The 124,988-nt window shown below is 38.2% G+C and overlaps 2 protein-coding genes across 3 annotated transcripts; both read right to left on the bottom strand.

Annotated features, from left to right (window-relative positions):
• Positions 1 to 265: 265 nt before the first annotated feature.
• On the bottom strand, positions 266 to 15,457 carry ccm2l (CCM2 like scaffold protein). 2 transcript variants are annotated; one of them, XM_051879749.1, is made up of 10 exons: positions 15,290 to 15,457; positions 12,857 to 13,024; positions 12,693 to 12,776; positions 12,394 to 12,577; positions 10,623 to 11,254; positions 8,923 to 9,052; positions 6,535 to 6,598; positions 6,058 to 6,208; positions 3,570 to 3,708; positions 266 to 1,463 (listed from the first exon to the last, which is right to left on the bottom strand). In XM_051879749.1, the coding sequence occupies exons 1-10, from the start codon at positions 15,317 to 15,319 to the stop codon at positions 1,183 to 1,185; spliced, it is 1,863 nt and encodes a 620-aa protein (XP_051735709.1). In that variant the 5' UTR covers positions 15,320 to 15,457; the 3' UTR covers positions 266 to 1,182. The 2 variants fall into 2 exon arrangements, with proteins under 2 accessions (XP_051735709.1, XP_051735710.1); XM_051879750.1 differs by lacking the exon at positions 15,290 to 15,457 and having other exon boundaries at positions 12,693 to 12,726; positions 12,857 to 12,975.
• A 10,992-nt stretch (positions 15,458 to 26,449) lies between these two features.
• On the bottom strand, positions 26,450 to 106,389 carry xkr7b (XK, Kell blood group complex subunit-related family, member 7b). The gene is made up of 3 exons (XM_051879751.1): positions 105,823 to 106,389; positions 39,554 to 39,753; positions 26,450 to 28,279 (listed from the first exon to the last, which is right to left on the bottom strand). Exons 1-3 carry the CDS (start codon positions 106,296 to 106,298, stop codon positions 27,303 to 27,305), a joined length of 1,653 nt encoding a protein of 550 aa, XP_051735711.1. The 5' UTR covers positions 106,299 to 106,389; the 3' UTR covers positions 26,450 to 27,302.
• Positions 106,390 to 124,988: the final 18,599 nt, after the last annotated feature.

Here is a 124,988-nt window from a genome sequence, read left to right as displayed (position 1 = left end):
GGAGAATGACACAGAAGAGAAGATATTGTTGAATAAAGTCATTATGTTTTTTTTTGTTTTTGCGCACAAAAAGTATTCTTGTCACTTCATAACATTAAGGTTGAACCACTGCAGTCACATGGACTGTTTTAACAATGTCTTTAGTACCTTTCTGGACCTTGAAAGTGGTGGTTATATTGCTGTCTATGGAGGAGTCAGAAAGCTCTCTGATTTCATCAAAAATACAGGTTTGGAACGACAAGAGGGTGAGTAATTAATGACAGAATTTTCATTTTTGGGTGAACTAACTCTTTAATGTGTCTTTTCAACAAACATTTTAGGTATATATATCACAATATTTTACATTGTTTTACAATTATAACAGTGAAAGTCTCCAAATTAGCCCTTTTTTGAGTCAAGGCTGTCAGAGTGAAAGTCTAAATAATTTAATAATAATGTAAGGGCCCTCCATCTGACTCAATGACTAGGCTATTCCACAGAGGATCTTAGTTGACCCCTTGTCACAGGGCATGGGACAAGTGTTCCCAGCTGTCCCCCGCTGGTTTGAGTACTAAGATTATTTGGGTGTGAGAAGAGGTTTAACTTTAATCTAAACCCTGTCTGGCCCTGTTCTTCTGCCCGGTTTCATTACATAACAAACGTTTAGCCTGACAGATGTATGTGCCATTCTGATAACCCCCAATCCTGGGCGCAGCGCCCATCAACTGTCTGTGGTTGGCATAGATAAAAGGGCAGCGAGAGGAAGGGCATCAGATTGTGGCAAGGTGATGGCGTCACTGGAAAGATTGTCAAGGCTGAGTTATTCTCCCTGCAGACAGCAGCCATAGTCAATGACCCTCCGGCTCCAGCAGATTACTGTGTACTGTACACAGAGTGGGAATAAACTCTTCATCATTATAATATTATTCTCATTTTCTTCTTTTATGTCTAAGTGACCTTTTCTCCAAATAATGTGTCATTTTTAATGTTCTTTTGAGGCATTTCCTCACTGCACTGAAGCTCTTTTTGTAAATCATTCACATAGAACATAAACAAACTTGCATGCAAATAATATGCAAATTTACAGATGCAAATCTGATGCAAAGACATTTTTCATCAACAGCAACTTAGTCGGCAAATAAAGTGCACATATACTGTAAATGTTTAACTATTTGAAATTTCTCTCAGTTCTTTCTGTATGTTTCACAGGTAATAGTCCTCCTCTTCTATGTCTCCATTCCCCTCCTCAAAGCCCAGAGCCTCAATGTTGTGTGTGATGTCATCAATTCTGCGGTTAAAGTCCTGGGAACTGGAAGGGAGGGTCCAGCCGTCATAGCCACGGACTGCTGTGGCCGATGTGCTGCTCATGCTCCGCTTGATCCGGCCAAAACTGTCCGTCAAAATCCCACCCTCTCGGATCCCAATGTCTTCCAGAAATGTCTCGAACACTCCTACATCCTTATCTGGAATGAAGGGCCTCATGCCTGGTCACATGGGAGAGGAAATACGTGAGAAAGCACCATAGTTCTGTATTTTTAGAGAGCAGGAATTTATTGGATTATAATTGAGAATACTTGTGTTATAAAAATGTTAAAAAGTAATACGCTCCATCTACTCAATAAAATTGTAGCGACAGATTACAAGCAATATTATTAATTAAATTCAACATATAAGAATTGAGTTAGAATTAATCAAATGAATGCCTTAAGTCATTCACTTAAAATGTATAAAATTAGCAAACACCATTACAAAAGCCACAAACTGACATAATAAGCAAAGAGTCAAACTGGCCAACTAAACGAAACACTGATTACCATAATGGTACCAAACATTTTCAATAAAATCAACATCGATATCTAAACCTCTGTTAATTCTTGTGTTTCTCTTTCCTTCAGTGATTCTGCTTGTTATCATCAGGTGTCTTCAATGTTGGCAATAAAAAATAAAAAGTTCTTAATTCATCTTTGACGTCTGTCTGTTATTCAGATATTTTAGTTTAAATTTTACTAATTTTAAATGGATGACAATTAAGGAAAAAATTTGATTAATTCTAACTCAATTCTATTTGGTGAATTTAATTAATAATATTGCTTGTAATCTGTTGCCAAAATTTTATGTAGTAGATATAGCGTATTACTTTTTAAAGTGACACTTTTTTTTTCTCGAACTGTTTTCAACATTGATAATAATAAAAAATGTTTCTTGTGGCTCAAATCAGCATATTAGAATGATTTCTGAAGGATCACGTGACACTGAAGACTGGGTAATTCAGCTTTGACATCACAGGAATAAATTACATTTTAACATACATTAAAATAGAAAACAGTTTTTTTTTTAAATTGTAATATCTTTCACAATATTACTGTTTTACTGTAATTTTGATCAAATAAATGCTGCCTTGGTGAGCATAAGAGAATTATGAAAAGTAATGTACATATTTTTAGAAATAATATAAAAATATTTGTAGAATTTGTCATTACCTAAATCATTTATAAGTATTTTTATTTAAATATTTCATAATTTACCACATAATTCGATTACCCCATACTTAAGTTTTAACAAAACAACAAATACAACAGCAAATAATCCAGTGCAAATCACACACACACACACACACACACACACACACACACACACACACACACACACACACACACACACACACACACACACACACACACAAATACGCTTCACTTTATGAGAACTCTAGACCAGATAAACCTATTAATTCCAGCTTTTTCCTGTGAGAATGTGGCAGCATTCAGAAATGTTTGTGATGAATTATCTATTTTCAGCACTGCAACTACCCTAAACACTAACAATACTGAAAGGTGATTGCAGACAAAGCACAGACAGTCTCACACTAATTCAGACCAGTATTAAGCTGACTCAGCCTGTTGCTTGAGTGTCAGGTTAGATGAGGTATAAGTGGCTCACTGAGTGTTATGTAATTGTGTCTCTGTTGTACACATTTGCTGGGAGTTACTGTATCCTTTATCCACAAGGTGTTTTAATCAACTTGGACAACTTTGTGTCACAGTGGGAATTTACTGTACAATCCATTTGAATTATTTAATGACTCATTTTCTAAATATGTATAATCAGATACAGATGTATTTGGGATTGTAGTTATTTATAGTTGTGAATCGTGGTCATAGAGCTAATTATAGTGCGTATAATGTTTCTTTCCCACAGCGACTGGTGTTGTTTCAGTGAGTTTTGTAATTCTGCCATGCTGTTAAAGTGTGATGTTGTTGGAAATGCTGTTACACCATGACTGCTCCAGTGCAAGCCAGGTGCTCATGAATATTCATTAGTCTTCATGTTACTTCATGTCTTATGAGCTAATGATAGACAGCAATTACACAGACCCTGAATACAATGCCAAATCCGATAAATTGTGACTTTTGAAATATGACTTGTATAAAGAAAGGATCATTTACAGATTTCAGCATGAAATAAACCCAGTCGTACAAACAACAAACAAGCCCCTTGAGAATTTAAACAGGGACTCAAATTGTTCAAAGGAGGCAAAGAAAGAGAAAGACAGACAGAGAGAATTTTGTATTCTGTGTTTGTGTGTTTCTCACCAAGCAGCAGGAACTTGCGTGAGTCTCCGTAGAGTTGCAGTAGATCAGTGCAGAACTGCTCTATCGGAGCACCCAGTCTGTATTCTCTCAGGAACAAAGCAAACTGCTGAATCTCCTGAGGCGTCAGCTTACTCCTCAACTAACCAATGAGAACAGGGTAGAAAACAATACAACAAAACTATAAAACTATATAAAGGATAACTGCAGGGAAAGAAATTGTTCACCCCTGAATGAAAATTATGTTGTCATTTACTCATCTTCATGTAATTTTTAACCTCAGAAAGTTGCTTGTTTTCAGACTAGTCTAGGAGTATTGAGCTGTTTTAACTGAAAGAATGACATATCTTAAAATATGTCACTGTTATTGTTTTTTTCTGAAGATGCACACCAGTAATGTTTTTATAAAGAAACATTTAAAAAAGTTACTTAAATGTCCTAATTTAACTAAGGCCTAATCCTGGCTTAATCTAAGCCCTGTCTGTGAAATCAGCAGGTCTTTAATACTATGTACTAACATTTAAATTAATTAATACAGTGCATATATTGTGTACATACATGTTTTTAAATTGTACTTATGTTTAAGAAACCTGAATGTAATTACAGCTGTAATTAATTTCTGTAATTACTTCTATAAATATAGCTGTAAGCAGCAATTACGGGGCCAAGCACAAAAAGAAGGAACAACAAGTCATGCCAACATGGCTGTGACCATCAGTACAACTGCAACAGGGAGCAATTAAAGACCTATTAAGATCATTTTAGGCAAAATAGTTGAAAAATCATAAATACAGTCAATAATAAAGATTTACTGGTTTATTACTTTCGACCAATAGGTGGCGCTGTGACCAAATTAATGTGATACGGTCAAATGACACTCGCAAGGTTTAGTGTCAATATGTCAAAGCATTGCAGAGATACAGCCTCAAGAGTCATCAAGCCTCTACTTCGTTGCTGTGGTATACGAAAACGGTTTGACGAATCAACTTCAAAAAAAGTAGGATTTTAAGGAAAAACAAAATGGTGGACAGGAAGATTAGCTAACTATGGCAAATTTGGTATCTATGTTTTCTGCATGACCCACGGAATCTATTAAGACCAGTCTCATTACAATAGGACCATACAAAGTTTCGTAATGATACAATAAATCATTCAAAAAATATAGCATTTTTATTATAATACTGTATTGTAGTTAATGGCAATTTCATGATTTGTTCAATTATAACGCCACCAAGAGGCACAATCCCACCATTTTTTTATGTGTCCTCAGAGTGAGCTCATACATGTGTGTGTCAAATTTGATGAAAATATCTCATTTTGTTTGGAGTTATAGACATTTAAATGTATGAGATCATAAAAAATGACCCATGGATTGATTTTTTTTGCCAACCTGGGTTCCGGTTTCGAAGATATTCGCAATTGTTTTTTTAAGCTCTAAATCACCACATCGCACAAACCATAAGGCAACACCTAGCATGTTTGGTATCGTTGGACTTGGCAAGGATTCAGGAGTCTAATGATATGACTCCCGTGAAGACAAGTCAACCATATCAAAAGTTATAAGCATATTTAAAAAAATTCTCCACTAGGTGGCGCTGGTCTGAAACTTCTCAAGCTCCTTCAGGGCATTGTGCTGATGACCCATACCGAGTTTCGTAACGATATGCTAATGCGTTTATAAAATACAGCATTTTCATACAAAGTTCAAAATGGCAGACGGCCAAAATGGCCGACATAGGAAAATTGGATATCATTCGACTCGGCATGTCGTCCTGAATCTAATCTGATTTTTGGGCAAACCGTTGAGGAGTTATAAGCAAAAATATTTTTTGTATCTCCGGAGCAGTAGGTGGTGCTACAACAGCATGTAACCTCAGGTCATGCTTGTGATGACATGGACCAAGTTAGGTCTGAATATAATAAAGTGTTGTTACGTCTATTTTCGCAAGTGCTACGTAAAATTTGTTCTCATGTTATTCGAGAGTGGTTTAACGAATCGACTTGAATTCCATAACTTTTGCATGGTCTGAAGATGATCTGGTTCAGTTTTCGTGAAAATCAGAGCAATGGCTTAGGAGGAGTTACTGTAGAAAAAGTAGGTTTTTCTGAAAATTTAAAATGGTGGAAACATTTTCATGACAGAATATGAAATCATAGGGTGCAATCGAATCATCTTGAGCCAAGGAATAAGAGGAAAACAATTCATTTCTAGCCCTTATGGTTCAAAAGTTATTAACATAAACATGAGTGATAATAATAATACTAATACTAATAATACATTTTAGACTTAAAATTTTGACTTAAATTTCAGTCTGTTCCTCACACAAAAGCTTCTAAAGACACTTGAAATGGGCAAATGTTGTATGGACTAATTTTATGATGATTTCTCCTGTAGACAGTGTGACACTTAAATGGATTTGTAGGGATAAATACATTTTTTTAGTAGAACTGTCCCTTGAATTACATCATTTTATGTGTGTAAGCATCTTACAATGATCATGTACTCCTGCAGACTGGCATTACAGGGCTCAGAGTCGCTGTGTGTGGAGGCCAGGCTTCGACGTGAGTCATGGCAGGAGAGAGATGAGCTCTCACTGTAGTTCTCACTATAATACGGATCAAATGCTTCCTGTGAACCATCACTGTGAGGAGAGATAACACACATGCACGCCGTTCAAAAAATCTGATGTGAAAGAGCTTAAAAGCAATTTTTAATACCGCACACACCCCTGCTATCTCAAATATATCAAAATAGGTTTTAAAAAATAGGCCAAAAAATCAGACTGAAGCACATGTTAGTCAATCAAAAATGGTTGTGATGGGACTACCTGTTTGTCCAAACAATTATTTTTTAAGTTCTTTTTTAGTGACTATTTTTAAAATCAAAATGACCAACCTAAAAGAGGGCAAGAATGTAATGATAATTAATAAACACAGATTTTGTGATAATGCACAAACAGACACTCACTATGAACTGCAGCAGCTGAAGTCTGTGTCATAGCCATATGTCATGTCAGTAAGGCAGCTGTCACCTTGGCCAAGTATTGATGGGAGGGAGAAAACAGACATGTTATAAATTTGTGCTTTTTAAATGGCAACTGAAACTACACTGTAAAACATTTTATTGGTAAATGTAGTGTAGACATTGGCAGTATATATGGAAGCTTGTTTCAGTTACGGAATAAAACATTAAAGGTGCAATGTATAAAATTTGGGAGGATCTATTGACAGAAATGCAATATATTATACATAACTATGTTTTCAGTGGTGCATAAACACCTTACATAATGAACCGAAATAAAGTTTTTTTACCTTAGAATGAGCCATTTCTATCTCATAAACCGCTGGTCCCCCCTCCATGTCAAGTCGCCATTATGCGTTGTCATGTTTCTACAGTAGCCCTAAACGGACAAACACTCTACTGAGCGTGTTTAGTCACTATGTTGTTCTTCTTCTAAATCGTTCATGTTTTTAGAGGCAGCTTGCATCGTCACGTTGAATAAGCACGAAGTAGTAGTCGTCTGGTTTATTAGAAGCAGAGACCGTTCTTTGTCAGAAGAAGAAAACTCATTGCTTCACACAGGCTACTCTGCTCTCTCAGACGACGACATCTTTGTTTTGTGTCGGCCAGACGGCCACCGTAGCTTCTCCGAAAGGGAGGGGTGTGCGTCGTTAGTTGCAGTTCACAACCTCACCGCTAGATGCCGCTAAAATTTACACATTGCACCTTTAAAAGGCAATTGCTACTTTTTATCTCACAATTCTGAGTTTTTTTTTGTCTAGCAATTACCAGTTTACATTTCACAATTTTGACTTTTTTTCCTCAGTATTGTGAACATTCAAACTTTATAACTTGCAATTGCGAGGTTATATCTCACAATTCTGTTTTTCTTGTGCACTATAAATGTGTCTTTATATTTAATGAAGGTGTCCCTCACAAGGATCAACATATTTAGGGGTTCTTGGAATCAAAAAGTTTGAAAACCCTTGGTTTAGATCAGTGGTTCACAACTGGGATAATTCAGGGCGTCGCTAGACCCTTTTTACTGGGGCATAAGCCCCAGTGTAATACTGCTGTGCCCCACTAAAATATTACTGATAAATCCTTATGTGTCAATGAAGATTACATTATACTGACCTGAGAATAATTTTCTCTGCAAATGAATCTTTTGATCTAATCGGTCAAAGAGGTTTGAATAAAGGTCTGAAATTGTTTGCAATTCTGTTTGATTCATTTACTCACACACTGAATCATTTGCAGTGGGTTTTCACACCAAAATAGTAATGAAATATTTTATAAGTCAGAAAACAAAAAGAACACTATGAGGTAGATATTTACTTACAATACACTTGCAAATGTCTTCTATTGCTAGTCAACAACAACGCAGCTCTTTATTGCATAGCTTATGAACAACTCTATACTGCAGGTAAAGATGATTTCTTTCTTTTCATTTATATCCAAAACAGTATTTAAAGTCCCCCTGTAGTCAGTCATTTTATCTCTTAAAACGATGAAATACAATTTCGTCATGCCTTAAAATAGCTTGAACGTAACTACACCCTTGCTTCATTTAGTATACAAGGATCTATGAATATGCTAACTAGCCCCGCCCCCACTCACTCGCACGAGCTCAGAGATCCATCGGTCAACGTACTGAGGTAAACACTGCACAATGGTATCGTTTTTTCACAACGTCGGAAATATAACGGTAATTAATATGATTAGCCTTTTGCTTGACTATGTTATCAAACAGCTAATAATGTGTTGCTAATGTCACACAAACCATCGCTAGTCAGACAGCTGCATTCTAAAAATCAGTATCCTTAGAAATGCTTTGAACACCGTCAGTGGACAAAAGCATATAGTTCATCATAAGATCGTGATATACATCATGCACCCACTATATTGCTAAATCTACCTGATTTTTCATATCAACAGAAAAATATACCGGGAATATACCTTCGCTTGAGACATAGTTAATGATATGCTAAAGCCCGCCGGCATGTTAAAAACGCCTGATTCAGATTGTGCATTGGACATCTGCTCAGCGCCAAAATAGTTTATTATAAAAAAAGTAAACAAAATGTCCACAAAATCAATCTGCAACGTAATATAATGATTAATATAAAAATAATCTTCTATTCCTTAAGTCAATAAGTCTGTTTATGTTGCTCTCATAATTATACATGATAATAGCTAGTTGTATTTTATCATTTGTATTTAGCATTGTTTTTTCCGCTTGCTGTGACCAGATCAGCACAGACCTGTTGTTTATTTTTGTGTCCCAACCCATCAGTAGGGAACCACTGTTTTAAGGACATGTAAAGGTTAGTTACTAACTGGCTTGTCACTCACTCCTCTGCAGCCAATAGCGGTCAGGCATGGTGTAGTGATATCCCGCCCTGTCGACACATTCGATGGTCTGATGTCCATAGATGATCTGAAACATTTGACAGATGAGGGCGCAGTACTCCTCTGCAGCATCCTGTGTGTATGATCAATATAAGGAAATAAAAAGAAAATCAATTTTCTAGAGCTAAGCAGGGGTCCAGCCACATACATTTACATGCTTTCCATTTCTGCTATTCTCACACAGACACATATATTGCACACCCACAAAAGCAGCCAGACTGCAGTGTGGGTCAACACAATCCCATCCATATTAATGTCCGCAGGCACACACAGAGGCGCACAGATCACTGACACAGCATGTTGTTACATAAGTCTGGGCATTGCATCACAGGGGAGTCTACTCTGAGCGCGCTGTTTACATCACAGCTGACACAACTCATCTCGTCAGCACGGTCACTGCAGGAGCACAGCTACAGCTCACCGGGAGGCATTTATATTCCTGATGCTGACACCCACTGATTAGGACATCCACAGATAAAGTCTTTCTTCATAATCATCTTAAAAATATACAGCAATAATGCATTCATCCAAATGCCACAATAACAAGGTTTGAAAGCTCGTGTTGTCCATCTATTCATCCATCATTGCTTATCCAACCATCCATCCACAATAAATGCTGTCCATCCATCCATCCATCCATCCACATTAATGGCTTTTTAACCCATCCCTCACTTATTAACCCATCCATCCATCCATCCATCCATCCATCCATCCATCCATCCATCACTTTTTAACCTTTTCATCCATCCATCTATCCATTATTAACCCTTTCATCCACTGTCTATCCATCCATCCATCCATCCATCCATCCATCCATCCATCAATCAACCAACCAACCCATCCATTCATCCATCCATCCATCCATCCATCACATTTTAACCTTTTCATCCATCCATTCATCCATCCATCCATCCATCCATTCTTTATTAACCCTTTCATCCACTGTCCATCCATCCATCCACTACATATGAACTTATTCACCTTCCATCCATCCATCCATCCATCCATCCGTCCATCATCCATCCATCCATCACATCACATCCATCCATCACCATCACTTAACCCTGTCCTCCATCTATCCATCCACCCACCAACCCACTACATATGAACTCATTCCATCCATTCATCTTTCATCCATCCATTATTAACCCTTAACCCTTACATCCACTGTCCGTCCATCCATCCATCCATCCATCCATCCATCTATCCATCCATTAATAACCCTGTCCTCGATCCATCCACCCACTACATATGGACTTATTCACCATCCATCCATCCATCCATCCCTCCCTTATTACCCCTTTCCTCCATCCACCCACCCATGAACTTATTCACCATCCATCCATCCATCCATCCATCCATCCACATATGAACTCATTCCATCCATTCATCTTTCATCCATCCATTATTAACCCTTAACCCTTTCATCCACTGTCCATCCATCCATCCATCCATCCATCCACCACTTATTAACCCTGTCCTCCATCCACCCACCCACTACATATGAACTCATTCTATCCATCCATCCATTCATTTTAATGGGTTTTTAAACCATTTATCAATGCACATCCATTGCTTATTAATCCATTTACATTTATTGCTTAACAATCCATCCACCCATCCAAATTGTTCATTAACCTCACCCTGTTTTCCACGGCCAGTATGATGAGGTTACAGTAGGCATCAGGGCATGGCATGGGCTCCAGAGGATTATGGTTCCTCCTCTCCCAGCTGCCATAGGACTTTCCCCTCTCCCAGCTTCCCGTGCAAGCCTGCCTGCGTTCCCAGCTCCCACCTGGCGTGTGTTTCCGTTCCCAGCTTCCACCTGGTTTAGCTCCAGGGCCATGCCTTTTCTCCCAGCTACCTCCTACCACCACTCCACCTCCCCGATGCTCCCAGCTGCCCCCTACAGGTCTCCGGTCCCAGCTGCCACTCGTTGGCCGTTTCTCCCAGCTACCTCCGCACGGCTTCCGGGTCTGCCTACGCTCCCAACTCCCGCTTACGCGTTTCCGTTCCAGGCTGCCACCATCACTGCCGCCCCCTCCACCCCCTCCACCCCCCCCACCCCCAGTCCCACCTCCTCCACCCACGCTGCTCTGTTTGGGCTCATGGCGGGAAGAGAGCTTCCAGTCCACACCACAGATGGTGTGGCGGCGCTCCATGGTGCCCCCTGCAGGCCTGGGGTCAGTGTTGCTTATAGTTTGTCTGCGGCTCTCCAAACCAGTGGGCCTGATCTCCACACTGTTAACGGCTAGTACAGTGTCCACATTCAGACCTAAGAAGACAAATACATTATTGAAGAACCCTCCCGTCCTGGATATTATTTATTTCAAAAGCTTACTTTGGAAATTAAAACGAAAACTAACAGACACCTTCACAGATATATTGTCAATGCTTTATTTCTACTCAACCAGGACCTTAAAGGATTAGTTCACTTTAATGTGAAAATTACCCCAAGCTTTACTCACCCTCAAGCCATCCTAGGTGTATATGACTTTCTTCTTTCTGATGAACACAATCGGAGTTATATAAAAATAAATATCCTAACGCATCCAAGCTTTATAATGGCAGTGAACGGGACCAACGAGTATGAAGCTGAAGAAAGTGCATCCATCCATCATAAATGTACTCCACACAGCTCCGGGGGAGTTAATAAAGGCCTTATATTTTACTTTATAACTTGTTAAATATGGATATTTTTCTTACACTAACACATCGCTTCACTTCAGAAGGTCTTTATTAACCCCCCTGGAGCCATGTGGACTACGTTTTGCTTTGAATGGATGCACTTTCTACAGCTTCATACTCATTGGTCCTGTTTACTTCCATTATAGAGCTTGGATGCGTCAGGATATTTATTAATATTTACTCACATTATGTTCATCAGAAAGAAAAAAGTCATGTACACCTAGGATGGCTTGAGGGTGAGTAAAGCTTGGGGTAATTTTCATTTTAAAGTGAACTAATCCTTTAACAGTCTCACTTACATTTATGCATTTGACAGATATTTTTTCCAAAGTGACTTACATTCAAGGTATCGATTTTATAATTTCATGCTTTTTCATGGGAATCGAACCCATGACCTTTCCGTTGTTAGCGCCAATCTCTCAAACTTTGTTTTGTGTCTCAGACTTTGATATTACACCCCCATATTTATCTGCTACAAATAAATCAATAAATAAAGGTAAATAGGAAATATGCAATTAATCCTTAAAATATGTAAATGAATGTCAAATTAAATAAAAAGATTGCTGTTGTGACAATCCACTCTACTAAAGGAAACATGGATATATACAATTTTGTGCATTAATATATTGTTTTACAGTAATCAAATTTATTACAACTATTTACCACAATAGAATAAACAGTAGCCAGGGTAAACTCAGATATCTTTTGCATGTACAACTTACTGACCAGTTTTGAGCACCAGTAGGTGCAGTGCATCATCCCGCAGGTAGGAGGCGGCAGCGATTTCGTGTGTGGGGATTCTCAGCAGCAGTTTTTCATTGTCTCTCCAGGTAAGCAGCAGACAGCGAGCAGACAGACTGAGAATAGAGTCCTGTTCCACACTGGTCTTCAGAGGCAAAACCCTCAGCTTCTATGGATGGAAAGAGAGAGACAGAATGCATAACTTGCTGAAAACTATCCTTTAAGCCATCTTCTGAATCTAAAATCAACATTACAATGACTCTGGTTTGAGGAATTGCTCTCACCCTGGCTGTGTCCAGAAGCTGGAGCAGCTCGTCTCTGCTCGATGGGTTCAGGGAACATGACACCCATGTCAGGTGTCCCAAGAACTGTTAGTAACAATTACAAACATTCACAAAAGTCAAATATGAATGTGATCTTTTTGATATTTTTGCATTTTCAGACTAACCTTGACTTCCTTCTCCACATAATCATAGATGAGTCTCTCTGGGTGGATGAGGTAGTCTGGTGGATAGAGGGGGACTGTGTGAAGGGGTCTACGGTACACGCTGCCTTTGTCCGCCTGTCGCCGGCTAGATTTAGAGAACACCAGACGCTTTATTGGAGACACAAATCCCTGAGAAAGCAAGATATAAAGTGACAATGAGAGATAAAAGGTGCAATTATGAGGGTAAAATAGCAAGTATGAAATATAAAGCTGAAATTGAAAGAAATATAGTCATGAGTCCCATTATATCCTTTACTCTCAGGCACAAGCAAAATACAAAAAAACTCAGCATATTCTATTCAAAATAAAAAGGTCAGTATATTGCACTATTAAAGTAATATGATCTTTGTGTTAGTATCACTATGGGATCTGAAATGGTCCAGAATATGTCTTCACATATTGTCACATATTCCAAAAGTCTTCACTGTTGTGTAATTTAAGTTCACTAGCTTGACGTCAGCTTGTGAAAGCCTGTTTAAATCTGCTTTATGATGATGTAACACACATCAGCCTGCTGCTCCAACTGTGACATTATCAGCGAGACAGCTGTTAGATATGCAAGAAAGATTAGAGACAACGTGCGCTACTGACAATCTGCTTATTTATATGTGTGTATACGTGAGGAAAAGAGTGAAATATATAAGGAATGTGTAAAGCTGTAAATCAGTCACATCCTGCTGGTGACGACGGTGTGTGTGTTCACATCAGATGTGATCTAATGGGGCTTATTAATCATCCTGACTGCCACGTTAGTGAAAACGCATTCAATTCAAGAGAAGGCAATACAAAATAATCAACTATGTCACATGACTTCATCATTAAACTTAAACACAACTCTATTACTATCTTCAGCTACAATGTTTTTTCACAAAAATACATAATAAGCGAACCCTTTGAAGCTTTAATTGGCCTTCTTATACTGCAGTGTCCCATGGCTTAGAGGATTTGCAGTTTAATTAGTGACCCAGAAATAGAGCAGAAGCTTAAATATTTGTTATTCATTTCACACTACAATGTATCTTTGATTTAAATGTTTCAAAATCCTCAAACTTTAGTATTTTTTCCCTGATGTGATGAGCGCAGGATGGCACTGATGCTGTGGCAAATGGGCAGTTATCTGTGTGGGAAATCCACTGAGTGTCTGTTTAAGTTTGTCCTGCTGCCAGCGAGCTCCAGTCCTCTGAGACGACGCTTTGAACTGAGACGTGGCTCAGCACTGCAATCTCTGGAAACACAGTCTCAGAAGAATTGGTACCCGGCACACTGCATATTGCCATATAGGGTAATTGAACCCTCTCTAGTACACATTATGAGACCTTTGGGTAAATAAATAAATGTTTGTACTGTTTTTTTCTACTTAAAATGGAACATTTGCCAGACTATGCATCACATATAAAACAATGAAAGATAAAAATTTAATAAAATGTAAATACTGAGTTTATGTATGTGTGTGACAGAAAATTATGAAAATTATACACTACCATTCAAAAGTATGGAGTAAGTATTTATTTTTATTTTTTTTTAAGAAATTAATACTTTTATTCAGTAAGGGCACATTAAATTGATTTAAAGTAACAGTGAAGGCATTGTTACAAAAAAAAAATAAAAAAATTCAAATTAATACTGTTCTTTTGAAGAACCTTGAAATATGATGGTTTCCAATAAAATATTAAGCAGCAGTTTTCAACATAATAATAAGAAATGTTTCTTGAGGTGTAAATCATCATATTAGAATGATTTCTGAAGGATCATGTGACACTGAAGACTGGAGTAATGATGCTGAAAATTCAGCTTTGATCACAGGAATAAATTACATTTAAAACATTTTATATAAAACAGCTTTTCAACAAAATATATAAAACAGCTTTTCTAACTTTTCTAAACTTTTAAATTGCAATATTATTACTGTATTTACTGTATACTGCAGCTTTGGTGGACATTAGAGACTTATTTGATAGGAAACTCAGTATAAGTATAAGTATATATATATATATATATATTAATTTGTGCACATGAATATGAAAACATTTGTGTGGCATAGCAGATAAAGATTAGTGATAGAGAAGCGAAGGAACGATCTGATTGTCCCTGCAATAAGTGCGCTGTACGTTCTCAATAATTTTTAACAAACCGTAATCAACCGCCTGTTTTAGTGCATGGAAATGAAATTTTAAATGAGTTCTCACATTTGTGTCACTGGCACAAAGTTATCACCCATGTGGTAATTTTATCATATCATGTGATACACACACATACATGTAAATGTAAACATAAGTTGTCACATGATCAGGTTCACAGAGTATACGCCACATTTGACAACAAACAAACATCTATGAAATATTCCTGAATGTATATCCAGCTAGTTTCCATGTATAAAGTGACAGAACGACTTACCTTCTTGGCTCGCTTGGGCTCATAGTCCATATTGATCAGCCTGATGGCTAGCTGTGTGGAAGAATGTGTGTTTGTGTGTGTCTCTGTTTAGGACAGGCCCAATCTCCTCTCAGCCCTCTGGAGCCATGCAGGACTGTGCAGGAAACACACTTCCTGCTGGACAGGAAACTCCACCAGAGGCTGATCTAAAATTCCCAGCACCTCCACTCTCAAAGTACTGATAACACAAACTCATACAGTACACAAAATGGTGTTGCAAGCAAACACACACACACACACACACACACACACACACACACACACACACACACACACACACAATTGTGAATTGTGGGGACATTCCATAGGCGTAATGGTTTTTTTACTGTACAAACCATATTTTCTATCGCCCTACACCTAAACCTACCCATCACAGAAAACTGTGCACATTTTTACTTTCTCACAAAAACGAATTCTGTATGATTTATAAGCCTTTTGAAAAATGGGGACATGGGGTAATGTCCTCATAAGTCACCGTCTCTTTGTAATACCTATGTCATACCCATGTCATTATACAAATTTGTGTCCTGATATGTAACAAAAACGCACACACACAAACACACACACACGCACACACACACACACACACACACACACACACACACGTTTGTTTTGCTATCAAAGTGAGGACATTCCATAGACGTAATGCTTTTTATACTGTACATTCTCTCCCCCTACACTACCCCTACTCCTAAACCTACCCATCACAGGAAACATTCTGCAATGTTTTACTTAACATTGTTTAGTATGTTTTTAAAGCTATTTTAAATATGAAGACTCAAAAAATGTCCTTATTTCATGTTTACGTTGTAATACCAGTGTAATACCCATGTCATTATACAAATTTGTGTCCTCATAAATCACAAAAATGCACGCACGCACACACACTCACACACACACACACACACACACACACACACTACTAAAATAAGTGGACCAGTGGAACTAATGGGTTGGCACTGTGCAGAATGTCTTTCTAAAAACTTCACACACATTAGACACCTACAGTACGTAAACCACAGATTCATGAAGCAAAACAAATCTTCATTAAACCCTAAAGTACTTCTGGCAATTATTAAAATACAACTTTCAATTTTCATACAAGTTTCAGCTCATTGAGGACAAAGGTGAAGTGATTAAATGGGTTGTTTTGTATTTATTTATTTACCTTATCATTGTATTTAATTATTATTAATTTAATTTTAAGTTCCACTAATAGTAATAGGGTTTATTTTTTTGTGCTGAGAAGAGTCATATTTTGGTTCATAACAATTTTTCACCCTCTCTCTGACCCTTGTAGTTATGCGCAGCATTATTCAATGCACAGCATTATTACTTTTTAAAATAGCCAATGAATTTCGGGGGACTTTAACCATGATGTTTTTGCTGCTACAGTGTTAAGAAACAAATGAGCAATAGACTTGAGATAACAACAAACGGCTGCAAGTAGCAAAAGTCAGCAAACTAGTGATGCTCCAACATTTCAGCAACTAAAAATATTTGGCCAAAACAGCTGGGCTGTGTTCAGCCCGACAAAACATTGCAAAACATTTTTTTAAATGGAAACAGTGGTGCGTTGAACACCCTGTCCTGGTGATGCAAGAGTTGCAACTATGGCAGCTGAGAAGGCCATTCTTTGTGTTCTTTTTGAAGAATTGATATGCTATATTTTTACTATAAAACTCTTACGACAAACATGTCTTCTAATATCTTCAATTGTTGCGTATACCGAGCTGCAGCGGACACATTTGTAAACGACTTTACTTGGACCCATTGTGCGAGCTGTCTCTTTAATACAGTGTGGTTTATATGCGTATTGCTGCTGATTGGGCTGACATTTTTGACACACCCACCAAACAAGAGAAAACGCATCTCAAACCCCATTGCACAGGAAACATGTCGTCCAACCCGGAAACCGTAGCAAAACGTTATACACCGGTTAGAGCTTGAACGTGCCCCAGGTTTTGGTCAAAATGGTTTCAAAGGGTCATATTTAATTAGCGCTTCTCTAATGTCATGACATGTATTGACTGTGTTTACATTATTTTGTGCACACAACATGGATAAGCTGCAACAGGTGAACATGTCAGCAGTGTGGATGTACTTCAGTGTCACCCAAAACAATGCTTGAATACTTGAGTAGCATTATGTAAAATATGTTTGGCTAAAATATCAAAAAGTGGCTTATTTCTGAATAACTACTATGACTGGGTTTAATTTATCACAAGATTCTGAACAGCATAACGAGTTCAATCACACAATTATCCAAATTTAATTAATGAAACAGCAAACAGTTGTGAGTCACAAATGAGTAGCAAGTAAATGGTTGTGAGTAGCAAATGATTTCAATTTTATCAAACAAGTAGCCCATCAACAGTGTTGAGACAACAGCAAATGGCTGTAAATTGTAAACAAGCAACAGCACTGAGATGACAACAAACCGCTCTGAGGGAAATGGCTGCAAACTGTAAACAAGTAACCTACATACAGCTCTGCGATGACAGCAAACTTCAAGCAAAAGTAGCAAGTTTAGCAAAATTAACTCTAATAAATACCCCAAAGATGGAATCAAAGACAGATTTCTTGTGGCATGATGACCCCTTCAAGACTTGTGGCTATCTTTCAAAACAGCCTTGCCACAGACTTCCTTGACTGCTCCTCACAGACTGTAAGAGTATGATTATTATATAAATTAAGGGAATAGTAGAAATTATGTACTAGCTAACTGGTAGCATATCACAGATACTAATGAGTTGGAACACGCTTCATGAAGCTTCAAAACCTTTATTGTGAATCATTTGTTTCGAACCAGTGATTTGGAGTGCGATTCGGAGTGCTTTGTTACATCATAACTGTTTCAAAATGTTTTGAAATTTCAATTGTTCGTCACTAGGGGGCGATGTTCTCTGTGAATTCATGAACAAGTGTCTATATATTTCACCAGATCTCAGATCCATTTTTAAATTTGTGGACATTTAATGACACATTTGTATAATGAAAAGGAAAAGTTGTAGTTTAAAGCCTCTTAATGGTCTGATTAACCACGATCTCAAATAAAACACAAAACAAGCCCTGAAATTTAATAAAATAACACATATTATAAAGACATTTCATATTTAATGGTATTACATGATTTGTTAATTGCAATTTAATATATTATACCTTCAATAAAACATTTGCAATTGGTTTGCAAAAAGTGTTTTTATGCATGTTTTGGCTGCATTTACACTGTTCTAACCAGCAGGCGTCCCCAGTGAGTGGTGTTTTGTGCACTTCGAAACGGTGAATCATTTTGTGAAGCAATTGGTTCAATTGATTCAAAGTTTCAAAAGGCTTTGTTTCTATCATCACTAACTTTAAAGGGGTAGAATTCAGAAACACTTGTTATTAGTGACACCGGTGGTCTTTAAGTGAACTGCAGCCAGCAACTGATTGCACGCACTCGTGCACACATAACTTACAAGAGACTGAACGGCCCTGTCCCAAATGGCACACTTCATATGCACTTTCAGTCTTGCGGACTTAAGATGGCTTGTCCGGTAAGTCCATGATACCGTAGGGTGTACCATTTGTCATTTTAGGTTTCAGAAGGGTGCTTGTGAGTGCCCCCTTTGCGGTCAATATGCGCCCTCGATGCGCACTTTTGCCAAAGCATCAGTCAAAGCATTGTTACGTCACGAAAGTGCGGACTCGTAGGAAGACCGCGAGTGTTTAGGGTGCCATTTGGAACAGGACTAACATGATTCAAGGCCCCGATATACTCATGGCGAAGTTGTTTTTAATAACACAATAAACACACAACAAAATGACAGCGGTGAGAAAGCAGCAGTTAAGAAAGCATCTGATCATATGTTTTGGGAGCTCTGTGTCGACATCATGTTTGATTAAAGTATATTTGATAATCTAGATCGCAGGTGTCAAACACAAGGCCCGCGGGCCGAACACGGCCCACAAAGGTGTCCATTCTGGCCCAGGGGATGATCTGAACAATAATAAAAAATAAATCTGAACGGTTATTAGTTTTATTTTGGCCAATATCTATTCTGGACTTGCAAACTAACTGCTTTGCAGTCATTTTCCACACTGTCTCACTGTGTGGAAATATTACGAAGTCTGTAAACAGGACGTTAATGCAGCCACATGCTGAATACGGGCGCAAAGAGAAGAACACACATGCGCCAGCAGAGCAAATACTGTACCAGGCTAAGCTCACTGTTTGTAAAATATAAGAAGAAAAATATAAATATTGAATTAGGTTTTATATGAATGTAGCTTAGAAGGGAACTGTTTTCAGAAAAGTTTCAATCTCCGTATAAGTAGCCTATTTTATAAATAGGCTACTTAGATAGCCTAATAGGCTATCCGTGCTTTGTGTACAGCGGTAACCAAGAAAACGCGCCACCTACTGTTAGAGAGTGAATTTGCATTTTCATTCAGTCTGTCTGCTATTTTCGTTTTGTGCGGGAGTCTTGTGTAGCATAATTTCACAAAGCTGTAAAGTCAGACCATGCTGCTTTTTTTTCTGTAAATCTTGAAATTATACAATTTAATTTAAAGCAAAAACAACTGCTCATGCTTAAAATGCAATGGTGCCTGTATACCAAATGCCTACACATATTTTTGTTTAAGGCCAGTTTGACCTGTTATAGAACAAATAAACAACAAATAAAATTGCTTAAAGAAAAAAATTGGCAACCAGTATCCAATTTTCCCCAAAAAATTGGTATTGGCCATAAAAAAAAAAAAAATCAATAATAAAAAATATTAAATAAAACATTATTTTAAATCTAATAAAGTCTTTTCACAGTAAAAACAAATGTAGTCTTCAAAAAACAGCAGTGTGTTTTTTTCTTGCAAATTAATGTGTAGTTTCTGTGGTTAATATTAATGTAAATGTCAGCTCACTGTTTTTTTTTTTTTTTTTTTTTTTTTTTTTAAATAGGCCCGCACATGGTTACATTTTTTCCCTCAACCTAAAATGAGTTTGACACCCCTGCTCTAGACTATATAGATCTGGCTATGTGAGACTGTACTTTGAATTAATTTTCTTTGCATGACACATTACAGTACAGAACAGAAAGGAAGAGAGGATCTCGGGAATGCGAGTAAACATCACATTCTTTTGATTTTCCCAGCAAAAACATCCTGTGTCCTTCACATAAAAATCAGTCTACAGGCTTTCATAGACAACCTAGAAAATCAGGGAAGCTGTCCACACATTGGCAATAAAAAGCTATTAATACATGAAAATTCTAACATATATTCCCTTTAAAATAAAGCACAACATGCTTTTATACACCGACATTTAGAGCAGGTTTTTTTAAGGGAGTGACAGGGGGTCTGTGGAAAAGACTAGAAAAAAATGTATAAATGTAACTTAATGGAAACTAATTTAAGTTAAGTTATAATATTAATTTCTCAGTGTTTAAATTGGGAGTTTATAAAAGATAGATGCCTTTTAAATTTTAGTACGGCGGTCCCTAGCATGAGGATAATCATATTTGGGGCATATCCGTGACATCTAAAAGATCGAAAACCCCTGATGTAGAAGAAATTGTAACATTTCACTATATTCCCAGAGTGCTTAAAAAAATCACCAACACAATTCTCAGGTGTTTGAATTTGACCTTACCCACTACAGCTCGGCCATGTCAATGTTACTCGCAGTTACTCAAAGTATCCACTGGGAGGCAATGTGGGTCAGCACTTGTGCTTCAGTGGGGAGTGGCACCTTAATGTGAGGCAACACTGCAAGAAAGCTAATCACCTACAGAGAGACGGCATGCTCACTCATTGCCTTGAGCTGTATAAAAACCTATGTTAAATCCTTTATATGCTATAGAGGAAGAGTGTCGTACAGTTAAATTAGTATTGGCAGTTTTTTTTTGCCTGTTTACCCTTGTCGAATTGAACGAGTTGCCTATTTGATTGTACTATGTGCAACAGTGCAGTTTTCACTACGCCCTATGACATACTAGAGGAATCTAATGAAACTTTATCATGAGGGCAAGTTAAATATTCTTAAAGTCATGCAGAAATGTGCAGTTTGTGCTTGGATTGATCTGGATTGTTAAACAGCCCAGGGGAACATATTGGTAGCTCAGTTTAAGGAGGAACAGATCACATAAACCCAATGTCATACTGGGACAGTGGCCAAACAGACCCTGGAAATCAATAGCAGATGATCTGGGCCATAGGGGACGCTGAGGAGTAAGCAGTGTACTTTAAAGTCATTGTGCAATCAAAATTGACTTCTTTATACTCATTCTTTGTCTTATTGTGAAGGACAAGACTTAGCTTTGCAGCTGATGTGACCCAGGCTGTGCAGATGGAGAAAATATTGTTAGTTAAATAGCGATTTAGCCATTGTTTTAGGCTCCTGTATAATGCAGCCTGACTAAAATCTTGCCAATAGTTAACCCTGAAATTTAACAGTGGTTAACATAACGGTTAAAGCAAATTTTCAATACAGTTAGCACTGGGATTTGATGCTTGAGGTTGAATTTGACCTTAATGCTCTGGTTAGAAATCCCACTAGTGTTTTAAGAGTAGACCTGCATAATTCACTGAAACACACATTCATGTTTGGCTCCATATGGAACTTAAATCCCATATTCAAGTCCCGGTGGAATATCCTCTTTTACTTCAAAAATTACATTATATTAGAGAAATAAAAATGATTGCAAATGCTGTTTCATGCATACTGCATTGCATGTACTGTACATGTAGAACCTGAAGGGTTTTCACTTGTAGAGTGTACTGTTGACCTGGAGAGTCTCACTGTGTGTGTTCTCTCTGTGTGTTTGCTTGTTACAGTAGATGAGGACGCTGTTGACCCCCTTAAGGGTATGAGTGGAGGAGGAGGAGAGCTAATGGTGGGTCAGTTTTCAGGAGAGGGGCCACATTGAAAAGCTCTCAGACCACAAACAAACTCACACACACACAGCACATATACCTGCAGCCCTGCTTAATGATCCTGCAGTTACCACAGCAACCCGTGAAAGGATGCAAGTCATCTTGAAGTGTCTCACGCTCTCTTTCTGTCACCGAATTGTTTATGTTTGTCATATGTCACATACCATAGCCTGTATTTTACACATGAAATGATGTAGAATAATTGGAGAGACATGTACTCACCAGCCTACTTTGTTACTGTACAAACATTTCATCTTCTGTATGTACAGTAATTAAGTATTTTCACCATTCCATTAAAGCATATTTTTTCTTACTTAACTCCACTACATTTCGTCAAACCATATCACTCCTTGTTTCAAACTGAAAGGAACTCAGAGATTGGTAGCAGTTTCTCTTAGATTTCTCTTAGGCCGATTAATTTTGTTCAACCTGTTCGTAATTTGCAGTGAACTCCTTCGAAATTGGACAACTGTGAGTCATTAAAGGTGCAGTAAGCAATTTTTGAGAAACGCTGTTGAAAGTGGAGCAGCACAACACACTTGTAGCCAATCAGCAGTAGGGGGCGTAAACATTCATGACCAAGAGGGAGATTTGAAGAAAGACTGTAGAAAGAGAAATGGCGGAGAGACATTACAAAAGAGAAAAGGTCAGATGAATATCACTGGAAAAAGAAGGGCTATGATCAGGCAAGAGCTTTAGAACCAGAGTTAATATTCGAAAAGCTTTCCAGTGCTGGAGAGACCTAAGCGGGAAGGCCTGATGTCGAAGTTGCGTTGTTTCTGCTCCATACATAAGTAACATTGGTTTTGATATGTCACAGAACCAATAATAATAATTTGTTAATAATTAATTTCTTACATTTAAATAGCGCTTTTCTCACACTCAAAGCACTTTACATGTGGAAGTGGGGAATCTCCTCAAACACCACCAATGTGCTGTATCCACCTGGATGATGCGTCAGCAGCCATATTGTGTGAACGCCCATCACACACCAGCTTATCGGTGGAGAGGACACGGAGTGATGAAGCCAAGCAGTATATACACCGATCAGGCATAACATTATGACCACCTTCCTAATATTGTGTTGGTCCCCCTTTTGCTGGCAAAACAGCCCTGAACCGTCGAGGCATGGACTCCACTAGACCCCTGAAGGTGTGCTGTGGTATCTGGCACCAAGATGTTAGCAGCAGATCCTTTAAGTCCTGTAAGTTGCGAGGTGGGGCCTCCATGGATCGGACTTGTTTGGTCAGCACATCCCACAGAAGCTTGATTGGATTGAGATCTGGGGAATTTGGAGGCCAAATCAACACCTCAAACTCATTGTTGTGCTCCTCAAACCATTCCTGAACCATTTTTGTTTTGTGCCAGGGCGCATTATCCTGCTGAAAGAGGCCACAGCCACCAGGGAATACCGCTTCCATGAAAGGGTGTACATGGTCTGCAACAATGCTTAGGTAGGTGGTACGTGTCCAAGTAACATCCACATGGAGGGCAGGACCCAAGGTTTCCCAGCAGAATATTGCCCAAAGAATCACACTGCCTCTGCCGGCTTGCCTTCTTCCCATAGTACATCCTGATGCCACGTGTTCCCCAGGTAAGCAACGCACACGCACCCGGCCATCCATGTGATGTAAAAGAAAACGTGATTCATCAGACCAGGCCACCTTCTTCCATTGCTCCGTGGTCCAGTTCTGATGCTCACGTGCCCACTGTTGGCACTTTCAGAGGTGGACAGGGGTCAGCATGGGCACCCTGACTGGTCTGCGGCTATGCAGCCCCATACGCAACAGACTACGATGCACTGTGTATTCTTACACCTTTCTATCAGAACCAGCATTAACTTCTTGAGCAATTTGAGCTACAGTAGCTCGTCTTTTGGATCGGACCACACGGGCCAGCCTTCGCTCCCCACATGCATCAATGAGCCTTGGCCGCCCATGGCCCTGTCGCCAGTTCACCACTGTTCCTTCCTTGGAACCCTTTTGATAGATACTGACCACTGCAGACGGGGAACACCCCACAAGAGCTCCAGTTTTGGAGATGCTCTGACCCAGTTGTCTAGCCATCACAATTTGGTCCTTGTCAAACTCGCTCAAATCCTTACGCTTGACCATTTTTCCTGCTTCTAACACTTTGAGGACAAAATGTTCACTTGTTGCCTAATATATCCCACCTACTAACAGGTGCCGTGATGAAGAGATAATCAGTGTTATTCACTTCACCTGTCAGTGGTCACAATGTTATGCCTGATCAGGGATGGGGATGATTAGGAGGCCATGATGATGGACAAAGGCCAATGGGCAAATTGGGCCAGGATGCCGGGGTTACACCCCTACTATTTTTTCGAAGGACATCCTGGGATTTTTAATGACCACAGAGTGTCAGGACCTCGGTTTAACATCTCATCCAAAGGACGGTGCATTTTGACAGTAAAATGTCCCCATCACTATACTGGGGCATTAGGACCCACACAGACCACAGGTGAGCACCCCCCGCTGGCCTCAATAACACCTCACCACCCCTGCTGGCCTTACTAAAGATATGTTGTTGCTGTAATGTTAGTTATAGTAACAGGACAGTTTTGAGTGTCGTTGTTTGTCCAGAGCTGGTGTGTTGCTGGTGACTAACAACAAACTCTTGCTTGTATATACTCGTGTACTGTATGTTCATTTTTTGTTCCTCCTTGTAGTTCGTTCATCATCTTCACTTTATTTTTTGTGAAGCATTATTTGCTTTGCTTCAGCTATAATAAAGAGACATCCACTCTAGCATTGTGTGTTCATGCATTTTGGGAGCGGAGCAATGAATGTAGGAGTGTGTTTGTTTGGGCTGATTTCAAATATCAACAGTGTTTCTCAGAAATCGCTTACTGCACCTTTAAAACATGGATTCAATGATCCTATAATTAAACAATGATGCATTGAAATTTATGTCAAAATTTGTTAGCATTTGGAGTGAGTTTGATTCATGCATTGCACATTGTTCATCCTGTTCATGACACTTTATGATGCATAATGCACTGTGACAATTTCTATACAAACTCCTGAATTAATTTTAGCTGTAGGAACGGATTCCTTGTCAAATTACATTTACATTTAAATTTATTCCTTAATCAGACACTTTTACCCAGAGTGAGAATAATACAAGCAGAAGGAATTAATCAAAAGGCAAACACTATACCAACTTTCCAAAGTATCAGAGTAGTTCAATGATGGAGTGCAGAAGGGCTGACTTTTTTAAGAGGCTAGTTAGTTAAGTGCTCCAGGAAGAGGCCTTCAGCTGTTTTATGAATATTTTAACGGATTCTGCTGTTCTTCTGAAATTAGAATCTTATTTTACCAGTAATGTGATCAGATTTGAGCGAGGTGTGCAGACCACCACTGAGGTTAAAGCATCTAGCAGAGGTAACGGCCACTGCAAACAATAATACAGTTACTCCACGACCTCCTGCAATAAAATCACGGTATGTCTGAACATCCCATTATAAGGCAGCGTGATTACAGCTCGCAAGCATCATTTGCTCTCCATCAGCGTCTTCAGACTGGACAGCAGGATTCCTGTCTTTGGCAATTACCCACCATGACTCTGGGCTTTTCTGCCTGGTTTTTAACCAGGCAATGGAATTTAAAAGCAGCAAGCAAGACCTTGAAAGACCTCACAGAGGAAGAGAGAAAGAGAGAGAAAAACTTCAGCTGATGTCTTGTGCTGGTCTTGTAATTGGGGTGATTTCTTTACAATTGTCGTTACTCAAAAAAACCCTGGAACAGAGTTGAGTAGGATAAGTTGTTAAACTAAAAAGAGGTCTTAACATTTTATGAGGTGAAAAACAGTCTTTCTTTCTCTCCAGCATTCACACACACATTGTTGTCCCCAATAGTCGTCATTAAATGCAGCTTTTCATGACCGAGAAGAGCAATAGCAATTGCCAAACCACAAAAAATTCAGAATCTAAACTCCTCATAACCACAGCAATGGTTCCTTCCAAATAACAAAATAATGAGTGAAATGAACACATACAGATGTAAAAGGGTTTTGAGGCTTGCGGGCGGAGCAAACCTATACTCGCTGCTTTTGTTACTGTAAAGAGAGCATTAGAATTCACTGTCAATCATTTGTGTTTTCTCTGTGTGAAATGCAACACAAGCACTCAGGAAGTTTGATGCTTCCAGATGTCCCAAAACCATTTTCATGAAACACTCAAACACGCATATTCAAATTTTTTTTTACTTTTCCGAGGCTGTCATCTGAATAATTTTTTTTACAGCATTATTTTTATCCAACTACAATTTGATCACAACTTTTTGTCTTACTATATGACATTTTTTCTTCATCTTTACAGATAAACAATGCAGCATGACCAGTCAAACATACAGACCCCCCCCCCCCCCAAAAAAAAAAAGGAAAAAAAAAAGAAACATTCATACCAACACACTGGCACCGTTCTATTGTATACATATAACAAAAGATAATATCTATTTATGAATATTCAATTTGAAGATTTATATCAAAGACATGGCCACAGAGTCATAAAAAATAAATCTAATAAATAAATAAGTCAATAATTACAGAAGAATTTTTTTGAGGAAATGGATGATTGATTGAACTCGCTAACCTCACCATTCACAGAAGCAAATAATACACAATTTGTACTGTTTTCAGGTCACTGAAACATTAAACTTAGACCAATACAGCAGTCAGGCTGGACCTAAGGAATACTGATTGGTCAGTTTATCTATATTTTACAAATGTCCATGTCTTCTCATCACTGTCAGTTAAACTCTTTTCATATGTTCAGTGCATAGGCAGAAAGCTAAGTCCCTTTCCTAGTTTCACTTCCCATGCAGGTCATGTAAACGCCATATTATTCCCGTCTAGCCTGATGTGCACTCTTGGACCAGTCAAGCATTCCCAGGCATCCGGATGCCAAACATGCTGAGGTCCCACCGTGTAGCACCATGCCGACCCTCAAGGATCGGACCATAACTTCATGGCGGCATCTGCCTCCTGAGTCCCACCTCTGCATAGAGATGTTATGTGGAAGGTGGAGGTATGAACAACACTATACCGTAGTCTCGTACTCCGTCACTTCTTTGGGGTTGCTGAAGCTCTGGTACTGGATTCGGGGCGTCACGGGAGACGTATTCTCTAGCACCAGGATGGTCTTCCTCAGCCTACGATCGATAAAGTGGGCGTCCCAGGCCGGGTACCTTTTTCTTGGCAGGTCGATGCGGATAACGGGACCTTCAGTTCTAGGTGGATGTGGAGAAGAAGCTGGGGGAACACTAGGAGGCCTTACCTGAAACACAGGAAGGCAACTGTCTCTATCCCCAGCCCCAATCTCCCGATCCCCACCATTAGTCCTTTGGAGCGTTCTGGGAGGGCTAGTAACCACGTCCGGTTGGGGCAAGGGTGTCCCCAAATCCCCAACACCTCCCAGGCCAATTACCCCTATTCCCTCCTCCACACAGCTCCACTGAGCGCCCAGGATGGGTCCATCCGGGTGGAGCAGGCAATAATAGATGAACATAAAGAACGTTCCCAAAGCGTAGCTGCACACCACCACGCACACGATGATCAGGGCGTAGAAGTCCGAAGTGTGAGGTCCCCTGTGAATATACCAAGCGGTGGTGAGTGCAACATTCTCAACCAAGGTCACGCAGTAGTACACGCCCAGCCGAAAGCGAGCACGGCCTTCCTTCACATTGAACCAGCAAAAGATGTAGATGATGCCCACCACCATGTTGTAGATGATCTCCTCCCACTTGGACATGCAGAAGTCGGTCTCGCCTTGGATGATCCAAAAGGTCATGGCGCACCAATGGGCCACGATGAAGATCCCGAAGTAAAGCTGGAAGACTGAAGCAAAGAGGGCGAATGCGATGGTTCGAGCACCGATGGTGAAGAGATGCCAGAGCATCTGAACAATCACAGCCTTGTAGGACATGGGGAGTTTATCGTCACGAGAGTCGCGTAGAACCTTCTGGTAGGAAGCGATCATCCAGGCGAGGGAAACCAATGAGGCAGATGCAGAGAGACCTACAGAGACAGAGCAAGAAGAACAGAAAGACAGCTTAAGTAATGAAGCATAAAAACAGAAATAACTTTACAAAAGTATGCAAAAGAAACTTGGCCAATGCACTGCAAACACTGTTCTGCATACATAGGAGATGCTTCTTGCATTACAGTGCTGGTAACAAACCTTAGTACTCAAGGGCCAGTGGAGGTACCTTCAAATGTCTGCTATTAAACAGGATTTGCTACTGTCCATGTATCAGTATAGCTGCAACCTGATCTCATAGAAAAACGTACCTGTGGGAACATTTTTGCAAAATGCAAAATACGTACCAATACGTTCATATCACTGCAGTTTCCAACAGAAATGAACACCAGAGGCAGTAAAACAGCAAGCACTTCTTACACTGTTATGATTACAGGGTCAGATTATGGATTAATAAAGACTTGTTTTCACGTCTCCTTGCACAATATTATGTTATGATCTCAAAACACTTTTTATGAAAATGCATGATTTGTAAACAAATACATTTTGGACTTTGCATCGCTTAAACACCCAGCAAACTTTGGTCCGACGGCAACGTCGTGTCCCTGGCCAAAATAGATAACATCAAAGACGTATGTTCAAATTTAATTTTGGAACTATTTTTCAACCATGACATTATGTGTCGGAGAGATGCCTTTTCAACAGTCATTAAATGCCAAATGTTTGCTGGGCAGATCCATATGTTTTGCTTTTCTGATGTAACAAGCTTGCTCGGTAGTTCAGCTGGTACGGAAGTGTACTTAAAATGCAGAAGCCTTGGGTATGAATCCCGTGAAACATGAAAGAGAAAACTAGCCATAGAAGATGCTATAAACCACAGCTGCTTAAAAGAACAGCTTGAACCAGTGCCATGAAGTTCCATGCTGGTTTATTCTAGTTTGGTGCTAGTCTAGCTGGTAGATTGCTATTGTTAATGTTAACTAAATGAACTGAAATAAAAAATAGAGAAAAAAAAAAAAAAAAATTGAAACTAAACAAAAAATGTTCAGGATTCCAAAACCACCAATTAATTTATTTGATATATGGCATATTATAAAACTTGAAATATTTACAACCCGCCTGTACTGATAATGAAAATGGCACTTGATATAGCACTCAATTAACTAGACTGCTGTCAAACATTTTTAAACCATACCAGTTCGTGCTTTAAAGGGATAGTTCACCCAAAAATGAAAATTCTGACATCATTTACTCACCCTCAAAGGAAGATATTTGAAAGAATGTTTGTAACCAAGCAGATCTCGCCCCCCATTGACTACCATAGTAGGAAAAATAAATACTATGGTAGTACATGGGAGGCAAGATCTGCTGGGTTACAAACATTCTTCCAAATATCTTCTTTTGTGTTCAGCAGAACAAAGAAATTTATACAGGTTTGGGACAACTTGAGGGGGAGTAATTGATGACAGAATTTTCATTTTTGGGTGAATTATCACTTTAACTTTGACAGCCCTAAATACTAAAACTAAAATAAAATAAAAAAAGACTGAAACTATGGGAATTCTGGACTCCATTTTCTTAAACTCCATTTAAAATAAAACAAATAATAATTATAAAAAAAAAAAAAAAAAAAAAAAAAAAAAAAAAACGAAAAATAGAAGAACCCTGGGACAAGCAAGCAGCTTGGTTTTTCTGGTGATGTTTTGCTGGTTAGACTAGTCAAGAAGCTTCACTGGAACACCAGTACAACAGGATCCCATGCTGGTGACCAGCTCCTTCTTTTCGTTTTCAGCAGGGAATGCCTTGTAGCTGAGAGTGCAGTGCATTGGTTTAAGAATTGCATTCAGACACATTTTGAAAGGCAATGATGCACGAAATCAAACTTGGATAGCTAGAAGTGTTTGCATTTACGTACATGCATACAGCAGGTCTCAGGCCTGAGTGTGAAAATGACTTCAACTGGTATTTTGAAAGAAAATACATGTCTTATATTTCAGTTTATATTTCAGCTCAGTCTACAGTGTAGGTATATATGTATATAGGTGCAAATGAGACAACCTGGGTGTTGCATCCATGAAGCTTCTCTATAGCAGTGGTCAATTAAATATCCTGAAGTACTAAATATAAAACCTAATCAAAATCATTAAGAATCACTACATTTCCACATTCTCAGACTTCTGCCTTCAATATTTAATTAGATCTGATGTGATTCATTGCTAATTGAACATGCGATTGAATAATTAACTTTCAAAACATGAATAATTCAGGCCCTAATTGATGACTCTTGCCTCTCTGGACTCATAATATGTGAATGTGTGAATATATACCTTGAATCATGACAGACACATTTTGAGAGAATATATTCTGACGAGGCAAAGAAACAAACCAATTTTAATTCCATCACGGTGGCTCTTATGAAACACAAACTGACGTAACCTGGCAGGGATGCTAGAGCTGTTCTTTCAAGGGTGATGGCAGGAAAAAAAAAACAGTTCAAAGTTTTGTAACGTTTGTTGCTCTTGTTTTAGATTTCAAATAATATTTCATAGAAGCTACAACACCTGCTGAGACAACAAATCGCAGGGCTTGTTCCCCATCTGCCTGAGAGGATGTCTCTCTGGAGAGAGTGAGTGTGAGAGTGTGTGTTTGACTTGCTGGCAGGGAAACAGACAGGTGCTTTATATTGTGTTTGCGAGTACCCTAAAGCGCAAAGTAGAGCGAAAAGGTGAAGAGGAGGTGTTTGTGAACGTGTGTGATTGAGAGATGTGCAGCAATCTCAGGAGGCTTCTACATTGAGCTGATGTTATCGTGCGGATCAGCTCTTAAATACAGCTCACTGCATGTTTGTGTATCTGCTGGGTCCCGGTAGATTGGCTTTGTTCTGGTGCTTGATTCCTCTCCTGTCCTGCTACACACACACATACTTGTACATGTGGTTTACAGGACTCTCCATAGGCTTAATAGTTTTTATACTGTACAAACTGTATATTCTATCCCCCTACACTACCCCTACCCTTAAACCTACCCAACACAGAAAACTGTCTACATTTTTTGAATTTCAAAAAAACATCGTTTAGTATGTTTTTTAAGCCATTTGGGTTATGAGAATACAGGAAGTGTTCTCATAAACCGTTTATGTTGTAATACCCATGTCATTATACACATTTGTGTCCTCATAAACCATGCATACAAGAACACACACACACACACACACGTTTGTTTTTGTGAATTGTGGGGACATTCCATAGGCATAATGGTTTTTATACTGTACAAACCGTATTTTCTATCGCCCTACACTACCCCTACCCCTAAACCTACCCATCACAGAAAACTGTGTATATTTTTACTTTCTCACAAAAACTTATTCTGTATGATTTATAAGCCTTTTGAAAAATGGGGACATGGGGTAATGTCCTCATAAGTCACCGTCTCCTTGTAATACCTATGTCATACCCATGTCATTATACAAATTTGTGTCCTGATATGTCACAAAAACGCACACATACACACACACACACACACACACACACACGTTAAAGAAACCTACACTTGAATCTCTACCCCATTTAAAGTGTCATGAAACCCCCTGTTTTAGCACTGCTTGTTTACTCTGATTTGAAAAAAGACTCAAAAAATGGGCATGTAAAGCTTTGGAAAAGTGGAAGTATAGAGGGTGGGAAGAAGGGAGACAACAACCAATGAAAACACAGACCTGGCTGCAACACACTCATTATACAGACAAATTAATATTTAAAAGTGAGCAGAGAAAAAAAACAAACAACAGATTTGGAGGCAACTTGAGGCCTTTTCACACTGCGCTTAACCCCTGGTTATCGCAGGTTTAGCATCGCTTTTGCTGTGTTAACCCTGCATTGCGGTGCCAAACTGGTACAGTCTGAAACAATGCGGTGTTAGAATGTTAGACACTTACACCGTGTCCTAACCAGACGCGATGCGATAAGATTCCAGCGACGAGCAATTTGACTGTCCACACTAGACGCGACGTGAAAATGAGAAGCGATAAAATCAATCAGAAACCACAGCCAATCAGAAGAAAGTGTGGGCGGGCTCTCTCGACAAGAGCACAGTGGACACAATGAAATGGGCAAGTACATAGTAAAATTCATAAATATTACACAATTTAAACATTATTTAAAGTACATACGGAGTGACTGAACCAATCTTTGTCATAGAATACACTTGTTTGTTCGCATTGAATTGACAGTTTGAACGTTCTTGTGCCCATTTATTTATTTTCAAGATTTGAGGTGAATTAACCAGTGTTGTTTTCATTACAGCTAAAAAGCTGGAAACACAGAACGGTATTCAAACTCACGTTAGACGCTTTTAACATTAAATAAAGCACATAAATAATACCTGATATTATAATTGCCATACTTTGCGTTGCTGTTCCAGCCGCGACGTCGCGGAGAAATAGAAACCGTTTCTAAAATAGAATATTCGCGTGTCGCCGTCGCGGCTGGTTAGGACAAAAACTCCGATTAACATGGAAAAGATACCTTTTATCGCTTGTCGCGTCTGGTTAGGACACGGTGTTAGCAACAGACAACCAATCGGTTACTCATATTTGCGTGCTTTGGACAGTCAGGAAACACTGCACATTGTATATAAACAGTAAATTTAGTGTTTGAGAGGAAAAATATCAAATGCTGACAGAAAACGCGACAATTTGAGTGAAGAAGAGACCGTTTCATTCTTACCTTTATAGTTAGAAATGTCCATTCAGTATAAACTCGATAGAAGAATTGGCAATACGAGGATCCGCAATGCTGGAGCTAGTTAGCCTATGTAAACAAGTCATGTGCTGCATTTATCCAATCAATGACACTGACACCACAAATATGTAAAATGTTAAAGGCACACTATGTAAATTTACTACTATGCTAGAGGTCGGTTATTCAAAACAAAGGCTTGATGATGCCTTGATTTTGCAGAATCACGGGAGGTGTTGTCTTCACGTCTACAGCCGGTGGAAAAGAATCGGGACGGGACTCGGGCAGAAATCATGTTAATGGATGAGATTATTAATGTTACTGTAGTATAAGGCAGAGCAGGGCCGAGTGCTGTGTGAGCAGAAACGAGGCCACTGGAGCAATTGCTAATGAGAAACGAGCGTGACACACGGCTCAAGAGCAGCAGAACTTTTATTATGCCGCAGTCACCACTTCCGCTTCTTCCGGTCATGAGTATGTGGGGTAATGCAATGCTGTTTTATCATACACATTTGTGTGTTGAAAGTTGTTATAGTTCTACTTTGCGTTCACTCAGCAGCTACTATGAGACACTTATTGCACACTGCAGTAAGCTAGATCGAAATTAGGTATGGTAAAACATGGTTCTCGCAGTAAATCAAGAAAAACGAGATTTAACTGTGTTGAGCTATATGACATGATTAGTGTTCTGTCGATGAATGCATCCAAACAGTTGCTGACCTGTCTAATAAAACACATAATATATTAAAGCGTCTTTGGTGTTTCCATGGTTTCTACAAAATAAAACCGGAAACCGAGGGTAACACAGGTATGATGTCATTGATAAGTGACGCACGGACATGGTCCGTGTCCTGGTTAAAATTGCTTATTTCTCTGGATTTAATCATTCTTGGAAACATTTGGGATAATGTAAGTACACAAGTCAACAAAATATATAACATTTTTCTAGTGGTTTTTGGATATTTTAATCCAAAAATCTTACATATTGTGCCTTTAACCCAGGGTTTAGGAATGTACAATGTGAAACGTCAGTTTATGAATACCCAGGATTAATTGTTAACCCTGGGTAAATTATGAGTAGTGTGAAACGTGAAGCAAGATAACCCAGGATTCCGTTTACCTGGGGTTTACAATGACCCAGGGTTAACTATTTCAAGTGTGAAAAGCCCTTTGATGTATTTTAAAAATATAACCATGTGACAATAAACTCAATAAAATCTTCTCATTACAGACTACTAACAACTATCAGAAACAAATCAAATACGTTTAGTTAAATTATTCTTAGAAATATCAACAAATCAGCATTATAACTTTGCAGAGCTATTGGTCTTTAAGAAAAATGAGCAAGAACATTTAAAAGGTTAATAATACTTTAATTATGTTTACGAGCACTACAGTCTATGAAAAAATGACACATCAGTTTAACAGGAAGAATAAAGGCATAGTTACTTTTTTGTCCATTCTTCTTTGAATTTCAGTCTACATCATTGTCTTCTGTGTATCAGAATAATCCATCTTGCCATCGCGTTCATGATCAGACGTACCGCTGCACAAGTGTCCTTATTTGCACATACTGTATATTTTATTAGAAGAAGACATGATGAAATATATAGTATATATACTACTTATATAAGACTTTTTAAATTTACTTTCTGTGTTACACATTTCTGAATACTAATTTATTAAAACAGAGCTATTAAACTAAGACAGTACAGAAGATGGAGAATGGGAGCATGTGTCTGCGCTCAGGTGCTAGCATTCTTAGCACCGTCAAAATAAAAGTCACTTATCAGCTAAACAAAAAAACTTACTAGCTAATGGCGATAATTATTTATTGGCCATGTCGACCACTAGTATAAATCATTGAAGAAATACTCTTCCACTTCAAGGCCGAATAGTGCATTATCACACTCTGGATTTCTTTTTTGCACAAGCCTGACCCTTGCTGTTTATTGAGCATTTACTCTTTTGCATTTCATTTCCTCTCTATCTCACCTAACTTTCTCTCTCTCTCCCAGCCCTTGTTCTGAGCAACTCATTTGGTGCAGATCCAGATTAAGTGAGGTCTTAATTAGCAGAGATCCGAAAGCATTAGTCTGCGTTTTCCCGCTCCGCTTCCAGCCTGCCCGCATGCTCTCCGCGTTCTCTCCCGGCCTCTTTTTCAGAGGCTCTCATGGAGCAATGTGCTGGCAATCTTAATTAAATCAAACATCAGACGCAGCGCAAGCCCACTGCCACAAAGACAGCCTCAGATTAGAATGCAGTTTAAAGAGAAAGGGATAAGACAAGTTAAAGCCCAGCGCTGCCAGTGCTGAGAGAGAAAAAGAGGGAAGTTTAAGTTGCTACTACGCCTGCATTTAACATCTAGATGATGTAGTGGAAGAAAGTCCAGGAGATGTTTGCATAATGCATTTTAATAACAGCATTTGTGCTTTAGTTTGTATTAAACGACTACATGACAGTTGCAGTCATGTCCTCACAGAACAAAGACTCTCTATGAGACCTCTAAGACCTTAAAACACAGAGTGGGGAATTTTCTAAAATGCTTTTCTGTGAATTACTTTCTTATGCTAATGATTAACTATCCTGCTTAAAAACAGCCCAAGCCGCCATTACTAGTTTAAAAGCATCTTGTGTTGAAAGTAATGCGTTGAACAAGTAAAAACTTGGTTTTATTTTAAGCGTTAGAGAAACACATTTTGGCGTGTGTGGGTTTGAATGAGAGAGAAGAGTGTTCATGATTACCTGTGGCTGCTCTGGCTGTCAACCATATACTTGAGTGATTTAGTCACATTATTACTGTATTTTTAGCTGGGAAAAAAAAAAAACAAGTTTTGTTCTCTTTTTTTTTTGTAACAAAGCTGGATGATACAGTGTATGTATATATATAAATCTGCATCTCCATAAAGTTGGTCAGCAGCAGGAAGCATGAAGTGCTCTAAAACTTCCTGGTATACGGCTGCGTTGACCTTGGACCTCAGAAAACACAGTGGACCAACACCAGCAGATGACATGGCACCCCAAACCATCACTGACTGTGGAAACTTTACACTGGACCTCAAGCAACGTGGATTGTGTGCCTCTCCTCTCTTCCTCCAGACTCTGGGACCCTGATTTCCAAAGGAAATGCAAAATTTACTTTCATCAGAGAACATAACTTTGGACCACTCAGCAGCAGTCCAGTCCTTTTTGTCTTTAGCCCAGGCGAGACGCTTCTGTTGTTCAAGAGTGGCTTGATACAAGGAATGCGACAGCTGAAACCCATGTCTTGCATACGTCTGTGCGTAGTGGTTCTTGAAGCACTGACTCCAGCTGCAGTCCACTCTTTGTGAATCTCCCCCACATTTTTGAATGGGTTTTGTTTCACAATCCTCTCCAGGGTGTGGTTATCATATATATACACACACATAGTATATATATAATATTACTGATGAATGGATTGCGGTTATCCGCAGATCAGACAGGCCAAGTAACAAAAAAATATCATTCCAATTACAGTCAATGTAACCTAATAAATTAATTAGGCATTTATTTTGTGAATTAAAACAAAAAAGTTCTAGTGAGCAATTTTCACCTGTACTATCAGAGTGAAAGGTGCAATAGGTGATTCTCTACAAAAATATTTTTTGTTATACTGGTTGAAAGTCTCCTCCTGATAGCAATCACTATGTTAAACGGTATAAATGTATTTTTTATAAATATAAATCCTCTGTGGAAGGCATAGGATCATAAAATGTTCATCCAATTATTCTATTCGGTCCGAATGAAATAATAACATGTCCAACCTGTCAGCGTAAATTTTTACATACCCTCACGCACCCTGTTCACGCAGACATCATACTTCATCAGCATGTTTCATGCTATGCAGAGTTAATACAGACAGATGTCAGTCACGGAGCACCGCTAACAAACAGCCATGTTTTACAGTTCGAATTAAAAAACAAGCTTATGTTGCGTTCATGCCATAACTACCGTAATTAAGAGATGGCAACCCGTTACATTCTGACCAGAGCCGTTCAGTCAGACTCATAATTATGGGTTTCCATGTCAACAGTATCAACACCGAAATGAATCTGCAGCAGTCAGGCACAAGTTGTTTTCATTCATTATTATTGCAATGTCATGTGCTTTGAGATATAAGGCAGTTTAATGCCTTCTCTTGTGATGCTTTGCAGAGAGCAGCTGTGTGTGTGTGCACGTTCATGTGTTTTGGAGGAGGCGTGGTTTTGGTTGGATTATATGCTAGCAGGCTAACATTAGCATTTCCCAGATCACCTACTGCACCTTTAATAAAACATCTTGCAAGTCACGAGACAAGTAGGGAATGTGAAACTAGTCTTATAAGCATGCTCTTTAGGAAACTTGCATATAAAAATAAATAAATAAAAAGCATTTTAAAAGTCCAAATATATTGTTAATGTTCCTAGTAGACATCTCTTTGTAGGTCCATTAATTTGAAGCTTAGTTGTTTAAAAAGGACATACTGAAGTGAAACAGTAATGTGTTCAACAAACTAGACGCTACTGTACTTCATAGCAGTGCAGTTATAGAAAAACACTGATCAGCATGCAACACGAATATCATCCAATCAGAATCATAAAAATAACCCAGCATTGCCATAGTATAGGAGACTGCACACTTCAGAGTGCTCACTTCAAGTTTCTCTGCTCTCCACAGTGAGTGTGGAATACAGATGCTCACTTTCAAATGGAATTCGCAGACACAATGTAAAGGTCAAAGGTCTGAGGTGAGGTGAGGCCATGAGATCAGAAAAAGAAACAAAGTAAAAGCCAGCAAAAGAAGATAAGAAGAACATGAAAAAGCCTTCTGTGTGGTAGTTGGTAACCAAACCCATGACCCAGAATTAATCAGAACATCTCTGAGTCTGTTCAGTCCTACAGCATGAGTTCTCCATCCAGCTGTTATACACCTCATCCCGTTTCTCTCTCTCTCTCTTTCATTCTATCCTCTCGTCTTTTTCTGCTGACTATCCTTTTCCTCTCATCTTTTTTGTCTCGTGAGAAGTGTTCTCTCTCCCAGTGACGTGTGGTGGCCTTCTGAGGAAGCAAAGATGTCATCTCTGTGCTTTTAAAACTTTGAAAATTTTTACATTTTTTTCTTTACTTTAATGATTCATTCAATCAATCTCATATTTCTCAATGTATAATAATAATATAAAATATAATATAAATAAGTATTTGGTAGCGGCTATTTGCACTAAGTGCAAATAGCAATATATTCCATTTACACTAAGTGTCAATAGCAGCATTTTCTTAGCGATATGTTATTTACACTAGGTGAAAATAGCGATAGATTCTATTTACACCATGTAAAAGTATCAGTTCTTTGCAATAAGAATAAATAGTAATTAGATGTTATCTATACTTTATATTAGCAGATACTATTTGCACCTCAGTATTTTTGTACATTAACAGGATGCAATAATATCATAGAGTGTAAATGATTATATTTATTAAAATTATTAAATGGATGCTGCCTTATTGGGAGGATAAAAACCCTCCCTACACCTTCATCTAACCCTACCCAATACTTTTAATATTATTAAACACTCGTTCGCAGTTTATTTCCATGTTTAGAACATTATTTTCATTTTTATTGAAAATAAACGCGAGCTTGGCAAAAGGCAGATTCAAACCCGCATTGATCACGTTAAAAGCCAGGTCTGCAAGCTTTACTCGCTACTGCTGCACCACTGAAGACATTAAATTCCATGCATCTTTTTAAAACTTGAGTGGCCCAACCAGACATTGGTGGGCGGAGCTAGTGTAAATAGCATTTGCCAACAAGGGCACTTAGTGTAAATAGACATTCCGTAAATGGCAATACGCTACCGTTCAAATGTTTAGGATTGATAGATGTTTTTTAAAGTCTCTTATGCTCACCAAGACTTTCATCAAAGCACAATAAAAACAGTAATATTGTGAAATATTATTGCATTTTAAAACAGCTGAATTTTCTGCATCGTTAATCCAGTCTTCAGTGTCACATGATCCTTCAGAAATCATTCTAATATGTTTATTTGATGCTCAAGAAACATTTCTTATTATCAAATTTTTCAGGATTCTTTGATTTATTCGAAATAGATTTTTTTTTAAATTACATTATAAATATTAATTATTACATTATACATTACATTACATTAAAACTGTCACTTTTGATCAATTTCATGCATCCTTGCTTTTGAATGGTAGTGTACTTTTATTATTATCGTTATTATGTATCATTTTTATTATTAAACTGATTTCAATTTTCATATTTTCATATCATACCTATTGCTTTCTTTTTTTCCCCATGCTTGTATCTGAGGTGCCAGAGTCATTTCATATGCCATCGCACAGAGTGGAGCGTGTTAAACGTTTTGTTTAATTCATCACAAGCAAACCTCTTCTCAGGAGTGGCCATTTGAATAAGTCATGACAACCACGGCACAATCACACAAGTGTTCTGTCCTCTCTCTCTTTCTCAACACTTCGCTCTAAGTGCGCCCAACTAAAAGCATCTCATGTACCCACCTGGGAAACCGTGTGTGTATGTGTGTGTGTGTGTGTGTTCACTCACCCTGTAGGGGCAGTATGTGGTTGCTGTGGATCATGATGCTGAGCTGTAGCACAAGCTGAGGTGCGCTCTTCAGGAAAGCCTCCAGCAGCCGCAGCATGTTGATGTCAGCGCTCTCGAACATCAGACGCCAGTAGAAATGACGCTGACCCGGGTCGCCATGCCAACGGCTTTGCACTCCCAGGTACAAGGTGTGGACGTACCTGGAAACACACAGAGGGGAAATGTCAAGTGGTTATTTAGGTTTAGTAATTAAAGGTCAAATTATGTTATCTTGCTCTTTATAGCCACCCTTAAAAATTATTGTAAATATACATTAACTGTTGCACTGCATGAAAGGGCTCAGATATTTAGCAGGGTTTCAAAATGCCAATTATTCAATTATTATTCAAATATTCAGGTCTATTTAGTGAAGCATTTAGTTCAATGTTTTGCTTCTGTCATGGTGGGTCCCACCAATGCACCAAAATTGTTTACTGTACAAACAAAAATTCAAATGTCCTGATATTTTACTTTATAATTTAGATTTTTGAGGAAAACATTCCAGGATTTTTTTTTCCATATAGTGGACTTCAGTGGGGTTCAACGGGTTGAAGGTCCAAATGTCAGTTTCAGTGCAGCTTCAAAGGGCTCTACATGATCCCAGACGAGGAATAAGGGTCTTATCTAGAGAAACCATCTGACATTTTCTAAAAAAAAATAAAAATTATATACTTTTTAACCACAAATTCTCATCTTGCACTGCTCTGCAATGCACCACGCATTAAGTTATCATGTTGGAAAGGTCACGTTTTGCTGGAACGTTTTGCTCAAAAACCTTAATTTCTTTTCACTGAAGAAAGAAAGACACAAACATCTTGGATGACATGGGGGTGAGTAAAATATCCAAAAATTTGAAATCTGAAGTGAACTAATCCTTTAAAATAAATGTATTAATATTACCAAGAACTGCATAACCCAGCAATATGCATATGACAAATTAACAATTTTGAAAATGCATAAACAGCAGCAGATTTACCAGCCAAACACATGGAACAAACACTGGGCCAAATATTGTGTTTGTGTTAGCCACACCAAGTGACAGATACATTTACCATAGAGTTTGATTGGATGCTCAGCCTTTCTCATCCGCCTTTTTTTTTTTTTTAACTCAGCACTGTTTTTCCTTGCTGTCAGTTTGTTATATTATACAGCTCTATACTGTGTAATCTAGCATAGTGTTGGACTGATTTTAAAGTCCAGTCTAGCAGAGCACTTATTTTTAGATTTAGAATTCCAATTAATTCATTCATGAAGTATTTGACTGATTGGACAACATGCTGTGTCTTATGGCTCCAAAAACTTGCCTTAAGGTAAAAAATGCAGGTGAAAATCAATTGCAGTGGAGGAGGATCATTTCTGACACTGCTGCTAAAAATTTAGCTAACGTTCTTACTTCCATATTCATGAGGTTAATAACATTGATTGAACAAGAACAGGATGCAACCTGTTCGAATACCTGCCTGTGCATATGCAGAAACATTGCCACATAAATCAGTCTTATATCTCCTGAAATATAGCACAAAAATAATACTGTCCCTTTATCATTTAAGTTAATGCGTTTGCCGTCACTGTTTTTGACATTTTTAACTTCTTCCCCTCAGACGCTGAAACTAAACAGTGTGTGACAGTTCCTGAGACTTGCGATAAAGTGCATGAATATTTAACGAGGCATTACATGTTGTTACATTTGCAGTGTTGCTTTTTTGAGAGGAGTGTTTTCTCTCTCTTTGGCCAGTCTATAAAAAAGACTGTAAAAATACATAAAATATCAAACTACTTTGGGGAAATTCTGGTGTAAACCTGGTTGAATTGCAAGTAGGTGAGACAAGTCTAGTACCTATATCTGAAAACAAGCTTTGGCTGAGCTGAGCGAACTGACTGTCAAAATGCCCATCACAATATGACACCAGGAGAGTGGCACTGAGGGCTTTTCACCTGTCAGCAGCTTTTGGCAGGAGAAGAAAAGGACACAACCTGATACCATACACACACATGGTCAATGCGGTGAGCACAAGCTCAAACTGGCCTTTTCTCAGAAAGTGTGTCATTCAACAAAGACGACCGAATGACCGATTCTTTCTCTTTCAGACAATTTGCAGATTCAGTTCTCAAATTCTATTCAATCTCTTTCTCCTCTTCACCGTCAAATTGATAATTCTCAATTAATTCAACAGAATTATTATCAAAAGTGATTGATTAGGGGCGAGTTGTAATGCCTACGTCAAGTGTGACATTCTAAACTAAACTGTCTTGTGGACGCGCATCACAGAGTTGGACCAAGGCAAACATTTGTAGTTGAATAGTATATAATTTTTTTAATTTTTCAGAAAAATCGCTTCACTAGAGAAAACCCTTATTCGTCGACTGGGGTTGTATGGAGCCCTTTTAAGCTAGTAATGGGCACTTTCGAAACACTGCTTCATGAAGCTTCGAAACTTTTGCGAAACTTTTGTTTCGAATCAGTGGTTCGGAGCATGTTTCAAACTGCCAAAGTCATGTGATTTCAGTAAACAAGGCTTTGTTATATCAAAAGTGTTTCAAAACGTTTCGAAATTTCAGTGGTTCACTGCTGGGTGTGACTTCTGTGAACCCATGAATCATGTGGATTCACTGAGATAACTTCCCAGTGGCGAATCATTGAACAAGACGTCTAATGTCTATTACCTGAGTATTAAGTGTTTTGAGTGTCTATTACCTGATCTCTGATGAGTTTTATACATTTGTAGATGTTTTAATGAGGTATTTTTATAATTAAAAGGAATAATAGTAGTTAATAGTTTAGCTGACCCATCCATAGAACAAACAAAACAAGCCCTGAAAATTTATAAAAGAATACATATTATACAGACACTTAATATTTAATGGTATTAGATGGTTAGTTAATTGCATCTGATAGATTATACTTTCAATAAAACATTTGCAATAGTTTTGTAAAAAAATTTTTTTATTTTATTTATTTATTTTTTTTTAATACATGTTTGGCATGAGTTTTTGTTGCATTTACACTGTTTTGACCAGCAGGAGTCACCAGCGTGTGGTGTTTTGAACACTTCGAAACAGTGAATCATTTTGCTAAGCAATTGGTACAATTGATTTGAAGCTTTGAAAAGCTTCGTTTCTCCCATCATTATTTTAAGATGCCTAAAAAGGCATTTACACAACACTGTTTTAAACTAAAAATGGAAAACTTTTTATGCATTTTGGCCGTTCATTTACACAACAACAGCGTTTTGGAGGCCTGAAAAGGCAAACCTTTGAAAACAGATTTCAAAGCGCAAGTTTTTGAAAATACCGTTATTGTCTACAAAAACACAAATTTGTGAATACAGTGTCTATAGGCGCGTAGTGTTTCTTTACAAAGCGACAACTACTGGCCTGCCAGCATATTACAGCGTTTTTAGTTGTTTTAGCGGATCCATGTGAACAGGGATTGTTTTGACAATGGTGTCGTCTGTACACGAAAAATGCAAAAAAAAAAATGCAAAAAAAAAAAAAAATTTTTTTTAAAAATTAAAAATTGTCGTAAAAACGTACCCTTCATATTGATTTTGGACCACCAAAAATGGACTAGGTGAGGCCAGTTCACTTGCATTAGAAGGAGTAAAAATCCCGGAGTGTTTTCTTCGGCTAAAGAAAGAAAGTCAAATACATCTTGGAAATTTTCATTTTTGGGTGAACTATCCCTTTAAAGGTGCAATGTGTAAATTTTCGGAGGATCTATTGACAGAAATGCAATATAATATACATAACTATGTTTTCAGTGGTGTATAAAGACCTTACATAATGAACCGTTATGTTTTTATTACCTTAGAATGAGCCATTTCTATCTACATACACTGCAGGTCCCCTTACATCAAAGTCGCCATTTTGCGCCGGCATGTTTCTACAGCAGCCCTAAACGGACAAACTGCTCTATAGAGCGCATTTGCTTGACTGGCTACTTTCTGCTGTCTCAGACAACGACATCTTTGTCCTGTGTTGGCCACCGTAGCTTCTCGATATTGCAGTTCACAACCTCACCACTAGATGCTGCTAAAATTTACACACTGCACCTTTAATTTTTCTTTCTTCTATTTAACTTTAAAGTCAAATTCTGAAATTCAATTGGTTAAGTTAATTCTACATTGATTCAAACAAAAAAACTCTCAAAATCAATTTAAGAATTTTCAAATTCCTTTGATTCAAATAAATTATGGATTATGAAAATTTGTAGAACTTATTCAATTAAAGAATTCTCAGATTCAATTCAATCTCTTGTTCTTAATCCTGTTCTCTTTTTCTTTATCTTTCTACCGCTCTGGCGCATCTCGGCTCTAACCAGCTTCAGGCCAGCTGCATTATCTAAAGGCTGCAGAAGAATATTTTATCTGAGCTCTACACTTTCAGCCTGCAACGGGAGGGATTTTTTCATGCTTAACTCTGATAGGCGGTGAGGGCCAAATATTGTATTTCATGCTCCTCTCTGATAGGCTAAAGATTTTGAGGGAACTGAGCATGCATGGCACTATGGGAGATTTTGAGATGATCCATTGCCAAGTGCTTCATGTGAAGTGAATATGAATATTTTTGCATCTGCGAGAGAGAAAAAAAGAGAAAGACAGAGCTGAAAGCAAAGACATGCCAAATATCAAATAAAATCAGAAACAATATGCTACAATTTGTGCTGTCTGTGTGTGTGTGGCGTCTTAGACAGACATTTAGCCAGTTTGTGCGCTCCAGCACATCCATTATCAAAAGGATGAATTCATCTTGAGGTCTCCAGTGCTCTGGAGTGGTTTGGAGTGACGAAACCTGAGCAAAATAAGAGAACCACCTCAGATGCAGCAATAATCTAGTTTTTCTACATCTATGTCTTAGAGAAATGGCTTTTTTTTTTTTCGGCTGATGAAGATCAGCTGTCATTGAACGGTTGCAGTGAGGCTGATATAAGACAGGTAGCAGTGAAACACATTGCAGATGAACCTGAGAACCAGAGAGAAGAGACTAAAGCAGCCAAGCTTTACAATATGAAGGACTTTAATTACACTGAGCATTGATTCTGGCATAATGAACCCTGATTACTTTATACACAGGACCTGAAGGAGTTCCATCTAATTCACACACTAAAAGATTTTTAAAAACTTTCAAAATGAGAGAGACCACAAACATGAGGACAAAAAAAAATCCTAGATTTAACTGTTTTGCTCCTATAGTGTGAGGTGTACCGTGATGTGACAAAGACAGCACACCACACAAGAACAGATTTTTAACCAGAGTCCCAACTGTGAACACAGGAAATCTCGCGAAATCTCTTGAGACTTCAGAATAAACATGACGGATGATAGGCAGGAAGAAATTGCGTTGATAGTGTTTGGAATGATTTTGGTATGTTTTACAGGACATGTTGTATAAATACTTGTGCTGTTGCCACAGATCAAAAAGCTAATCCTACATCTCTGCTGCCCAAATCCATTTAACTTTGTGCTGTGCCATGACTGCATTTGTTATGCTTCTGTCTACCGTCAGCTCGCTTTCTGATTGGATATTGTTTCGTTTCACGTGATAAACTCCAGAAACTGCGCACGTTTGACCTCGGGGTTCCCCCAAACATCATGGTTTCTGATCGTAAATATTCAACATGTTAAATATTTACGATTCGCGATCGGGGCGCCTCCGACATTCTTTCGTGCAGATTCAGTCACTCTTAACACACCTCACACCACAGGAACATCTGATAAGATAATCTGTAGAACCATCAAGATAATCGGGACATTACCTAGGATTGCCGGAAGGGGGGAAATCGGCCCAAAATCAGCCCGATTATCTTGTGGTGTGTACCCAGCATAAGGAACTATACAGAGAGACAGAAAGAGAGAGAGTATGAGAGTATGTGTGGGGTTATTTATCCTCTGAAGTAATTAGCACCCCTGTCCCCGTTGAGACCGCCGAAGAGCATTCTTGTCTAACACGCTTACAGTCAACACTGTTTAATGCAGTCCGAATTTCAGCAGTAAACTGTATTATTATCTGGTGTGTCTGTTAGCAGATGTGCCATCTGCTGCGTAAAGAAATCATTTAGCTAATTGAAGAACTTCCAAATTCAATTGAATCTTTCTCTCATTCCTCAAAATTGCACTATGGTATTATGTTCTTTAATTAACATGCAAAAGAATTCTTCATTTCAATTGAAGATTATTTAATTGAATCAACTGAATTGGTTGAATTTGAAGTCACACTGAAATCAACAGAAGATCTCTAATTCAGATTCCATTAAAGAATTCTAAAATTCAGTGGATTCAGCAAAGTCCAGTTTGGCTAATGATTGAAGCTGGCTGAAGCTAGTCATTGGCTAATCAAAGCAGGAGCCGGTCAAACTAGTAGACTATTCTAGAGGAGACCATCTTGCCTAAGCTGGTTGAAAACTCCTTGAGCTCAAGGATGAATTATGGTCCTGTGTGTGGCCCTGGGACACTAGATTATGAGAAATAATATTTACATACAGTAAAAATATCAAAATTGCAACAAAAATGTGACCCTGGACAACATAACCAGTCATAATTTTTTGAAATTGAGATTTATACATGAATAAATAAGCTTTCCATTGATGTATGGTTTGTTAGGAAAGGACAATATTTGGCTGAGATACAACTATTTGAAAATCTGGAATCTGAGGGTGTAAAAAAATCTAAATATTGAGAAAATTGTCCTTAGCAACACATATACACTGACAAAAATACATTTTGGATATATTTACAGTGGGAAATGTACTAAATATCTTCATGGAACATGATTTTTATTTAATATCCTAATGATTTTTTGGCATAAAAGAAAAATCGATAATTTTGACCCATACAATGTATTGTTGGCTATTGCCACAAGTATACCCGTGCGACTTATGACTGGTTTTGTGGTCCAGGGTCACAAATGTGCAAAATTATTGTCGTACAATTGTACTTACAAACTGTTATATGTACAATACATTGCAAAAGACATTAATGCACCGTGACAAGTATACAACATCAAAGCTGCTGAGAAGGGCCCAGGAATAGATAACATTTCTTCGGTTATTTCACACTGTGGTGATACTCACTGGCACATGTTCAAGTGCTCTTCATCTATCTATATCAATATTACATCTGTAGTGGCTTGTTTCCAGGAGTCTGGAGGCCCCTGACAGTCAGAGACCCCGGGGCACTGGCCCCATTGGCTCGGTCCATAATCCATCCTTGCTTAAGATGGTATGACCTGTTTTTTCCAGTTGGAACAAGAGCTGGTGTGGGTGTTTAAGGTGGCAAGGAGGTAAACACTTGTGCCAAACTGTGAACGTGTGGAATCAAAACACACAAGCACATCGATCGCCTCTCAGATACACAAATATACCAAAGTGTATAAAATGTGTGAGCAAGACTGTATATAACTATATATACACTGCTCAAAAAAATTTAAGGAACACTGAAAACACATCAGATCTCAATGGGGAAAAGAAATATCATGCTGGATATCTATACTGATATGGACAGGGTAATGTGTTAGGAACGAAAGGATGTCACATTGTTTGATAGAAATGAAAATTATCAACTTACAGAGGACTGAATTCAAAGACACCCTGAAAATCAAAGTGAAAAAATGATGCAGCAGGCTAGTCCATTTTGCTGAAATGTCATTGCAGCAACTCAAAATGGTACTTAGTAGTTTGTATGACCCCCATGTGCTTGTATGCATGCCTGACAATGTCGGGACATGTTCCTAATGAGACGACGGATGCTGTCCTGGGGTATTTCCTCCTAAATTTGGACCAGGGCATCACTGAGCTCCTGGACAGTCTGAGGTGCAACCTGGCGGCGTCGGATGGACCGAAACATAATGTCCCAGAGGTGTTCTGTTAGATTTAGGTCAGGTGAGCATGGGGGCCATTCAATGGTATTAATTCTTTCATCCTCCAGGAACTGCCTGCATACTCTCACCACATGAGGCCGGGCATTGTCGTGCACCAGGAGGAACCCAGGACCCACTGCACCAGTTTAGGGTCTGACAATGGGTCCAAGGATTTCATCCCGATACCTAATGGCAGTTCAGGGTGCCATTGTCTAGCCTGTAGAGGTCTGTGCGTCCCTCCATGGATATGCCTCCCCAGACCATCACTGACCCACCACCAAACCGGTCATGCTAAACAATGTTACAGGCAGCATAACGTTCTCTACAGCTTCTCCAGACCCTTTCATGTCTGTCACATGCTCAGGGTGAACCTGCTCTCATCTGAAAAGCACAAGTTTTCACCCCCGGCTCTTAATGCATTTTTATAAATTCAGCTATTTTTTTGTCTTGTGTAAACATCTGTAAACAGTTTATTCAGGACAGTACTAAATAAAAATAACATGCAATTTTATGATCCTTATTATTTCGTTAAAACAATTTTTGCTGATTCTTCAAGGGGTATGTAAACTTTCAAGCTCAACTGTATGTCATGTTTTATCAAATTCTGAAAATTCTATTAATATAATTATTATTATAAAAAATAAAGCAATAAATTAAACTAAATCAATTTCAATCAAATGAAATCAGTATCAAAAAAGCCATATTTGCACACTGCAGTGGCACAAGCTGCATCTAGATTTATTTACAATCTTACACATCAAAAACTGACCTGAAGCACCCAAAGCCCAAAAGAAAAGAAGTGAAAATTATATTTTTATCATGGCTGGTCTAAGATAGTTCTGCGTATACTGTGGCTTACTTTAACATCATGATCTGCGTAAGTAAATGAGTCAATTTAGAGTGAGTCAAGGCTGGAAAAATCGAATGCTATTTACTTTTACTCAATATGAGCCACATGCTATTTCAAAGACAGGATGGCAAGTTCCCCGCGACTCCATTAGCATTGCAAAGCAACGAGCAGCGTGACTAACATCTCCTGTCTATCAGCCTGTCCCCACCTTAGTCTTCTACCATCCCAGCAGCCCCTGGGGTGGAGCTGCTGTAATTAGCGTGATTAATGCTCATATTGAGTGTGAATGAGGCCTGGGAGGTTTTTCCAGCCAGAACACACACACAAACACGCACACATACGTACTGTATACACACTAATACACAAATGGAGTCTGCTATACCCAGGTAGAGTCTTTTTCTGACTGACAGAGTTCCTCTGAAAACAAGTATCCAGGACGGAGAAAGAACTCATTAACTCAGCCAAATACAGCTAATTACACTAAACGAGGCTTAGAGCCCACAAAATACGGAAGCAGGGAAGATGCAGCTGGCGCACAGGGTTCTAGGTGAAGAGCCTCTCTCTATCTCTCTCATTCACATTCACACGCTCATCCCCACATACATACATAAAACAGCTGCCGCCACATTAAAGCCTGACTGAAAGGACTTGACAAGATATTCAGTGATATTATGGCTGCTTTGAATAAGGAATTCTACGACAAATGCCACATTGAACTTCAATGAAAGAAATCTGTTCTGGTTTGAATAGGAAAATATTTTATTCAACATGTTTATCCATAGCAAGAAACAAACACAATCCTCACACGGAAATGAAGCCCTCTTTAAACACACCTGAGCTTCATACTCGTCTGCTATGCTTCTTGTTTGTAATAAACTCTCTGAAAAATTATTTTGAGCTCTACTTTAGCTTTGATGACAGACAGATATCCGTGACGGAAAACTTTCCCCAATTTTAAACTAAAAAACAAATAAGGATGTCCCCAGATATCCTCAAAACCTCAGGTTTTGTCAGATTTTTCAGTAATAGGTACAGATGATGTCCCCAAAATAGGGTTAAGTACACACACACACACACACACACAGACAAAATTTCCATTTCTGTTCAAGTGAACTCTTCTGTTATTACATCTTTATTTCCATTCATTTCACTTGTCACCATAATTTCTATAATTTCTATTTGATTTTATGAGTTTTTCCCCAAACTCAAAATAATAATAAAAAAGAAAAGAAAATTACATTTAATGGGTCAATGACAAATTCTTGGAAAGTTCTATCCAAGTTCTTGGGAAATGTTGGTTTCATATGGTTTTGAAAAATGTTATGCCATTTTCAAAAGAAGAAGAAGAAGAAGAAGAAGAAAAAAAGTTTAAATTTAAAAATGTCATGTGGTGTGACTATCAAGTAAAAAGCCATAGCATAATTTCTTTGGAACTTGAATACAGTACATGTAAGTGTAGTCATTCCTTTCAAAAACATTTTAAATATTTTTAAGGTAAAGCATATTTTGTTAGTTTTGATTTTTGCATTGTGACATTCCCATCAATTCTCATTATTGTAATACAAAAACAACAACTATAGCCTACTATTTAAATTGTAGAATCTATACATCATTGTCATATTTGAAGTATTGCTTTCAATTTATGCTGATTTTAATAAAAATATTGTATCCAGACACCCTGATTCTCATTACTGTACTGACATATGACCAAAATGTCTCTGTGAGGTTCACTCATAAGCAATATGTTGGGACTCTCTTGTGTATTTTGACCTGTTTGAACTCTTCGTAATTCGAAGTGGAAAGTTCTCTGTAAAGATGCTTTATACTGCTGCTGCAATAACTTTTATTGGAAGACATAAAGTCCTCAAAGCGAGGAAGAAAGAAAGAAAACGAGCAGTTAGAAAACTGCTGCATGTGGTTTAACTAAATGAGGGTAATTATCCCATTTGAATGGAGAGAGTCCAGTTTAAGCCATGGATTATACACTAAACCCAGGTGAGTGACTGTCTGAATGACTCTACTTAAACTGTAAATTTAACCCACTAAGCAATTACAGTTCAAAGACATCATCAATATTTAGTGTGTGTACTTAGCTAAAGTTTAGGAACAAAACAGCCCTCAGAAGTGAGCTGAATCAGAGAAAACCTTTCTTTGGTGACATCCAGAGACATCCTGAATTGGAAAACCAGTTCATAAATAATGTCAGTATCATTGTGAGTAACAAATGTGTCTTTTTCTTCCCTAATGTGATGTCAGTGAATGCCGTGAATATGTAATGTGCAAACATGCTTTCAGCACTCTGGATTCAAACATTCTTTTAGCACTGCATCGTTTTGAAATAATTTGAGTAAGAAGCTGATGAGGTGATGACATCCATAGAATACATTAATACATTACCCACTGAATACATTAATATATAAACCTGAGCGCAGTAAATCCCTCTATGCCAGCAGACAGATGACAAAGTGTCCATCCCTCCTGGAAAGTCTATACAAGCACACACCTGCACAGCTCCACGAATAACAACATTACGCTCTTACTCCAAACCACATGCTTCTTCCTTCACTGTCTCTCTGCAAATCTATTCTGTCCTTTAGTTTCTGACAAAGTAATGACTGTCATTAATCTCTAACAGTATATTGACATGTCTCTGTCTTAAGTATACTTCAAGTTCATTTTATTAAGTATACAAAGTTCAAGTATATTGTAAGTATACTTTTTGTAGTAAGTATACTAATTTCAGTGCACTAGTAGTATACTTGTAAGTGTACTATTTCAATCAGTGGTGCGCATTGATGTTTTAAAATTATTATTTTTTTTTTACATTTGTATATCAAATATAAATTCATGCCCCTATACTTAATGTTTTCACTTTTTCCTATTTAAACATTACATAAAGACTAAATACAATTTTACTATTTTGTATTTTTACAGTATGTAATTAATGTTCTATTGATTAAAACCAAGTACAAATCTCATCAAGTTGATGTTTTTGTGCATTTTTACATTTATTCCAAAATAATATCTAAAGGCAGTAACAATTTAAGCAATATATTTTATTTGTGAACTGATGTTCAGCTGTTTTTTAATAGTCAAATTATGTTCATCAGTCATCAAGCTCAGTATACACTGGTCACAGACATGAAAATGTAAGCTACTTTTATTTTCGTCAAGCTGATTGCTCACTAAAACCCCCCACAGTCATCATGTTTTCAGGCCATTTCAAGTTTGATTTTCACATGACAAAGCAGTGATATCTAAGTGAGTGAGTTGTTTACTTACTTTTTATTTAGTCTTCCCATTAAAGGGTTAGTTCACTTTCAAATGAAAATTAGCCCAAGCTTTACTCACTCTCAAACCATCCTAGGTGTATATGACTTACTTCTTTCTGATGAACACAATCTGAGTTATATTAATAAATATCCTGACGCATCCGAGCTTTATAATGACAGTGAGCAATACCTACAAGTATGAGCTCTGTCATGGAACACACCGTGTAAAGAAGATGAGAGATGCAGGATACAAATAACATTAAAGTTTACTTAATGAATAACAGGTAACAAACAGCATAACCCACAGAGGATGAACAGAACGGGGAGTATAAATACACAGAGTGATGAGGAAGCTAAACAGGCACAGGTGCCAACAATACAGGACATCATGGTGACATTACGCCCCCCCTCGGATAGGCGCGTCCTCGCACCATGATGACGACAGAGAAGAGGGTGTGGAGATGAGGCAGAGGCTTATGTGGAGGGCATGGAGCTGGTGACGGGTGGTGATGATGTGGAAGAGTCGACGGAATGATGGACCATGGTGGAGCTGAAGGTGGGAGGAGCCAGGGTGGAGACCTGAGTGACGGGTTGGGCAGAATCCAGGGTCCGGACAATGGAGGCGGAACCGTGGTGACGGTAGGAACCGGCGTAGTAGAGAGGTTGACGGACCGGGGCGAATCCGAAACTCTGGAAGCCTGGAGCCCAGCCGCTGACTGACTGAGGCGTTGACGGGGATCCGGCTGGTGCAGGTTGTAGGCATCGCCGGAACCCCGGAAGTCCGTGTCAGCAGCTGGGTGTCGACCGCCAAAGGCCGACCAGGAGTCCCAATGGAACCCAGCGGAGTCTTTGGGCAGATGGGCCGCGGCAGTGACAAAGGAGTGGTGAGGCAAGGTGCAGGTGACGGGTTGACAGGCTAAGGTGGAGGCGTGGGCCTGGAGGCCCGATGCGTAGCCGGAGACTCTCCTTCATGTCGCGCTGGTATTGGAGAGGCCCGAGGCGAGGCAGGCGAGGCAGGTGAGCCGCATGGAGCTAGCGGCGGTGGCAGGGCCAAGGAGCTTGATGACACCAGGGGCGCCGACGGATCCAAGAGACTGGCCGAAACCAGCGATGGAGGGAGGATCAGGATGTTAGGGTGGGAAGAGGGCAGAAGAAGGTCTCCGGATGGAAACGGTGAAGAGACTTATGATACAAGGGTGGGGACTTGGGTGGGAATAGGATTTGCCGATCAAAGAGCTATTAGGTCAATGTCCGCTCCTGGCTCTGCGATGGACTGATCTGCCTGCCAAAGCTCAGGCGCTTTGATCTTCTCCGGCTCCGTTTGTGTAAAAAAAAAATCCATATTTAAAAAGTTATGAAGTAAAATATCTAGCTTCTGCCAGACCGCCTTCCGTATTCAACCTACGAAGAAAGTGTAAACTGGCGTCACGTCAGTTACGTTTTTTTCCGTAAGTTGAATAGGGAAGGCGCAGGATGTAGCGTAAGCATTTTGAATAGCGAGAGTTTTACACTTTCTTCGAAAGTTGAATATGGATGGCAGTCTGGCGGAAGCTTCATAACTTGTTAAATATGAATATTATTTTTACACAAACACATCGCTTCACTTCAGAAGGCCTTTATTAACCCCCCGGAGCTGTGTGAAGTATGTTTATGATGAATGGATGTGGATGGATGCACTTTCTTCAGCTCATACTCGTTGATCCTTATCACTGCCATTATGAAGCTCGGATGCGTCAGGATATTTATTAATATTTCTCCGATTGTGTTCATCAGAAAGAAGAAAGTCATATACACCTAGGATGGCCTGAGGGTGAGTAAACCTTAGCGAAATTTTCATTTGAAAGTGAACTACTGTAATCCTTTAATGGCATCATTTTCTTCATTCAGCCAATTCTCAAAAGCGCACAAAAACCGATCATATCCAATTATAGCGCGATAGAGGCATTGCCTTCTCTCACGTGACTTTCCTCCATTCGTTCTCAATTACCCCCCACTTATCCCACTGCATGCTTTAGGGAGTCTGTTAAAAGTCAATGTGCTCAGGGGAGGCAAGAGAGACACGGCGTCCCACTGTAACTTTACCTGCGGGTGTCGCTGTTGGACAGTGTTACTTTAGAAAAACTAGTGATTTATACACTTTTTAATGTCACATTTTGTAATATTTGCATTGTTTTATTTTTGTAATATCGATTATTTTCTCATCCAATTTTTATCCAAGGCCTCCCTTGCCTCCTCGGAGGAAACGCCCCTGATTTCAATACTATTTGGGACTAAACTGACCCACTTTTTAGTGTATAAAATTATACTTTTAAGTATACTTTAAGTGTAACAGTAGTAAACTTTGAGTACAAGTTTACAACTAGTTTACAACTAAGTTTTTTGTTTGTACTGCATCTATACTACAAGCCAACTTATAGGTATACTGATAGTTTACTAGTTAAATACTTGTAGAAGTATTATAAAGGCCAGTATGAATCAAATCTCTTACAATAGGTTTACTCTTACACCTTGGAAGAATTGTCAATAAAATCAGCCAAATTTTTCATCTGCTTATGTGTGGGTTATTATCACTGTGTACAAAGAAGGTCAGGTTCAACATGCATGTTTTACTTACTCTAAGCTATTCCACCTCAAAGCTGACTTGTTACTATATGTGACCCTGGACCACAAAACCAGTCATTATTATTATTTTTTTTTAAATAGACATTTATACATTTATACATTATATAGATTTATCTATGTATGGTTTGTTAGGATAGGACAATATTTGGCCGAGATACAACTATTTGAAAATCTGGAATCTGAGGGTGCAAAAAATATCTAAATACTGAGAAAATCGCCTTTAAGGTTGTCCAAATGAAATCCTTAACGATGCATATCCACTCACAAAAATACATTTTTGATATATTTACGGTAGGAAATTTACAAAATATCCTCATTGAACATGATCTTTACTTAATACCCTAATCATTTTTGGAATAAAAGAAAAATTGATCATTTTGACCCATCCAATGTATTGTTGGCTATTGCTACAAATATACCTGTGTGACTTATGGCTGGTTTTGTGGTCCAGGGTCACATATAAACTTGAACATGTAAGTTTATTAAATCTTGATTATAACCTATTACATATAGCGAAACAGGACAGACAAGGTAACATTGAAGACTGTTTTTCACAGTTAAATGTATTCACACCAAGATAATTAAAAATGCATTTTTAAATTATAATAAATCAGCCAGAGACAAAGTTCTTCTAATCTTCACATGACAGCCTATTACACACAATGGAACTAATTAGACAAACACAATGCAGCCAATCACAATGATCAAACCCTGTAGTTGTTCTTTTAACACCACTGAAAAGGAAAAATATAAAATGTAATAAAATATTCATCTGACATTGAAATAATGCTGACATTGAAATAATACAATTAGACTAGAGTTTTTCTGAAGAAAATAAGAGTAGTGCTTGTCTGTGCAAAAAGCTAGAGCATTCTGGGTGGTTTCCAGGTGCTTGTTTACTTCTAAAAAAGGTGTACCCAAGTGGCTATGATATTCCTTAGATGTGCCTCGGGACCCTCCTACAATTCAAGCTGATGAGAATTTTTCATCTGTTTACCTTAAAAAGTCATCAGTCGCTTGGAAAATGAATAGCACACCTCACGTCCATAACACAAATAGTGCAGGATGAGTTACACGCCGAAGCTTAATACTGAGGATTAGGGGTTTGTTCAAACTACTAACCCTGAGAAGTATATGGTTAAAAAAATCATGATTAAAAAGGAAAAAATGCATTGAAATAGTCCTCTGTAAACGTAGTTTTGCTTTCCCATGCATTATGCATGTTGCAGCACAGCACTCTCAAGTAAACACATTTTCAGGAATGTTTATTGATGTGATGTGCACACACACACACACACACACACACACACACACACACACACACAGACACACATGCACATCAACTGTCTCACTTTCTCTTGCTGTATGACTGTCTCTTTCTGTCTTGTCCAGCACTGGTCAGCAGTAGTCAGCACTGTCAAAAATGCAGAGCGATAAAGATTGAGACTCTGCCTCTCTCTTTTCACAAGAAGTTCAGTATCTGATTGACAGCTGTCCTGTGCCATGAGGCTTTGAATAACACTTTTATAAAGTTCTGCACTCCAGAGAGAGAGATAAGCCTCTGCAATACCAGTGCTATTTTTGAAGAATGGAGTTAAACGTGAAAATATAACTTTACACTTTTCCAGGGTTATTATAAACCCTATAGTATCTAATTACCTTTTCATACTTTATTTCCTGTTGAATAAATTGTGGAAGTGGTGAATATGTGTGAATATGTGCATGAGTGAGTATATGCAGCTCAAGTTTTGGATTGTTTCGCTGTCCTTCTCATTCCCTCTATATTCTGCCAAGACAGCAAAGATGTAAAACTCAGAACAACAAAGAGCTGGAGAGCGATAGAGACAGAGAGAAAGACACTACCGAGAAAAATCATGTCAAACTATGTAAAGCTGAAATGACTCAATCTTCAAAATGATCGAGTAGAATGAATCTTCATTTTTCTGTTGTCTTCTTCAGTTGTCGCTTGGATGTTTGAGAAAACGGAACAAAGACCAACTTCGTGAAACAATCCCACTCAAGCCCACAATCTGTCCATCTATGCCTTCTCTCACGCTGCTCGCCTGCCAATCAAAAACACTGATCATTATCGCCATGGAGACAGAAGGCTTGGTGACGTCATCAAACAAGCTTTCAGAACAGCATGTTATCAGAAAGTCGCTCACTGGTGAAAAGAGTTTTCTTCACTTCTAAAGTTAACTTAACACTCTGTAGAGTCAAGGTCAAGTGACGGTTTGGCTTTAAAATGGTATGATTCTTTCTACTTATTAGTTTATCTAGTTCTCTCTCAGACAGAGCAAATCTTTCCAATTAGTGAGGCCAGTGGTCTGGAACAAAGAGACGCACAAAATGTCTTTACGGGATTAGCCACAGTGTTTTTCTTCCTTCATTAAAATGCACTGGAAATATAGAATGGTACACACACACACTCCTAAACCTACCCATCACAGAAAACATTCTGCAATTTTACATTTTTAATAAAACATCATTTAGTATGTCTTTAAAGCTATTGTAAATATGAGGACTCGTGAAATGTCCTCATATTTCATGTTTACGTTGTAATACCAGTGTAATACCCATGTCATTATACAAATTTGTGTCCTCATAAATCACAAAAGCACACACGCACACACATTTACTATATAGGTAAATAAGGACAATTTAAGGAAAATTAATTATAATATTGATTAATCCAAACGTAAACTTTAACCCTATGCTGTTAAGTATAGAGGTTAAATATATATATTAACAAACAATTTACATGTAAATACATATAAATTATGATGGATGGATGGACAGATAAATAAATAGATAGTTCTCTAGTTAACTAATTATCCATCCATCCATCCATCCATCATAATTTATATTTTATATTTATAATTTGTATATCTGTAAGAGGTATAAAACATATAAATATAATAATTAGGGATGCACCGATACCGATACCAAGCACATGTACTTGTACTCGTACTCGTAAAAATACCCCCGATACCAAAGACCGATACCTCACGTGACGTAACTGACAGAATTTTCCGTGCACAGAGACGCCGGCGGCAGCAGCAGCAGCAGAAACAATGTCAGCCTCAGAGGTGTGGAAATACTTCAAAATTAATGATGACAACACACACATTGCGAACTGCATGCTTTCAATCACAATTCGTTATCGATTAGTGAAGGCAGGATAGGCGGAATCGCGCTGAATGACACAGGCCAGAAGCACTCCCTCTCGCGCTCTCTCTCTCTCTTTCTTGCGCGCGATCCTAGTTCTCTCAGACAGCGCGCGATCAGTTCTCCTCGCGCCCGAATGGTCAAATGCACACATAGTTGTCAAAATGTCCATCGTGTGGAGTAAATACAGTCGGTTATGGCTTAAGTGGACATTTGGGTGAAAACAGGATATGTGTCAGTATCCATGGATTCGGTCTTAAAGGGACCGTAGCCTATATTTGTCATTAACGTTAATAAAACAACAAAATATGTTAAATAAATGTATACATGGTAAATAAACCTACTTGATGCAAAAACTTGAGAAAATGAGATCCAGGCAGTCCAGCAATGATTATGTCAGAGATCAAATTTGAATAAGGAATAACAACTTTATTAATTAAAAATTATAGAGACAAACAAATTAATTAATTAATAGTTAATAATAAAATCTAGAGTATTATATTTAATAGATGAAGATGAAGATCAGAATATAGAGAAAGAAGGAACAAAATGAAGACATTTGCAGAATGAAATGAGAGAAGAAGCAGAAGAGATGCAAGAAGCAAAAAGAGCAAAGAAAAGCTAAACTATCAAAGACCCAGTCCGTTTTATACCATTAGCATAGGTAAACTTACATCCCACTCAAACTTATGTTTTGGTCTAATAAGAAAAGGTCAAATGGATTTATCCATTATGTCATAGACTGGTCAAATGTCAAAAATATGAAAATAGATATAGGGGTTGTTTCGACACCCTTAAGGGAATTATGCAGATCTTATATTATCACATGTCAGCAGAAATAGAAATTGACATATTTTGATACAAAGGTACATTGAGTTCAAATGAGCAACTAATTCTGAAAACATCGCTTCTGCAGTACTTGGCAGGCGTCCAATATCTAACCACAAACGTGTCAACATGACCTATCACATTGGAACACTTTGAAGAACAACTCAATATAGCAAGCATACACCATGGACATCAAGAAGAATAACCATAAAGGACTACATGAATATATGCAATCAAAAGTAATATTGATAAATCATAAGCCATAAATGATTAACATGAAATATGAATAAAATGCATGAATATGAATATTGACCATTTTGGATGCACCACTACTGTATCTGAAAACCAAGTTTATTTAATTTGTATCTCTATAGTATTTGTTGTATTGTTTGTAATTTGTTTGAACATTTCTTTTTATATAACAACAATTATATATATTGGTAATTATGCCCTTTGAAGGTTATTGGACACTGTGAAATTTTTGTTCTTTAAGTTTGTGACAAGCACATAAAATTATTACTTTTTTCATTAGAGTAAAAATAAAGAAGCTGTCCTTCATTAGTCTCACTGTGTTGTGCTTGGAAAACTGCAACATCACCAAAAAAAAAAAAAAGAGAGAGAGAGAGAGAGAGAGAAGAGAGAAAAATTAATAAATGTATAGGCATCGCATCGGTGTCCTTATCGGCGAGTACTATAAAAAAAAAGTGTCGGTACTTGTACTCGGTCCTTAAAAATGGTATCGGTGCATCCCTAATAATAATGTCTAAATATTTCACACACACACACACACACACACACACACACACACACACACACACAGGTGTTCTGACGTAGAATCTGGAAGCGTAAACAGCGTAGGAGACTGACAGGGTAGAGAAGAAATTGTTGAATAAAGTCGTTATGTTTTTTTTGTTTTTGTGCACAAAAAGTATTATTAAGGTTGAACCACTGTAGTCAAATGGACTATTTTAACAATGTCTTTGCTACCTTTCAGGCTCTTGAAAGTGGTAATTAAATTGCTGTCTATGGGGGGTCAGAAAGCTCTTGGATTTCATCAAAAATATCTTAATTTTTGTTTTGAAGATGAACGAAGGTCTTACAGGTTTGGAACGACATGAGGGTGAGTAATTTATTTTTTTGGGTGAACTAACCTTTTAAGAGCAGTGGGTGATTGTCTCTTTTTCTTTTGTTGTTTGATTAACATTATTGAACCAGAAGATATATGATTCTGCAGTCACATTAACATCTAATGAAGTCAATGTTTACGAACGTAAACAGTGACTTCATTAGATGTTAAAGTGACAGCAGAATAAAGACTGTATTTACGTGGATTTATGTGGACATTTTGACATAATTTTGTGTGTATTTGCGCAAGATGAGAAAGATAACTCAATTCGGTAGTCGCGTGCTGTCTGAGATTCAGCTTTCTGTGTGCGCGTGCAGAAACGATCTATCACAGCGCGCCAGTACCTCACTGATTTCTCTTTCACAGCGTCTTGAGCTTGAAAGGCTTAAAATCACTTGAATGAACACGTGAAAATGAGGAAGGACCACTGGTCCGATCATTCAGATTACAGTTTTAGGGGGGCCAAGATGACAGATAGGGGGGCTGAATGTTAAATATAAATATATAAATGTTAAATATACATGTTTACTGCTATAAATGTTAAATATACAAATCCTAAATCTAAATGCAAGTTAGCTAAATATTTAGCAAGTATGCAAATGTATGATGCCTATGGGTAACACCAATCGGTGGCACACATAGTTGAGCTAAAATGCTGAGCTCGTGCTACAGGCATGCAGCATTAGGCATTAGATTCACTAGCAAAATGTTGACTCCGAGCTAAATATCTTCAGTGACAAACTACAGCTAGCAGAAGTCTTTATGTATTTCTTTTGACCTGTTGCATAGTCACAATCAATGGCTTACTTTCTCTGCTTAAAGGGATAGAAAAACATAACAATAATCTACTAACCATTCCAAACCTCTTTGAATGAACACACAAACAGATATTTTGAAAAAATGTCTATGAGTCTATTCTACCAAAGTTAGTGGGGTTCAATGTTGTTTTGGACCCCATTGACTTTCATTGTATAGAAACAGTTGAAACATTCTTCAGAATATCTTTTTTTTGTGCTTTTTAGAAGAAAGAAAGCCATACAGGTTTGGAATGACATGAGAGTGAATAAATGATGACAGAAGGCTCATTTTAAGGGTGAACTATCCCGTTAAGCTGTCTATGGAACTCAAATTGATTGAACCCAGAACACCCCTTTAAGCTGTAGATTTAATATTAATCTACTATTAAAAGCCAAATGGGGAAAAAGCAGCAACCAATTTGCATACAACATGCTATCATAAAATAAGTAGACTCCATAATGCTCTCTCAAAGCCATCGAGCAGGATTACAGAGCCTAAAAGAGGAGTATTAAGTGACAGCATTGGTGGTCTTGATCAGACTGAACTGGTTTAGATTTCCTCTGTGGGATTGGGCAAACTTGGTTTAGCACTCAACCACAGACATATGAACTGCCAAAGTCCTCTCTCTCTCTGTCTTGATCTGTCTCTCCATATCTTGCTTTCTCCCTCTTATCCCTCCTGTCTGCCACTTGATGTCATCTGCTACCATGACCTCTGCTGTTTCCATGGAGATGTGAGAGTGGTGGCATACTCGCTCTTTTAATAATTAACATGTCTGGAGAATGGAGCTGTTCCAGAGAAGCTGTTCAGGTATATTGCTATGTCTCAGACATACCATAGGTCCTTCAGATTGCAGTGTGGCTGTTCATTGCAAACATCCACCATCTGGCTGAAAGAGACCTCAACAATGTTTCAATGGCCCTTACTATAGTAATGTGATGTTATGGTACTGAGATTTTACCAGATGTACTGAATGATACCATATTCATGTAAAATGTAAAAATGTAATGTTTTAATTACTTAATTTCAATTTAATGGACAATTTATGATGATTGAATTTTCAGTTTAAAGTAAATTAGATGGGACCAACTAAATGTCAATTATTGATTTCGGCCAAAGCATTTGGGGAAAAACTTTTATACCAACAATAATTGTTATATCCTAAATAGATGTTGTTATATACTTTTTTTTAAGTTCCATTCTCAATTTAATTGGCATGATAAAACACAGTGTTACTATAGTAGCTAGAAATCTGTGGCAAAAATTTAAAAGAAAAATTAATCTGTGTTGAAATGAAATATTTCTCTAATGTAAATAATATGTCCTTGGTAGATGGCAAAAACTTGTAGCATTAGCATAGTAATATTTCAAAAATGTTAGTGGAGAGGATAATTCTAGCAAAAAGAAAAATAAGGTCAGAATACATGGTATTAGCATGGTACGTGTCCAAAGAAACATTGTACTTTGATATATACCATGATACTGAATGACAACCTCTCCATGACATGGTATTTTCATGGTATATGGTACTTCAGAAAAACAAGATAAAAAGAGTGAGTGAATGAGTAAGTGAGTGAGTGAGTGAGTGAGTAAGTGAGTGAGTGAGTGAATGAGTGAATGAGTATGCGAGTGAGTGAATGAGTAAGTGAGGGAGTGAATGAGTAAGTGAGGGAGTGAATGAGTAAGTGAGTGAGTGAGTGAGTGAATGAGTGAGTATGTGAATGAATGAGTGAGTGAGTGAGTGACTGAGTGAGTGAATAAGTGAGAAAGTGAGTGAGTGAGTGAATGAGTGAGTGAATGAGTGAGTGAGTGAACAAATGAGTAAGTGAGTGAGTGAGTGAATGAGTAAGTGAGTGAGTGAATAAGTAAGTGAGTGAGTGAGTGAATGAGTGAGTGAGTGAGTAAATGAGTAAGTGAGTGAGTGAATGAGTGAGTGAATGAGTGAGTGAGTGAATGAGTGAGTGAATAAATGAGTGAGTGAATGAGTGAGTAAGTGAGTGAATGAGTAAGTGAGTGAGTGAGTGAGTGAATGAGTGAGTGAATGAGTGAGTGAGTAAATAAATAAGTGAGTGAGTGAGTGAGTGAATGAGTGAGTGAATAAATGAGTGAGTGAATGAGTGAGTGAATGAGTGAATAAATGAGCGAGTGAGTGAATAAATAAGTGAGTGAGAGTGAGTGAGTGAATGTGTGAGTGTGAGTGAGTGAGTGAGTGGAGCAATAAAGGTTGAAACTTTCAACATCTGATGCTTTGATGAAACTAACCAGTGTTTGTGTGTTACAGTCTTCTATTTTTTCATTAGAAAACCCAAAGATCTATCCATCAAGAGGTCATCAGAGAATGGGAAAGTCAGAGAACGAGCAAGCAAGAGAAAAACAGAATGAGAAAGACAGGTATTTAAAATGAGAGAGACAAGGAGGATCGAGGGCAAGTGATCAATGTGTGCTGCCAACCTCTTCAGCTCTGATAGGATCTGTCTGTGCGCTGTACACATTCATTTGCAAGAGAAATCAGACATGAAACAAGAGCTGCACACATCTGAGTAAATGTATAATATGTTTGTTTTAAGCAAGTTGGTAATTGCGTTAAATCGCATGTTTGTAATTATGTATGTGTCTGTCTTTGTCGCAGGTGTGTAAAAGTCACACTGCCACTCAGTGTGTAGCTGTCACAGTGTTAAATGGGCATATTGTGAAAAAGAAGTGACGAGTAGGTCAGTCACAGACAAGACTGAAATCAATTCTCATTTAGGGCTATAGACACACTCAAACACACACACACACACACACACGTCCTTGAGATAAGACGAAATAGTGCTGTTGCTAAAAGTAAATAATCAAACTCACTTTTGTGTGTTTGTTTTTCCGAGTATCACCTGGCTGTAGGTCAAGTGTCGGAGATGATATTCAGACCAACAGCAGAACTGCACGTATGATATTGCTTTTACAAAACAGTTCAATAATCAAGTAGTTAATACTGGGTAACGTATATTTCAGATATTGTTGGTTTGTTTGCCACTGATGAAAATAGTTCCAAAAAAAGTCAAAATAAAATGATTTGTTACATCTCTGAGCAACACAGTAGGGGCTGCATCCGAAATCACAAATCTCTCTGTATAGGTACTTACTTATGGAAAGTACTTCGCAATATTAAAAATGTACGTTTTGTATAGTATGAATGTCTGTTGTATGAATGTAATCTGGATGTACAACAATCATCATGTTGTCATTATCGTGTAACCAAGTGATAGTAAAGTGTCCATCAGATGTGCACTTCATAATCTCGGCATAGTAGGTCATACAGGTACTTACTGTTTTATGAATACTGTGAATTCAGACATGCTATTCTTTTCACATACTGTTTTTTGCATACTATATAAGAGAAGTATGCATATTTGGATGCAGTCATGGTTATTGAATGAATCACTTTGGTTGAGTGAATTAGTTAACGACTCATACAAATGTAGCCCTGAGTGTTTAAAAGAGACCAATAATGATAATGAAGTTTTTTGTTACTTAATGTCAGGGTAATATAACACAAAATATCATCATATAAATGTACATTAAAACAATTTGCTAGATTTACAATGTTAATTACTGCAGAAATGTGTCATCACAGTCTGTGTAAAAGAGTCCATAATAGCACGTTTCTACTGTAACTCTTAAAATGGTCAGCCAATCAAGGTCTGGAACTAACTATTAATGAGTGAATAATGAGTGTCATTACAAGCTTTTTCTACATATAAGCCCTCATCATCTCTCTTCCATATCTCTCGCTCTTTCTCCTTCACTCTTTCCTTTGCATTGGCCTAAACACTTGCCCCTGACTTTTTCTTCTTCTCTGATTTTCTCTTCTTTCCTCTAAAGCTCACAGTCTCTCCTTTAAAGCTCTTCTCGTTTGTGCAGCAGCGTATGCAGAGCTCAGTGGACTTTTCCAATTTTGTTATTTATGGGAGCAAGACAGAAGTCTTGCACAAGGGATTGTAGGATTGACAGTGAAACAGAATAAGTGATGAAACGAATAAAGTTTTCATTTTTTCTGATCTATAATCATACATATATGATGACTTGCATTGACTTTAAAAGAATCATCTTGCTGTACATAAAGTCACACTCCCGAAGCAGCTTCTGTGCAGGTACTGTTCTCAAAAGGAGACAACTAAGAACATTGTCTCAGTCTCTACAATGACTGTGAGAAAAAAAAATGTCCTGGTCTGGTGTGACAGGCCTGTTTGAGGTCCATAGCATGCAGAGAAAGAGAGTTGATAAGGCAAACATGCTGACAGAAGGGCAAATAAACTCAAGTTACAATAGACAGGATGACAAGTGAATAAGCAAGACAGCAGGCAGACATACAGAGAAAGAGACAGACGGAAAATCAGAGGGGCGGGTGGCCAATATAAACAATGACACATACTATGGTCACATGCCTCCTATGGACTGACTGTAATATCACATTGCTCAATCCAACCTTAAACCTGACCAGGTCTACTACCTGAAACAGATTGTGGCCAACTTGCAGAGCGCTCACTGTCATGAACGATTCAGTCCACCCGCTAAGTCAAGTCCACCAAGGGCCCCAAAACAGTTCCTGATTAGAAATTCTAAAAACTGTTTTAAGATGAATTTTTACTGCAACCAATATTAATCTCAATATTAATCTTTTAATTTGTTAAATACAATATTATCATTACAATTATGTATTGTGAAATTAAACATTTCTTCTTTGTTTTTTTTTTAGTTAGCTAACATTTAGCAAGCTAATCACTCAGTGTACTCACTTAGCACAACACTAGCCGATTAGCCTGCTAGCTTAGCCTATTTCCTCAAGCAAATGTCGACTCAGTAGAAGAAACAAATCCCATTAAAGCTGCTGTCCGTAACTTTTTTGGTTAAAAATGACCCAAAATCAATTTTTGAGCAAGTACATAACCAGCCAGTGTTCAAAATTATCTCTTTACCTTAGCCCGATTCACAACGATAAGCTTGTAATAATGTTTTATAATCTGGATGGTACTGGTGGGTTTTCGTGGGAAATTCGAGCATGCAGCCGTTCGTCTTTACATCATTACGTCACGTCTGTATACATAAAGAAGAAGTCCCAGCTAGTAGGCTATATCGCATGTGAGGCAGATCACTCATAGCCTTTTCTCGCAGCAGCTGCAATAATTAAACTTATTTGGATGGCGGATTGTGTGGTATGACAAATTAACGTTAGAGATTAGACTGTACAGAAATTGAAATCTACAGGTAAGGCTAATACACACTAAATACACATAGTCATGCTGATGTTGTTAACATTAACAATTTGAGAACAAAGTATAACAATAATAATAATTTGCACGGTTTGACATGATCCGAGCTAAGCGATCATTAGATTTAATCACCATTGGCAGCGTGATTTATTGTAATGCTTTTTTTCCCTCAGTTGGTCAGAACAAAAGTGGCAGACATGTTACTTACTTGTTCAGATGACATTTTCTGGTGAAAATTCTTTCTTTGGTCATACTTCAAGACTACAATCTGTGATTCTGAAGTACAGTATCCACACCGGTGCGGTGACTGACAACAAACATTAGATTCATCCGTGCTGAGGTGCAAAAATTGTGCAAAATTGACAAGTCCATCAACATAAATTTATTCAACTAGACTTAAATATAAGCACTGTTAGTGCTGGACCTGATCTAAACTTATTCAGCCAAGACTTCAAATGTAATCTTGCGTTTCATACGATCCCTCTTAACTTATCACTTTACCGCTCTCTTGATCTTCAAGTGTGTGCCATTTTCACTGGCAGATTGCTGTGATCCCCTCTCTCCCACATGTGAGCAGAGCTAGTCAAGACCCATCGCCACTGTAGTAGTCTAACAGAGTGTCCTAACCAGATTAAATGTATCTTTTCCATGTTAATCAGAGATTTTGTCCTAACCAGCTGCAACGGCAATACACGATGAGCAATGGGATTCTGTTTCTGAAATGTGTTTTTTCATGACTTTAATAGCAACAGATGAATTTAACCCAGATCTTGAAAATACTGAAAAAAAATCTCTCTAACATTAAAAGTTCCAACTCTTATACACCTCATTTATCTCATATGAAAGCCCCAAAAGGGTAATACCAAACCCCACCCACCATCTTCCTGCAGATAATGTACTCGGTTACTAACGTAACCTCGGTTCCCTTAGATACGGAATGAGTACTGCGTCGTTCATCTTATTATTCATAAGATAAGACGAATATGGGGAAAACTCCTTTTTCTCCGATTTCTGAAGCCTTTTTCAATCACGCAATGAAACTGCATGGCCATTGGTTCGTGGAGTTGTAAGTAAACAAACCAATGACAGTGCGGCAGAGCCAATGGTGAGCGAGCAGGGTATCGCTATATAAGCGGCATGAGGCGTCCTGTGAGTAGCACGGCAAAGTACGCAGTACTCGTTCGGTATCTAAGGGAACCGAGTTTACGTTAGTAACTGAGTATGTTCCCTTTCGATACTACACTCGTACTGCGTCGTTCGTCTTATTATTCATAAGACAAGACGCATATGGGGACAGTCCAATCATGCCGTGCTATGAAGGGGGGACGACTTAAAAAGTGCGCTTAAAAAAGAGCTCGCGACGGATACCCATAGGCCAGGATAGCCCGGACAATCAGGGACTGAAAGACACTGTAGTCATCCTCCCAATCCCATATAGCCTAGGCGCTAGCAGGGTCTAGGACACATATAGGGAGCACAAAATATAGTTATACCCGGACATGGTCGGGGTCATAACGGAAATTCGCAAGCTGGTCACAACAGTGAGGCTTATGCAGAAAGGACCTGCGTCTGTAGTGCAGGAACGTCCATATTATAAAACCTGACAAATGTGGACGGCGAGGCCCAGCCCGCCGCCGCACAGATTTTGGCGATGGACACGCCACAGGACCATGCCCAATAGGAGGCCATGGCTCTCGTGGAATGCACTCTAACACCTAAAGGGCATTGTAGGCTTAAAGAGGAGTAAGTGAGCGCTATAGCATCGACTATCCATCTGGATAATCTGGGCTTCGTGACCAGAAGACCTTTTGTGCGGCCACTGAAGCAGACGAAAAGCTGTTCCGCCTGACGAAAAGAGGCGGAATGTAGGGGGTGGATAGGACCTTCAGGACAACTTTGAAGTCGTTAGGCCCAAATTCAAGACAGGAGGGGCTTAAAGAGAGCGCCTGCAAATCTCCCACACGCTTAACCGATGCTAAAGCTAGCAGTAAGGTGGTTTTTAGCGCTGTGACATAGACCTTAGAGGTAGAGGGAGTAAGGCCTCTATCCATTAAGTCTTGAATGAAGGACAATATCTGGGATATGTCACAAGTAAATGGGTCCTTGCCCCGGGCTGTGCACCAGGCAACAAAGATGGACCATTTAAGGGAGTAGAGACATCTTGTTGATGGAGCTCTAGCTTGTGAGATAGTGTTTAAGACGTTCTCAGGGAGGTTTGCAGGCTCCCATTGAGAAACCACACATGAAGATTCCACAGCGCATCTCTGGTCTTTGAGAAATAGATTGGGCGAAGAGGTCGACCTCTGCCATCCCAAATTTTCTGAACCGTGCAGGGGTGGAGTGACCATTCCTCAGAGGGAAGGTTGTTCCGGGACAACATGTCCGCCCCTGTGTTCAGTACGCCCTGTATATGTGCTGCTCTCAGTGAGAGCAGGTTTTGTTGGGCCCACTCTAGGATGGTTTTCGCTAGAGTGAAGAGGGGCTTTGAAGAGAGCCTGCCCTGGTGATTTATGAAGGACAGTACCATCATACTGTCTGATCTGACTAAGACATGGTGTCCCACCAGGAGAGGAAGGAAAGCTTAGAGAGCTTGATATACTGCCATCATCTCCAGGTGGTTAATATGAAGCTCGCTTTCCGGGCTGCCCATTTTTAAAGCATCTGTGAAGACCCCTTTCTTCTTGTCCGTCATCCCTATTGCCACGCCCTGCTCGTACTGGCAGGACCTGCCAAGGGGTCAGGGTCAGGGTTGCGATGCACGCCTGGTCCACCTTAAGCGAGCAGCTACCATGCTGCCAGGTTTGGGGTTGGACCGGCGGCTTCAGCCAGAACTGCAGTGGGCGCATGCGGAGCAGGCCCAGCTGCAGAGCTGGTGATGCTGAGCTCATGAGACCTAGCATCTTCTGAAACGCTCTGAGCGGCAGAGAAGTTTCGGGCATAAAAGTTTCCACGAGCTGCTGAATGGCCAGAGATCACTGGCGAGACTATGGCCCTCATGCGGGTCGAGTCGAGAATCATCCCCAGGAACGAAATACATTGGCTGGGAGATAACGAGCTCTTGGGAAAACTGACCCTGAGCCCCAAGCACTCTAAGTGGCTGAGGATGATGGATCTGTGTGATACTAGCTCCATCTCCGACTGGGCCAGAATGAGCCAGTCGTCGAGGTAGTTCAGTATGCATATGCCCATCTGTCTCAGAGGGGAGAGAGCCACATCAATGCACTTCGTAAAAGTGCGGGGAGCCAGAGATATACCACCCCTTTGAAGGCAAATCAAGAATCGTCTGTGATGGGGGGCTATCTGGATGTGAAAGTAAGCCTCTTTCAGATCCAGGGAAGAGAACCAATCTCCTGGGCGAATTTGCGAGAAGATCTGTTTCAAAGTGATCATTCTGAATGAGCGCTTTATTAGGGCCCAGTTCAGACGTCTCAGATCAAGGATGGGTCTGAGACCACCATCCTTTTTTGGGAATGAGGAAGTACCGGCTGTAGAAGCCTGACTCGCTCTGAGCTGGAGGAACCACTTCTATGGTTCTTTTTGCCAGCATAGTGTTCACCTCGGAGTGCAGGACGTGAGCGTCCTCGTTCTTCATGGAGGTGAGGACCACGCCATTGAATAACGGGGCCCTTTGAGCGAACTGGTACATAACCTCGATTTATTACACCCAATACCCATTATGACACTCCAGAGATGGCCAGCCAGGCCTCGGCCCATGTGGCAAGGGGTTAAATCGATTCAAGTGATGGGTCGCTGCGAGGGAACCCGACGCTCATGATCTGGTTGCTATAACAGCAATTAATTGCATGGGTGCGGGAACTTGAGCTGGCCCAGTGCTAACAAACACAGCACCCGGAACAGAACGGGATGTTAGGTGGCATAAAAATTCATGAAGAAAGCTCTTTAGACAAAATAGTTATATGAGTCATAAGGAAGAACGTCATACATTAACGAGCTGTTAGCACTGCATTCAGCTGAGTGCTGTCAGTGCTATGCTTGCTCTCACAGCGTGCATAGAGCTGTGGAATCTCCTTGCTGCTGGGAGGATGAGACACGTGGGAATAGTCCGGCTCACCTAGCCCCATTCAATCAGTTTTGTGATTGCATTGTTCTTTTGTCTCAAGCCAGAGATAAAAAGAACAATGGCGGTCAAGGGGAAGAGCCGTCTTCAGAGAAGCAGTCTGTGAATGTTGCGAGGCAAGACTCGCGCTCTCATGGTGAGAGCGTCCATCTTCAATGGAGGTGGCTTGCGGGGGCGTGGCCGGCAAGAACGCACTCAGAAATTCGGCATTTTAGAAATATATTCCATGAGTCTCACCTGATAGTTACAGGGGAGATTGTCATGACATAAAGCTGTCAGTGCTGCACTCAACTGAACCCTAAACAGCGTGCGCAGCACTGGGAAAATCCCCCGCTGCAGGAAGAGTGAGACACACGGGAAATAAACCGGTGAGAGCTCACTTAATCCCGTTCACTGGCCCTGTAACCTTTGTTTCTCATCTCAGCTTGAGAGAAAGAGAACAGTGGAAAACAAGGGAAACAGCTGCTTTTTAGAAAAAACAGTCTGTGAACACGGCGAGGCGAGGTGAGGCTTGCGCCCTCATAGTGAGAGCGCTCGTTCTCAATGAACGTGGCTTGCGGGGGTGGGGCCGGCAAGCAAAAACGCTCTCAGAGGTTCGGCTTTTAATAACAAACACCAATGAATTATGTTTTTAAGAGTTAATATATTCCATGAGTTTCACCTGAGACAGGGGAGAGCATCATGTCATATTCGACTGAGCGCTGCCAGCATTGAGCCCGTTCCGTGCCAAGGTGAGACGGCCGCTTATATAGCGATACCCCGCCCCTTTTGGTGGGCTCGAGCAGGCTCGCTCACCATTGGCTCACGCGGCTCCACCGCGCCGTCATTGGTTCGTTTACTTACAACTCCACGAACCAATGGCCGTGCAGTTTCACTGCATGATTGAAAAAGGCTTCAGAAATCGGAGAAAAAGGAGTTTTCCCCATATGCATCTTGTCTTATGAATAATAAGACGAACGACGCAGTACGAGTGTAGTATCGAAAGGGAACATGTTTGCTTACAGGCTGAGCCCGTCCACAAGTACTTCTGATTGGCTGTGATTTATGATTGATTATATAAAATTATATGCATTATATCATCTTTCAATTGATTAGTTTTGATAAAAAAGTGTTACTCATTGATGTTACTGTGCAGGAAACCTAACCAGACAGCATCAGTTTAGGTGCAATATCGATTACAGATTATTATGTCACATCGTGGAACACATGACAATACTGCTTTGTATCATGTTTAGAAAGTGAGAGAGACTATGTGTGTGTGTGTGTGTGTGTGTGTGGGTGTGGGTGGGTGGGTGGATGGGTTGATGGATGACTCTCATAGCAAGCCTTCTGGACTGAATGGATAAAGCCATAGAAAGTTTAACACCCCTGCATGTGGTGTGTGCTCTGTGCGTGCATGTGTGTGCCGAGATGATAAAGGGTTCACTCGGATGCTGCCATGGATACAGAAATCTCTGGTTGGCCGTATGGCAGCTCTGATCCTCAGGATGAGTAAATACATGCATCAAAGTAGCCGACAAATCACACTATGGTCAGCTTACCTTGTTCTAGTGTGTATGTGTGTGTGTGTATTTCAATAGATGTATTCCTTGTGAAAGCTTTTTTAACAACAAAAAGAAAAACCTTGATGTTAGCTAACATATAAACTTCTATCTAAAGTAATGTGGTTGTTAAAGCAAAGAAATTTTTACTGATTAAATTCATTGCTTTCCGAACACACTGATTATCTTATTCAAATGTGTCCTTTTGTACGACAGAGTGTGTTTGTTAAAAGCCTCTCTTTCTCACTAAGTTTCCATCCACATTTATCTGGAAAGAGAATAAAAGAGCAAATCAAGTATTTTATGTCTCAGTTAATTAACTATAAAACAAAATATGTGCCAAAATGTCGATCCCTATGTGAGTGCAGAACTGCAAAAATAATGACCAAAAGAAATGCTGTTTTCTTAACACTCAATTTTAAATGTAGCTGCAAAAACTGATTAATTAATTGATATTGAGGACTTTCACTAAAAGCTACAAAAATGTAATTTTGATTTCATGATTTCATGTTTGGATTATTTCATCGGCTTTAACTGTTGTGTTGCCTCAGCTGGTCAGTGGCAGAGTGTGAGTGTGTACGCATGCAGGTATATCTGAAGTGTTGAGATTACGCGTATGCATCTATAAATAGTTCTTCCTTCAGTGCTACTCAGTATGAATCAGCTGTCTCTCCTGAAGCTGCTGGCCCATTTGCCCAGTCAACCACAGTGTGACTTCCCCTCCGACACACATGCAGGTTTGAAAGCATGTGCTTGCATTTACATACCTTTGTATTCACACACACACTCAAGTACAGATATATAGTTAGCCGTCAACATCCCCGTTGGCTTCATTACTCTTTGTGTGAGTGCCCTTGGACGCGCTTCACCTCACTGGTGATCCTCTGGATTGCCTCTTAACACTCAGAAAACTGAAGCACCTAGTACTCACCTCTTATTACTGATAAAAGCTAAGATATACAGTCTCAATGGCAAGTGCAAATGCATACAATATCCACTAACTATAAGGCTAACATATGCTAAATGTAAATATATCGCAATATGCAGTTTATGGCCTGTTAACCCTTAAATGTTTGAATGTTTCGCCAAATCATTATTACATATTCTGGTCTTTAGCGACCCCGGATCTATATCTAACACGGATGTCGTGTTAATAACTCTCCTGATATTCGAGTAACAATTACAGAAGAACAAAATAAAGCATCTTTTGTTACCTTTTGGAGCTTGGAAGGGTTCAGTTTTTGAGCAGATGTTTTATACCATCATCACTGTCCTCATTAGAGCTCATTTCCCAGTACATTCAGCATCTGGCTCACATTCGCAATCTCAAACATATTCGCAAAACTATCATTTTCAACATCTTCAAAATCAAAATTTTGATCGCTGACAGCTTCTTCACCAGATCCACCATCAAGTGACAGTGACACTAATATTTGATTGTGTTCAGTACTTGTTCTGCAGTAAATCGCTGAGACATTTCAAGGTTTGCTGATGATACTTCTTATTCTTTTGTTTTCTGCCTGCAGTAACTATGAGTGAAACATCACTTCATCATTGTGTAACAGATACTGCCACCTTGTGGAATAAAGGTGAACTGTACCTATTCATGTAGCCCCTCTAGTTCGCACCTGCCCGTTCCAAGTGGGACGCGAACCGTCCGCATGGGAGGTGGGTGCTCTAACAAGGAGGCTAAAGACCACAGTCGCTAACATCAGTCGCTAGAGCACCTCTTGAGATCAGGGGAGTGAGGTTTTACATACGTAGCTCTTACTACCCTTACTAGGGTTATACTCACCCCCCTAAACCTCACTCCCATTCGGGTCACGGCACCAGTGCAGCCCCTCTAGTTCACACCTGCCCGCTCCAAGGGGGACACGAACCCGGGCCCGTCCGCATGGGAGTCGGACGCTCTTTTACATGCACAGCTCTTACTAGCCTTACTAGGGTTACATTCAGTCAACAAAGATTCAATTATTGTTGTGCAGAAAAATGTATTTACACTATTACCCACTTGGGTCGTCAGCAATACAATTTTTTACAAAATAATTTTTAATTTTTATATTTTTTCTTGTTATGTTGTTTATAATGAATTGATTGAGGAATACTAAGAAAATTGATGTCTAACTTTAAAAAATGAACGAGGGGGGTAGTGAATGACGTCCCGGGTCACTAAAGACCCGGGGTATGCATTTAAGGGTTAAATAATATAAGCATTTATAATATAAGCATGTTGTCAAATGTTCCATAATAAGTATGCTAAAGTGTACTTCTTTTTCACAAGGGTTACAAGACTATCAAATCTTTGCACTTCACTAAACTTTAGCTGTAGTACACAGTGTCAAAATGTGCTCTAACAAAACACAAATATGGTTACAGTTAATATATATTAGCTATTTTAAATTACCTCCCCATGACTTCCTCATTGGCTGATTCATACAATATCCACAAGCTGCTATGCTAATTTAGACATACTGCTAACATATGGTAACATATACAGCACTCACAACATTAGGATCATCAAGAGCCCACAACATAAACAAACTGACATGGCTCCATCAATCACCTGTTCATAATTAATCGTGAACCACACCATCTGTTTCCTAAGACCTGTATATTGCTATCATTACTGCAGTCATCTTAAAAAGAACCAAACAAATGTGTGTACCTCTTTTATTAGAATTAAGAGCAGGTGTAGATGGATGGCAGAGATGAAAAATTTATTTATTAACTTAGTAAATTAACTCTCGATGAACTGAATGAAAAGAGCAAACAATATCTTACTGAATGGAAATATTAATGTGCCCCTATTATGCTGTCATGTATTAGCCTACCTTTTCAGTAGTGTAATATAGCTGTTTTTGAATGTAAAACGTCTGTAAAGTTTCAAAGATCAAAGTGCACGATAAATGGAGTTATTGCCCCCTAAAAGGAAAGATCCAATTCTGAACTGTCCACTTTGCACGCACTTCCAAAGGAATTGGGCTTGAATTGATACGGTAAAACAAACGGCATTGTTACCGTTCGTATCACGGTGTATACAAGTGCTGAGGAAGCTGAAGCACAAGTAATTCAGATATGGTAATGGGTGTTTCTTTTCTGATGTGTGCTGTAAGTGGTAGATCAATCACAGCAGACTGGGCCATCTGACCAATCAGAACAGAGCAGGCTCTCAGAAAGGAGGGGTTTATCGAGACTGAATTCTTTATCAAACCATTTCAGACACTATGAGAAAAGAGGCAATGATTCACAGTGATGCTGTGAAGGTAATTCTTTGTATACTATGAGAAATTTAAAGTGTTTTTTTTTTTTTTTTTTAACTTGGATTCATGTAAGCCTACTGAAGGAGACAATGAAAACAAAATTAGGAACCTTTAAAATAGCATAATAGGGGCACTTTAAAAGAGTATGACTTGATAGCTTGATACTGTAGCTGCAACATACAAAGACTTGACAGCTGCTACACATATAAAATGCTGTAGTTAAGCTGTTCAAGTACTGAAATGTGCATTGTGTGGAAATGGCTTAAAAAATAAGACTGGTTTTAAGTGAAAAATATTTTCTCAGTACTGAAGTAGAGCCAAATCTTTCCCTTTTTACTCTGCGGAGCTGAGGCTGGAGTATATCGCCATCGATCAGCACAATTATTCACCCGAGCACTATTTGAGGCCAGGAAATGAGGCTGTCTGTGTCCGTGTCTGGTTTCACAGGTCCATTCTTTTCAGTTAGGACCGAGACACAGCAGGCACCTCTTCCTTACCACTGAGATCTTACTAAAGATTAACATCTGGGGCTCGATTTTGAGTGATAGCAAAGACTATAGAATATCACAAGACATGTCACTCGTATTGTTTTGAATAGGAGAAAGTGCAATGTGCAGTATGGCAGAATAAGCCTAAATAAGAGCCAATCGGCGATTGGTAAAGTCATCACATCACTGCAGCGGCCGTTAGAAGCTCCGGTTCTTATAGAAACAGTCAGATGCGCGGTTCCTATAGAGATGCGCACTTAGGACTTCGCATGCGCATTAGCTTGATCCAGCCTGAAAAATTGTTTTTTTGTCATGATTCGAGCTTTTAGAAACAAAATTTATGATTCCGTTGTTGTCAGATTTCATTGGTGATTTCAAATATGAAATTTAATCGGAAGCTTGGCAAACAGCTTTGGAGAATTTGATGTTTCCCCATTTAAAGAGATAGGAGCTGCAATTGAATGCCTGAGAGGTGTTTCAAAGATGGCCGCCGAGTGAAATGACTTGTTTTAAAGGGACTTTGGTAATAGTTACTGCATTAGCCCAAGGTGCATGATGGACATAGGATATGTTATAGGGATATAGTTATAACACCCAAAAAATAACTTGTATAATTCTGTCATAATTTATTCACCGTTCACCTCCCAAGGGGCTAAATATTAATGGTAAATGTAAAGTCAGAAATGACTTAGGTGCAATTTAAGTGAACTTGAAGACTTATCTCGGGTGACTGGAGGAGAGGAGAGACGTTCCGAGTAGCGAATCTGTTGCATCAGAGGAAAAGCTTTGGAAATCTACGAACAGCATCGGAAGCAGCCGATGAAGAGAAGAGAGCTCGTAGAGCGCGCGCGCTGAAAACGGAGCGCATGGAAAGACATTAAAAAAGCACTCATCCTAAAAGAATCGCGACGCAGTGAGTGTCCTGTCGCACAAGTGTCTTCTAGAAAAAAAGATTGCCGCATCTAAAGAGAGTTATGAGCGAAAGAAGACGAAAAGATCGGAAAGCACGTCAGTGATGAGTCAACCCGAGACGCTGATGGTAGGATGAGAAGTGTTTCAACGAGCTAAATGTTGGCTTATGTTGATTTATATTTAAATACATGTCTTCTTGTGTATTGAAGAGACAATTTGTGTTGTAACAGAAGTTTGCTGATCCATATTGTGTATAATAATGTTGAATTAGCGTGCATACAGTTAAAATGTGTACTATTAAGTGTACTAAGTGTTCATATTGTGTGTACTTGTTACAATGCATTAGATGTTAAGTATATTATTATAATTTAGTATATTATTCTGTTTTCTTAAAGGTTATCAACCTAATTTGAGCCTAAATTGCCAAGATATCTTCGGTTAAACTAACTACACTCAAACCAGACTAAATTCCATCTGTCGGATAACTGTTCTTGGATGTGAATGGATATAAAAAATCAACACACTGCAACACAAGTCAGACTGTAAGAAGTTTATTGAAGATTGGAAGTAAAGCCATTTTTAAGTTGATCCTTGTGTCCGTGGTTGACTAATCCCTTTTTCGAGTTAGAGGCAGATTGATGTGTGACATCCGAAATTAACTCGACAGTAAATAACTGCAAAAATGATATGTAAAACAGAATTAATCTAATATAAACCACATGTGTTGTATGGGAAAAGTAATGAACCATAATAACTCATATTTACAGAAAGACAGTGGCAGAAATGTTTGCTCTAACTGTCCATCGTGCAATATTATTCTTGGATATTAGTTACATCTCTGAAATGATTTGTTGTTGGAAATGGCATATTATTTATAGTCCATTTAAATTGTGCCACTGTTAGAGAGAGTGCTGAAGTAATTGACTCATCATGAAGAGCTATTTGTGCTTTCAAACACATCTTGGGAGCTGGGTGAAATAATTACCAGGGGAAACAAAACATGGTGATCACTTTTCTGATTTATGATATATCATTATTGAGTTAATAGAGCAGAACAATATCAACAGGCTCAAACAGGGCCCACCAAGCAGACATTAGGAAAGTGTGTGTTTGTTTTTCAACTAAATACTAGAGTGTTTTTAAATTAGCTGGTGAAGGAAACATGGCTGAATGCCATTAGCTCATCTGTGTTGATGCAGTCTGGGGAACTTCATGTTTGCACTTTCCTCCTGTTAATCATGGGGTCCGCTTGCATTAACACCATCATCAACACCAACATTCGTGTCTTCCTCTATACTTTTCACTTCCTTAACAACTTCACTTGGAATTTGTTATCTGGTGTCAGAAAATACATTCATGTGGGGCACTTGTTTATCTTGATAGTATATAAGAATTCTCATTAGCTGCAATCCCTTAGAAAAAAAGAGTTTATTAAAGTGTTCTACTTATTTTAAACTTAAAATAAGTACACTTTCAGTCTACTTTTTATGCACTTCTCAGAAATATACTTAAAATTATACTTAAGGATACGTGACTTGGCAGAAAGGTTTAAGTAGATATTTAGGGTTTATACAGTATGCAATCTTTTATATATACCATATAAAAGTATAATGAAGTATTTTAAGTATACTTTGCTTGTAGTTGTGTTTAATCTTTTGATTGTGTAGTCTATAACATACTTTTCACACAGATTTACATACTGTCTTATAAACTTAAATTGTTTGAAAATATTGATTTACAAAGAAAACAGATCTGAACCTAATTCTGAGTATGTGAATTTTTGTGTAGGCTAGTCCACTGGTAGTGTACATAGGAATTTACCTAAAATCTACTTAAAGTACAGATAAAGGTATATTTCAAGTAAACAAATTATTACTTAAATAGGAACATATAGTATACTTAAAGTGCAAAAATAATAACAAACTGTAAGTATGATGTTAAGTTCACTTAAAGAAAACTTACAAGAATACTTGCAGTAGAAACTAGTAGTTTACTGAGAGTATACTTTAAAGCGTACTTTCATTAACTAAAAACTGTGCTACAAGTATTTGACTAGTAAACTGTCAGAATATCTATAAGCTGCAGTACAAATGAAAAACTAGTTGTGTACTCAAAGTTTACTAATACTGTGTTACACTTAAAGTATACTAAAAGTGGGCCAATTTAGTCCCAAGTAACATTGAAGTAGTACACTTCTAAGTATACTACGAGTAGGCCAACTACTATTTTAGTATACTTACTATAAAATATACTTGTTGTGAATTCTTTATATTATATGTTTTTTTTTAATATTATCTGCTGCTGTGTTCTGTATCTGTTAAGGGTTTGTACTGTATGTAGAATAATTAATACATATGAAAATTACGTATTACGCAATTTGTAGTGGATACAGTTTTGGCGAAAGTAACGCATACTCCGTTACGCACACGGAGCTGTCACTATGTGACGCATTTTCCACCCGTGCAGCATCTTTGAGTGCAGGACAAAAGTTGTTGACGAAGTAAGTTTATTTCCTGACTTTATGTTTGTAATACTGGATGTTTATACTACTGAGACGATCGCTAACATTAAGCCGCGGGTGTTTTTGCGATCCTTAGATTATTAGTTTGTCATGTGAAACGCACGTGAAAGTGCCGTTAGCATCGCGGCTTATATTGCTAATATTGACCATACCTCGTTTAAGTATGTTTATGATTCTGTATAATATATTCTATATTTGTTATACTTTAAAACCATGAGGACGCTGTTAATGTACCTCAAGTTGTTTACGTATATGCTCTTATATATTCTGTTTTATTGATTGTTATTCTGCTAATCACACTTTAAGAGTGTTTATATTGTTTAATTTATAGTTTGCTGTTTTATACAACAGTATGTAGATATTTATGTTTGATATTTAGTTATTTACTGCTGTTTATTTATTTATTGCAGAAACTACCTCCAATGCATAATACGTGTATATGGTGAAACCCTGCACAAAATAAAAGGTGGAAAAGATAGGATAACTCCTACTCCCTGATCAGAGTGCTGAAGTGGTTAAGACCATTAAAGAACTGGCATTCAGTGGGGCAGTCCCCAACAATACTTAAAAATATACTTGAACTTTACTTAAGAATACCTAATAAAATGAACTTGAAGTATACTTCATTTTTGGAAGGGATGTTTCAGATGCAAATTGGTTCAATTTAGATATATACAGTACACACTCTAAGGGTACACTACTAAGTAGAGTCCATCTCAGAAAAATAAAGACTATTTAAATGACATACCTAAGAAGCAGAATATACTGTTTTGCTCATGATATATTGTTAACTTGTTTTTAAATTTCTAAAAAAAAAATAAAATAAAAAAAACCTGAATATCTTGATATTTTTTGGCAAATCCAGTGATTATTTCATCAGCAAATGATTGGCAGATTGAATTTTTTAAAAAAAGGCTAAATGATGCACCCTTGCAATCGCAAAGCAAGAATTGCATGCTGTTTGTTTTTCAAATAGTGTTTGTTTTTTGCTGGACTGTAAGAATACACAGAGGACAAACTTTTTTAAAAAACAAGTTATTCAATAAAAACAAAGTGAGTGAGTCTGTAGGTAATGTATAAGAACAAGTTTTCACTTTTTCTAAAATAAAAAAAAAAGGGTGGTTGCCAGGTGTTCTGAGTAGCTTTACTCCTCTTGTAAAATGTAAAGTGTAAAATGGCCTGTACGGTACCCACACTTGTGCATACATATGATGGAATCACAAGTCAGCAACTATTCATGTGAATTATTGTATTGTAAGCCAATGATTCCTGTATAAAGTGAACAAACTTTAATCATTGGTGCCTCAGATACAGCGAAGGAGAGAAAAATAGAAAGTCAGCATTCCTGCAATAAGTCCAAATATAGGGCTTCTGCGACTTTGTGCTCTGCTATTGTTTCTGTTCTGTCTTTCGGCAGTTCGCTGTTGTCCAGAAACGCTCCGAGGGTCACATTATAGTTGCAGTATTACCATACTCCTTTGGATCTGGTTTCTCAGGCATGAAATGCAACTTCTTGTGTATGTGGTTCAAACAAATTGAGCCAGTGTTTGCACCCAAACATGCATAATGATGTGATTACGTCATCTACCTCAACTAAAATGAGCAAATAGGACTGGGAATCAATAAAGGTGTTAATTTCTTTCAAAAAAACAAAAACAAAACAACAACAACTTTTGAATGGTACATGTACACCCTTTCATGGAAACTGTATTCCCTGGTGGCTGTGGCCTCTTTCAGCAGGATAATGCGCCCTGCCACAAAGCAAAAATGGTTCAGGAATGGTTTGAGGAGCACAACAATAAGTTTGAGGTGTTGACTTGGCCTCCAAATTCCCCAGATGTCAATCCAATCGAGCATCTGTTTGATGTGCTGAACAAACAAGTCTGATCCATGGAGGCTCCACCTCGCAACTTACAGGACTTAAAGGATCTGCTGCTAACATCTTGGTGCCAGATACCACAGCACACCTTCAGGGGTCTAGTGGAGTTCATGCCTCGACAGGTCAGGGCTGTTTTGGCAGCAAAAGGGGGCACCGATATTAGGAAGGTGGTCATAATGTTATGCCTGATCAGTGTGTGTGTGTGTGTGTATATATATATATATATATAATATATATATAAATATAATACACACACACACACTATATAGACCAATATATGGAAGGTCTAGAAGCAATGTTAACTAAAGAGAATGGGTTTAAAGGAGTCATAGAATCTGACTGCAGTGATCACACTGTGTGTATATTACACAGTACTTGCTCATCACATTTGGTTTCAGGTGGCCTGGTGTCATTGGCTTCTTATTGGATGGGTCAGGAAGCTGCTGATGAGATCTACAACTGCTTATTGAGATGAAGTGCCTGCTACTGTTCTCAGCAAGTGATAAATAGGTCCGCTATGTGTTTAATGGACTGGTGAAATCAAATAATTCAGAGTCTAAGGAGCTACTGATTTTTTATTTTTTTTTGCAGGATGCTGATAGACTGCACAAAATAGATGACAAGAGTTGTCTGTGTTGCGGTGGGGAGAACAGATCACCCAAAAGATGAAATGTCTGACATAATTTGAGTTGTGTATGTAACATTTCCACTATTAACATCATATTCTGCGAATGTTGAACATCATGAATTTCCATGCTGGTAAGTTCTGGTAAGTCATGGTAAGGCTAGTAAACAACCTGGTGGGGACACCAGCATCCAACATATGTGCTCAATTCGGAACTGTATACTAGCATACTATTACTATTTCTGCCATTGAAAGATATGGTAAACGTAGTACGAGTGGCATACTAGCATGCGGATCCGAATTCAGCGATCATGTTATTTTCAGCAGGGTCAGAACACAAAATGGCTGCTGCCACAAGACATCACATCTCACATGCCCCTGATTAGATCACCTGATCAATTAGGACATGATTGTTGTAACAAAAGGGTGGTGAAACAAAAGTGAGGCCAGTTAGAGAACAAATGAAGGGGAGCGGTTTCCACACAAGCACTCTGTGATTCATCTAATTTAATGATTTAGACTATTTGGCGGGACACCACCCCCCGCCAAAATATTCATAATCAAATTACTAAGAAACCACTGACAGGAATAACACAAAATAGGTACCATTTTAAAGCTTAGAAACTCAGCTTTTTAATGCATCCATTTTGTTCAACTCTTAACGAATCCTGATGGGGCGTTCACCCCAGACGCGACTTGCGCGAATAAATCGTGCTATTCGCACGTAGTTGGACGCTTGAACATTTTGAGTTTACTCGCTTCATTCGTGCGTGAAATTCGCTTCATTTGCGCGTGAAATTCACTTCACAACAGACGCGAGTTCGCGTCATAAGAGGGGCTTCTGCCAGTCTCGTTTCTGCACACTTCCTCTGAATAAACACATCAACTCGTCAGCGGGAAAGTAGTTGTAAAATACGGCGAATAAGCTCAATTTGCCAGCTTTTAGCTAGTCTCAATATGTATATATATAGCTCAAATTGAGTAAAGAGCGTTTTTTACAACTTACGAATTTGTCCAACATCCTCACTCACATTCTTCCAAGCAAGATCCTTTTTATTCCTGTTTCTATAAAAGTACGAAGATGTATTGTACAGCTCCGGGTATCCACATACAGCGATGATGATTTTCTCCTCTATTGTTGTTTCGGGTTTCTGCCGCCTCTCGCTACGTCGTAATCACGTCACTACTAGAGCAAGCTCCTGATTGGTTATCGCGGCGCGAATTTTCGCCAAAGTTCAGATTTTTTCAACTCGCGTGAATCACGCGTTACGCGCGTCAAATGCCCAAAATGCTCTATTCGCGCCGCGTCATTCGAGCGAATCGCTTCATTTGCGCTGCCTCATTCGTGCGCAGGATGTCTATTCGTGACTTTGCATTGACTTAACATGTAAATCACTCGCGCTTAATGCTTCGTTCGCGTCTGGTGTGAACGCACCATGAGTCATCACTCTAAAACGGAGTGTACCGCCTGCGGGTGCCACCTAGCTATAAAAAATTAATAATCATATTTTTCAAAACTCCTGCCTAGATAATCACACAATAGGTGTCATTTGAAAGCTTGTCTGAACTTTACAATGAATGTAACCACTTTGATTAACTCCTAAGTACTGCTGAGTTATTTGCTGAAAAATAATAATAATAAAAAAAAATGCTAACTAAAACTACAATTTAGCGATCACTTGGAATTTTAGCTTATAACTTCATGAAACATGCATAAATTGTAGAAATACTTGTTACTCACAGTGCATTCTCCCAATTTAAATGAGTCCAAGATCAACATAAAATCCCCATCAAGGGGTACCAATGGATAAACAAAAAGGCTACCTTGGTTCCAAATGCTGTAACTTTTGATTTCTTTATGAGATCAGCATGAAATTTGATCCAGATATAGCTCACATATAGGGGAACATCACCGAAAAAGAATTGTCCTCCTACCTTATTTTCTCTCTGAGTTATTGCATGTCAAATATTAAATATATGTAAAATTTCCCTTGAGCAAACTTTTATTTTTTGACTTTATCAGCAATTTCACAGCATGAGAATGTCCAAATTTTTATTTATATATATTTTTTAAAAAAAGTAAAAAGTTTTCTTTCAAACGATTCCAACCTTTTGACTCTCCTTGCTATAGTTTTGGAGTTACGAGTCTTTACTTTTTTGTGTGTCACTCAGAAAAAAACCTCTGAAAATACCCTCAGGGCTTAAGGAGTTAATGTTACAGACAGATTTAAACTTAAAATGGTGTTCCTGTTTAGATATTTCTATAAAGCATAATGAGACTCACTTGTAACATACAGACTAGTTTTATTTTAGTATTAATATTTAAATTTTAGTAAAGTGACAGTAACAATTTATAGAAGATTTCTATTTCAAATAAATGCTGTTCTTTTTAACTTTCTATTAATCAAAGAATCCTGGAAAAAAAAATTGTGTCACGGCTTCCACAAATATATTAAGCAGCAAAACTGTTTTCAAAATTGATAATAATGTTTCTTGAGCAGAAAATCATCATATTAGAATGATTTCTGAAGGATCATGTGACACTGAAGACTGGACTAATGATGCTGAAAATTCAGCCTCACAGGAATAAATTACATTTAAAAATATATTGAAATAGAAAACAGTTCTTTTAAATTGTAATAATATTTCACAATATTATCGTTTTTATTGTTTTTTTTTTTTATCAAATAAATGCAATCTTGGTGAGCATAAGAGACTTCTTTTAAAAACATTTTAAAAAATCTTACTACTTTGGTACTTTTAAACTGTAGTGTACATTGAATGAGTTGTATTGATAGACAAGAAAGTCTTGTAGACTTGAGGCAGTATGCAATCACCTAGAAGATGCTAGCAACCGCATAGCAACACCCTGGCAACCACCCAAGTATTGTGGCAATACATTTTTAAAGAAGCGCCTCTCGCATTTCCAGTCTTGTTTACTATTGTACAATCTTTATTGATTTAATTCAGTGTAACTTCTTTCTTTTTTTCCTTCTATCACTCTCTGTATTTGATTAGCCTTCTCTTTTAGACTCAATTAGAGGTTCATTTCTTTTTTCATTTCTTAATCAACACTCAAGAGACTGCAACTGTTCATGCCAGCACTTCAAATGAAAATAAAAAGTACAATTTATGTTTAAATTACTGCTCTTTATTCTGACTGTCTGTCTCAGGATAGGAGAACATTTGGATAAATGTGTTTTGATTGAGCTGTCAGTTATTCGTTATGCTCTGCATGTCAGAAGTGGATTGGTGGGACGGGTGAGGACAGAACACACGGATGTTTGATAGGCCTTGGATTGGTTTAGTGCTTTGGTGCTGCTCTCACTGAGGTGATTTAGAAACAGGGACATTGGAAAACTATTCCAGAGCCTTTATATCACAAGCAAACAAGGCCAATCCCAGCTGAACGAAATGGTTGGCAGAGAAAAGGGGAGCTGTAGTAACACATTTGGAAGCACTGGAAACCTGTGCATTATTTTATTATTTTTGTCTTTGGCCCATTATTGTTTATGGATGTCAGTTTCTGTACAAATATCCATCTACTGCCCCTCAACCACTCAATTAGAGAACCATTCACCAATTTGTGGCATTACACCCCCAATCTGTGAAGTCAATGGGAGGACAACTCCACTTCTGAAACACCGAAGGCATCCCCTTTTTTGTAGGCTTTTTGACCAGAAGCATATGGACTTCACAGATTGGAGGTTCACATACATGCTGGGGTGTGTTTCCCATAGAACAACATAACTCGCCTATTTTACTACCATGGTACAATACATCATTGAAGAAACTAACCAACTAGTCATGACTGTTTCTTGAAACTGTAACATGGTCGTTTAAAACACATTGGTTCAACAATATAGTCCTGTCGTTAATGACATCCCGTGCAGGTGGAGGAGTAATAACATCTTCTAATGAATCTATTCGAGGTCTCCGAGATGCTGCTGTAACAAACATGGCATCTAATGACTACTTCACTGTTTTTGTGTCATAGTATTTTGCTTTATTTGATGTTTGATCCATCACGGGTTCCCTTATATGTTATACACCGGAGTCCCTTTGCATGTTACGCACATGCACACTCTTTAAAAACACAGCTGATTGTTGACATGCTAAAATATATAGATTAAAATGTATATATATTTAAATAGAATGACAGATATAGAATGTACTAATGTTAGCTTGCTTATTGTGCCCAAGACCATGATTTATTTCAGTCCACATGTCATGAAATTGGTTCCAACCATGTGAGTTTGCGACGCTGTTTGTGAATGTTTGTTGAAACTATGGTTTCGGGAAACACCAAATCATTGAACTGTGTTGTAACGACAGAACTTGCGACCATAGCTGGGTAAAGATGCTTTCAGGAAACGCACCCCTGGTTGTGACATCACAAAGTGGTGAAAGCCTATAGCTCATGAATATTACTTAGGTCAAACACAAATTCGACATGATCTTTTACTCACTGTAAACCCGGAGAAGTTCTAATAACTCAAAAAATTTGAGGCAACTGATTGCCTCTATTTTTGTAAGTTTGAAAACTTAAATATCATCAGTAAGCATAGCTTTTTTTTTTTCTTTTTTGAATAACTGTAAATTACAAATAAACATTCATTTAAATCAAAATATGTATTTAGTGTTTTGTTCATCTTAATTTAATGCAACTCAAAGTTTTAATAAGCTAAACTGTGGGCGAATGATGTGAGTGTAGCCGATACCATTTAGACCAGTCTGCAACATTATTATAAACAGCTGAATACTTGCATATTTTTGTATCGCAATAAAAATGCATGTATTTGGAGTTGAATTGACCTGCTGTCGAATTCAACTGCCCTGCGAACGTCTGGGTATCTACGTATGGGTCTGTTTTGATAACCAAGAAATATATGCAATGTCTTGATCTAGAGATCTGGTTCAAGATCAAAATTGCCAAGTACATAATTTATTAATGACATTATTTTGTACCTATATCTTATATATATCTTAATTTTAAAACTTTTTTTCTTTTTTTAAAAATAATAATTTTATAATTGTGATCAAATCACTGTTTAATGGAAGATCATTGTCTTAAAAAATCATAAAAAAACTTTGTCATTTTATTTTAATGAACTAAAATCCAGAATAGCTTCTGGTATGTCCAATACATTATGCAATATATTCAATTTACACCATTTAATCAAAACCTGGATAATACAATCAAGTCCTGCCCCACTGAATATCTCACTCAGAAATACACCACATTAACAAAATATTTTATTTTAAACATATGACTAAATCACAGTTTAATGAGAAATTTACCATGTTAATTGTTAATTGTACATATTACCAGACATGGATCAATATTTTTTATATCAAAATTCAACAGCAATGCATGCTTTTTTATTTAGAATTTCCTTCTCAAACTTTACTCACATATGCACACTTTAGTGTACCACTTTAATCGGCCTGCATGTTTGTGGGAGGATAGTTTTGAACATGAAAAAGGACATTTTTTTTTTTTAGAAGTTTGATTTTATTATACTAGTTAAAGTAGTTAAAGGGTTAGTTCACCCAAAAATGAAAATTCTGTCATTAATTACTCACCCTCATGTCGTGCTTCAGAACACAAATTAAGATATTTTTGATCAAATCCGATGGCTCAGTGAGGCCTGCATTGACAGCAAGATAATTAAAACTTTCAGATGCCCAGAAAGCTACTAAAGACATATTTAAAACAGTTCATGTGACTACAGTGGTTCAACCTTAATATTATAAAGTGACAAGAATACTTTTTGTGCGCCAAAACAAAAGAATTAAAATAACGACTTTATTCAACAATATCTAGTGATGGGCGGTTTCAAAACACTGCTTCATGAAGCTTCGAAGCTTTATGAATCTTTTGTTTTGAATCAGTGGTTCAGAGCGCGTATCAAACTGCCAAAGTCATGCCCCCCAGTGAAATCTTGAAACACTTATGACGTAATGAAGCCTTGTTTACTGAAATCACGTGACTTTGGCAGTTGGATACACTCTCCGAACCACTGATTCGAAACAAAAGATTTGTAATGCTTCATGAAGCAATTTTTTTGAAATCGCCCATCACTAGATATTGTTGAATAAAGTTGCTATTCTGTTCATTTTTTTTGTTAATTTTGTTAATGACCTTATGGCTTTTTGGGTGGTGCTTAATAAACTGGTAAACTTTATATCCGTAAATAACTCCAATGAACTGTAATAAAGTGCTCTCACCTTCATTACTGCCGTATCCAGTATCACTCTGGAGACTGTAAGCTGGATCTTGAACAGTTTACTGATCTGTCCTTGAGTAACAAATTTTTAGCACAACCTCTGTTTTGTATTGTCCCTTTGCATTGACATTCGTTCACAAAGCAGTCCGGTGTGAAATGATTCGCGCAGACATAAACAAATTTCGGTAGAGTTGAGGGAGCATTTTCTTCAAAAACAAAATTAATCCACCTCGTCTTCGGAGTAAATGGAGAGAGCTATGTGGATTAATCCATCGTCAGATTAATCCACTCGTCAGTGCAGCAATAGCGGACTGTACAACTCGCTGTGAACTTGCTCAGGGCGGTTCTATGTTAAAACAGCAATGTCTGTCAACATTTGTGGGCGGGGCCTGTGGTTAATGTGACGTCACACTGCCAGGGAGCTGGAAATAGCTTGTTCTGAGACACTGCTTATGATTTATGGAGATTAAAAAAAAAAGGAGTGGTTGGATTTTTATCATTATAGGGTGGTTGTGTACACACACTGTACCAACACACATTTATGTCCAAACACCATGCAAAAGTGAATTTTGCATAATAGGTCCCCTTTAAAAAGCCATTGCTGTCTTGGGAAGTTGTGTGTGGAGTGAAACACAAGTTGCATGGTGATGCTCCAGAGCGATGTCTTTAAAAATCTGCTGAGAAATATAATAATAAATGTATCCCTACTTCAATGAAGCATGGAGAAAGAGGTGTCATTGTGTGGGGAACCTTTTAGCTGTTGGTATTGGTGAGCTACTTCACTGTAAAAAAAAACAATTTAATGCTTTGGAGTACAGGATAATGTTTCAAAATGGCTTGCTTCCCACAAAGGAAAAGTTGTTATCTAAAGAGGAATGATCAGATGTTATTTTTCAACAAGCCAATGCTTCTGCCCAAAATTGTTACTGTGCCCCTCTGGCCACACCATATTAATGAAGCTAGACCTGAATGCAAACTCTCTCTCAGGTCTAGCTCCAATTTGGGCAAGTAACATCCAATTTCCACCATTCTATCAATAAACCAAATAATAAAATCAAATTCTGCCTCAATAATATCCTGTTTCATTGGGAAACGCACCATATTATGGAAGTCATTTTTTTTCTTTTGTGAATATCGATTCATGTAGACTTTGAGGTTCATTACATCACCTTGCTTTCCCTCTGTCTCTGACTCTATGCTGTAATAATTCCAGTGTCAAAATTCATCATTGTTCGCACTGTTGGCAGAAAACTGACAAGAACCTTTTCTTGTAATTAGCCATAAGCTATTTTATCTTCTCAAGCATAGCAGTGCAGAGAGGCTGAAAAGAGACACTCCAAGATAAGACACAGGCACAGACGCCCTCCCTGTTAGATTTAAACGCTATTTAGCAAATACTTCATTCCCTAATAGTGTATTATAACAAGAAGCGGTTCCAGCAAAAACCTCCCCATTTCTACACAACCAGCGACTGCCTATGGGCTCGTGTGACATCTTTAGTAGGTCAGAATACATCAGAGTTACAGACTCAGAAAATGTGTTTGTGTGTGTGTGTGTGTGTGTGTGTGTGTGTGTGTGTGAGGAGAGAGAGAGAGGGAGGTTAATTAGCTCAGCTGAACAGTTTTCCAGCGCGGTTTCCACCTCGATCCACTCTCATGCCTGCAGCATAAGTACTCACACACACACACATGTGACTGGCTGAACCGAACCCCTCCTTCGTTCTTTTTCTGTCACAGTTCTGGTGCTTTGATTACAGAGCTTTCATCTCAGTGTTAAAGCAAATGAGACAGGGCAGTAATGAAGCTGAATTTCCCCGATCCTTCACATTCATGTGTTGGAAGAACATAGAAGCCTATAGGTTTCTCAGGCTGCCTGAACAAAACAAGAGCATCATAGACTAATGGAAAACAAGGCAGTATCACTGAGACCTTTTTTGAGCAATTGCCTCTCTGCACTGAGACGTCTCAGGCTCTCGGGCCAAGGCAGACAATGTACGTCACTTACAGAATCAATGAACTAAATATGGCAGCTTCGCTCTTGGTCTCCTCTGACTTCACTCTGTATTGGCACAGTTTGTCATCTCTGTACTCCAGTGAGATCTCATTCCTTCCCCATTGCAGCAAGCTGCTATCCAATATTCTCATCCATATGCCTTTTTCAATACATTTTCAAACATTAATAGACACTTTTGACTATAAAGAAACTGTTTTTGAGGTTAGCAAAAAATGCATTTTGAAAAGCTTAAGACCGACACTTTTTATAGTGCATTTTTTGTCCCTACATTGTGAAGACATTTTATTCCCTATAATGTAGGTCAGGGATTCCCAAACTTTTTTTTTTTTTACCCCCTGAGATTGTAAGTTAATATTTCAAATTAACAACATATTTACATGTTCACGGCAGGATTATAACCATTAAATAATCCTGAAAATATTACATTTTTTTGTTAATTGAAATATAGCTGAAAAGAATATAATTATTAGATGAAAAACTGAAACTAAATGAACATTAGAAATGTTGCCTTGGCAACTAACTGAAATAAATGTAACCAAATATAAATTACCAAATGGAAATAAATAAAAACTAAAATTGAATGAAAGCTAAAAATAAATTAAACCTAAATATTAAAAAAAAAAAAAAAAAAAAAATGTCAATAACAAAATGACTAAAAATTAAACTGAACCTACAAAAATAAATAAATAAATATTAAATAAAAAATAAAAAATACTTGGTTCATGGTTCTGTGATATCAATAAATTATTAAATGACTTGCAGGTAAATAAATAAAATATTTAATCTTTTTAGTAAATGTTTTATTTGATTGTCTTTATTTAAAAAATAATAATAATAATAATTTTACAATTTTTATGATTTAATTAATTTCATCAGCTTGTTAGTTTGGGAAAACCTGATAGGTGAAACTGTGCTGACAAATATCCAAATGGAAGTAAAATGATTGTAGACAATTTTTTACATATTTTATGTCTCAGGATTATGTTAGTATGCCATGTGTGAATGTTATGATATTTATTCTGCCTGTGAAACCTGCTTGGATTCATCCCAAACCTTAATTAGATCAAGCAACATCCTGTACATACAACACATCCACATGAAGATTTGATACTAGCAACAGTGCATGAATTTTGTATTTACTTCTGCTGAGGAATAAATCAGAAAGAAATGCTCTAAAAATGTTCTGTGATGCTTGCAAAAGTCCTTTAGCTCAAACACTACAGCTTAATGCTTGCAATGCTAAGGACACGGGTTTGATTCCCAGGGAATGCATGGATTTAAAAAAAAAAAAAGAATGAAAAACAAAGAAAGTATAGCTTGAACACAATGCAAGTAATCTGGATAAAAGCATCAGCCAAAAGCAGAAAATTAAATAAAATAATAAATGAAGTAAAACTCGCAGCCACATATGCGTCACACTACCTATTGTCAAATCAAACCTGCTGATTATGACAGACAAATTTGACAGGAAACTCGTTACAATTCAAGACAGAAGTGAGGAAGATGAAAGTACAGAGTATTGACTGACAAACAAACTTCAAGCACTTCACTTATTTATAGATGACATAAAACACACTTCAGCCAGCTGTCCAAAACTCTTCTCAGAGAAAGAATACAGAATTCCAATGGAATCAATAAAAACATAAACATTATCTGAGAGCAGAAAACAGTGATGCATTGAAGTTGAAGGATAGTTCATTAGTTAACATTACATTAAGTCCTGTAAGTTGTGAGGTGGGGCCTCCATGGATCGGACTTGTTTGGTCAGCACATCCAATAGATGCTTGATTGAATTGAGATCTGGGGAATTTGGAGGCTAAGTCAACACCTCAAACTCGTTGTTGTGCTCCTCAAACCATTCCTGAACCATTTTTGCTTTGTGGCAGGGCGCATTATCCTGCTGAAAGAGGCCACAGCCACCAGGGAATACCGTTTCAATGGGTGTACATGGTCTGCAACAATGCTTAGGTAGGTGGTACGTGTCAAAGTAACATCCACATGGATGGCAGGACCCAAGGTTTCCCAGCAGAACATTGCCCAAAGCATCACACTGCCTCCACCGGCTTGCTTTCTTCCCATAGTGCATGCTGGTGCCATGTGTTCCCCAGGTAAGCGACGCACACGCACCCGGCCATCCATGTGATGTAAAAGAAAAGGTGATTCATCAGACCAGGCCACCTTCTTCCATTGCTCCGTTGTCCAGTTCTGATGTTAACATGCCCATTGTTGGCTCTTTCGGCGGTGGACAGGGGTCAGCATGGGCACCCTGACTGGTCTGCGGCTATGCAGCCCCATATACACAATAAACTTATACTCTGTGTATTCTGTCACCTTTCTATCAGAACCAGCATTAACTTCTTGAACAATTTGAGCTACAGTAGCTCGTCTGTTGGATCGGAGCACACGGGCCAGCCTTCGCTCCCCACGTGCATCAATGAGCCTTGGCCGCCCATGACCCTGTCACCGGTTCACCATTATTCCTTCCTTGGACCACTTTTGATAAATACTGACCACTGCAGACGGGGAACACCCCACAAGAGCTGCAGTTTTGGAGATGCTCTGACCCAGTTGTCTACCCATCACAATTTGGCCCTTGTCAAACTCGCTCAAATCCTTACGCTTGACCATTTTTCCTGCTTCTAACATCAACTTTGAAGACAAAATGTTCACTTGCTGCCTAATATATCCCACCCACACTAACAGGTGTCGTGATGAAGAGATAATCAGTGTTATTCACTTATGCCTGATCAGTGTATATACTATATATACTTTAATTGTATTTATAATAAATTAAACCATACACAATTCTAATAAGCTACTTCTCTTTCAATAAGCTTTGTGTTTATATTGTTTTCCTTTGTGTTTAATATAGGTGTGCTAGCAATATTACAAAAAAATTACAAAAATATTATAGTAATATTACAGACAGTCTGCACTGTATATCTCACTGAACATAACTGCAGCCTCTAAATGTAGGTCTAACTGTTAATCAACAAATAAACATTCATTTGTCACTAAAAAACAATATTCCATATCTTGTTTACTGTTTGTTTAGTCTGTCACTATTGATTAACATTATTACAGATACAGACAGACTGTATACTTGAGTCATGAATTTGATTGATACGGGTAATGACTGCTAAGATGTTTAATGACTGCTAATGGCATATGTTCAAAGATTTAGACTGAACATGCAATGAGCAAAAGTGTGTTACAATTACTCCTGCTCTTCCCTACAGCAGACGCCATACATATAAATGCGTAGGCCTATGTCATGTTTTTAGGCTAAACCAAATGCTATGCTTTTAAATATCCATTTTTATGTCCGTGTGCAAGCAAAAGTTTGCTGGTCTGCATGTGTGTTTATGTGTTTTGTGTGTGTGTGTGTGGGAGTGCAGTGGCATTGTGTGAAATGCAGACTCTTCACTCTGTATTGTTTGGCCTATGAAAATGCTTCCACAGCAAACTCTGCAGCAATGGGAATAACTCTCCTGCCGTGTATCGCCTCCCTGCTCTTAAAATATATGTGTAACCCACTATATTTATATATAAATCAATGTATATCTCACAACGGCCTATTTTCAAACAACCTGCAATAAAGCTGCCTGTTAAATCGACATTCTTATACTTGTGGTAGGTAGCAGCTCAAAGTGCAACGACTGCGAGATCAAGATTAAGATGTCAGGACAGAAACTCTATCTCTGACGCATAAGTTTCCTTTCACTACCAACTTTTGTTTGCAGCTGACACGGTTTTCCTAAAGTGCACAAAAGAAACAGTGTTGTGAGTAAAACTCTAAATACCGTGACACACTGAGCTAAAAAGCGCTCGTGAAATCCGCTGATTATGGCTTGTGGAAATAGTGGCATTATTTCGGGATGTCACACCTCTACAGAGTTATCTTCTCCCCCAGCCTTTCTGTGGCTGCTCAGGAAAATAACTGGAACAGACTATTCTTCTGTCTTCCATTTTTCATCCTTGACCCTCTGAAGTGGTGGAGAAAAATGAGGCGAGCGCAAAAGAGAAAAAGGAATTCAATGCATTCATCAGGGGGCCGGAGAGAGCGTGTAGTTGAATTGTTCAATCAGAGGCTTTTTAGAGGAATCAGACTATGAAAGCGGAGGACAGTGTGAACGAGGGACACTGGTCATTTTAAACGTTATGTTGAAATGAAAGCGTGTCTAATGGGCCCTGTGTTCAGCCATTATTGTTGGAAATAATTAGTGGTGCTTGCTGAAGAAAGCATGACTATTAATACTGCTCATTGGGACAAATCTCTAACCTTTTGTACTACACTATGATGAATTTGTGGCACGGACCTGAAAGAAGCCGTGCCATATGGGATCTGAATATCATATATGCTGGTAGGCTCTTTTGGCTCGGGCCAGTTAGTAACCTCTAAGCAACCACCAAGAATGCCTTAGCAAACTACAAAGCTATACACCCTTTGAAGAGTGTTTGCAGCATTTGGGATGCTACATTGTGTAGATTCAGTTTCAACAGCTGATGCATACTGCACACTAAATTGCCACTATTTGAAAATCAGCATCTCCAATCTGATTGGCTGGTTTTATGCAGCTTTTGAGAATAAGGGCACAAATGTCTTCCGAATTCGCAAGGTACCTGGTTAGTGACGATTAAAAAAAAAATCAGTTTTATGTAAGGCATTCAGTATCAAGTAAACCAGACAGAAAAGTTTATTCTGCTTTGTTTTCTGAATGAAACTTTTAAAATGCATGTGCCAAATTCTTATAAATGTGATCCTTGAATTCATGTTGGATTCATACTTAAAATAATAATAATAATAATAATTTTGGTTACACTTTATTTTAAGGTGTCTTTGTTATATTGTAATTATACGTTTAAGTACTGAGTAATATTAAGTAACTACATGTACTTAGCATAGGGTTAGGTTTAGGGTTTGGTTTGATTTAGGGTTAGTTGCATGTAATTATGCATAATTTATAGTTATTACTATTGTAACTACATGTAACATATGTAACAGTGACACCTGTAAAATAAAGTGTACCCATTTTTCTAAGGTGTCCTTGTTACAAGTACTTGAGTAATAATAAATATCATCATGTATAGGGTTCGGTTTGGTTTAGAGTTAGTTGTATAATTTACTGTTACTGCTATAGTAAGTACATGTAACATGTGTAACAAGGACAATGTAAATTAAAGTGTAACCAAATGCTCAAAAGTGACATCAAAGACATAGGGCCCTATTTTAACGATATAAGCGAATGGTCTGAAGCGCATGGCGCAAGTGGACTTAAAGCATGCCTGAATCCACATTTGCTAGTTTAACGATGGAGAAAATGGTCTGCGCACCAGGATCATGGTCCAAAAGGGTTGTACCTAGTCTCTTAATGAGGAATGGGTGTGTTTTGGGCGTAACATGCAATAAACCAGAGTGTCAAATCAGAGTGTCATGTCCCATTCCCTTTAAAAGCCAGGTGTGCTCGCGCCATGCTGGATTCGCTATTTACATGGCGAAATATAGACACCCTTCAACCTGACGAGTCAGTTTAAATACATGTCTGTATTGCCCTATTGGTCAAATAATTAGCCAATTTCATTCGTCATTACTGCAGATAGGTAATTCTGATTCATGCAATGACTATCCATTATGACATGTAGGCATTTTTAGCTTTATAAACACAATAATAATCTTTTACATTGTAATCCTTTTATTTTTCATATTTAAAAATGTGTGCTGATGCGCGTCCCTGTGTGTGTAATAAGCAGAATGTACGCATGTTGTGCACTCATATATAGGCGCATATTACTAACGCGCCCTTTAAATAACAAGAAAACAAATATTGCGCCATTGACTTTAGATCAGGTTTAATTTGGTCAATGTCTATTTCAGTTGCCTCAAAATAGCAACACGCCAACAATGCACCTGAACACTCCTCGTTTTCAGACCAGCACACCCATGGGCAAACAGATGGGTGCAAGTGCATTTGTTATTTAAACAACATGGCGCTGGACGTGAAAATGATAACTGTCAGGCTGAAACTAGCAAAAAAACACTTGCGTCGCGCCTGGCGTCGCATTGCGCCGGGTGTATAATAGGGCCCCTAATATTGCAAAGGACTTCTTTTGAATTGTGGAATCCAGAAAAAAAAGTATCACTTTCCATAAAAATATTAAGCAGCACAACTGTTTACCACAATGCTAATAATAAGAAATGTTTCTTGAGCACCAGATCAGCATATTCATAGTTTTCAGTCACATGATTGTCGTGGAGCCCTGGAGGGCAAAACAGCCATGTAACTGCAGCACAAGCCTGTCAGTTTTCCATCTTAAAAACAAAAATATGTGAACAAGATGCAAGTTTTGGGCACTTGTGATCCATATACAGCACCTGCAGTGATTTCAATCACTAAAAACAGCAGGACAATTTTTAAAAAAACTAACATGAAAAATACTAGGGTGGGTTGCACCAATAAAGATTAAATTAAGCAAAGTTTAACACTAATCAAGGATTTGTTGATCTGGGTTTTATTTTAAATTGAGTTCTGTTGCACCACTTAATTTTAAACACATATTACTACGCAGAAAGACTGTTAGAATTATTAAAGAAAGGGCTGATCAAGCAGCATAGACGGAGGCTGAACTGACGCCAGGCTAAAGAATCCTTAGTGCAACCCACCTTAAAGTGCCTTAATGTACTAAAACAGTGATATTAAAAGATCAAATTCAGTTGAACCCTTTTTGATTATCATACTATATACAGGCAAGCAGATGAGCCCAGAATATGAACACAACACGTTTTCTTTATAATGGTTTTTGATGGAAACAGGCTTAACGAGAAACCTCGCGTTGCATTAATATTCTGTGTTCATTTGTTTGTCTGTACAAAGCATGCATAATCAATAAGGTGTATACTGAATTTGGTCTTTTAATATCACTGTCTTACAACATTAGATCTTGCTACAAACCTGGTCAAAATGACTGGCGGGCAATGGAGGAAAGCATTGTTTTACCCGCCAGGGGGGCGTTCCCCTCTGGGCGTGACGTCACGTTAGAATATGTCTGAAGGATCATGTGATCTCTTCACACAAAGTCTACAAACATTTTTTTCATTTTTTTTTAGTGTTTTCTGTTTTTGCAGAGACTGCTGCAATATTATTATAAATGTTTAACACACACACACACACACACACACACACATATATATATATATTTCATAACAGTCTATTGTGGTGTAATATATTTTAAAATTATCCTGCCCCTAAAACAGAACATTAAATCAAAACAAACTGTGGTTGGATGCTTTACATATCATTGAGACAACGCCATTCAGAATTGAAAGCAACTGTTAAACACACTTACAATGCTTTCCCCGCCCCCAGCCTCTTCTGATTGGTCCACTCTTTTGACACTGATAAGCTGTGATCCATGTCGGTGAACATGATTTCACCAAGTACAATATGCTCCTGGATCAACATCTTTGTTGATCCTAGAACAACATTCCAATGAACAATCAGATTTGAGGGACAATTTTACACTTGATGTCAAGTTTAGGCTTACAACCAGGGTTAGGTGCTTCTACATCAGTGTTATTCACCTATCATTCCCTCTGATTTTAGGGATAACTTATGGGTATGGGTAGGGATAGGGTTAAGACTACATTTTTGGACAGGAATGTTGTTCCAGGATCAACAAAACATGTCTTACTTGGTAAAATCACAGTGACTGATCCATGTCAAAAGCCAAAGAACGTTTTTGACTTAAAGGTTTTAGATGCTACAAAAACAGTGAGATAAGGCACAATGGTCAAAATGTCCATCTAGAGCATGTTTACATTGAAAAACAATGGAAATGCACTACGAAAAAAAAAAGAAAAGAAAAAGCAGTCCTAAGTAGTTCTTGACCAGAATAAACTCTAATGCCAATAGTGAAACGTCTGGTTACACAATGTTACATTTTCTGTAACATCCTTATTTGCACATTATCTATCCTCCATAACTGGGTTTCTCACTGCTGTCTCTCACAGATAACCCCAGTGTCATGTCTATTCTCGACTCAAGCTTTTCAGCACAGTCCATAAAAAACAGAAGACAGACTCAGAGGCAGACTCTATTAAACCTCTGCCCTGATCAGCATGAATATACATATCATAAATGAATATGCAAGCAACCAAGTCAAAGAGGGGTTATGCACCAAGGGAGTTCTCTTCCCTTCCTCTCCTGATGTGATATTATTACACTTGTTTTGTAATCGGGAAATCTTTCACTCAGAAATTAAAATGCCCTTACAATGCATCGAGAACAACCAGCTGCTCTTCTTCAGCAGAGATAAGATATATGTCATGTGACACCACAGCTGAAAATGATATAAAATAGAGAAAATGTGAGAGCACAAAAAGAAACAAAAACAAAATAACAGAAAAGTAGAAGTGCTTCATGCTTTACCGTTGATTTATAATACATAGGTGTTACTCATCTCTCAAGGTTTCTTTTTATCTTCATATTTCTTTTTCTTTTATAGTTTTGGACACAAAGTTGAATATCAACTGACAGAGCAAGGCTTCATTTCTTCACCATCTGTTGAAGAAATTAAACTTTTATCACTTTCTACATCAGAAACAGCTTACAATATATCACATTATAAAACATGAAAAGAGCTCTCTGATTGTGTAGCCTATGAAAACGTGTCTGTGAGTGTATGTGTGTAGACTATATAAACATAATTAACGCTCGGTCATTGACAATCCAGATGTTCAAAACAGTGGAGCTGCCCAGAACTGTCACAGCCAATCAGGACACAGTAATATGATTGACAGGTGTAATTGCACAGGGGAAATAGACACCATCATAGCAAACAGGTAAATCAATGTGTGTCCTCCTGGTGATATTAAAGTCTGAAGCATAACCTATTTATCAGTCAAGGACAATCAAGAGAGATTTCATTAAAATTCTAATTGTAATAAAAATATCTGTTTTAAATAAAAAAAAGTAATTTTCTGCCAGCGACAGATTGTTGTTTGATTGATAGATTGAGACAGTAAATAACTCGTCGCCCCTCATACACACAAACATTCATGAGTTGCCTTTTAAATCAAACGCATCATAAAGTTTCACTGCAGTTGAGTTGACCTCATGTCCCATGTGTGCTCATAAAACATCCTGTGAGCTCTGATGACCTGTCAGAATCGATCCATAAAGAAGCTGGGTCAATGACAGATAACCATGTTCATGTCCGAGATGTTGAAAAGAAAAGAGATTTTTTTTTTATTCATGTCAGTTTCATGTGTTTTTGCAAAAAGTTCCCCTTTCCAACAAAAGTTTTGATTTACGGATTCTAAAAACATCAAGTGTTGTAACCATCATAAGCAACAAAACATTTTCCCCAAACCTCAAAATACATGTATGTGAATTATATATATATATATAAAGTTTAAGCAATTTCTATAAATTTATTCTTACAAATATAATGAACTTTGAATCCTGAATAAGTGTTATTTCAATATGATTTATATACAACTACAGCTTTACAACTTTTACAACTTTTTTTTTTTTTATTAACATGAATATTATTATGAATTATACTAATATGAATTAGGTTTTAGTTTAAGATTCTTAGTTTTCAATTTTAATTTTAGTAATTAGTAATTCTGTTATGTTCTTTTGTCATTTTTTAGTTTCTGTTTTTAAAAACAATTCTAAATAGTTTAAAAAAAATTTTTATAGTGAATTTAGTACTTAAAAAAAAGTTAGTTATTTCAGTTCGTTGCCAATGTAACATTTCAAAATTTTCATTTAGTTTAAGTTTTATTTAACTCAACTATTGTTTAAAAATCACTATACTGGCTTAAAATTAACCCAAAACAGGTTGGAATTTTAAAAATCAGACACATAATTACTAGAGGCAACAATAATAATCAAAAGGTGAACATTTATTAATAAATAAATTATTATTAATAAATGTTTATTATTTAATTACTATTCATTAAACATTAATAAATGTTTATTTTAAAACGTATTAATAAATGTTAATTTACTATCTATTTTGGGTTCATTTTAAGCGAGCAATACAGTCATTTTTAAACAATAGCTGAGTTAAATAAAACTACCCAGCAGGTTGGGTCAAACATTTAACCCAACCGCTGGGTTAAAACAATTTAATCACTGGGTTTGTCCATTTTTAACCCAACTTACACAGTGTCCTAACCAGACGCGATGCGACAAGCGATAAAAGGTATCTTTTCCAAGGTAATCAGAGTTTTTGTCCTTACCAGCCGCGACGGCGACACACGATGATTCTATTTTATAAACGGTTTCTATTTCTCCGCGACGTCGCGGCTGCAACAGCAACACAAAGTATGATAATGATAATCTCAGGTGCTGGTTATGTGCTTTATTTAATGTTAAATGCATCTAATGTGAGTTTGAATATCATTTTGTGTGTCTTATAGCCGTACTGAAAGCAACATGGACAATTCACCTCAGATCTTCAAAATAAATGAAAGGAAACAAGAATGTTCGAACTGTCAACTCATTGGAAATAGACAAGTGTATTCTATGACAAAGATAGTTTCAGTAACTCAGTATGTTTTTCTAATAATGTTAAAATGGTGTCGAATTCATGAATTTGATTATGTAGCTACTTATCCGTTGTGAGTGGCGGGAGCTTGCCGAGAGAGCCCGACCACGCGCTCTTCTGATTGGCTGTGATTTTTTATTGACTTTATTACGTCTCATAGTCGCGTCGCGTCTGGTGTGGACAGACAAACTGTTTGTCACTGGAATCTTATCGCATGGCATCTGGTTAGGACACTGTTAGCTTATTTTTAACCCAGCATTGTTTTAGAGTGTAACTACGGAGCCCTGCACATGACATGCAGACAAAAATATAGATATCGTGGCCACGAAATAAAGAATTAACTCTTTTATTTTAGTAAATTGTGGCCACGACATAATAATTTGCTCCTTTGAGTTAGTAAATCATGGCCACGTTGTACTAATTCATTCACTCTTTTTGATTCGACTAAAACAAGGGAATGAATTATTGTGCTGACGTGTTAGGAAGTTGTGGGAATGATTTGTTAATTCGTGGCCACAATATCTATATTTTTGACCGCATGTCCAATGCTATAACCAATTCGTAGCCTACATATTTTATGAGGTGGCTAATTCGTACGAATTCGTACGACCTCACTCATACGAATGTATACGATTTGTCTAAACCCCAGTGACGGGTTGGTTTAGGGGCGGGGTTAGGGGTAGGTCATTTGTACGAATTCATACGAATTAGCCACCTCGTAAAATACGTACAAATTGCCGTGAGATCGGGTTGGCATGTCATGTGCAGGGCATACACACATTTAAAGTAATCAAGAAAACAGAATTAACAATTCTTGTTGTTTTATGTAATATTGCAGTGTTTATTATAAATGATTTATACGTGCACATCTTTATATATATATTTTTTAATTCATGTGCCCTTGTAATCTTTAATCAAAATAACTTCCCCTCCTTCTTGCAGCAACATCTATTCTCTTCCCTGATGACGAGGGCGGGACAACCTGTCACTCACATGACATCACAGCAATAGCAAACCACAATGATCCAACCAATTACCGATGGATAAAATCAAGTCCTGCCCTACATTTTGTCTTGTTCGCAAAGCCGTTTCACTCGGATATATGTCACAATAGTCAAGAAAAGTCTATCGCAACTTCTGTTTCATGCCAACTTTAACAGAGGCCAGCTAGTAAAGAGCTGTGTGAGTAAACCTCACACCCCTGGCCTCAAAAAGCGCAGCGACTGAAAGTAGAGGCTTTAGCGTCCTTGTTAGCATGTCCACCTCTCATAGCTCTAGCTCCGAGAAACATCCAGTATTTAAATCAATATTGTAAATGTGCTGTTTGTTGTCCTCGCCAAAGTTGAAGTAACATCCCTGGACATAAGTACAGTCCCTAAATCTGCTCTCCCACACATCTGCTTTCAAAAACTCTATTTAACTCACTCTGACAAGCAGATGGTTACACAGAGGCATTCACATACAGTACAAACAGCACTCAGCGTAATCTATATTCAGCTGCTGTTTTTAGGAAACCTGTGAACACTCTCTCCCCTTCACACACACACACACACACACAGTGTATCTGTCACTCCATTGTGAGTATTTTTCCAGCATCTTCTGTGAAGAACTGGGTCAGCTCCGACAAGACAGACAGCATCAGGATCTTTAGGAAGGGAATGAGACGGAAAGACTGATAAGTGGATAGAGGGATGGCAGGGGAGAGGAGACAAAAGACAACCTCCCATTCTCTAACCTGTTCTTAATGATGGCCATATCTAATAAGGAATTATTTTCTTCATTCCCAGCCCTGGGAAAATGTCACTTTTAGGTGTGTAGTTGAGATGGGTGAGGTGTTTTCTGCTTTAAAATGCTCCTCACGCACGTCGGCTGCGGTGTAATGCCTTCAGCTCGGTGAGAATATCCCCATCAACTCCCTTAATGGCCCAGTGGATACACTCCACTGCCTTACACACCTGCAACACACATATCACAACAGCTGCTCTGTGCTTGAGTGCATGTGTGTGTGTGTGTAGGGTGTTAAAGCAGGTCCAACTAAACCTTTACTTCAGCTTGGCAAAATGTGTTTTTCAAGACAATGGAAACTTTACGTAGCCTAAATGAAATAAAAACTGCCACATGCAGTACAGAAGGTTTCAAGCCATGCCGTACAATGCAGAATCATTCCATACTGAAGGGAACTTCTGTTTCACACAAGTGTCGGTGTTAAAAATTACAATAGAAATCAAATCATGTGAATTATGTGAAACACAAACACCTCAATGATAAAGGTCATACAAATCATGTGAAAGATATTTGTTTTCTATTCTAATGTAATTTTTAATAATTAACTGTAAAAAGTTGTCATTGGCTGTTGCTAAGTCACATGGATGCTACATCAGACATTGATGAGGTTGATGAAGATCAAGAGAGGGCAGCAAATACTAACCAACTTCTATCAGCTGTTCTTATTTTTTTTATTTTTTTTTACACTTTTGGTTGTACTGTTCATTTTTTGTAAAACAGTGGAATATAAAGACAGCCTGTCATCTTTCAGTCAGTTTCCTGTACATTGCACATTTCTCACTGCATTTGTTGGTGTGTTCATTAAAACGTCTAAAATACAAAACTGTCAGTCTGTTCACTTTGAAATATCGGTGTACAGTCACAGTTCCCTAGTGTTATTATTTGTCTAGGTAGAAGCTAAATTTATATGTTTACTGTAATGGTGTGCGCCGTTAAAATTCATTTATTTTTTACAACAGATGCAATGAAGTCGTATGTCACTAAAACAAAATTAAAGTGAAAGCATTTCAAATGCATTTTAGCACTTAATTCAGTTATGTAGTAGCTCTTTTATACATTTTGCTGCTGTTTACAGTGTTGGCAATTGTCACCTGCCACTTGTGGGCAGATAGATAGATAGATAGATAGATAGATAGACAGAGATGGATGGATGGATGGATGGATGGATGGATGCAACACCTGAACTGCAAAAAACTTAGATGACAAGATGAATTCACCATCATCTATTCAGTGATCTAAGAACAATATAAAAGGAGCATTTGATCTCAGTCATTGTGAGCAACAGTACAGAACAGATCAAGGATCAGCGATTCATCCCTAAGGTGCAATCTCAGACACCTTCACAAAATAACTGATCTAGGTATGACTTTGTTGATTTGGCGTGTTTTGTAAATCTAGTTCCAGCTCTCTGCAGCTGATTCAGGCTCTTCCAGTTCTGGTTTATGTGAGCAGTGTGCATTGATCACTCCTTGAGTCAGAATTTCTAATAACTGAATGTTCTCAGTTGTTTTATGCCTGTTTAATGTGCTCTTTTTGACTGCTGGAGTAATGCACTTTTGACTACTGATATTCAAAAATACCGTCGACCTGCTGAGTCCATAGAGATGTTCCTGTGAATGTATCAATTTGAGCTCAGGTCATGTGCCTTTTATCTGAGACGCCAGAAACATCCACTCACAAACAACAAACAGACCGATAAAGCACTGCACAGATGTCCCAATGCGACAGGATAGTGTGTAAACGAACACACACACATTTTCAATTTAGACCTATGAATATGACCTCTAAAACAGAGATTCTCAGCCAGGGGCACCCAAGGAGTTTCAATATACTGTAAAAAATTTTTCATAATTTTAATGGTAAAACACTTTAAAAATACTAAGGTCAAACCCTGTTAATTGTTTAACAGTAAAGTCCCTTACTATATACAGTGAGAAACTGTAATAAATCTAACAGGACATTTCAATTTGTCAGTTTAAATTTTTTCAAATCTATAAACTGTCAATCTAAATCAATGTAAAAACTGTTAATTAACAGTATTTTACTGTAAAATTATAGTAAAAAATATAATTAGTTCAATCCTTAAAACCTAAAATGTTGCTACTGTATTTTTCAGGGTGAAGCTCTGGCAACCAGCTGCTGTGTTTTTTTTTTTTTTTTTTTTTTTTACAGTGTAGGGTATTTAAAATTAAACATACATAACATAATAAATACATTAACATATACATACACACACACACACACACACACACACACATAACTCACATATAATAGGGCTTGCCAATATGTGAGTTGATATTTATAAAGACAGCGGAACAACGTTTTTCACAAGAACAAAATGCCCTGTTCTATTCTTTTTATATCACATCTCAGTCAATCAAAGCACAGAAACCAATATCTCAGTAAAACAGTATAAATTAATAGATTCTATATTTTTCATTGACATTTATGCATTTGGCAGATGTTTTAAACCATATTGACTTTTTACATTTTATCAGTTCCCTGGAAGTCAAACCTATGACATTTGGCATTGTAGCTTTTTGAGCTACAGAAATGTGGAAACCCAGGAATCCAACAGTACACATTATTTACAAAATGCACATAAAATGGACAATCTTTGGTCTTATGAATCTATTACTTGTTAACAATAATGCTAAATATCTAGTATGATTAAAAAAAAAATACATTTCTGGTTTGGAGATGAAGGTGTACTCCAGCCTTACTGATGGGGCTATGGGTGTACAGTACATGAGAATAAAATAAGTTGAGAGACGTTGTCCTAAAACATATAGGTAAATCACAAACCGGTCCAGACAGAATCTGAATATATATTCAGGGTGGTGTGCATAATGAATTTAAACTGTAAGCAAACAACAACCAAAAAACCAAAGTTCTCCAAAATATTTAATAAACAAACACGCAAGGGGCAGGAGAAGTTCAGAACTGATGCTGGGAAATCTGCAGAGATTTTTGAGGCATTCTCAAGGCGCAGATTCCGTGTGGACCTGGTCATGGCTGACAGACAGAAAATGAAAGATTCCCTCTTTCACATACAGGTCAACCCATGCAAATATTCACACACAGAGCATTCTGTTTATAACGGTTCACAATAATAAATCATATTTAGAGAATTCAAGTGGGAGGTAAAGAGAGAGAGACTGAAAGAGAGTGAGAGGGAAAGAATGATAGGTAACAGGAATTTATTGCAGAGAACGATGGCAGGAAATGCTATATCCTCTCCCACATAATCACTGAGACACACAGTTCTCCCTGGCCCTGTGTTAATAATTCAGCACTTAACTACCAGTAAAACACTCACACACATGTGGGAGTGAATCACTTCCTCTGTCCCTCCTCTGGAATAAAGAAAAGCAGCATCTGACAAGAGAAAAGCATTCCTCAGATGCATTCTTTCCTCAGGGTGCTTTAAGCAGCCTATAGAGCTCAATTGATATTAGCAAAACAAACCTGCTCGGCCCTTGAAGTGCCCGTCTGGTGTCTCTCACGAACACGCTGCATGCCCATTCCAGTCCTCAAGAAGCACAAAAGCCATAAAAGCATAAAGAAGACTACATCTTCCTATTCTGTTTCCCTATTATAGTTGACTGTGTCATCCTGAAGAGCGTATGATGCCCAAACCAGCCTTGGCACTTTTGATAACTTCTCCAGGAACAGTAAAATCAATTGGAAGTCATCCACAGAAAGCCAGATTAAGAGATGAAGGCAAACAGGCAATGCAAGAAAGAGTTATGATCCTCCCCAGGGAAAACCAGCCTGGAAGTTGTCTGTACTCCCTGTACTTTGCCAATAATGAACCTGTGGGGTTGCACAATGCCTGTTTTTCCCTGAAGAGACTTTTCAATTATTTCTAAATCTGTGGACTGAGATCCGCTGTTGATTTGACCATGCCGTTTTGGTAAAGTACAAGCAGAATTTGTCTCTTTTTATAGGGCAGACGTTCTCAACTTAATCACAGGTCTGTTCTGATATAGGACACGGACAGGAACTCATCCACATAAACCATTAAGGAAAAGTACACAAGATAAAAGAAAATACGATACAGACAATATTAAATAAAATCTGTTTGGGTCACTACATAAAAATTTGATTCGGACTCAATGTTTTTAGGATTTGTTGGACACAACCGGGTGCCAGTGCACAGCGCAGATGTCTTCAGAATCAGAATGCACATTTATTGGCCAATAAGTTGCTCTTATTACTTAATGGTTTGCTCCAAAGGACAAACATGAGCCAAATACAACATCCCATTTCAACACAACCTGAGGGTGATGTGACCATGGGGCCATCAGAGATGGCACCGGGTGCTCTATCCACCTTGGCACACCATCTATGTTGGCAAACAGCAAAGACACGCAGCCAAGAGGACCGAGTCGGGATGTAGATAGACAAGGATGCAGCTCTTTCCATCTGTTCCCAAAGCATCACCAAGCATGAGAGCCACAATAAGAGTAACATCCATTCCAAGAAAACCGACACTATATGGATGAAAATGAGCACTGGCTGCTCTGCGCTTAAGAGAAGTTCTGGATATTAGATGTAATGTATCTTACCTCCAGACCTGGCCGAGCTGCAAGATGTGGATGATGGACTGGAAGAGCCACATGCACACTCTGCAGCATTTCTGCGTGCCGTTCACAGGCAGGGTTCTGCCGCTGCCGCTCCGCCGGTCGCTGTCCTTGGTGCTGAAATCGCATCCGTCCCCAGTCGGGGACGCGCTCATCTCCGAGTAATCGTACACGAACCACCTGAAACTTAACACCTGAACCACCGCGGAGGGAACCACCACAAACACTAACGTGAGCCCGAACCACCAATAGTCCCGCCTCAAGTAGTAGTCCGCTGCCAGCCACAGGTCGGTGGCTCCGTCGGAGAAGAAGACCAGGAGGGCGCACAGCACCCAGCAGCAGTCCAGCAGCGAGAAGCGCTTCTCGGCGTGAGGGTGCAGAGGAGCCGCGCTCTGCTCAGGGCCAAGCAGACACCGAGAAGCGCTCTCACACACGGCTGCTCCATCCGATTTAGCGGCCATGTTTGTTGTAGAAAGAGAGTGGGCAAAGGAAAGCGAAGTACAATGAGAGGGGAGGGGGATGTGTGTGTTGGAGAGTGTGTGCGAAAGCTCATGGGAGAGTTGGGAAAGAGAGGGAGCGAGCGAGAGAGCAAGAGAGAGAGGGGGGGGGGGGGGGGGGGGGGGGGGGGGGGGGGGGGGTAGAGATAAACGGACAGACCTCGGGGATGTAATTGGTTTGTGCTGGGATACAATCAGCCGTGTTTCACAAACATTTCGTTGGAAGGACTACAAAGATATGCAGCATCTTTTGAGACGTTTGTTTGTTTGTTTGTTTGTTTGTTTGTTTTTTCTTTATAAACGACCGAAAGCTGTGAAAATGCAGATTGGTGCAAGTGAAATGAATGACAGCTTGATCCAACTATATTTAACCTTAAAACCTAGTGAAATGAATAATTCTGCTTTAACGTTAAAATGCATTTATGGCGTACAATTATTGCTATATTTTCCACATTAAGTTAAAACATTTTTTGTCTGGATCCAGGAATTCCTTAATCTCCCTTAAAGGATTCATAAAAAAACACATCTAGCCTAATACTGCACACTGTGAAATATCATGTTGAGATTTTTATTCAGTAAGACAGTAAATAGAAAGTCATTTAAAGGGGCTAAATGTATAATTCAGAAACCCTTTTTATTAGCAACACCGTGGGCCGTCAAGTGAACTGCAGCCAGCAACTTATTGCTCGTGCTTGCATTTGTGCACACGTACCCAGCAACGCACATGACATGCAAGAAAAAAAAAAAGTAAACCGTGCATATGATTTACTAATTTGTTCCCTCCATTTGTGCGCACAATTTTCTAATTCCTTCCCTCCATTTGCTAAATTGTGCGCACGATTTACTAATTCGTTCCTTCGATTTGCTAAATTGTGTGCGTGATTTACTAATTTGTTCCCTCAATTTAAAAATTGTGCGCACGATTTACTAATTCGTTCCCTCTATTTGCTAAAATGTGCGCATGATTTATTAATTCGTTCCCTCGATTTGCTAAATTGTGTGCACGATTTACTATTTCATTCCCTTGATTTACTAAATTGTGCGCACTATTTACTAATTCGCTCCCTCTATTTATAAATCGCGCGCACGATTTCTAAATCGAGGTGACAAATTAGTAATTTGCGCTAACGATTTAGCATACTATTTTTCCCCTGCATGTCTTGTGCAGGGCTCCATACACATGTGACATGTACTGAACGTGATTCAATGTCCCTATATACTTACTGCTTTCTTTTTAGTTCTTTGCTCAGAAGTAAGAAGAGAGTTACATTTAGATGAATATCATCTCAATAACAAAATAAACACACAACAAAATGACAGCAGTGAGAAAGCTACAGTTAAGAAAGCATCTGATCATAGCGATGTGGATATGTTTGCAGAAGCTCTGCAGTTCACAGGCATCATGTCGACAGATGAGGTAATTCAAATTACACTGTTATAATGATAGTTTGATTATAAAGTATATCTGAGAGTATAGACTGTAGACAGAATAGCTCTGTACTGCTCTTTTGGCATCATCTTGAACATTGTATAATCATTGGTTTCACGTGGCATAGAAAGGAAGAGAGGCTCTCGGCAGTGTGTGTAAACGTAACATATATTTTCCCGGCAAAAACGCCCCGAGTCCTTCACATAAAAATCAGTCTACATGCTTTCATAGACAACCTAGGAGGAAGTCGGGCAAGGTCGCGTTTTTAGGTTTTGTTACAAGCTATTCACACATTGGCAATAAAAAAGCAATAGGCCTACATGAAAATTCTTATAATTTATAATTAAAAATATATAATTTCTTATAATTCTTAAAATTCATATAGCCCCTTTAACAGATCCTTTTACTCATAGTGATTTACAGTATGCTTACCACGCTGGAGCAGCCTGCGGTTAGACACACACACTTTAATCTAAAAAAAAAAAAAAGAGTAGCGTTATAAAGAAAATGCATAATTTGTATCCTGTTTATCATTCTTGACCCACTTATGCATTCTAAGGGGGAAATTTAACTATTATAGGGTAAAAAAGTATTTTAGCTGGTTGTTTATAAATCTCTACAGTCATAATTAAACTGTGTAGTTTTAATAATTGTTCGTGAAATTACTGATGAATAATTCATTAAACTAACAGAGCTGTTCATTTGTGACGTCATTTGTAGGCCAAACTTTAAGGCTAATTCTCAATACCCTCGAAGAAAACAAAAAGCTATTCGAATTTGATAAGCATGTGCACTCTTTAAAGTAGGCTATTCACCCTAAGTTTGTTTTGATTTTTGATTAATAAAAAAATAAAAAATAAATAAATCAAAGAATAAAATTTATTTTATTATTATTTTTTTTAATAGCAGTTTTAGATTTAGGAGTATAAAAATAAATAAATAAATAAAAGAAAATGGTAACAATACTTGAAAAAAGAAAGGTAACATTACTTAAAAGATTTTCATATTTGTTGTACAATGTACACAGTCAAAACATGAATGTGAATTTTGCATGATGCTAAATAAGGATTTCAACGGCTCTCTGATTTGTTAGGTAAACTCATCCTTGTAGTCCTTTTTTAGCAACCTGTTAGCGCTTAGGGTTTAAAAAAAACTTTCACAATGTGTAATGCATGTTGTAATGCTGTTTGACCGACAAACCAGCATGTTTATAATTAAGACAATACATTAAAATAATATGGTAAGAAATACAAGTTTGCAATATCATACAACATAATGAGCTGTTTTGTACAGTTAAATATAACTGGAAACAAATGACACCAGAAGCCAGGCACATTAAATTTACAAATGGCCACACCCTGCTCTTACCCAGGTGTGCCGCACAAGTCCTGAAAAGTGAAGCCAAAACATTTCGTTCGCCTCCTGGTGGCTGGATGCAGTAAGGTGAAACGCTAGGCGCTCTGTTCGAGCGCTTGAGAGCGCTTCAGCTGCGCAGCGTTTTTTTTTTTTCAGTTGAGACCTTTTGTTGCTATGATACGGAATATCCACGGCACTGTTACTTATAACTGATTTTGTAGGTAATTTGTTTCAGACTAAAAATGTCGACACAATGTGGAATACTTGCTATGTATGTTCGGAGACCAGCAATATTAAATTCTCATCCATTTTGTTCCGTTCTCTGCTTGTTGATGTTGTTGTACAGCAAGAATGTTGTGACAGCTGGCCGGTGTTGTATTTGTCCCGCTTCTCCTCCACTCTGATTGGACGGCTGGCTAAAAAGTGACAGTGATGAGCACAGCATTTTACTCAAAGTTGAACATTCTTCAACTCGCGGCAACCAGTAAAAAACGCCAAGCTCTCAGCTCTTGAGCATGAAAAACACGCTCAGCGCCTCATTACGCTCCTGCCATTAAAAAATGTGGCGCTCCTATTGAAAACAATTGGAAAAGTACGGCCTAAGGGTCATAAACCTCACCCTTTCTATGTAATCTAATGGGACGTGAGACAAACTAAAAAATCAAATTTAAAGCTTTAATTTCTACATTTCCATAACTGTTTATTTCACACCGACATAATGAGTTGTTCTGCAGTAAACTGTACTAACTGATTCTGCGGGAGTGTGGGCGGGGCCTTGATACCACGGCTTCACTTCACGTTCACTACTGCGAATACTCAGGCTCTGGGTTCACTACTGCGCATACTTGGGTTGTCAAGATGTCAGCGCCATATTGGGACATTGGCGGCTTCACTTTTCTACAATGAAAGAGAGTAAAGGTGCATCATCCATCTTTTTTTTTTTACAGTCTATGCTGTTACCTGAAAAATAAGGTGGATAGAGAGTAAGCTCTTTGAAGCGGCAGTAATATTTTACTGATTCCATGAACACAGGCCAGTTAAAACTAGCCTATCCATCGAGCCAGCTTATTTAATACATTGTATATTTTCCATGTGCTCTCAGGTCCATAAATGGAGAATGATAGCACTCGTGCTTTTGTGGTGAATGATTGTAAATGGTTTATTGATTAGTGGGACGGACGCGCAAACTCTCTCTCTCTCTCTCTTTCTCTCTCTCTGATATTTAATGTTTGACAGTGCGAGGCGAGCTTGTGGTCATACCGGAACTGTCATTATGACAGCGGAGCTGCATGTTACCACCCCCCTCTATAGTAAACCTAATGTACCATCCCTAATGCTCAAGCAATCTGGTGAATGTTGACTCACACTTGGCAAAGATCACGCAAAAATTAATTTTAACATTATTAACCATTTCTATATATCGACACGACAGTCATGGTGACCAGCACGTCTTTTGGACGATAGCCTATTCAACGTCTTCTGGAAGACATAGCTTCATATGATAGCTTAGCCTGAGGAAAAGATCCAGGATTGCCAAATCTGCATGCTTAGTAAACAAAATCCCTTGGTGGGGAAATTAAAATGGTGGGGGATTATTTACAGTTTATGATCTTTGTTTGATGCTACATTTCTCCTTCTTGTCCTCAGCCTCCCTACAAGTCATATTGCACAGTTTTATCATTGGTAGAATATGAATAACAGTTAATTAAAGGTTATTAAAGTTAAATTAAATATTTCAATACAAGCATTCAGTCAAATATAATTCATGCAATGTCAAAGCTTTAAACCGCAGTGGGTAAAAAAATCAAACCTCAACATTTTAAATGTAGTCCAATTATTCAGGAAAACCACAGACTTGGCAACCCTGAGTGGATCATAAAACTTTAAATAATAATAATAGCAATGTATAGTGCACAAGTTTGCAAAATCAAGAATGAAATTTGAGAGCAGCAATAGAGTGGAAGATTTCCAGTGAATAGTGACTAAAATTCAACCCATTCCTCTATCTGTCATGGGGCTTCAGAAGACTTGGAGTCTTATTGACAACAAATATTTTGCTATTATTGTGCTTTTTGTGCATTTCTTTTCATGTTATGGAAAAGAGCTGTGTAAAGATTCTTCAGAAATTCTCCTTTTGTGTTTCACTGATAAAATGACAACATACAAGTTTGGAACAACATGGTCTTTTTGGTTTTTGGTTTGGTTATCGTTAACTATCTCTTTAAAAGGCTATTAAAATAAAATGTCAACACAGAGCTTTACAAAAGAGAAAGGATAGGCCTAAGAGTTTTGAATTGGTGAAAAATCAATTCAAAGGTTTTTTTTTTTTCAACTTAAAAACCCTTATCTGACAGAATAGAAGCCCAGAAGCATAGCTCGTGGACTGTAAGAAATGAGCAGCAGACCTAGAGTAATTACACTTATTCCATTAAGTCAATTAGCGTTCTAGCTTGCTTTGGGATTCGTACTGGCAGAGTTGCAGGGTAGGCTCTTTAACTTCCAACAGAGATAAATAATGCTTAGCATTACTGTGCGAATCAGATATACGGCATCCGCTTTGACACAGAACAGACTCTGACCCTGGTAGTACTGTCAGCGGGATGCAGTGAAATCAAAGAGAAGTTCACAAAAGCTGTGTAAAATTTCAGTCCCCTTTGAGACTGTTGTCTAGTAAATGATAGCTCACCCCAACCCTTTTGGTTCAGAAGACATCATTGTCCTTTTCTGTGTCAGTTAAAGCTGCATGAGTGACTGACTGTGCCTTTTGTAGCAGACATGCATCTCTATCTTTGGGAACATCTGTCTGAATAATGGGCTGTTTGGAGGGGTCAGAGTATTTGAGTACATGAGCATTAATCAAAGCTTTTTTTCAGGTGTGTCAGTGCTTTCTTATGCTGCTGTTTCCATTGCCAGCAGTTGTGTGATTAGAGGTGTGAAGACCCTGCTGTGAGAAGGCTCACATTTGCACCTTGCTTTCATCTGCTTTTTTACCCCTTTGGCATAAACATACGACCAGTGAACCGGACTGTATTCACTTTGTATTGGCTCTTGTGTCAGCGGAATTTCAAATTCATCTCCTCAGCTTTTTCCATCACTGTATCTTGGGGTCTCATCATGCTGATGTTCGGAAGTAAAGGCAATGATTGTTATGCGCCACTCTGTGTATGTGTGTCCTAAATCAAATTCACTCATAGGAAAGCTCACTAGCAAACTTTATCCTGCAGTACCAAAACACCACTATAGTACTGGATTCAAAAGTCAAACCATATTCAAATAATTTAGAAGATTTCATTTCTAAAATGTTGATTTTTTAGGATTAAAATCTGATTTCTGTCATCAAGTCACTGGAAATATATGCGATAGCTGTGTGTGAGGAATTTGAACTGGTATACCTCGAAAATCTTTAAGATCTCATTCATACTATTTCAGACAGTTAAAGCATTACATGTTTGATGCCAGTGTCAAATGCTATGTTTTGTGAACAACTGCAACATGGGATTCTTGAATGGGATTTTAGAGCTACTTACAATAAAGGCCTGTTCACAGCAAGAATGATAACTATGAAGATAACTGTAATGAAAACTATATTAGGGTCCACAGCGGAAGATAACAATCTGTTTATTATAAGCACAAGCTGTAGTTATGTCGACTGCCGCTTTAAATGCTCGAGCTCGTTAAAGACAAGTTGATTCTGATTGGCTGTCAGAGTTTGTATCATTCATCAGCTGGGAATATATTGTTCTGAAAGTGAATCCAAAGATATCATTTCTCTCTATCATTATAGTTGTGATGTGGACTTGCCTATTCTCACAGAATTAGAATGATTATTAAAACTGGAAGTTATAGTTATATTTGTTCTCCTTGGTGTGAAATAGCCTTAAAGGGATAGTTCACCCAAAAAATGAAAATTCTGTCATCATTTACCTTTATGTTGTTCCGAACCTGTATGAGTTTCTTTCTTCTGTTGAACACAAAAGAAGATATTTTGAAGAATGTTGATAATCAGACAGTTGACAGTAGCCATTGACATTTTGGTTACCAACATTCAACTGTCTGGTTACCAACATTCTTCAAAATATCTTCCGTTGTGTTCAACAGAAGAAAGAAACTCATACGAGTTTGAAACAACATAAAAGTGAGTAAATGATAACACAATTTTTATTGTTGGGTGAACTATCCCTTTAAGTAATTTAAATTTCACTCTGTTCATGACACGAACTATCATACTGCTTGGAATGTACATCTTATTCATGGAATTATTAAATAACTCCATGAATTATACTAAATATTGAATAAAATAATAAAAACACGGCAACAGCATGCCACTGAGGGTGGGCATCTTAACCCAAAGGTCTAACTTCAACCCATAAATCCTCCATTAACAAATAGACCAGTGATTCTCAAACAGGGGGCCGGGACCTACTAGGGGACCTCTGCTAACTTCCAGCGTTCCCAATAAAGAAATCAGAACAGATTTTTGTGCCGAACATTTGTATTGGTGTCAAGTCTTAAAAGTGTTAAAATGATTTATATTCAGTTGAAATTGAAATTTAATTGAAATTTATTTGACAAGTTTTTATAAAAATTGTACAAAATAACAAGTATCCCATACACTTCACAAAACTGTCGAGGATAAAACACAGTAAAGCCACTGGCTTATTTCCATTGCGGCCCTCAATGTTAATATAAAGAGTAGAGGCTATATACAGAAGTGACAGAGCAACAGTATCTCCTTATCAACTTACAATTCAAAAAAAAAAAAAAAAAAAAACTTACAATTTAAACAAATGCAATCACTTTTGACAATAAACACACCACAAAGCAAGCTAACTTACATCCCCAAACAGCCATCTTTTAAAACTCCCAAAATCTTTTACTCCCTTTATTGACGCTGGTAATTTATTCCATTCAACAGCACTAGTATATAGAAAAGTACTTCTCCCTACCAAACTTTTAAATTTGCATGGACACATATTAAAATTTCTACCCCTAGTACCATAGGAATGCTGTTGTCTCACCATGTAAAAATAATTTTCTAAATAGCTTGGAACTACATTATTAACAATTTTTTTTTTGCGTCATACCCAATTTTTTTAAAAACACCCTTTTTTCCACAGTCAATAAACCCAACTCCTTAAATAATTCGCTATGCAAATGTGTTCGAGAATGCACTTTTAAAATTATTCTAACTAATTTATTTTGAGCCTTTTGCAATTTATCTTTCATACCTTGAGAACAACTACTATACCAAAAGGAGGTAGCATAATCAAAATGGGGTTGAATCAAGGCTTCTGCCAACAATTTTAAGGACTGAACATCCAATAAATCAGCTTGCCTAGCTAAAAACCTAATTTTACCACATATTTTTGTAAATACCTTTCTAGCCATAAAATCACCTGATAATTTATTATCTATTAAACAACCCAAATAATTTACTACATTTTTTTTGCCTCTATCTTAATCAAAAAAGTATCATCCTTATTCAATTTCATTTTAGATGCAAAGAGAATGGCCTCAGTTTTACCTTTATGTAGGGAAAGCTTATTATCTAAAAACCATTTGGACATCTCTTGTAGCTGTAAAGTCATTGTTTCCTCTAAGACCCCCTTATCATGATGAAACACTGAAACTGTCATCATAAAGAAAAAGTTCCTCTGAACATGCTGATTTAAGGTCATTTATATATAAAAGAAAAAAATAAAGGACCTAAAATACTCCCTTGAGGAACTCCATAATTAATAAATAAAGGACTTATATTAACATAATCTTAAATAACATCCTAAAAACTCTAAAAAATAAATATGAACAACATTAAACTGATATATTTTTGAGTTTATTTTTTATTAAAAGTACTGGAGTTAAATATCAGCTTAGATACAGTAGAACCACTGAAATGGACAATAAACAAATTAATTAATTAATGTGAGAAGGGGACATCTTACCCCATCTTTCCCTATAATATAATAAAATATTGATTGATAACGGAAACCCCTTAAGTGTTCTGCATCATTCAAACACATGATAATATTCCAAGTTTGCAGAGAGCAATAGCAACATACTAGAGCACTTTTATTATTTTAACTTGCATGACTCTCACAACATATGCTAGGCATTTTACATTAGTCTCACTAGTTTTTTTTAAATAGATATAAATATAGTTGATCGAGTTAGTATAGATAGTAGTTAACATAGGATGGCATTTAGCTGGAAACACTGATACACTGACATTGCCATGATGTCATACACTGAAAGAGTCAACGCGTCTGTCATGTCACATCTCCACCTCTGTCACAAATACAAAGTTCTGTCATGAAACTGTAGAAGACGCAGGCTGATAGGTTCTTAACTCAATCTGCTTGGAATCACATCATTCTCTATAGGGCACAGCTGATTGGTTCCTACTATATCAGTAGCCAATGAGCTTGTTGCTCAATCTTAAAATATTTGGTAAGCATGTGCTGTAGCAGTTGCAGTGTGCAACTTTCAGAAACCCTCCACCTTTCCCAGCTCCACCTGTATAGATCTGCTATGGGTAATTAATGTACACTATATTGTACAGTAGCAGCATGTCTTACTTGCTCACAGCAGCGTGATGTGTATGTATTGGAAGAAGCAAGTCCCGTACTTGCTCTGCAGCAGTAGCAGCAGCAGCAACAACAAGAGCAGCAACAGCAGCAATAACAACAACAGCGTAGCAGATCTATTCTGCCAAGACCAAACATATCAACATTGTCATATCCATTACCATGCCAAACACTCATGACAGAACTACAGTCTCAAAAATCCACACAGTAATATGAATTAATGATATTGCAGTATATACAATGTTTTTCACCATATACGGCAGTCCAAGCTCTCTTAGCGGCTGTTTGTTGATTTATTACTCTACTGCTAGAAGGCATGTGATGTTACGCAAGTCTCGTGTTTGAAATGCTCAGTTTGTTTGTGTGTCAGCGGCAGGAATCTCGTGCAGGCTGTCAGCTGCCATGTCCGCTCTCCGTTGTTTGTCTGGTCCTCTCACCCCGGTAAGACGACTGCCAAGCCACTGCTGCCGCACCGATCTGGTGATCTGCCACGACAGGCTGACGTTGAGGGAAGATGGTTCAAAGAAAAGGCACGAGGCGACTGAAGTCAGCTCTGAAAATCCAATGGAGGAAAGACATAAGAAAACAGAAGTGTGGAAGTTGAAAGAAAACCTCTGTGTTTGAGGAAGCGACTTTATACAGTTTTTAAAAAGTATTTAGCTACTCTACAGCTACTAACAATGACTTTCAATGGTGTTAGGGTTAGCTGATTCACTCATATTGAATAATATTAATTAGTTCTAATAAAAAAAATGTTGATTTTAAGTGATTTTAAGCTGATTAAGTACATCTGCTTAAAGATTTTTATAGCATATATGGAATTATTTAAAGTCGGTATGAGACAAATATTAGTCTTTTCTTCAATAGTCTTCTTCCCTATTGTGATGTATATGTATATAGTGAAACGACTTCTCGAACTAGAAAAAAATGCTTGGTGGGACTTTATTTTGCCCACCAGGAATTGATTCATATTGACATGCATCATCTAGAATTCCTGAGTTTTCTTCTTATATATATACGACTTTGATGGATCATTTACATAGTTGATATATGACTGCCAGTGTAAATGCAGAACTGACTGTCAACATGAACTCTAGGTAATTTCAGCTCTCTTGATGAAGTCACATGTGACTTGTCCTGCCTTCACGTGCTATCAGAAATTTGATAATTCTCACTTCTGAAGTTGTGATTACGAGCTAATTGCATTCAAATTTCAAAATGGGAGGCCGTTCATGTGCAATTTTTACCTAGGAAACTCATATTTAAGATAATTCTGAGAGCATCTGAAGGCAGAATTAATCTTAGCTTACCTAAAGAGATAAAAATAGAACACAGACTTATATTTTGGCCTACCAAACATATTACCACATTTCCACCAATAAGTATGAACAATAATAATAGTGATTCTTGCCTTAGCAAGCACCACAAATAAGACTTTTTAAATAGCAGCTCCACAAATAATTACATTCTACACAAATGTTGTTTATTTGTTTTAATCAACACTTACATAATTATACCATCACATGGACACTGCAATGTAATGTGTGACCCTCCCTCTGAGGAAATAAATGGGAGATGTGTAATTTATAAGTATTGATCTATGGTGCAGAATGGTATTTTGTTGCATCAAGCAGTCTAAACAATGTATTAACTCCAAATGAGACACATCTGTTCAGCAGTGATAAGCATCAGCTTGTTGGTGCCACATCTATTTCCTCAATCAAATGTGTCTGGGGTAAATTAAGCACAATCTGCTGTGACATCACAATCGTGTTGCATTGTGGTCTGTGGATCTGCCTGAAGTGTCCATATTGAGCAGACTCACTCCCTTGATCAAAATCAAGGGGTCGAGAGTCTGTCCAAATAAACTTCCCTTGCCCATCTGACAAAGTTGCACGCACTTCAAAATGGCAGCGGGGATTCCCCCAAGGGGAAGTGCTTAAGGAAGTTTGCGAGCGTGTCTAAAATTGAAGTTAAATGCAGCCAAGGTCTGAATCCGTTTGCAATTCAGTGTGAATCATTCTTGCCAAACATGGCCAATTGTTTAAGAAACTAGTCACATTACAGCCTTGACGTCATTGAATTTCCTCCAGAGTTGTGCAACAGTTAATCACTGTTCACGGATACCGAAATGAATGGGAAGTGCCGTACGCTGAATCTTACCAGTCGCGCAATTGTCCGTGACTTCTGTATGAAACAGAATTTTTCTTGGTGTAAACTCTAAAAATAGATCCATCCAAAATGAATTTTTAGAGCAAACATGTATAAGATTAGTCGATGGGCTGTCGATTAATTAAATAAGCTTTTTCCTCACAAAAGCGATTTATACAGTGTAGTGAATAATTACCATAATTGCAGCAACCCGTGACATTCTACTCGGAGCTGTGCACATCCTGGGATTTATGAGTTTCAATGGCAACACTATCAACACCAGTGGTTGGCTGGTACAGTCAGAGCTCTCTGAAAATTCGAAGTTTACAAGTTGTAATTATAAGTTGAGTTCTACGAGGACGTGAACACTTTTTAAAAGTCGGAATCTAGTAATTATTGTAATTCCGACATGATGTGAACGCATCTTTAAAAAACAGCTTTGACTTCTAAGTTGTTTACGTTCATTACTATTGTCATGTTATGTGCTTTGAGACATGAGGTCATTTGAAAGCATTGCGTTCCACCCTCCACCAACTCTCGTGATGCTTTGCAGACTCTGCTCTGTCTGTGCGCGTTCATGTGTTTTGGAGGAGGCGTGGCTTTGGAGAAGTTTTTCTGTTTTCAAAGTTGGCTTGCTATTGCTAGCCTCCACGAAACTGCACACTCTAGCTTTAAAGGGATAGTTCACTCAAAAATGAAAATTAGCCCATGATTTGCTCACCCTCAAGCCATCCTAGGTGTATATGACTATCTTCTTTCAGACGAACACAATCGAATATATTTAAAAATATCCTGGCTCTACCAAGCTTTATAATGGTAGTGAAGCCCCAAATAAATGCATCCATCATAAATATAATCCATATGGCTCCAGGGGGTTAATAAAGGCCTTCTGAAGCAAAGCGATGGGTTCTTGTAAGAAAAATATCCATATTTAAAACTTTATTAACCATAATAACTATAGCTTCCTGCAGACTGCCGTACGCATTGATTCGCTGCAAAAGAGTAACCCCTGACCCGACACATGACGCAACGACGAACGCAGAAGCTCAGAGGATAGAGCAAAACAGAACACCAGTTGCGAAATAGAAGTCTAAAATGAGAAATTTTAAAGTGAAATGTCAATATAAGCTTCAGTTTGCTGCACAGCCCTATTTGTTTAAACTGCGAGAGGCATCTAAGCTTACGATACTCCTACATCCTGTGTCATACATCGCTTTAGTGTTACTCATTTGGTGCAAGTCGACTTGCACAAAATGCGTACGGTCGTCTGCCGGAAGCTAGTTATTTTAGATATGGATATTTTTCTTACAAAAACCCATCTTCAAAACATGCCCCCTGTTCACTACCATTATAAAGCTTAGTAGAGCCAGGATATTTTTAAATATATCTCAGATTATGTTCGTCTGAAAAAAGATAGACATATACACCTAGGATGGCTTGAGGGTGAGTAAATCATAGGATTTTTTTTCTTTTTTGGGTGAACTATCCCTTTAAGAGTGATAGATGATTTTTTTTTTTTTTTTTTGGCTATACAGTACATATTTTGAGTTGTCAGAGCTCAATACTCTAATTATAATCTGACTCTTTTCTTTTCACATGGTACTTTGCAATTTACATAAAATGTAGCAAAATAACACTACACATAGATTTATATGAAGTATGTTTCTAGAGAGAGAGAGAGAGAGAGAGAGAAAGAGAAGGCTCATCATTTCTAGAAGAAAAGAGAAGGAGGTGAATGCAAGAGGGCGATGAAGAATAAAGCAGAACGACTAATTTTAATGGACAGGAGCCTTTTGTAGAGGGAGGATATGGTAGCACAGCAGTATGAGTGTTAAATAGCGAGACAGGAAGACAGAAGGGCAGCGAAAGCGAGGGAGGAGTGCTGAGCGCTCGGCAATGAATTAATGTGCCGTTAACACAGCGGAGGGAGAAGTTTTTATCAAGTGAGGAAGATTAGCTTTAGGAATCTATGGATGCCCCCGTCAGCAGTTCTGCTGCATTCAGGCCTATATCCTAATGAAAATAGTCTCCCGGCTCTCCTCGCCAAACACACGCACACAGACGTCCGCACCTTCTGGACTTTCACACTCAGCACTCTCAAGTTATTGAGTGGCGGTTATTGCTCCCTTATTTATTTCATTTTCTGTTTTCATTTGCCTTTTTAATTCCTTTAGTTTAATTACTTAAGCGAGCTGTAGGGGGCTCTGCCCAGAACTGATGCTGCTGGTTCATCAAAAGTGTCTTCTTCCAGTTAAACCAGCTCAGCGTGTGAGAGATTACAGGAGGGAACAAACACACATGCACTCAGAGCTAAGTGTTTTAACTGAAGTATATTAAATAAAAGCCATTGGCTTGTGCCTACCACCTTCAATTAAATACTTCTTTTACTCTATCTATCTATTGTGGTAGATTTTCCCCAACACACCTGACGGCGTCTCCTAATCGACACTTGCAAATTTAAATTCTACTAGGAGTCACCTCTTTGACATCTGCTTAGAGTCGGATGACATCTCGCCCCTTTTGAACATTATCACTTAGGAATAAGGTCTCTAGTATTCCAATTAAGCACTATCACTTGGTAATGGAAATAAGATCTCTAGTGCCCCACTAAACACTATCACTAATAAGTAATCAGACAGCCATCGAATATGCTTTAATCACGGCCAGGAGGATCTCAGACCAATTTCAGAGAGAATCCCCTCAACATAATGAATACACTAACATTGACTCAAGTGTTGGGGACAAGAAAAAGAAATGTTAGTTATGATTAATTAAAAGTCTGTCTATCTGTCATTTGACTATCTATCTATCTGACTGTCCGTCCGTCTGTCTATCTTTAAGTCTGTCTGTCCACAATGATTTATTATGGACTATTTCAGAAATATCCACTCCTTAACCACATGTAAAAACAAAATGAGCTGTATTTTCTCTGTTCTTGGCCGGAAGAAGTCAGGCTACACGAGACTCTTCCTACAATAACTTGGATGCCACTCAACTGCCACAGACATTTTGATGAATGAGTTTAGACTAAAGATGATATTTATAGTGAAAATATTATGTTAGTTATATATTACATTATGGGTTTAAAATGGAGACTAATAGGAAACTATAGTATTATTCAAAGGTCTTGGATTATATTCTTTGGAGAGTATCTAAGAGTTTATCAGAGTCTTTACTGGGAAACCCAGTGTTTGTTGTTTGCTAATGAAGCGTGGAGCTGAACTACATAATGATCTCAACAGTAATTCTCTCTTGAATGTTTTCTTTTGTTCAGGATTTCAACTGGGAAAGGCTTAGAATTCGCATGGCAAAGAAATCAGCCCGTAAGCTTGTGTTTTTTACAACAAACACAAATATTGATCAAAGCCATCAATGTTACAACCTTTGCAGTTAAAGCTGCATTTTATGCTGCACATTGATCCAATATCTGGCAAGCGGAGTGACATTACTGAGAGAAGTGAACAGAGGCAAACACATATACGCGCACGGAGGACTGTGTGACTGCAGCAGTGACACCGACACCACAAAATCTCATCAAAGCACTGAAGCAGAAGACTATCGTCATTCACAGGCAACCCCAGGAGGACAGAGAGAGAGAGAAAGAGAGAGCATTTGCTCGGCTGACACGAGGAGGAAAGAGGTGACAGTAAAAAGAGAAATGAGAAAGTGTCTTTATAAAGGAGCAGGTAAGTATGGCTATGGGCACTGTGTGTAACAGAAAGATGTGATGTATGAGCAGAATGACATCACAATGACTTAGGATACATCCGTACAGGGTGCACACATGTAAACTGCTTCAAATGGCTTGCAGAAACTGTCATGATAACCGTGATATTTAAAAAGTGAAATATCGCTATCGTGTTAATTAGTGGTGTTGCAATATACCAGTAGTGGCGATGACCGTTACATTTCAAAATAATAGTACAGGTATGGTAATATGGCACTTAAATTATCCATTGCCAGTCTCTGGATGATATCCCAGTGTACAGTAGGTGGCGGTATTGCTCCTTAACGCTGGTGGCCATCTGTCATAAAACACTTGCAGACACAGCACGCAGCTGATACTTCTGCGTAAAGGCCTGGTTATACTCCAGTTCGGACAGGTACACGGACAGTTGTGGACAGCACGGACGCAGACTACATGTATTTATAATACTGAAAGTGTATGCTGGGGTCGGCTTGGCGGACGTGTTTGACACATGCGCATCTGGCTGTCTTTATATTGTTTTATATAAACGACGGATTGTAGAGGTGCGGGTAGCGACGGACTTCTTCACACCTGTAGCAAATTAGCTCAAAGGGGAACTATTAATAATTATTCATAACTAATAATTGAGCTACTTCGCTACGTATTTGGTGGAGAATTTGGTGTGCATTCTCCACCAAATCTGTAGCAAATTAGCTCAAAGGGGAAATATTCATAATTAATCATGAATAATTATTAATATTTTCCCTTTGAGCTACTTCGCTACACACAGCCTCTCTTCAAATTCGATGTCCATGACGTTTTTCCAGCGCAGTTTTCATGCGCAGTTGGTGCTTTTGTAGCCTAGTACAAAAGCACCAACTAATCACCAAAAATGGGATGCACGTGGAAAGAGCCTCCACGTACCCCCTCCAATGATGATTTTTACATCATGTGGACTCTCGCGCACTTGTGCACGTGAAAAGTATAACCGGGGCTTAAAAGCATGTCATCGGATATAGCTAGTGTTAAGCTAGTGTTATACTTTCTGTGTGCGCAAGTGCACGAAGGTCCGCGAGGGTCTGCTAGGGTCCGTGTGATGTAAAAATCATCTCTGGAGGGAGTACGTGGAGGATCTTTGTGGACATCCGCGTGCCTCCTAATTTTTGTGTCCACGCGTACTAGGCTACGAAAGCACCAACTGCGCATGAGCTGGAAAAAACAACATGGATGTCGAATTTGAAGAGAGGCGTTCGTCGCTACCCGCACCTCTACAATCCGTAGTTAAAACAAGACAAAGACAGCCAGATGTGCAATAATAATGATGTGCAATAATCCATGTTTGTTTACTGTTCAAGTCGATCTACTGCGCATGTGTGGAACACGTCCACGTCTATATACTTTCAGTAGTATAAATACAAGTAGTCCGTGTCCGTGCTGTCCGGGTACACGTCTGAACTGAACTATAATCAACGCTTATGACAGATGAGACATTCTACCCGCACTCCAAGAAAGTTAGCTCGCCATTGTGGAAGTTTTTTGTATTCCGCGAAAATGACTTGTTAATAAGCCTATTATGCAGGATTTGCCGATCAACAGTAAGCGCAAAAAGGGGGCAAAACTTGTTTATTATCGTAGGTTTACTTCAAATATCTTTAGAGAGCAGTATTATTATTATTTTTTTTTCTATTTTTACCCAAAATAGGACGATGTGAGCATTATGGAGTGCTAAACTCTCACATGTAAGTTATGTTTCATTCATAGCCTACTCAATGCCGGAGGGCGCCCTCACGCAGAAAGTCCACAAGTGAGACTCATGAGTAATAAGTTTCAGGAAATCCCTAATATGGACAATATGGATCCCAGATTGTACTATTCTATGACGTTTTTAACTATAAATAGTGCGAGTAGTGCGCCCACACCAAGCGTGCCACACGAGTCCTGAAAAGTGAAGCCAAAGCATCTCAATCGCCCCCTGGTGGCTAGATACAGTATAGGTAATAATCCCCGCCCTTTCTATGTAATGTAATGGGACGTGAGACAAACTAAACGGTCAAATTACACGTCAAATAATTTTTTTTCCAATGATAGTTTCTGTCATTTTATGCAGTTTTTATCATGCTGATGTTAGTTAAAGTGTTTGTTCTTTAAATAAGTTTGTTTTTAGTTAGTTATTTGATGCCATAAACATGCGGGTTTTGACATCATGATTGACAGCTGTGATTGACAGCTTCTTTGAGCAAAGTAGTCACTGAAGCACCACTGGACTTTTTTCTGGATCTTCGGGAGGAGCTTTAATTTTAATTTCTACATTTCCAGAACTGTTTGTTTCACACCAACATAGTGAGTTGTTCTGCAGTATTAACCGATTCTGCGGGAGTGTGGGTAAGACCATGATATCGCGGCTCCACTTTGTGCTCACTACTATGCAGACTCAGGCTCTAAGTTCACTATGCGCAGACTCGAAGCTCAAGATGTCAGCGCCATATTGGCACACTGGTGGCTTCACTTACTACAATGGAAGAGAGTGAAGGTGCGTCGTCCATCGTTTTTTTTACAGACTATGGTCCACACAGAAAATTCCTAAAAGAAAAAGTGCACTTTAAATACACGGATAATGCACTAAATTAACGGAAAAAATGAAGTGTGTAATGTTGAACACTTCATGCACTCAGCTGTCGCAGCTTTAATTACATTGCGGAGGGGGAGGAGGATCAGACTCCAATATTGTATGACAAAATAAACTTATAAAATTCATACACTACATGGATGAGTACATAATGCATAAGTACATAGTGTATAGTGCATAGTGTACAGTGCGTCATTTGGGATGCAACTAAAGACATCCAGTGATTGCTGTAGATAAATAAAATGTAGATAGACTAATTAAACATGAAGAGAATTAAAGGCAGGTAGGTGATTTGCTCCAGAAACATTTTTTTTCTATGCTGGTTGAAAGTCTCTTCACATCCTGATAGCAATCACAAGTAAAGTGGTCCAAATGTATATGTATCTGAATTATAATAATCTGAAAGTAAGAAATATTATTATTGTCTATGATATATATATATATATATATATATATATATATATATATATATAATCTGTGTGTGTGTGTGTGTGTGTGTGTGTGTGTGTGTGTGTGTGTAAGTTAAAGTTTGGGGTTGGTAAGATTTCTTATGAAACAAAACGTTTCTTGCTGACCAAGACTACATTTGTTTGATGAAATAAGATTATTAAATTAGAAAATTAGGATAATTTATTGAATAGAAAGTAAAAAAGAAAGCATTTATTTAAAATAGAAGTCAAATTTGATCTGTTTAATGTGTCCTTGCTCAATAAAAGTGTTAAATTCTTTTAAAAAATGTTAATGACATCAAACTTTTGAACATAGTGTATATTTATTTATTTATGACTTAGACATGTAAGACACACTGAGATGCTGCCAC

This window comes from Ctenopharyngodon idella, chromosome 22 (assembly GCF_019924925.1).
Source record: "Ctenopharyngodon idella isolate HZGC_01 chromosome 22, HZGC01, whole genome shotgun sequence".
In the NCBI taxonomy this organism is placed as follows: Eukaryota; Metazoa; Chordata; class Actinopteri; order Cypriniformes; family Xenocyprididae; genus Ctenopharyngodon; species Ctenopharyngodon idella.
The sequence above is the reverse complement of the archived record's forward strand: the minus strand, read 5'-3'. Positions and strand labels throughout refer to the sequence as shown.

Bases quoted from the DNA above. Each gene is read 5' to 3' on its own strand.
- ccm2l (XM_051879749.1), bottom strand. From the start codon at position 15,319: ATGGACTATGAGCCCAAGCGAGCCAAGAAG. The intron at 12,777-12,856 runs GTTAGTCTGAAA...TGTTACTAACAG, and splicing joins ATGTGGAGAAGGAAGTCAAG to TTCTTGGGACACCTGACATG. The intron at 6,209-6,534 runs GTGAGTGTCTGT...CTCTCCTCACAG, and splicing joins TTCAGCTGCTGCAGTTCATA to TGATGGTTCACAGGAAGCAT.
- xkr7b (XM_051879751.1), bottom strand. From the start codon at position 106,298: ATGGCCGCTAAATCGGATGGAGCAGCCGTGTGTGAGAGCGCTTCTCGG. The intron at 39,754-105,822 runs GTAAGATACATT...GTGTGTTTCCAG, and splicing joins CAGCTCGGCCAGGTCTGGAG to GTACGTCCACACCTTGTACC. The intron at 28,280-39,553 runs GTGAGTGAACAC...CTGTCTCTGTAG, and splicing joins CCACATACTGCCCCTACAGG to GTCTCTCTGCATCTGCCTCA.